The sequence below is a fragment of the Halichoeres trimaculatus genome, unplaced genomic scaffold (genome assembly GCF_033239565.1).
Source record: "Halichoeres trimaculatus isolate MK-OKI-2021-1 unplaced genomic scaffold, fHalTri1.1 fHalTri1_scaffold_2, whole genome shotgun sequence".
NCBI lineage: Eukaryota > Metazoa > Chordata > Actinopteri > Labriformes > Labridae > Halichoeres > Halichoeres trimaculatus.
This window is the reverse complement of record NW_027437180.1, coordinates 27,788,342-27,927,917: the sequence shown is the minus strand read 5'-3', so window position 1 is coordinate 27,927,917 and position 139,576 is coordinate 27,788,342. Positions and strand designations below refer to the sequence as shown.

Below are 139,576 nucleotides of genomic sequence, written 5' to 3'. Positions count from 1 at the left end.
TTTATGACGTTAGTTGATTGTATTTCGTTATGAAATTGGATATGTTTCCCATTTTTTAATTTTGCCTGAACTTATTGCCGAAATCAAATGCAGCTCCGAAGATAAATGGTATCACATGATCAGGCGCTATCTTCATGTTATTGCAGGGGAAATCTGTAAATGTTATGACTCCTGCACCTATACTTGTTCACTTTAAATTCTACAAATTATGAATATGTTTTTAGTGTATATATTGTAGAACGAGAATTCCATTTAAATTGTTTAATTTTGTATCATATCAATTTCTTTCCCCCAATATTTTTTTCTTTGTTCTTCATAATGGCCAGCTATTTATTTATTTTTTTAGTGGTACAGACATTTTCAAGCGGTTGAGAAACCTCCACGTTGATGTCTGTTTTTTATTGTCTTATCAATCCTCGCCACGAGATGGAGCTGTAAATATGTTTCCTTGGTTTAAGTCAAAAGTGCGCTTGTTTTTTTATGTAGGCCTATAATATTACGTCTACCTGCGTACACTTATGTCTTTATTTTTGTGTGTTCCTAAATCCTGAATAAGTATTGTTTTGTTTTGTTGGACAAAATAGGCTTACATTAGACCTATATTTTGATGTGGAAATGCTAATTCAGCATCTCCAATTATTTCTGCCGATATTTTTGATTCATGGTAATGTTATGGATTTTTTTCCCCACATTTTGCACTGTTTGTTCACTAGCTGGTCATTATCCTCTAAGTAGTCTTTTTGGCTAGTTTGATCTCTAAAAGAAATATTTTGGCACTTATTCAGCAATTATTGAATAGGTCTGCTGTCTGTTGTGTTTTTCATACATGATACACAGTGCTGTCCACTACAAATGATCATAGTTTTGACAAAAGTCAAAGCTTTCAAGGTGCCTGATGATTCAGTGTGAGTCACAGGGACATCCACTCATGTGTGGGTGGCTTTTTCCAGCCTAAATTGTTGTATTTCAAAGCAGAATATCATTTGTCCCTCATGCAGAAAACTACAAAGACAATTGCGAAAGATGTGAAGAAAGGCAGAGACATGTTTCTAGTTGCACTTTTTTTTTATTTTGACACAAAATCCACTGTTTCTGTCAAATAAAGTAGCGCAGATATCTGGGTCCAACATATAATACAAATGAGCATCAATGAAAAAAAATTATATGCAATCTAAAAAACCAAAGCTACTTATCAGAGGGAAAAAAGCACCAGTATTGAGCAACCAATGAATGTTCATATGTAAGAGCATAGCTTTGTTTGGATTTTACATCATAATTCCTTTTGCTATACACCAAAGTACAAAAGTGACTTCTGTATACACATAAAAAGGTCTGAATATTCATATTGACAAATATCGTGTTAATAACAACGATCAACTTTGGCCTGATAAGAAGCAACAATGATTTGACGTCACAACAATACATCTGACGGTAACTCTCTACACTTGCTTACAACACAGTAAGAGCTGCAGGTAAAAATACACAAGTATACCCTAAAAGAACACCACAGTTTGTAGCAATATTAATCCAACTATTCCACAAAGAATCACAAACAGATACTTGTATAAACCCTGCTGTCTCGTAGCTGCAGGAGGAAAAGGAGAACACTTTGTTTCCTGGGAGACAAACAGTCTTTAGTAATCCTGAATTGACAGGATTTTGTGTTTCGTTTTATTCCTGGCAAACAAGTTAAGTCGTAGTGAAGTGGGCTCTTTGAGTTAAACTTTTAAATTCTTGGCATTACAAAATCAAGTCAGTAGAAATATAGAATAACGACTATCTTGATAAGCAGAAGTAAACAGTCCTTTTTACAGTCAAAACTCAGCGAGGTAACAGTCTTATATCAGGCATTGGCCTTCAGTAACAATGAGGGTAGCGTTTGGGCATTTTGTCTGTACATACTAGCTGCTGACAAGGCAAATTAAAGATGAACTAAGTCTATATACAATGAACTCAGATCAGTTTGGCTTCTAGGTAAAATTAGAGTTGGGATTTAACTAGTCCCTGTTTGTGCCACATTGCCATAACATGCTAACACAGAAGCGTGTCTTGAAATGGACAATGTTATACTGAAAAGAGAGCAAGTATATGCAGGACAAGAATTAAAATTGTGTGTACAGATTTTCAAACAAATCCTGAAATACCATTTAAAGCAACAAAAACAATGAGTAATTTTCTCAGGAAAAGGGAAAAAAATTATGCTACAACATATGTATTTTATTATACAAGAAAAATCAAGAATTATAATAATGAAATTCCTCTTTTTGCTGCTGTCTTTAGGATTGGAAACACAGTGAAGAACATGTCATCAGCTTTTTTTGGAGATATGCTTACACTTTCCCCCCCCAAAAAAAAAAGATAAGGGGGATTGAGGATAGCCTGGTAACTGTTACCAGAAAACTTAGAGGCTTAGTCTTTAAGTAACAGTATCCGATGAGAGGCACAGACAGGGGCTACATGTTAAAACCAATTAATCTGAGTTTGCACTTAGGAGAAACAAAGCCAAAAGGCTTTTAAATTGCTGCTTTGTACAATCAAAGGCCTCAGCCCATATAAAGAGGTAAATGTCTTTTTTTTTAACAACAACTAATTTCCTATCAACCAGCATCAACCAGAGTAAGGAAAGAGTGTGAATACTATTGCTAAATACTATTTTTGCAAAGATCACATGAACTATTTGCTGTTTATATTTCAGAAACAGACTGCTAAGCACTGCTAGAAAATGTTAAACCATTTAATGTACAAATATACACAATTTACAGAACACACACACAAACACACTCTCATATATAGCAGCATTCAACGATATAAAGGAAATCTACATCTAGGCACCATACGCTTTGACCAGCCCAAATTAGTTTAAACCAACGAGAAGGAAGCAGCTCCCGAGTATTTTTGTTCTGTTCTGGCCAAAGGATGCAGTCTATGCTCCCAACCAATCCCATCTGTCACACACCTGTGAGCTTTAAAAACAGTGTCTCAGATAACCTTCATGATGAAGCAAAACTGCACCACACACAGGCTCACCTTCCTGATAAAAGCTGCACTCAGACACACCAGTTCTCAGGCAAATAAAGTGATTTTGAGCAAACATGAGACCAGCTTTGTGCTCGTAAAACTATAAATGATTTGAAAGCTTTCCCTTTCATGCATCTGACAACAGTCGGTTTAACACAGAGCAAAGGATATAAGAAAGTTGCCTCTGCTGCAACATTTGTCTTGTAATAATATCTACGGCAAGACAAATGTACAGAAAAGAGATTTGAGACCATTTCTTTTTCTGTTTGAAGCTCCAGCACAGTTTGTACACAGGATTAAAGAGTACATTATGTGCTACTCCTAGTGCTTAGACCAGGATCAACTACCTTGATCTAATCAAAGGATGTACAAAGCAACAATCGAGGGTATCAACCTCACAATCCCCCACCTCTGAGGCAGAGGCTACTTCCTAATTACAGACACCAAACAACAAGACATCAGGGGACAAACTGTTTTACACACAATCAGGACACATCTAAAGACAACAGTCTGTTAGCCACAGCAGTAATAAAAGAGGCATTATTCTTAGTGTGACTCTAACCCATCGTTTTGTACAGCTATGATATTTCACAAGCATTACTACACTCAGACAGACATCACAATGGGCACTTAAATTGAAAGTGTCTGCTTAAATCTCAAACATGGCAGACTGTATTCCTTTGCTGCATTTTCGGACACTACTCTGGAGGTTTTCGGTTAAGCAACATGCTATAAAAGTTCTCTGCTAACAATATGAGTATATATATTTGTTTGTTGCAATGCATAACCGTTTACATTCATTATCGACGATGAGATTAAAGAATCTGCCTTGTAAAAACTCAACAGTCCGTCCATGGAGGAATCAGATTTACATTGCCTTACAAACACGGCAATGAACGACCAGGAACATGTTCAAACATGTTAAATCCAAAGTCAAACAGTCATTGAATGAACAATATAATCATGTAACAGTCTGAAACAATAAACCATTGTAAAGCTTTGCCACCAACACTTTTTTTTTTATATCAATAAGCCCCTACTCTTCTTTATGGAGCAACATAAGACACAATGTATAAAACAGACACTGTGGTAATCAGCTAATGCCTTTTCGGATCATTTCCACTGATTAACAGAGTGATACAGCTGGTGAAAGCAAAACCTTACCACACACAAGAAAAAAGTCACAGGTAAGTTTTGAGTCATTAAACTAAATGTTCAACAGTTGTTGACTTTTTCTAAAGGTAGTGATAAATTGAAGTCACATATGTGACTCAGACATTAATGCTAGAGCTGCTCCACTGAAAATGAAAGTTCATGAAGTCAATCTCATTTACTACTCCAAGAATGTATCCTCTTTTCTTTTCAAGCCTAGAAGATGTCAGTAAATTAAGTCTTACTCTTTTATTGATGCCGGTCAAACAGTTGAGGATGGCTGAAGTTACATGAGGAAAATGGTTCTCAACCTTTTTGCTGTTTTGAACAGAATATATAGATTTTTTTCAATAAAATGTCTATATCTTTATTTTTATATTGTAATGAAACACATCGCATCTCTGATTTATCTCTCCCTGACCTCAAGGTTTGGAAACTAACATACCATTTTTCAGGGAATTTCCCTTTAAGAGGGTTGAAAAGTGAATGCATGGCATATCTGGGAGTTCGGAGAACAGCTGATCTAGAAATTGATTTGGTAAGCATAAGGGAAAAACAGAGACAGAGAAAGAGAAAATAGCATCAGAAAATCCCGTGCCTTCCTCTCAAATAAATCAACTCTGCAAGGTCTTTCAGACGTCAGCCTCTCTTTGAGTTTCTCATTTGAAATGGAGCAGAGATTGAGAGAGTACAACACTCATCCTGTCTCTGCTCAAAACCCACAAGACTTTCTTCAGTGATTCAACTTTTCACTTACTAGTCTTGATCTATGAGGATGCCCAGAAGCATTAACATCTTACTTTTTTCCACTTCTACATCTCAGGTGTCGTAGGTTTACGATGTCTCCACAGTGATGAAAGCCTCGCATGTCTTCTTGGTCACATGAGAGGATGAGGAGCTGTCGAGCATGGGTGACTGAACAGCAGCCTTCCTTTGAAGAGAACAGTCAACGCTGTCATGCAGCATGTCTGCTCTCTCCACTTCCTTCACAGCCTCTTTCCCTCCTTTACCAAAACCTTCTTCCTCCACTTCTCTCTTCACGTGGCAGCGACATACCTCAATGCCCGAGTCCCCTGTGAGCCGTCGATGGCGGAAATGATCCTCCTCATCATCATCTTCTTCCTCCTCCTCCTCCTCCTCCTCCAGCTTCTGCACCTCTTTACTGTTAGACTGATTAAAGGGAGCCACATTTGAGGACAGGGCAGCCTGTGAAGGGAGAGACACAATGGAGCTGGGTGTCGGGCCACAAGGGGAGGCCTCCTCTTTAACTTTATGAACAGTGACAGCTCCAAGTGGGTCTGAGAAGACAAGAGGATGGACTTGATCAGGAGGAAGGGAAGATAACAGGATAAGAGGGGAGAGTGGGAGACGAGTGGGGTGTGAAGGGCGAGAGTGTAAAGAAAGAGAAAGAGGGGGAGCTAAAGATGAGACTCCTTCGTTGCCATTGGAGGACCGTCTCTGCACAGGTACAACATCTGGAGTGACTGCAGGGATCACATCAGGTGGAGGTGGCGGGGAAGGAGTTGGTGCAAAATTGGCCCCAATTCTTGGAATGACGCTGTAGTCAACCCCTGCTTCACTGGGTGTAGAGATGTGGCTGCTGTCATACGTCTCATCTGTCACCTGGACAGAGAAGGAGGTGCTGGATGGGGAGGTGAGGGAGCACGACTCACAGGAGCAGCTGGTGTAGTTGTCAGAGCTTTGGGAGGAAGTCAGGGCACTGGGACCAGGGCCGGGGCCCAAGTAGGGGGGACAGGGGTGACGATGGTGGTGATGGTGGAGGTAAGAGGAGCTAGGACCCCCCATGGAGCCTCCCTGCAAGGCAAAGACGGAGCTGTAAGGCGGAGGAGGGGTGGTGGGCTGAGCTGCCACCTCTTCATAGGAGGGCAACTTAAAGGAAGCCAGAAAACCTGAGAGAAAAAAAAAGGTTTGATTGATTAGTTTCGGATAGTTATTTCAGGTGTCATAGGTATCCAACATAACTTCACTGTCTCTTACACTGCTGAGATGTATGTATCATGGTTTAAGTTTCAGAGTTGTGCTGCATCTAGCCGTCACATTAAGTATAAATGGTGAAAACATGAAAAGACATACTGAGGTCCAGCATTGAGGAAGGGTAGTTGCAGGCTCCATTGTAGGCGATCAGATTGATCTCCCTCTGTCTCTGCTGCTGCTGGATCCTCAGCTTGGCCCGACGGTGGCGGTAAGCACAGAAACAGCTGAAGAGGATCAGAACTGTCCACAGCAGCCAGAACCCTGCAGAAAACAGGAAATTAACCCACAATGACCCTTGAGGTTCTTCGATAGGAAAACCATAACAATAAAAAAATTGCAGTGTTGTTTGAACTACAACTCTGTTATGCTCAGACTACAGAGCTGCAAAAACTGCTGACTTTCAAGTTCAACATGTAAAATACCAGACCACAAAAAAACGTAGCATGCTCCCTAAAAAAGTTGTCTGCTACTTTTCAGAATACATTTTAATCTTTAATCATGGCTTTAATTAAATAGACGCTCTGTTTGTGATGCTAAACCAGGTGATATTTTACTACAACCATTTAAACCATAAAAGAATATAGTGAGGTAATATTGTAAAAAATTCATCTGATTAATGTTCCAGTACAGGAGTTTTTGGAAACTGCAATGATAGACTTGCATTAATATGTCTTAGTAACTTATTGACTAAATCACCTTCCAAAATTTGATCTCTGAAGTGAAATACTTTCACAGAATCTTCTCCTGTGCACCAGATTGTTGGCATATTCCAGTAAAACACAGGAAAAACTGGAGTCTAAGGATGTAATTGTCTTATTTTTAGTTAGACACAATGCATCTGACAACAAAGACATGATTTTAATGCTAAAAGGCAATAACAACAGCTGAATTGCTTGCTGTGAGTACAAAAAAAAGTAAGAAACATTTTTTTTGTAAAGATTCTTGAAAAAAGAATAATTTACTTAGTCCATCTGCAAAAACTTTTTACAGTTGAGAAGTAATTCAGGCATCATATTTGTCTTTTAATATCGTGCAATAAGACTTATAAAGTCTAATAAGACTATTATTTTTTACAAGAAATAAAATATTGACTTGCTTCGATATCAGTTTTTGCACTGTAGTAGAGTCGTCAGACTTTAAACCTTTCACATGAGACAATGTAAGACAGTGGACTCACACCAGAGTTCATAATAGTAGGTACAGCAGCCCGTCTCCCCACAGCAGTGTCCAGTCTCGCACAGATAACCAGGATTGTTGTTTACCCCAGGGCAGTATTTGGGACTGACAACAGGCCGACCTGCATGATGCTTCACCACCTAGTGGACAAAACACAGCATTGCATTTATATACTGCAAAGAAATACTGACAAAGGTTAAAAGGGTCTAGTTTCACAGCACAAGTTTGGTCTTGATGTCTAGAGTCGACTTTATCAAAACAGTGTTGACTTAAAAATCCACTTTACTTCTTTACTTTTTTTTCCAGTACTAAAGCATGTATGTATATTCTGGATGTTTTTTTTCTTCTTTTTGTACCTTTTTATTACTTCATTACTGTTCCAGTTCTAAAGAGGCAGACAGAAAACAGGGGGGAGAGAGGACTATGTATCATGAGAAACAGGCTGCTGGGGAACATTTTAGGTTATGATGCATTTAAAGGTCCCATATTATGCAAAAATCACTTTATTAAGTCTTTTAGTGAAATTTGTGGGTCTTTGGCTTCCCTCCTAGCCCACAAAATGTGATATTTAAAGACAAAACCTGTACTTAGTAGTGCTTGTGGATGTAGAATCCTGACCTAAAATGAGCTGTTTGGATTTGGGGGATTTGCCGACGTCAGCGATTCCCTTTTTTGACCAATCAGGAGCAAGTCTGACCTGAGTGGTCCACCAGAGCAGATACACCTGAACCCCCTCCCTGCCCACTCCCCTCCAGGAGAATGCCAAAGTTGAAGAGCCATCACTGCTCTGTTTTTGGCTGTTAACAGCCACATAGTTCGATGCACAAGCTTCCCATCTCGGAAGAAGACAAGACTAAGTGCTAAAGTTCATTTATCAAGGAAATGTGCCAGCTCCACTCAGTAAAACTGTGCATGTGTGTGCTAGTCATGGCCGACCGCTTTTCCAACTTTGGTCAGTACAACAGAGGGCTAGCGAATAGACTGGTCCTGAATCCTGGCGCATCACCAACCATCCGCCAACAAACCTCGGACCCTGGAAATGTGAGTATTTTAAATGCTGTGTGCTGTGAAGCAGATGTAAGAGCTTTTCCTCAGTGTCCCCCCCTGCCTCTGTGTTAGCTTCAGGATGCTAACTTTAACTGCGGTTAGCCTGTTGTTTTAGTCTGTAATGTTATGGTAAATGAGCTTAGCTGTTTTCTAAACATTTTGCACTCGGAGCTTGGTAGTCATGGTTACATGGCGCCGCTCTCAGTGACGCAAAAGAGCGGGGCGGTATCAGCGGTGGCTTATTTACATATGAAGGCCACGCCCACTAAATCAGACTTTTCTTAACAGAGGGGCTATGATAGCCTGGAAACAATGCTGCTGTGCTTGATTTATTGGCTTTTTGGACCAAACATGTTACTACTATTTCATGAAGACATCAATGATCCATATTAAACTGCAGAAAAGGAGCATAATATGGGATCTTTAACTCTGTCATTCCAGCCTAAAACCACATTGACCTAAATGTAAACAGTGACATACAAATGAATACTGAGATACTGTAAGTCTTACATTCACTCTTACAAGTTGTAGTTTTTATCATATAAACTAGATGCATTATCTTTAAGATCTACTGTGTCCACCACTTAGTCACTCACTTGATCTCTCTTCTGTGTAAAAGTGAAAAATAAACATAGAATATGTGGAACACATAATACACATAAAGGTTATTTTGTTCAATGAGTGTGTTTTTGCAAGCAACAGGCTTGATGTAAGCAAACCCTCTAACCTTGTTAACTGTGTGCATGTCAGCGTCCTTCTGAGAAACAGACACCTAAAAGAAGAAACGAAAGGACCTCTGTAAATTCTGCAGCAGCATCTTAATGATTAGCAGAACAGTGCAAAAAAGAACAAAGGAGTGAAGAACTTAACCATGACTTTTCATAATGAAAGTTGTGTACTTAGTGAAAAGATGTCAAATTTCAATGCTTGGGGAGAAGAGTCCAAATAAGCTCATGCAAGGAATAGACGAGTGCAATACTTCACAGGAAGAGCTGTTATGTACATAGTTACCACACAGGAGACCAGGATCTGCTAGCAAGTAATTATGGATTGCCATAGCAACTGCTGTGGTAATGCTTGGAGGCTTTTCTTCATGTGGACAATACTTTCTATTATCGAGTGTCATGAAATGTTGAGTTGTAATTGAAGGTCAAGTTACCTACCGTGGCAGCCTCAGTCCCGTCCAGCCCCTGCAGCGACATGGTCATCTGTTGAAAGATAAAAAGATCCAAAGACTGAGATGGAGCAGGAACGAGAGAAAGCAGAAGAAAAGGAAACAACTTGGTGCTATATGTCCAAACTGACAAGAAGAAGTAGTTCACTAAAATTAGTTCCTCTGTCTATGTCAATCTAGCATGTCCAAAGAGGTTCTGTAAGGTCTCTGAAGACCCTGGATGCCTGACACTCCTGGCTTCTGAAGGAGACGAGAAGGGTAATGGCTATTCAACAAGACAGACTTCTCCCCTGCGGGTCATGATATTAGACAGAGGCACCAATTCCTGAATCCTCTTTCTTCCTGCTCTTCTTATTTCTTTCTTATGTTTGCATGAAAGCCAAAAAGTAGATCTTGAAAACTGTGGTAGTTAAAGAAAGTCAGCTGTTACTGTCAGGCAAGTCCACTCATTTAACCTGTCAGATAATAATCAAATACTCCTTAGGTTAAATTTCAATGATGCACATTAAACACAGAAGTAGACATTTAACAACTGAGAAGCACAACATGCAAATCCTTTCCTCTAAAAGTATACACCAGATTAACCAGTTATATAAAATTAAATGAATAAGTCTCAAAAATCATTCTAAGCAGTCATAAATATGTGACACATAAGTGCCAGCATACAGGAAAATTAGTGAATGGCCATGCAATGAGTTGAGTCTGAATAGTATCAGCTAATTTAACAATTTGTGCATTTACCCAACTCAAGTTCTTTCCTATCTCAGAGCAGATTTAAAAAGTCAGGGTGTCACTCGCACTTCTGTAAATGTCATGCAGGCACACTGTGAGTAAAAAAAATCCTGTGTGTGTCAGCTGCTGGATGTGGGCCCACTGTCAGAAACAATGTGGGTGCTCTGGGGGCTCACAGCTTTGCAGTCATGTAAATGAGACCTCCTTTGTTAACAACTGGCTTCTGATTATGTAGTCAGCATGGGGAACAAGGCTGGCCCCAGACTGTTGTGTGAGGTCTTCATGCAAGTGCAGACATGAACAGGTTCAGGATTACAGTTTCTGTCAATTTACAAGGTAAGAAGTCTGTAAAATTCAAACTAACAGCTCACTCCAAACATACCCTGAGGCTTTAAAAGCAATAGCATTTAATAGTTATTTCCACTTATTGATAAAGTGTTTTTTCCAGTGTAAAATTCAATCATTTCCTTAGTATGATGTGCATATATTTTTAAATAAAACAAATAAAATCAATATACGTAACAGTTTCTTACAAAAAGGGAGGTTAAAAAAGTTTCTTGAAATACAAATAATGTTTTGATACAGGAAATTAATTAAGCATTTTTGTCTCCCTTTCTCTTATATTGTTACTCTTAACAGTCATTTTCCCCTCTTGTTTATCTTTTTTTTCCACAAATAAGAAATAGACACTTAGATATGAGTTTTTGCAGTGTAGAATGACCAAATTTATGTCAAACTTTGAGGAACTATTAATACATTTCTTTGGAAAACTTAATTCAAAGCTCACAAAACCAGCTATAATATGATTTGAATGAGACATTATTTGATATTTGATATTTGTGTGATATTCAAGCTCCATTTTCTGATGCTATCTTGGTTCATTAGAGGCATCTTTGCAGAAATGTTTCTGGTTGCTATATGATTCAGGATTTCATCTTGGATATTCTATATAAAATACATTGAAAATAAAATAAGATAAATAAGATATCAAGTACGGTTTTGGATCAGTGTTAACCAATGAATATTTTGCAATAAAACAAGTAACTGACCTGAAAACCATGCCACATACCGACAGGTCAAGTAAAACCTCAGGTGGTTGTTTGGTTCGGTTATACATCATCATGAAACGCAGAGTTGAGCAGGGATAGAGGGGAGGCTGAGTTCCTGTGGTAAACCCAGCACACAGTACAGAGCGCTCGCACTTGACTGTGAAGAGATCATTCAGACTTCCCCAGAGACCACCAACTTACCACAAATGACTTCCTGCCCTCGGGACTTACAGTTCTCAACAGCAGGGCCACGTACACCTTCTGTAACACTCGGCTAGATGATGTGAAACCCTGTTCATGTGAGCCTAACTGTCTTTATTTGCAACCTGAAAACCACCCAAAATACTCAGTTGATGGAAAATCCCAGAGAAGCTGAAAGTGAAAGGCTGCAGGATGTAAACAACACACAAGATATGCTATAGCTCCACAACAATTCCATACACCAAATCATATGGGTGTTAAAGATTTATTTTCACTACTAGATTGAAGACAAGGAAGTAAAAAAAATGTTCAAAACTGGAGCCCTTCAAAAAGAAAGAGTGGTACACACACACACAAACACAAAATCAGACTACAACAGAGTTGAAATGAGGAAACATAACCTTAAGTACTGAATAGGCAGCGTCCTGAATCTGCAGTATGCTGTTCTTCTGTTGGACAAGCTCAGATTTATTATGCTTTAAATGTCTGGCAGCCAAAGTTCTTGTAATCATGCCAGCATAAATTAGAGTTAAATCCTTGTTGCTGAAACACAAGCTGTCTCTGAGCTTAAAACTAGGATGAACATAAAATCTATGTTCCTTTCACAAGAAACAGTCAACAAGTCACATTTCTACTACTAAACTCAAGGATATCTAAAACCATGTATTTGGGGAATGGTGACTCCTTAGCAGCCCTCTACATTAAAAAAGTGTTATTTTAAAAAAATATAATTGTAAAATTGAAGCAGAATATTGTAACCATTTAAAGGCCCACACCTCTTTAACTTATTGTCCTTTTTTGCATCAACTTCAAAACCACAAACAGGCTATTCACTGACTAAAAGCAAACTGAAACCACACATGACTGACTTAACAGGTCACAAAACATTTGCTGCAGTGCTGCAAAAGTGCCCCCATAACCTCTGCAAATGTGTCAAAAATATATGTCGATTCAGGGTGAAAGAATGAAATGACAGATGAGTGCAGAGCTAGTTGTGGTCTTTGTTTGTCAACAACTACACAGGCCGAGGGAAGCATGTTGCTCCGCAGAATAAGTGAAGCCCAGCTGTTGGAAGCAGCGTTTGTATCAAAGGAAGGATGTGCAGTCAGTGTGTTACCTCCTCAGCCTTCAGCCCGAGGCAGAACGTCAGCGTTTTCTCTGGATCCATGGCGAGAGCTGAACACCAAGCTAAACAGAGAAAAGACGAATGCAGGTGTAGGATGTTATTCTGCTAAGCCCCCATCACCGCTGTCCCACTCCATAGATACGGTGGCCACCTCATCCGCCATTGCCCCGACGGATGGACGGATGGACGGACAGACGCCCCTCCCAGACTCCGCTGCACTCACTGACAGAAAGGGGAACCAGGTTCAGACACCCGATGTGTTTTATGGATGAGAACGCATATTATCACAGTGAAGATGGCTTTTCTGACGCCCTCTCTTTCTGTAATGTCATAGAAAAGATGTTTGACTCTTTGTTTTCGCAGAGGGGGTCGGAGCTGAGCATGATGTCATGCTGCCACAGCCCACTAAGTGTTTGTATGGGAGTGCTGCAGCTTTGATTGGCCGGAGCTCCCAGCAACAGCCGCACATGGGCAGCCTCGACTGGGCTCTGTTCACACACCGTGGCTTCATTAATCACAGTTTAGCGTGTGATGTATTTTTTGGTCATTGTACCGTAGTGTATTTAACATGCTCTAATAAGATACGAACTTAGACAAAAATGCAAATCCTGAAAATATAGATGGCAATTTTTAAAGTAATTCTTATCAGCAGAGTTTTATGCTACCTCATTACACTCTCTGAACTCTGCATCTCAGGATCTATCCTATTGTGGTTGAAGTCCTGCCTCAAAGTTGATCTTTCAGAGTGTCATGGTGAGGAGAAGTGTCTGAAACATCTGAATTACTGACAGGGGTACCACAGGGGTCAGTGCTTGGTCCCCTACTCTTCTTAAATACCCCGAGGACACAACTCCCTCAGCTCGGACATCCGCGTGTGTGGCTGATATTTCCCCTTGGATGAAGAAGTGCTTGATTTTCCATCCTGAAAACATCAGTTTGAGGCATTTTTATTGGAAGCCACAGTATTCTGTGTGACAATAATGCGTATTTCACAATCATTTATATTTCTTTCTGTCTGGAAGACGGAAGTTTACAGATGTTTTAATACAGCTGACCCCTAAAAACTCACAGAGTTGGGAAAGTAAATGGGATGGTCAGAGTCTTATGTTGATTGTTCATCTTCATGACCTCTCATGAAAGGTCACATGTGGTGTTTGATCGCTCTGTTACATCAATATTTAGAATGTTTTTGGACTGTTATGCTTTAACTGAGAAAGACATGTTGGCAAGTGATCAAAGACTGGAGACAAACCACGGGGCACCGGTTTAGCCCAGCAGTTTAGGTTGCACTCACTCCATTACTCCAAGGACTCAAGACATCTTGTCATCACTTGCCCCATCAATCAGATACCTGCCGGTGACACCAAACAGAAGTGCCACCTTCAGGTAAATCTGTCCAAAATTACTCTCATTGTCCTTCTAGAGTGTCCCTCAGCTCAACCACAGACCAGTGTCCCGCTTGAATCCAATCAACTTGTGCCTACAAACTGCCAGGAATCTGTGTGTCATGATTGGTGACCAGCTGACCTTGAAGGTTCATTTGGCTTCAATTACTAGGTCTTGTTGATATGCCCTGTACAACATCAAGAGGATCAGACCCTACCTGACACAATGTGCCATACAGCCTCTGGGACAGGCCCTTGTGATTTCACACATGGACTGGTGCAACTCTCTTCTAGCAGGCCTCCCTGTGTGTACATCTAAACCACTGTAGATGATCCAGAATGCACCAACGTGTCTGGTCTTTAACCAGCCCAAAACAGCACGTCACCTTGCTGTTAATCTTTGTCCTCAGGGGAAAATGAATCAGAAGACCTCAGACCCAGCTCTGAGTGAATATTTAGCACTGATTACTTAATGTTGTCAAAGGCTGAATGACATTTTTGACGTTGATTTTTTTACTGTGGCCACATTATTTTAGATAGAAAAAAATATTGCACTGCTTCTGGCACTTGAGGGCAGCATTTGCGACCAAATAACTTGAAGCACTTTGCCGCACTGACTAAAGTTTTACTTCCAGTCTAAATTCTTGCCTGTGTTGTATGTCTCTTTGGGTGAAAGGTGTCTGCTAAATGAAATTGTAGAATTATAGAATTGCAGAGTTTTAATGTTAGGACTAGTCCAGGGTTGATTGTTTGGGAAACACTGTGCAGTCTCAGTGGGGACGATGCTATCCAGAAAGTAAATATAAGCTGTTATGCAGTCACTAAGGCAATCAGTATCCTCCCTATCAAAATTCCTGAAACCATCCCATATATTTGATCTAAACAGTCTTTTAGGGCCTACTCCGGATTCCTCAGATTATGTCCTCACAGTGCAAGTGAACACAGAGTGTCTGTGGATTAGAGGTTTGTACACAGTTTGGAGATGTACAAGGTTGTGGTTAGATCTTCCCTGGGTAGGAATAGGGGATGAGTGTATGCCTTTTTGGTGTTGGCATACAGTAAGTCCAGTGTTTTACCATAGCATACTGGATTAATGTGGTTAGAGTGGAGAAGAGAGGCATGATTGAAGTCCCCAGAGATGAGAAGGAGGGCATTGAGTGTGCTGTGTCTGCCGCCTGCTTACAGTGGAGTGGATGATGTCACAGGCCACTCCAGCATCTGCAAAGAGGGGAACACATGTTGCCGTTGTTATAACATGCAATAACTCCCTCAGCAGGTAGTGAAGCCTCGTGCCACCAGCTCAAGGTCCTTCTTGATGTGTCAAGGGTTACACTATTTTTCATTTCCAAACACTATCAGCCTTTCTCCTTTCCTCTTTTCTTCCTCTTCCTCTTAAATACATACATACATCAAGTGTTATGATAGAGAAGAGCTTAAGAGCTCAAGTCCAGAAGAGCTGAAAATTTTTTATTTGTTAGCTACAGGTAGACGCACAAATCAAGTTTTTTGTGATATTCGTCTTCAACAGGAGAGGGCAGCAAAGTACAAGTTTTTGCATTTCTTTGAATTTTTTTCTTTCTTTTACCTAATGCTCTGGGCCACATAAAAGACATGCAGCACAGAAATACTGCAGATCAGAGCGCTTGGCAAAAAGAAACGTCATTATGTACAAGCTGAACTCCAGAAACAGCATTTTAATCTAGATTCCTTTATGAGCTCATCCTTCTGTGCATGGGTTCACTGCACTACAAGGAAGTAAAGAAACGTTGGTAGACTCAGTGCCCCACCTATATTTCTCAACAGCTTCCATGTGGTGAGAACCCTAACTCTGAAATTAAAGCTTGAGGCCTTGCTCACTTGTGGTCTTTGTTAATTTAAATGGAAATTTATAATAAATACCTGGTTTTAAAGAAGAACTAATAGGAGGTGTTGGTGTTAGTTGTTATGTCGCATTATGACTTCATACAATGTTGCTGTTGGGTAAAAATTTAATGTCATGTTAAAAATACTAATCAGCATTTTAACTGGTTGTAGCCTAAATTAAAAAGGGGCAAAACAAATGTGACAAAGATAATAATAATAATAAAATTATCAATATTTCATAAAAGTTTATAAATGCCATTCTATTTTGAAATTAATGGATTCCTTTTTTTTGTTTCTTGTTGATATGACAGTTTTTAAAAGGGAGAAGATGTTAGCACAGAGCAAAATCAACTTTAGGCCTGAGTTCTTATTTTGCTACTAGGAAAAACTTGTTTTGTATATTTTATCCAACACAAATGTTGGATAAAATATATTTCCAAACTTCTTAACATTCAAATACAATGTATTCTGATTTGCTGTAATGTTCACCTGATCTTTGGTCACCTTGGTTGCCACAATGTGACAAAACACACTTCCTCTGTAGCAGTGTATAAGCATTCATGTACGCACCCATTCTTGGAAATTCACACAAAGACGAAATACATGATACTAAAGTTTAGAATTCTGTAAAAGTTTCATTGAAAGTAATTCATTCAAAGTCACCGGGCTGTCAGACTATATATAATTAATGTTACAAAAGCAAGTTGGACTGAAGCACTGTGTTTCTGTGATATCACCAGGGGGGGAACTCAGAGTGAAACTTAGACTCTGTTTTGTATTCTTTCAATAGTCGAGGTTGACATGTGATTTATGCCGCAATTTCTCATACTAATTACTTTATGTCGTTACCAGAGGGGGAGGAATTTCTTGGTTCCTCAAATTGCCAGCAGGCTGTCAGTATGTGAGATGTGGCCTTACAGCACGTCTCTGCCTCTGCTAATCTCACTTTAGAGTCATCAACTTTTTTTTATGATGCAGAATGGGAGCAGCAACACATCCACATTGCCATGACACTATAAAGATTAATCTACTTTGACTTGAGGTTGGACAACCAGACTACCACTAGGTTTCTTTCTCCAGAAACACTTTCGGTTTATCATTTTGAAGTGACTGTTAACACCTTAATTAACTTTTGGTTTGTTCCTCAGTGTTGGTCCAAACACATTAGTTTTTTTTAGTAACCACTTTTCATCTCATCTAATAGACTTAATTTTGCTAATTATGCACAAGGGAAATACCGTTAAATCAAATCTTATATTTACACTTAGTATTGATCATGCCTATATCACTTCTACTATACTTAAATAATTTGATGTTATAATTGTGAAATGCTTTGGAATATGCTATATAGCAAACATCATTTTTAATCCATCCTCATCCTCACTTACACAACCACATACTATAAGTGCTTGTATGGAAACATCCACTGTCATATATGGAGTTTACACTTACATCTTCAACAAAACACACAATAGACAATGTGTTACTGCTTGGGGTAAGAAAACGGGTTGTTTAGTGAGAGATGAGAAGCAGCTTAGGCCCCAACTCAAGAGTACATTCTGTTGATCTTGACATAGTTGTCAAAAATAGAGCCTTTCTAAGACATGCAGGAGTGGTTCCTGTGACTTCAAACTGTGGTTTCTGTTTCATTTCGAAACCTGTGGATTTAAATGACTGTTGATAAACTTCGCAATGATGCCACTCTGGAAAGCCAATAAAAAAACCACTACACGAGATGCTTCAGACTTCCTTTTTCTCATGATAAGAAACAGAAACAGTGAGTCCACTGATAAACCACCAAAGCTCCTAGCTTGCTAATGCTTGAAAATGCAAAGTGGTCTGGTACTGCAAAAACAACATGTACCTCCCTGCACTTACCGCATTGTCAAGTCACATCCTGTGCCTTGTGGACATGTGGCATTTAAAAATGCCACAGTAAATGACAGCACAGAGCAGGATGGGTCCCTGAGGAGGAGAGAAAAAGTTCATTCACTTTGCATTGTTATCAGCTATTTTCAAATACAATGAGGGAAATCAACTTTTTCCTGTTACTCATGTGCATTGTAGATTACAGTCACTGTGTGGATGTCATAGTTATGTGCATGTCAAAAACTGTACATCTGAATTCTTGAAATAGTTGACCTCTTTTCTTTTTATGTTGTTTCTTCTTTGGTGCTTATTTACAGTGGATTCAAATACACGCAAACCAACGGTTCTCCTTTCACTAACATGCCCCACCAGGCATCTTCAGACAAAGCACAAACAAGTTCCCTTGACACTTTGATGAGAGAGAAAGTATTGAAAGTTAACTGGATTTGTTTTTCCTTCCTGAACACATCAGTTGAGGCATTTTTATTGGGAGCCACAGTATTCTGTGTGACAATAATGCATATTTTACAATCATTTATATTTCTTTCTGTCTGAAAAACAGAGGTTTATAGATGTTTTAATACAGCTGACCCCTAAAAACTCACAGAGTAAGGAAGGGAAATGGGATGGTCAGAGTCTTATGTTGATTGTTCATCTTCATTACCTCTCATAAAAGGTCACATGTGGTGTTTAATAGCTCTGTTGCATCAATAATTAGTATGTTTTTGGGCTGTTATGCTTTAACTGAGAAGTACGTGTTGGCGAGTGATCAAAGACTGGAGACCAACCACTGGGCACCTGGATAGCCAGGACTCAAAGCTATGTCATTTTTACAGTCATTGATATTTGAGACACTTGCAGTTTTCGTACAGATTTCTCAGTGAATCAACAAAAGAAGTAGTTTGAATGACTTGGCGATAGCATCAGCATAAGCAACATTACATACTTTGAACTAGTCACAGACTCAAATCACCCCTGACACAACACCTTGTGTTTTTTTTTGTGTTTCCCTTCAAGATAAGCAACCAATTTAAACAGTAACTCTTGATAAAAGTAAGAAGTATTTGGATTTGATGTTTGGAAATTGGTCAATTCATAACTAAGTGGCATAAATAACTAATATGTAGTTGCTCTAGATCTTACCATTGGAAAAAAGTTACATGCTTACTGTAGGTGCATGTTAAAGTAAACAGGGAAATTATTCATGCATGTGGGAGTTTTTATTTGGTTGTGTTGAATATAACTAGTATTTAGACATCTTGTCATCACTTGCCCCATCAATCAGATACCTGCCGGTGACACCAAACATCCAACACAAGGCCTTCATTTGCCCCCCTCGAAGATCCTCCAGCAGCTGTCACTGGCTGAGGCAAAGGCAGTCACTGGATCAGCGTCTGTGGCCTCTTTGTTTGAAGTCTGATGACAGAGTGTTATCATCAGCATTGTAAATCGGCTGTCCCTCGGCTAATATACTACAGCTGCCAAACGCAACTACACGGAAACACAAAACTATTTCTCGAATGTTTGTCAAGGGATCACAGGGCTAATCTGGTTGCAAACATTTGACTTTATGTGGTACAGCCCAACACAAACCACATGCAAACACGTGAAAAAAAAACATGGTACAACGCTCTATTAGTCAAAAAACTGACACAGCAGGCCTTGCTGTGGATGAACAAATCTGCTTTTTAGAATTTATTATGCATCCTTATCTCATGTGATTAGACATCATGAGATTCTCCGTGGGAACCTTTTTTTTTTCTTTCTCTTTTTGCTGATGTGTGCCCAATCAGTGCGTGGTTCGTGGTTCTATAGAGAAACAGCAGCTGTATCACTGTGAGTCACTATCTTTTGGGGGAAGAGAGCACACCCTGACGCTGCTAAATTATCAGCTGGAAATAAAATTCTGCTGTTAGGACACAAAATTTAGCAGAAAACTCTCCTAGACGCAAATTAAAAATGTCCCGTTCCAACATTTCCCCATGCGTTGTTTTGTCTTTATCAAATTACGATATCAATGAAAGTTTTGTTTCCACGTGAGAGAAGCATAAAAATATGTCACTCACCAACACTGAGGCTTACTCAGAGAGAGGGAGAGGGTGCGCACGTGACTGACAGGCTGTTTTGCACCCCTGCTCTCCTGCTCCTCTGTTTGACTGTGGACTAATCTGACAGGCCCTGCCTCCTCCCTCCACACAGACACCAGCACACTCACATACACACATAGAAACACACACAAACATGCTGTCTGGAACTACAGGCCAAACAGAGGTTCATGACAAGTCCAGGCAAGTCATCCGAAGTAAACTTAATGAGGGTAGTAGAGACCTTCACACACACGCACACACACACACACACACACACACACACACACACACACACACACACACACACACACACACACACACACACACACACACACAGCGCATGCTATCAAACATGATTATCTTGCTGTTGAGTGAAACAAACAAAACATCATATGAGAAGGCTTGCATCGGGTTACCACACACTGCTGCTTGACATCCATAGCTTCACATCAGAATATTACAGCTGAAGAACACAAACCAAATGAAGAATGTTTTGATACAGAAACTTCCTTTTTGATGTTTTTGTTTACCCACGTTAGAAAGCATTTACACTCTACTGCCTCATTAAAGGTAGAGTCTGTAGGACTTTCCTAAAAACTAAAATATCAACTTTACAGGAATCATCCTGCTCAATCGTCACTTCTGGGCCTCTATACTTGTGTGCCAGTGTCTGTATCTGCCTCAAACCCTCTCCTCAGCCTGTATGTTGATAATTTGGTTGTATCGGGACATTTCTATGCAGAGAGTAAGCATGGTTATGTCAGTCAATCACAGCAAGTGACTTTGTGTGTTGATTAGCGAGTGGAAGAAGCTATCCCAAGTGGCTACGATGGTGGACTAACTCAATTAATAAGGGTAAAACTTTGCTCAACTTTGACTTGCTTTCGCACCCTACAAGAGCAGCACAGGACAAAGAGTGAGGCAAGTTCGCTCTCTGCTAACAAGGTATGTGTCAAATACCCATGATTAGCTTGAGCTAACATGCAAAGTCAGGTGTACAGCTCTCAGGTCTCTCCCATGTAAAAACACATTTCTAAAAATGGTTGCTAGGCTAGTGTGTGCGTTCACAGGGTCACAGTCGGAGGCTGTGGGTGTGCGCTACAGCTGGCACTGAGCCAAGGAGGAGGAGCCCCGTTTGAATTTGAGTTTTCTAAAAAGTAATGAAAATTCCTTCAGACTCTACCTTTTAAGTGCATGTCCATTCTTGGTACTACTCGAATTCCTGACTGGTGCTAGAAAAAACAAACTAGTAGTAATGAGGACTAAACAACTTATATGTTTTAGTTGAAGAAACAAGTGCAGCAACATAAAGAGAGCATTTTTGTTTGTGACTTTGAAACAAAAAAAAAAAAAACAAGTTGAAAAAGTGTCACTGACTGCATTCTGCATTTGTAAATTTATACTGAAATGTTTAGGCAGCAGTGAAATAAACAGCAGTGATTTGCTCTGATGAGCACCAGAAAAACAGAATAATTCAAAGTAAAAGCAGATGAAAAGAACAAATGGGTTCACTCATTGCTCTGTCATCTTCCAAAACTAACGTCAGATGTATTGGGCATAGTTATCTGAGACAAACTTCAACAACTAATGACAACAACTGATTTAAATAAGACTTCAGAATTTAAGAAACTGAATAAAAGTAGAGAAAGAAACTTAAAAGTTTAACTCATCCCCAGTATTTCTGTTGGTATGCTGTTATTAGTTTTAATCCATCCAAAGTTGACCTTGAAGGGCCTTTAGATTGCTGCTGACACAAGTTCTTTTTTTCTCTCAAACAAGAGGAACCCAAAGGACCAACACAGCCTGGAGAGGAACCATAAAGCATTAGAAGGACAATAAGTTCATCAAAGCTGAGTAGCGCGACTGCAAGCCAGTCAGCAGAGGGGCAGAGGAAACTCTGGCATAAGCAGAAAAGCTGTTTCTGTCTGCTGTGTCTGTTTCCCCATCTGCATGTCTTATTTGAGTTCACTGAATCTGGTTCAAAGACGACTAAATGAATCAAGCCGTGGAAACATTCACAAAGATGAAAACATGCACTCTTTGATATGCAGCATGTTGTTGTACTGTTGTTAATATGGTACAGCAAAAAGTGGACTGACTGATAATATGACTTTTAAAACATCTTCTGAGGTCTAAGTGCACTTTTCTGTCACTCATGTGGCCCATGGTTGGGGGAAAAACAGGACTGACTACTGTAGGCCCAAATAGAGAAAGGGCCGTCATTGGTCTGACCTGACAGTAATATTTATGTTTGATATTGTTCCTAAGGCCTAACTTTACAAATTAAGGTTAACATGTATTGCTTCTCTATTTCTGGGGAATAATATGAAATGTACTGTGGCATGTTAGTTGGGTGGTCAGCATAAATGATTTATAGCTACAGCAATCTAGTTCTGACTTCATGTCCCAGCACACCTTTGTGATAACACAGTGGTTTAGCTGCTGCTCAAAGTTCCCTGGAACATGTTCTTGAATAACATTGATATACAAGAAGCAAATAAACAATATCAAGTGAATAGTCTGTGGCAGATAAGTGTAGCGGGGTGGAGATGCATCACAGCTGGATCTGTGGTCAAATCTTAGAGGTATCTTAAATGCTTTTTTTCCTCAGGTTTGTCTAACTTTAGAATTACCATTATATAGCCCACAATATATAGTCATATGGTCCTATATAGTCCTGTTTGCTAGGCGCCGCCCTGTTGGCTATGGCTGCCTTTTGCAGCAGCCCTCTCTTCTTTGTCAGTTTCTTGCAATTTTTTTGTCTCTTTTTCATAACCTTTGCACTTGGAGTGGATCATTACTTGGTATAGCTCATTTGTTGGTCATGGACACCAAACTTTTTGTGGCTTCAGCGATATTTTTACTACTTTTTCTCCTGTGTTTGCCTGGAGATCCTTCGTGTAACCATGGCTGCATTGTTTACATGTGAACTCAGCTGTTAGCAGCCTGTAGCATGTCAATGCTAACTGGTGTAAGGCCTGATGTCTTCCCACAAGGTGAGGAGAAGGAGGAGAAGGAGGAGAAGGAGGTGAAGACGGCGTGCTGGTTCTCAGGTGTGACCTACGGAGTGACGACATCGATTGGGAACGTAACATCTATCTCCAATAAGATGGACGAGCTAGCCGTGCTTACCCAGCAACAGAGAGAATACCAGAGGGCAGAGTAGCATCATGCTATTCACAGACATGGCTAACAGAGCTAACATCAGACACCAACGCCATTGATGGACAAGCTGTCATCATCTATTTTCTTATGGACCTTTTTGCACTTTCTATACACTTTCTTACTTTTGTTTTCTTAAATGCTGCTGTGACTTCAATTTCATTGTACTTGACAAAGTTCTATTCTACAACACTTAAGCTCAAGATGGCAGAACTGTTGGGTGATGATTAGGACTGCCTGACAGAAAAATGGTTCATGGTTCAAATCTCGGCTTAGGCCTTGCCTTGCTGAGCTTGCATATTTTGTCCCCCCCCCCCCCCCCCCCTTCAGCTGGTAACATGTTTTTGAACTGTAATAACTGAGTGAAAAATAAATACACCTAAACACATAGACACAGTGAGACAAGACTGACGTGCAGCAATTTGGGCTAATGTCTCAAATTGAGCTTGGTCAAAGGTTCAAATCCCAGACGGGGGCTCTCTCCAGGAGGCAGAAGTAGTTTGCCTTCTCGTCAATCCCAGTCTCGATCATCTTTCAACTTGCCATTATGTGTGGGAAAGTGTTAGAACTGAACCAGGCTAACACTGCAAAACAGGCAAATGGTTTGATGGTACAAACTGTTTCCAGAAAGTCTTGGCTTTAAAACCTGGGTGAGACCTTTTCCATGTGGAGTACACAGGTTCTGGCTCATTCTCATTATTACTTGGATCAGCCCCATCAAGTGCCATGAGGAACTGGAAAGTAAAGAAGCTCAGTCAAGTACACTCTGCTATTCTGGACAATTGTCAGCTCTACATCTGTCTTCAGATGACAGAATTTGGTTTTAGGATTTTTAAATCCTGTCATCTGCAGTGCCAAACAAGGCAGCAACAGGGAAGGGATGAAACAGAAGGACAAAATGACAATTTTTTAATTTTAATTTTCATAATTGTGTGCTATTTTACATGATGTTTTTATCCTCTCCAAAGCATCATTGGGTGTTTAGAAAAGCACTTTAGAAATGAAAAGTATTAAACTGTAAATAATAGGAAATTAACAAGAACAGTTGGTCAGGTAAAGTGAAGTTGCCTATAGCTTCAAATCAAAACAACCTCAACGATCTCCAGGTATCAAACATGATAAAGCGAGCCAAAACGGCTTGTGAGGAGACACACATTGTACAAATTGCACAACATGAAGATGTCTCCCAGGAAAGACAATAACAGAGCAGGCATAAACTAGGGGGATAGCGCTTATCTGCAAAACTAGCTGAGGAAACCTGTTGAATGTTTCAACCATCAGAGTACGTTTCTCTCCACATGTTCAATGACCCCCCCACTGATATAAAATTACCCATTTCTTTCCAGTGGTTATTGATCCTATCTTTTCACAGCGCTCAGTGTTTTTGCTTTTTGTGACACAACACCATAGGATAAAGGATAGTGAAATGCATTTGCTTATATCACTCATTTAAAAAAGTTTTTTTTCGCCTGAGTGGAAATGAATCAGTTCTCAAGTAATCAGGTTTTATTTTTCCTCTAAATTTCTCAGGTTTGTTGCTGCATATTTCCACCCAGTGTGTCCACCACGGACTCTAGTTTCCCTGCTCCCCCGCGCTTGTCTGATGCTTTCTATTTTCTTTCTTCTCCTCTGCACTCATAGACACAGTGACCCACTTCCAGTTCCTTCCTCTCTCCACAGTTGTGTGTATGTGCGAAAATGTTAAGGCTGAAAGTTTTTGTTTTTGCTGCATTTTTGCACCAGAACTCTCCCCCTCCCTTTCTTTTGCTCTTTTTTTTCTTCCACCCTTACAACACACACCCACCCCTACTCTCCCTCTGCAGGACCCAGGGAAGCGTCCTGTTTGCAAGTGGGAGTGGATAGGGATCTTTGCTATGAGTCATTACCAGGGGACCCCTGGCACTCGGCTGTACCCCTCCTCTGCATGCAAGGAATGCTAGCTAGATGCACTCAGGCTTTAATGAAAGGGAGCACTCATTCTGATGCAGACAGCAGAACTTCATGAGTTTGATAGACAGCAGGGTGTTGACAAGGACAAGCAAATTTGAAAAAGAGACCCTTTTTTCAAGCATAACCAGTCCGACCAGAGGACCAGAAAATTGACAGTCAGCAGGTTTTTTTATGAGTTCTTTTTTCCCCATTATTATTTTTTTCTTTTTTAGGTGTGCACAGCTGCACTTTGGGGCTGTGGAAACATTTACAGGCACACACAGACCTCTCGCTCCCACAAACTATATCATTAGACATGCATACACGTACTGCAACATGTGTTAGACCTAATCCTGCAAAATCCATTTAAACATAAAAACAAACAAAAAAAAGAAGCGAGGACTTGTTTTTTTCCTTCTTTCTTTTGTCATCTTTTCCTCTTGTTGTGTCTTTGGCCCCTCTTGACTCCCGCCTCTCCTCCCTCTTGTTTTTCTCCCTCATTCACTCTACCTTCCCCCATGCCTGAGTCTGGCAGGGCCACGGGTTCAAAGACGTGCAAGCACCAGAATGTAGGTCAGCCATCGGTGCTGAGTTACCGATTAGAAACAGCTGTGCGTTTGTGGGCCATTCTCTCTGTCTGCTGAGGCCAGCAGCCATCACCGACCCATACTGAGCAAGAACTTCACTGTTCTCACTCCCCTCTTGCTCTGAAACTCCTGCAGTTTGCTCCACTTTCCTCCCCTGAAAGTGATGAATAAGGGAATTGCGTGTGGACTCAGGGTTTGGGTCAGCTCTTATGAAACGTGCTCTTGGAATTACAGCAATCCAATCTTGATAAGCTTGTTGCTGCTCTGTAAGGAATGTCTTTGCATAAAGAAAAATAAAAATGCATTGACATACTTTTATCTTTCTTAACATGAATGCTTCTTTGTAGCTGCACATCTGATGCCTATATAAAAAACACCCAAGAGGCCCATTGCCATCCTCTTCTCAAAGCTCTAAAAAAAACAGCCGGGCATATCTGTGGTTTGCTCTATTGTTTTTTGATGAAGACATTGCTCAACGGCAGAATGTGTTTCCCTCCTGCTGCTCTGCACAATGGCTGATATGTGAAATCAATCAGTCAGTAAGTGCCTACACTGAAGTAAAGCAGCGGTGGTCTTGGAGTTGACACTAACACCAGCATGTCTGGATTAGCCCTTTCACCATCGTTCAAATGTATCCACACAAAGCACCTTGGAGTAATTACCTGCTATGGGCAACCAGGGCGCCACCTGTCAGAGACTTTGGTGAGTAAAGATATCTTATTTTTTAAAGGAATGCCATTGATATCAATCCCTACATGACACAAGAATGCACAGGACCCCTCCCTAAAACACAAGTGAAGTTAAACAGGAGGAGAGCGAAGCAGTGGAAGAGTACAGCAAGCAAAGAGCCAGGATGACTCTTCACAGTTGGGACCCTTTCACACCCCTCCCTCCACTGCCAGCTCAACGCCGGATATGAGCCAAACCCTGAACCTTGCAGCTGTGGGCCTGAAATGCCAGACGGTCAAAATAATGCACACAGACAGACCCAGACACCCAAACACACACATCCACATATAGAAGAGTCACAATGCAAGTATGCGTGCAAGCATACAAAGAGTATAAACAAAGGCTCACATGCAGGGTGTCTCAAAAACACATGTCCAAGAGTGTGTGTGAGCCTACTGGAAGGCTGTAATTACAGTAGTGCGTTGTCTCTGACATTTGTCCTTACCGTGCCTTTTAACCACTTGTGAGCTAGCTGATGAAAGGCTTAAGTCAGGCATGCATGTAATGCAGGTATTCCCTCACAAGTGCGTTTAATTATTGCAAGGGCATGTGCATACTTTATATTTTTAACCAAAGCTTTTGGAGATTAACTCGTAATCACTAAACAAAGTGACTTAAAATCATGGTCACATAGTCAGTGAAGGCTGTTTTCTGTTCCTGTAATGGCCAGTTATTACATTTGGGGTTTTATTACATTTTTTAAAATTACATTTTGGGTTTTAGAACTTTGTTACATTATCAGACAGTTTTCCTTTTTTTTTTTTCCCTTTTTTTTGTACATCTTGAGGCATTGTTACACACAAATGCCTCACAACATGAAGGTTTCTGGTGTGATTCCCTGGCTAGGCAGGGGCATTTTTGTGTGGAATGTGCATGCTCATTATATAACAGTTCCATCAAACACCGAATGCAAAGCCTATCAAACGTTTTTGATGACTGGAGAGCATTTGAAGTCATTTGAAAGCTTAAAGTAGGTAAATTAACATTTAGACAGGCTGAACTTACTAAATCACCTACATTTTTGTATTTTTAAAGTGTGGTTTGTGTACAGATGTGTAGTAACACTCTTTTTCTGGTGTTGTAGATGTACTTGCAAACACAAATGCTGGCGCAAATTTTGAGCCCATTAGAGGTGTAGGCAGTTCACTTACCTACGTTAGCAAAAAATCCAACTGTAAAACTCAAAACTCCTCTCAAACCTCAAATTGACATACTTTTCAGTTTTGGTTTGTGTGCAGTGTACGTTGTTGAGCAGCAGACAAATGTTTCTCTGAACTTTGAAAACAGTTTGATTCATATCACTGTGCCTTTCAAGCCCCTCATGCTGTGATCCTCAAAATACAGATTTCGGGTGGAGTATCAGTGCAACTGAATGCAAGGAAGCACACTAAACAAGTCACAAAGGTTACAAGCAATGGCACACCAGGGACTTGTAAATCCAGACATCCTGACGAGGACTCTCAGCAGGGTATCAGTCTAAACCAGGACTGAAGCTACTCTTCTGCTTCTCGTTTCATATAGCGAGGGCTTTCTTTCTCCAATATTCATCCTTTATCAGAGGAGAATCGCGTCCACTGGTGGGTGGTCTGTCACCATCTTCCTCTGCTGCCCACCCACAAGAGCAGATAGGCCTGGTTTGCATATTTATAGAGAGGATGTTTGTTGTTAGAGACCCGCTGTTTGAGAGTATGAATTAGCTCAAGTTCACCAGTTGCCATGGTCACAGATATGGTTGTTTTATTTGAGCCCATTGAAACACATGCACACATCCCTGCCCCCTCTTAGACCAACTTGGGTCTGAGTGGGTTTTTTCTCGTGGTGTTTGTGTCTGGGTTTCAGCCTGCTAATACTTTTCTTAGTGGTTCATCAGTATTGATCCAACATTAAAGTTTAAAAACATGATGAGTTAAAAAACCAAGAACGGCTGACTGGTTTAAGGACTTCTCTTTATGTCTACACTCCTGACATTTAAATGCATCAGCACTGTGCAGTCATGCTTCAGTATCCCTTGACTTTCCTGTTCCTGTGGAGGACATATGCCACTGCAACATGGTATCATCATGGGAGCACAGGAGGACTGAGGCGAAATTGTCCCACTCTTGCACCGATGCCATAAAGGCAGAGGAAGTGAGGAACCTGAACAACCTGGAAAGAGGCCAGTTGACCAACGCCACAGGCAGAAAACACTTCAGGAGTATCTCAAGTGCAACAAAAGAGGTTAGACCACAAGACGGAGACGTAAGATAATCAAATAGTTTCCCACCTTTCAACCTCTTGCTGAGTGAACAGCCGTCTACTCCACATGCAGGAGTGAACAGATACAGAATGCAGGTGGGGGCACAGATGGGACGGTGCACGGTTGGACAGGGAGGTAAAAAAGCATTCGCAGGGTTTTTTATGCATTTGCACAGATGCACAACACGCTGCTGTGACGATGACAAGTAAATTACAAACAGTGCTAAATATGTCCTGTCAGCTTTGTGCAAATTGAAGAAGCAAAACTCACGATGCAGGAAAAATGTCAAGTGGTAGTGTTCCAAATCTTGGCTGGAGACTGGGTGAGAATACTGCTACACATGGTTTCATAAATGCTGCTCATACTTCATCTGTGTAACCTGTACACACCAGAGGTTTAGCTTGCGTTAACATTTACTTTAAATTTTAGAGGGTTTAGCTGATTTAGAGACATTCTTCATCTGTCAACCCATTTTGTCTGTCCTTGAGTGCTCCTAAAAACCACCGAAGTGTGATCTCAGAATATCTCTGTCATGTGCTCATCATATGCTGAGATAAGCATGGCTGCACTACGACTCAAACAGACGTGACACAGAAGTTACAACATTTCCCCATAAATTATGACGATCATGTGCATAATGCTGTTTTAAAGAAAAGTCAGAGGCTGAACACAGACAGGTGTGTAGGTGTGTGCGAGAGGACTGTCTCATGCACACATTTTGATTAAGAAACGCCTACAAACAGAGATTTGAAGCCTGGCAACTTCAAAGCTTTCACGTCAGGGCAGAGAAGAGTGTGAGGCTTGCAGAAGTTTTGTGACGAGACTCAAACTGTCAGCTATACCATGACAGCACCCTGCCTTGAAATCATGATGCAATGAGGTCTGCCAACGAACAGCAGCTCTTTGTGCTTGTCTGCTGAGACACATTTTTATCTTTAAATCCAATATTTGCCAAAGAGGACAAACATAAGTAGCAAATTTCTACAATTTGTCGCTTGTCATGGATGGCTGTGAGGTGTATTAGCAAACATTTGGTCATGTGATGGTGTGTTTGGGTAAGGTTGTAAAGTAGGTGTATAGACTTAACCCCTGTTGTGTACACACCCCACCTCGCCCTTTAGGAACATTTCCAGACAGTTCACTCTGGTATTTTTCTGCTACGTCACCGTCAATGACACACAGGATGTTTGGTAAATGTAGGGAGGATTGTATGATGATGGGGTGTGTTATTTCAGTGAGTAAAGCTATTTGTGTCATTGTCTAGAAGAAGAAAACCCATGGATTAATGCATCAGGCTGAATGGAAATGATGAATTACAAAAGTGAAATAGCACATGCTGGAGCACATTTATAATTGGGCAGCGATAGTCTCCTGAACATGGCATGTTCCTTGAAACCTTCCTCGAGACCAATCAGATCCTGTTGATACTAATAAGATGTGACCTCTCTTCAGTTTCAGCATGAATGCAGGGTTTCTCATCTTAGCTTGTAATAGGCTTTGGCTCTATCTGCTCAGGGCTTTAGCATCTATTTCAACGCAGACGAGACCTGCACAGCTTGATTTGTATTTAAAAGAAGCTCTGAATCCTTTAATGATAATCTGATCCCAGGCCTGTTGTTTGTCCTTTATACAGTAACACCAGAACATACAGAGGCATTAACAGGCCTAATCCTGATCACATTTGGAACCAAGATGGTGGAGAGCAGACTTCAGTGATTGACCTTTGGCCCACAAGATGGAAGGGAGGGTGCTTACACATGGGAGGAAGATGCTCAGTAAACAATCAGAGTCAACAAGATGAAGAACTCCTTGTTTTTTGGAGTTTCTGTCCTTTCATCTCTCATTAGCTTTCTTGAATAGCAGCAGAGCCAGCATCAGTAGATTTGGATCTAAGTGATTGTCTAAATTACAGAGAGGTCACACATACATCACCCGAACTTGCTCCAGACTATTTAATGTTGCTTTTTAAGACCAAGCACCGCCTGAGTCTTAAGGCTGTTATTGCTGAGGACGAGTTTATGAGACACATGCATGCCAGTGTCTCACCGAGAGATACTGTAAGTCTTCTTTTCACTCCTGTTAATGTTGAAACCCTCTATAATCCAAAATGTGCAATAACTTGTTTTTATTACTGTGTAATATCAGCATGTGCAATACCATGTCACTGTGTTATTGTTCTATACATAGTCTTTTTTTTTTTTTACCTTGTTATGTTATTAACCTGTGCACATTTCATACTTGTATATTGATTGTATATCTTCTGAAATTAAATTGCTCTGTACATATTATCTTATAGTAACACTAATTATATTATTCCAGCTTCATTGTTCATATTTTAATTTTGTTGCCTGTTTTCTGCTGTAATTCTCTAATTTTCACCATTGAGGGATGATTAAAGGATTAGGTTGTATTGTCTATAAATGTGTACAAAGAAAGACAGAAGAGTCTCATCTGAGACTCCTTGTAGACACATTTATTTCCCTGGAACATCATTTCCATTCAGGGATTATCGCTCAGTGATGGCCTGTTGAGGCTAAGGAAGCAGAGAACATATGTTGCTGATACTTTCTTCCTGTGTCATGCCTCATAATGGAAACCGACCAATGCAGGAAAATAAAACATCATGTTTTTCATGTCAGCAATGCATTTTTTAATTTATGAGGGCTGCATAGGGCTGTGAACTGAGAAGTGAACATTTTAGATCTCCAATTCTTACAAACAAAGCATTTGTAGAGTTTCAGGAGAGGCCTTGTATTGGTTTGTGTAAATATGTTTAACCATACTAACTTATATTATTACTCAGTTGTAACAAAGGGAAAGGGGAATTCAAATGTTTTTTGAGAGGACAATGAAACACAAAATAACCTAAATGAAGAGGCCTGCAGTTTCAGTTGGGTGCAGAGTATTTAGATGTAAGACCAAGAAAGTAGATCCCCACAAATGGATATAGTATTACTCTCATGAAAAAAAAACAAATACTCATAAATAAAAGTGGAGAGAATCCAGGGGAGCGTTTTTGTTTTGCACTAAGCAATTCTGCATAAACTGCATTGAAAAAAGAAGAATCCAACTCTCGATGCCAAAATCACAAAATCATAATCAAGAGATATTTCCCACTCATACTTAAAATACTTTGACCAAATTATCCAAGCCCATACTGCTGTTGAAAGATTTCATCCATGCCTCACAATGCCTTTGGTTACTGGGATGGGATGTGCAGGACTAAGATGCTTCTCAAGTATGGGGCTTGGGATGGGAAAATAGAAAGAAAGAGCGGAGGCAGAGTAGCCATTTGGCTGACAGGCCCGAGGCAATGAGCGATGCAAGGCCTGAGCCACTATGATCAGAGAGCATGCAGATGATAAGTCTATAAATAGAAGCATGCAGCGGGAGGGACAAAGGCTATTTCCCTTCATAGGATGCAAAAGGGTGGTTGAATATCTGTAGTGCAAGGAACACTTTAGGACATATCTGGTCATCACTGCTGTTTCCATTTTTGACCTGATGACATAAAACGCACCAGGATGCCTTAATCTACTTTCCTGTAATGGAACTTACTATGCACCAATGTCTATTCTGCTCATATTATCCTACATGTTTTCTATGTTTTCATGTCTAAATGTGATTCTGCTGCAAATCAAATTGCCCTTCAAATGACATATTAATAAAATAAATGAATGAATGAATAATAACTGAATGAAAAACCACAATACTTATTTCTGAATACATCATCACATATAAGAATAAATAAAGGATACAATGTAAGCAGTTAAATACAGAATTATTTTATTTAGTTGCGCAAGGATGGTTAAAAAATAATAAAAACATCAACAACAAAAACACTGGTTCATGCTGCAAACATACATGCAGAGATACAGGAGATAAAGGCTGATATCTAGACAGTCAGACTGTATTATATCCAGCATGATGTTTTATAAGTTTTTAAAATTCTGAGTGGAGAGAGGGTCTGCCTTTTTCAGATCTGCCTTTTCAGCATTTTTAACAAATTCCTTTCTTTACACTTTCTTAACCAAAGCCACTGCTGTAACTAAGCTAAATGTCACTGTTAATTTGCAGCATCTGCAGCAGCACAGGAAAGGAAAAAGGTGCTAAAAAAACAACACAACCTCTGAGAGAATAACATGCATGCACTGATGACTGCTTGCTTACATAAAAGACCCCTGTAGGGTCAAGGTCAACTTTCCAACGGGCTTTGCTAGATTGCATTGACCCTCAATGAGGTCAAACAAATGCACACACCAAAACCTGAAAGAGAGATAAAAAAACACACATTATGTGGCTTCATAAACTATGCTTTAATCTGAAATAAGCTACAGACTTTTCAAGTTTGATGCCAGATAAGAAGTGGCATAGCTTGCCCTTTAATTACCCCAAGAAGTGTCAAAAGCTGCAGCGCAAACAGCATTAACTTAGTTGTTGTGAAACAGTGTGTCAGTTATATTCTCAGTATGACTGTGCACTGGCTTCGATGTCTGAAACAAGGATGTAGTGAGGCTAGTTTGGTCTCTTGTTTACTGTGTCCTCACGTCACCGTGCAGACCGTGCATGCAGGCAGGAAAGCAAACAATAGTCTCCTGTGAAAAGCTATCAAACCACCTCAAACACAACTTGTTGAGTATATTAAGAGGGACTGACACATAGAAAAGTAAAAATATCCCCCCTGTTTTGATGTGTAGTTAATTAAAATGGCATGGGAGGAGAGATCATTCATCATCCCTCCCGAGCAGCTTGCCTCTCAAGTGGGTTTTAAAACGGCAAACAAAAGCAAGCTGGCACAGCACAGAATCCATGCGCAGAATCCAATTTGCATTACAGCAGCAATGAATCAATAAATTGCAAAATAAAATGTGGTTTCTGCATGGCTTTAATTAGGAGGACTAAATGAAATCAATTTTGTCCAACATCGAAACCATTAATACAGTATTAATAATGCTACTTACTTTTCAGTAAACATATAAAAATCTAGCTAACTCAAATGCAACAGTTTTGGAATAAAGTTCACTTCTTAATTACTTCACAACACTTTTTGATACTAGAAATCATTGTTTTGTTAAATCTTTTTAATGGTTGTCATTTGTTAGTTCAAGCCTTTTAACAGGTTTAATATTTGTACTGTTCATATTTTTTTTAGCACTATCTATACTTCACTTGTCATCCTGGTATTATCACACACAGCTCTACACACTGTAATTTTGTATCATTTGTTCATCACTCTTGCAAACTTGTTTTCATGCACAAAGGCTGATTTACGTAGCAATTTAAGTTGTCTGAACTCTCGTAATATAATACATGGATCCCATGAGCATCCTATGTGACACTTACTGACAGTGAAGTACAACAAAAGCAATGTTTGTGGCTCTGGTCCTCTGGGGCCTTTTGCTCATTATTCATAAAGTCACTTCCTTCTTTTGAGATTTCTTGAGAAGTCTCCAACAAGCTGAGGCACAAACAAACATCTGGCTGCTAGCAATATCAGTGGTCTGCCATGCACACTGAGCAGCTGTTTCGCTCTGCAGTACTCATGTTGACATACACATAGCTCTTCTGTCACCCTTGCAAAGTGACACTTTGCTAAGATAACCACAATTCAGCAAAAAGCACACAGCTGAGGGTTCTCTGTGAAAAACTGATATTATAGGCTTGATTGTTAGGGTTTTGTCTTTTAAAAACGGAGCATTAAAACCCAGCAGGAGCTGATGTCAACTCAGGTCACATGACAAGGACTTTAGTCAGGCCTGAGTCATGGATCTGATGAAATTATTGTTGATTCAAGAAAAGAGAAAAAGACTTGCAACTGCACTTTGACTTTGGCTTCTACACCACTGACTTGTGACTTCACTTGGACTTTGGCCTTTTCCAGTTTGAGAATGTCTCGCATTCCCCCTCCCTGCACATCATCTGTACTAAAAGAATTTGGCTTATTCTTTCAGTATTTCTCTTCTCCCCCCTAAAGATTGATACACATTTGATATAACAGCAAAAGGGAAAAGCTTTATAGGCATTGCAAACAGAACAGATTATAAAGTTATCCTGGCAGGATGCAACAGCCTTGATCAAACCTAATAAAAGGAGGCAATTAAAAAAACAGGTGCACTGTTAGACTTTTCAGACATTCAGGGGTTAAAGAGTTATAAAATAGATAAATAAATTGTCATTACATGGACATCATTAGAAGATAGCCAATAAACGAAAAATTTAACCACTTGCAGTTTGTCTGTCACGTCAAACCTTGAAAAAGAAAACCTCAAACATTTAGTGGGTGGATAACTCAAGGATATGAAACATAGGATCTACTGTGATGTCTCAGACACCTTGCAAAAGACGCTGCAAGTAATTTTATCGTCAGACCACATAAACCAATTCAGTTTTCTGTAACTCAATACAGGACTTGCAGGATGACTAGGCCAGGAAACAAAAACAAATACTCAGACTACGTGGTTAATTCTGCCATGTCACATTATCTTGTGGGAGTTTCTGTTTCACATATGGAATAGCCTTTAAGGCTAAGTGGTCGTTAGCCGTTGTTTACTTCACGGTCCAAATCCAAAAGCACACTTTTGAGAAGTTATCGAATTCTCAACCCAAACAACACCCCAAGTTCAACTCTGACCCACGCCCAGAATTACCCCCAGCCAATCAGAGTTCGTTTGTATTCATGTCAAACCAATCAGCTGCACGGGGGCGGGCAGTTCAGGCTGTTGCTAGGGCATGTACCTGATGACTTTTGGTCCAATAAGCCAATCAAATCTTACCTTCTCAATCCAAGCCTGCTTATAGGGTGAGATGTATGTAAAAGGCCCGCCTGTGGGCTTTTCTGATTGGGGAAAGCTACCTTCGCTCACTTCCCTGAGTTTTAGTTACGTGCTGTTGATACTGTAGTTTGGAGTCAGCCAGACTCAGAAGTGAATTTAGCGGCACACATACATCGCTCTGAACACTTTTTAAACCTTCATTCCATTGTCTCATGACGTGTACATTCATGTAAAAGAGTACTTCTATTTTTTATAACAGGACAACAGCAAGATGGAACTTAATTCTCTTTTAATTTTGCTGGAGGCTGCAGAGTACTTGGAAAGAAGAGACAGAGGTATTTTCAAGCTACATTGATCAGTTAACGAGATCTGTAGGCTAACGTTTACTTTGTGAGTGGATGGCATTTAGTATTTTCATTACTATTTTATCCTGATTTGATGTTGTGTGTAAACGTGCCCTGTCATAGTGCAGGTATGATGTCACTTTACAGACAATGGGACACAGACCAGGCGATGGGTGCAACTCGACACACAAATTGATATTATTTGAAAAACCGTTTATATGTAGTATGTTTGAATGTAGTAAGTATATAGGCCATGTGTTATGTATGCTCACAGTGGAGTGTGTGTTTGATAAGCTCTTCGGAAATGAGTAAACAAATGTGACATTGAGCCAGTATCGTGATGACAGATAATCGTGAACTGTCAAGTAGAATAATTTGACTATATCATAGACTGTGTTGGACATTATCGATGCATTTGAAGCGACTGCATTGATGACGATAACATAATGTTTCCCTCTTGATGACACGTTAGTCTAAAGCTTTTTCCTGTTTGGGCCATTTCTCTGAAATTATCTTCTTTTAACTCATTGATTTTTTTCTCGCTTTTCTCCTTCTTTAGAGGCAGAACACGGCTATGCGTCTGTTTTACCGTACAGTAGCGACTTCTCCAGGAAGAAAACGAAAGCATCGCCAATCTCCAGAAAAACTCAGAACAATAGGTATATATAAAACCACTGCCTTTTGAAAATGTTTCTCTTAAAATGCACACATACAGTGGGAGAGAGCTGTTTTCATGCACACTGCCATCTTTCTGCTGCCTGGGCTGGGCTCTCATTTTCTCTCTCGCTCTGTTTTGGTCTCTCCAATAAACACTGCCACGCGTACACTGTCAACTCTGCTGCTGCTGCCCCTCTCTGTCTCCGTCTCTCTGTCTCACACACACCTCCAACCCTGATCATGCCGAGAAGTACACGCTCCCTCCACACATGCACACAACCATCCGTTTATGCATCCTGTCTCTCACTGTTGCTGTCACCTGTAGAAACCCTCTCATGTCTCTTATTTTCATGTGGTGTGTGTTTGATGTGATTTTGCATTGAGGTATTTCACTGAGGGGTCCCCTCTGACTAATCCACATGCGCTGTTTTTTCAGTTGCTGGCCCTATTGTCGATTCTTTTTTCATTCTCTTCTCATTAAACTCGAATTAAGGCTTTCCCCTGAGTTTGACCCCGTTTTTATGATGCCAAAGTCTACAGCTTAGACTGACAAGACTGCAATTACGACCATAAAGTCGATCATAAGTGCGTTGCATAATAATCGATTTAAGTTTCAGTTTCGGTTTGGTCTGAAAGTATGGCTAGTTAAATGCCATTTAAGCTGCTCCGTTAAAGGCCACAAGCAGGGTTGTTATTAAACAGTGCATCACTTTTTTAGTTTTAGTAAGCTGCCAGACCTTTTCCTGGATTATTTATTTGTTTATCTTTTCTCAGGTCAAATCTCTGAAAATCCCAAATATAATGTCCCAGTAGCATCTTCAACCCCACATTTTTATTCAAAAGCGTTCAGCATTTTCTAAGACCTCTTTGTTCCTTAACTGGATGGTTCCTCTCTCAGCTTGTTTTTACATTTTCCACACCATGAGATCTCCACTGTGTTACTCTGACAGATGAGCTGGATTGATTATATCAGTGTGGGACTCACCTTCATCAGGAATCCCTCTTTTCTGACACAACATGACCCCAAGTTGGGGCCTTTACGTGCATGCAAGTGCAGTACATTATCTACAGGATTATCTGGTGTGCAAATAATGAACTACCCAAGCTACATGTGATAGACACCAGAAGTGTTTTCTTGTAGAAACTTTGCAGGAGAATTTAAAGTGTTTTCTTCATCCTGGTCTTATTCCCAACAGGACTTGCATGTCAAACTCTGATGGAAAAGAGTAAAAATTTCCTGTTGGCTAATATTAGTTTGGGGAAGCTAGGCAAGCACTATTTCCTCAGTAGTAAGTCTGAGAGTTACGTCAGAACGTGAACAGCATGTCGACTTGTTTCATGCTCTGAATGTTGTAATAACTCTTATTTCCTAAGTGTAGTTTAGTCTATTGAAAAGAAACACATAGAACACGGTCTTGTCCGCATTCTCTTCATACCTGCTCAGAAAGACACACTTATTTACAAGTTTGTGTTTGTGTGTGTGTGTCAGGGTGTGTGTGGGGATGTGGCAGGTGGGTGTGGTGGTTCAAACAGACACTTACACTCAGTGACGAACGCCAGCCCACCACCAGGCTTCTCGCACCACACCTGCTTTTCCCTCCTTTTTTTCGTGACTGCGCTGTGGGCAAAACCCCCAATCCCCTTTATGCTCACCCACAGCTCTCATTCAGTATCCCTCCTTTTTTTTTCAAAGAAGCATCAACAGGATGCTGGGGGAAGGGAACTAAAAACACATTTTGTGTTTGAACTTAAACCGTATTTTTACTCCAACAGAAGCTGGCTGTTAGCTGAAACAATTTTCAATGCTTTGCTTTGTTGGACCAATAAACTGACACTATGATATTCAAAATCATGATCAAATCCACTGCTTAAAACGGATAACATGTTCTGTCACGGTGCAAAGTCAAGGGCGTGTGAAAAAAAATACACACATGAGAGTCTATTTCTGAAACCTTGGAGAAGTTTACTTTAAAACCTGTGGGCTGTTGTTAAACCAAAAAGAGGGAAACCTGGAATTTAACTGGTGAGAGTTTTCCTGCTTCACCTCCCTGGAGTTAAATTTAAAAATAGCACCAATGAGAAGAAAACCCTTCTTTTGTATCCTTGAATTCCTTTTTGGAAAAGCAGTGAAACACACACACACACGATGTGCTTTGAGGATAAGCTCTAGCAGTCAATTATAAGAGTGATACAAGGCAAATGTGGAGGCCTTTGATCATCAGGGCCAAGTTTATGACAGCCCATCACACTCCTTTGCATGCCACACTTTTCTTTTACATAACAGGTAAAGGTGTGTGTGTGTGTGTGTGTGTGTGCTAACCTGCTCTTATTACAGGTCTGTGAGCATTCCCTTCCTCTGCAAGCTGCTGTGTGAGTTCCTGATCGAGCCCTGTGCTTTGTCTGGCAGGTTTTTCCCCTCGTATGATCTGCTCTGAATAGCAACATTTCCTCATATGTCTGCCTTTTGATTGGGGTAAATGGCAGCGGTGTGACACTGTGGGTTCATTTTATGCAGACGCCACCTCACCCAAGTCCCAGTGTAACCCTTGTTGGTGCTGCTACCTCAGCCTCCTCCTCGGCCCAGCTGTGGGAACCACTGCTTCGCCAGCACAAGAGCTCTCAAACTGTGGGGGGAAAAAACAAAACTGAAAAGGCTTGTTGTCAGTCTGGGCCTTTGTCGCTGCTGTTTTTGTTTTTATTGCCGTGGTATCCATGACGGTCTCATGAACAGAGGGCCTGTTTCAGACAGACTACAGTGCCCTCGATGCACAGCCTGATAGGGGCTCTCCTCGTAATAGCCCACACGCTGAGGAATTTCTGCAGCGACTACTAGGCCTCCAGACGTCTGAGTGTGTTTTTAGCCTGTGTGCACGCTACTTTTCGGCCAGCGTGCAACAACAACAACAGCGGCAGCAGTGTGTGCATGCTGTTTGTATGTGTGAGAGTGGGTTGGGGGAAGGAGGGAGGGGCGGTGGGTGGCGTGCAGTGTCACAGCTCTTTCTCAGGGTCACTTTTGCCCTGTGCTGAACACTTTCAGACAGATGTCACACAGACATGAAGAAAGATTTGAAAACTAAACTCTAATTCCATCCATTTTCATGCTAGCAATTCCACTGCGCACTCCTTTAAATGTGCCAAAAATAAAGGCTGTTTTGAGCAACTTTTTTCATTGCAAACTTTATCCACTTCAGGGAGGAAGAAAGAAAAAACAAGACAGAATCAAAGCCCCTGTTTGATGTTTTTTTTTACAAACTAAACTCTTTGTTGTCATCTTTATTTTTGAGCTTTCAGCTTGGGATTGTAAATGGTCACATGATGTGATGTTTTTGTGTTGTGTTTTTTGAGTCTTGCCCCCTTGGCACTTATCTTTTCTCTTTTGTCTGTTTGTCTTTTCAGATCATCGCACAACGAGCTGGAGAAACACAGGTGAGCTGACAACTGATGCTCTCGAACACACACTTTAACAGTGGTTTACACGCGTGTCATAACAAACTTATCGAAGGAATGTGCCTGACGTGCCCTGCCAGATCAGATCAAATCGGGGGGGTCATCTTCAAAGACGCTTATTGAATTAATTTCTCGTGTCTGAAAATGGATAATGAGCTGATTTCAAAGTGCACCCTCATGTTGATTAGATCTGTCTCCATTTCACGCTTTGAGACTCGCTGCCTTGTATGGAGAGGGAATCCTGTCAGTAATGTGATAATCCTGCCCAAACTGACGCTGTGAGCGCAGGCGGGGTAAAATCTGGTCCTTGCTTGTCATTCGTCCAAACTGAGAAGCCCACAGATGGCACAAACACACACAAACAAACTCACATGCATCTCACTTAAGCTCACAAACATAGTGGTTTCTTTTTCTTTTTTGCTAACAACTATCCATAAAGTGATCCAAAGAAAAATCTAACAAAAAAAGGATGTTTTGTTTTTGTGCTATTTTTGCTTCAAGGTCTGTTTCTTAAAAAGTGCTTACCAGTGTGGATTTTAAAAATCAGCTGATGTTGCTGTCAGCATGTGAGCAGAGGCTGGGATGGCTGCGTGTGTGTATGTGTGTGGTTTTTCTTTTTTTTTTTTTTTTTTTTATAAGGCTGCATGTGCATGACACACACACTGTCATCCACAGTGAGGGGCTGGGGTTGCCAGTCACATGTCTGGGAGGGAGTGAGTAATGCCCGTGTGTAGCGCAGGGAGAGACAAGTGGAGACATATCCCTCCTCTGACCTGAGACATGGGTTGATTTCACTGCAGGTGTTCAGACAGTTAAGTTACCTCATGTCCGATGACAGGTGTGGCCGAAGTGACGTCCAGTCAAACTGACAGATTTACCAGGAAAGCTTTTTCATAATCAGCTAACACACTTCCTCTGTCGTCACTCCAACCACGAATTTCCAAAAAAAAGAGTTTTTTCTCGAAACTCGGAGTCATGTCATGACTGTGATGATGAAACATGTGACTTATCTTGCTTTTCCATTCACTTTTAGACTATGATCCAAGAGTTTACGAACACAGAGTTATGTTTGGATACTTTGACAATACTTTTTGTTTACTCACGACTGTTTTTTTAGCTAAATTTCTACCTTCTCTGAAGTAATGACAGCTTCGGCAGTGACGCGGTATTATTGTCATCATTGCAACATCCTGATTCAACCAGTTTGGACTTGTGGCTGGAAATAACACGCTCATTACACCAATGTACAGGTGTTAAGAGTCGAAACTGTGACCTCAGGCTTGAGCACAGGTATCTATAGTTGCTGTGTGTTTGATGTGGTGTCTGCTAGAGTTGTGTTCACACTTTTATTAAGAGTAGAGATAGAACGATATGGATTTTTCAGGGCCAATCTCCATATTTTGTCAAGGAGACCGATAACTGATATTTGAAGCCGATATTAATTTGCAGTCAAAGTGAAAATATTGGTGTCAAAATTTTGAATAATACAGACTCCAACACTTCACTGCATTCAAATGCCTTTAAGCATATGTTTATCAAACAGCTCCCAGGCTCAGCAGCATGTTTTATAAAGTTAAATTAAAACTTAAAAAAATAAATAGCTAAAGTTTTCTACAGTAAATAAAGTTTTCCAAAAATTTCAATGTAACCGCAATAACTGTAATAGCTGCACTGCTGATTGGCTGTTACCCGAGCCATGGTTCTGCTTGTAACCAATCAGGTGGTACTGTGGGTGGGACAGTGCTGGGGATTGAGTAGTGACAGTGGAGCGGCTGCATAAGAGGCCGTCGGATTAAAAAAAAAGCAGATGCATATATGCCTCAAAATGCCAAATATCGGCCCCGATAATCGGCCCAGCTGATAATTGGTCTATCCCTAAGTAAGAGCTGAAATTATTCAGTTGTCAAGGTGAAAGGAATGAACAGAAATATTAAATTAATCAATAAGAATTTAAGACTTTTGCTCATTTTAGGACCTCTACACTGCAAAAACTGAAACCTTATCAAGTTTTTTTGTCTCATTTTCAGTAGAAAATGCCTTTTTAGATTTAGTATGAGCCACATGCACCTGAGCAGTCCAGAAAAATGTATTATTTCAAGTTATTTAAAGACAAAAAATAGGTCTTAATTGCTTGTAACAAGTTAAAAATCTGCCAACAGAACAAGAGAAAAGTTACTTGTATTGAGACATTTTTCAAGTAAATTTTCAAGCAATTTTTTCTTGTTTCATTGGCAGATGTTTTTTAACTTGTTAAAAGCAATTCAGGCCTCATTTTGTTTTTGAATAACTTAAAAAAAAGACATTTCTGGGCTGACAAATTGAATGTGGCTTATTTTAAGTATAATAGAATAATTTTCACTTAAAGAAGACAAAAACATCTGATAAGATTTCAGTTTTTTGCAGTGTAATGTGAGAACTGCATGCAGACTTTGACCCTTCTGTTATAGATGTTTCATATTTTTTGTTTTATTTATTATGTCAGACAAAAAAAGAGAATCAAAGACCTCGCTCTTTTCGTTTAACAGTCCCTTTTAATGGTGATCCTATAATTTATGATCGTAGAAGGGTAAATAAGAGAGTTGCCCCAAGTGTGCACACCTCTTCACATAATGACTCCATCACTGTCACCGTCCTCACATGATCTCTGTCTATTTGCTGCTCACTCATAAGAAAACCAAAAGTCTGCAGCAGCTGTCCTGTTCAACCAGTTTTTTTAGGAGTGTGTGTGACCAGAGTGTCAGCCTTGTCTAATCTTCAGCAGTCTTGGTATCGCTTTGTAAAAAAAAGGCTTGACCTCCCTCACGCCCTGAAACACCGCTGCAGGGAGGTGGTGCTGCTGTCTGAGGCCTGACTCACTGTCTTTGTTTGGTTATGCTAGTGTGTTTGGTGCAGCACAGAGACATCCTTGTACTGCACGTTCACGTGGTAAACAAGGTGACTGATTAATGTCTGATTTCACCGGAAGGCATTGATTTAAGTCATAAATAGTCAAGTAGTGGTTTGTGAAAGTTTGCGGGATGAGGACACCTGATTGTCTGCAAGAAATCCAACATCCCTTTTTTAAATCAGATTTAAAAAATTGGATAAATGAACATCTAAATTTAACCAAGGACAATAAAAAAAAAAAAAAAACATTTTGGGCCTCTTCCTGTGGATCCCCTGTGAAGCTTCCTGCTGCCTAGGTAGCCGCTCACATGGCACCATGCATATATTTGTGTCCCGTTATCAGAGAGAGACGTCTGGGTCTTTGCCAGCAGCGTCCCACTTGCTCGTCTGTCCTGACTCGACCCGCTTATCTGCTACTGCTGCCTGAGCGCAGCCGCCACAGCTCTGTGCAGCCGTGACTCGGCTGCTTCTTTAATTTTTTTTTTCAAACCTTTTATCCTCGTCATTACATCGGCACAGCATCATCAGGCTGACATGTGAAAACCCCAGCGCTGCTGTGTGGTTGGCCTCCTCTGGCATCACCTCCTTTCCACTTCTCACTTTGGCCACTTTTGATATCGCCTCTGACAACTTTGTTTCCTTCTCAAGAAACTACAGAGGTAGTTTCCTCTCTTGCCACCTGTTTACAGGAAATCTGAGTCCTGATGCTATCTGGTATGTTTGTGCTGCTTCCCTCAATTGAAAAAGGATTTGCAGATCTATTTTTAACCTCTGCAGACACAAACACCGCCCGTGTCTGTCAGGTGCTCTCACTTTCGTTTCTCACTATCGTAGTTTTCAGAATGATTTCTGCAAACGTTATTCACTGACCATGTAAATCACATAAGGCTTATAAGTGCAGGGAGTGTGTGAAACGTGCTGTAAATTGACATGCATGTGATGGACACAGGAGCAGGCTGTGCTCACTCTGTCATGCTCTAATCTTCTCTCTAATTAAATTTACTCTCCCAGTGTCTTCTACTCCCAGCTGTGATGAATGACTTACTTGGCTTTGAGGACCTCTTCACCCTGGAGTGAAGCCTCTGTGTGTGTGTGTGTGTGTGTGTGTGTGTGTGTGTGTGATTGTGTGATTGTGTGTGTGTGTGTGTGTGTGTGTGTGTGTGTGTGTGTGTGTGTGTGTGTGTGTGTGTGTGTGTGTGTGTGTGTGTGTGTGTGTGTGTGTGTGTGTAAGCGGGGCTGAGGTGTATGAGTTATGGCCGTGCATGTCAGCTGGGGGGAGAGCCCTGAGTCCATAGCCTCTGATACTTCACCCCCTTACTTTCTACTCCTCATCTCTCTCTTTCATTCTCCAGAGACCACATCTGTTTTTTTTCTGTTATGTTTCTCCCCGCTCTCCTTTCCTGGCCTGTTTTTCTGCCCTCTGAAAGTGTCTGAGTCAGCAGAAACCTGAGGCAGAAAGGCAGAGCTGCCTGCACACAGAGGGCCTTTATCACTCTTTACTGGTCCTCCTGCTAGGACTCATGTCTCCTTGTCCCACTGCTTTTGAGGTTTAATTCTTCTCTACTTAACGAAAGCCAAGGTTTGATGAGCCTGTTAATCCTGTTGATCTGTATTTTAATAAGAGTTATAAACTGCGCAGCTATTGTAAACATGTGCAGCAAAGGTCATATAAAGTCCACATCCTGCTTTCAGATGGCATTTTTTTTTTTTTGAAGAGGTAAATGTCACCGAGATCAAAAAGCGTCTCTCAAGTTTTAGTGTAAGTGTGTTGTTCACATGCCCACATGACTGCACGTGGCTTCAATTCCTTAAATGTCACACTGTCTGTTACATTCCTCATGTGTGTGTGAAGACCTGAGGTCATTAGGCCTGCATGGGCAGCTAATCACCCACAGTAATGAGTGATCTCCTGTGTATAGGCTGATCAGAAAGACACGTGCACACCAGCAAGAAATTTGCAGCAACGTGTGTTTTCAACGTGCTTAGGCTGTGCAATGTATTAAAAAAAGTTATAAGAAGTATTACTTTATAAGGTACTGCAGGCACGATAGACGCTTATCATGTTTAGCAGAAGTTTATGGTTCATTTATATAGCTCTCACAAGTTCTGCCTCAGACACGTACACATGCAAGAAGGAATATTTACGAAGCAAATGTTTTTTCAGATTTAAGTATTAAAATGAAAAAGTTATCAACAGGTTCATTTGAAGGCCCTGTGGAGAGAGATCTGGCTCTTTCTCTGATAGGGATGGGTACCGAATTTGGTACTTTCATAGGTACTGACCAAATTCTGCCAAAAGTACCAGGTACCGATTCACGTAAGATCAAAAAGTACCACGTTTAGGTACCTAAATGCATCTTTGTGACTGTGAAGGAGATGAAGAGTCGGTGATTTCCCATGCTTGACATGAACTTAGCGTTGCAGGGTTATATATTGAAGAATAAATATGTTAAATTGAAAAAAATAAATATATTTAATTTTGAAACAAATTGATATTTTTTACCACAAAAACACAAAAAAGTACCAAAAATTGGTACCGTTGAGTACCGATACCAATTACTAGGTACTGGGCATCGGTACCGTATCGTTTCACATGTTAAAGGTATCCATCCCTATTCTCTGATAAAAAAAGATTTCTTAGATTCATTTATTAGATGGTGGACACTGGAGCTGAACTAGCAAAAAGAAAAAGGACAGAAGAACCGAAGAAAGCCAAACGAGCTAAAGAGCAAGAGCTATGAAATGGATTAAGCTGTTTGTGATATCGTGCAGTGAAACCCACATGCAGCAGTTATTCTGCAGTGGTCTGGTTATATAGCCGACCATAGTAAAAACTGAGTTTACGTAGGCCTGAACCACACGTCTGTGGATTTTTTTTTGATCGGATATCTTTGTCCTCGTTTAAAATAAAAATCTCCGTCCAAACCACAGAAATATCTCTGTCCATACGAAGAGACCAAACTGAAAACGATTGCCTCTGAAGCCTGCAATGCCATGCCTGGCCGATAAGTGACAGGTTAGCAAAATGTGAAAACCATAGAAGAAGAACGTTAGGAGCATGCGCAGTCAAACACAGTGACTTGTTGTTAGGCACTTGACGTCATTGCGTCAACACCAGCTCCGTTTAACACCGCTACACGGATCCACACAACCGGATATTTTTTTATTTCTTCACTTTTTTTAATCCGTTTTTAAAAATCTACGTTTATGTGGGTGAAATCGCCGTGTTCGTGTGGTTGAGAGGCCCAACTGTGCAGAAAAATTTGCGTGTAGGAATATATCCATATACGTGTGGTTCAGGCCTTAGTTTGCCAATGTCACCTTTCAAACTGTTTACTAATGCACCAACTCATCACACATCCTACAAAAAATGTCTAAAACAAAGAAAAGTAGAGCTGAAAGTTGATCAGCTTTTCACTCATTTGCTTCAAAAAAATGCACATCTTGGCAAGAGTCACGCCCTAACAACAGTAGGTGAAAATGCTCATGGGAAACGGAGTCTCTATCCTGGAAAAACACTACCAATTCCAGATAGTCCTCTCAGCACCTCTAAGCAATCTTTATTTTTAAAGGCTTAAAATGTAGGTCACATGATGTGTCTGAGCTGTAGTGCAGCCAGCCACCGCTAACCGGGGCTGTAGCTCTGGGTAGTGGCAACTGCCACAATGCTATGATGCTCTACTATCCAAAAGAAAGTGTTCAAATTTCCCTAAAAAAAAAAAAAAAGTGACATTTTTACCATAAAGGGCTCTTTTCACCCCAGACCTTCTCTGTCCACCTGCAGACTGACTGGTTTTGTCCACGTCGTTCACTGCAGTCAGTGGACACAGCCTGAGGACACATTGGGTTGTAACTTTTCAGAGTCAGTATGTGGACAGAGAATAAAAAAGCAGACACAGCTGGAAGTCAGGATCAGAGGTCACATGTGGAATTTCAGCACCCTGAGGTCACGGAGCCTTGAGAAACTCACTCAGGTCACGTCTGGCTGCTGTTACAGAATAGCTTGCGTGTGTGCTATCTTGGGATGATTGTGTGTAGATCAGGGCTGGCTTTTTGTGCTCTGACACAAAAGCTACTTCAGTTGATGAGTACGATCATGGCAGACCTACATCTCTGTGTTTGTGCTCCCTCTCAGGTGTCTTTGCTGCAGGCTGCACCACATTGCTGTGCTGTGTGCCGAGCAGCTGATGCTTGTAAAAACAGCAGTGTGGGATACACTTAAACAAGGTGCCTGGCTTAAGGTTGTTGTTGGTGGTGGTGGTGGGGTGGGGGGTGGTCAAGGCCGAGCAAAAAAAAAAAAAAATTGATGATTCTGGTTACAAACACTAAAAGCAGGAAAGTTGAGCAAAGCTCTTTCAGCTTCGTCTAGGAGGCCCCTAGGAGGAGGGATAGAAGGACGCCGAGACATTCTCAAACATTGCCGAAAGGGAAGGCGGTGTAGGATGTGGCTGTGCTGTGTGTGTGTGTGTGTGTTGAGCAGGCAGCTTGAAATTCAGGTCAGCAGAGTATGCACACATACGCTGGAATGTAGAGTTAAGTAAGAGTCGGTTAAGGGGGGGTTCAGAGAAGCGAGCAGGCCAAGGAGAAAGTCTGCAGCCTGGAAACTGTGCCAAACATGGAGTCACAAAGTGATAGTTTTGTTGTTTTACATGATCCAGAGTGGTTCGTTTTTTTTCTTTTTGGCTCCTGTAGTGTGTTTCTGAAAGAATTAAGAAAAAACAAAAAGACAAAATTTGCATCGTCTTGGGAAGAAGAAATGTTTTACTTTGGCAAAGATTCTCAAAACGCCTTTCCAGAAATCACCAAATTTTATGGTCGTAAACCTGAATCTGGATTCACCTCTCATACCACCAGATTCCTATCTGCTAATCATTGACAGGGATTCATTATAAAACCTCCCCTCGTCAGGAGAGCGTGTTTATAGAGTTGGCTGAACTTGTCTCTACTAGTCGATCCAACATTTGCAGATGTACTTTTTAATGCACAAAGCTGAAGGCAATTAATGTCCGACTCTGTCATTTAACAGAGTCCTGAGACAATTCAGAGACGCGTGCAGAAACGTGACTTTATCCTGCTCTCTGTTTACTCTCACGCTCTGCTCTTTAACTTCTATCCGACATCTGTTTCTGTGTGAGAGCTGGCTGTGCTAAGAAAGGGATTTTGTAATGATCCGTGCCTGCATAGGGGATTGTTTCAGTACACGAGCAAAAATCAAATAAATCTAATTGCGAGTCATTCCTGAGCAGGCCCAGTGGAAGTCGCAGTGAAACACTACTACAAGGAGAAAACAGCGCTGCCGTTTCCTGTGTTTTAATCAGCAGTAAAGCATGCACAACTCATTCTACCAGTAGTAGAGGAACCGGGAGCCTCCCTCTTGCTGCTGCTGTTGTTCGCAGCTCGCGTGTGAGAGCAGAGTCATGTGAGAGAGCTTCATATTCCTGCCGTCAGGACAGCCTGTTTGGTGGGGGGGGTGTTTGTCTGTCAGCACACACAGAGGACAGGCGTGGCATCCTTAATAACAGAAACAAATCCAGATTATGAAGACTTTTCATATCAGCATGATCAAAGAGACATGTTTTTGTCTGCCTGTGTGTGTGTGTCGCCAACATGTGCAGCATGGCTAACCACTCTGCTAATTTCACATGAGCTCGTCTTGTTTTTCTGCCCTCTTGTTTTTCACAGGCACAGCATCAGATCTCTGTTAAATGTAAACATGTTAAGGGCAGGGCAGCAGGGTGACAGGGAGACTGATGAGGGGCTGCTGAAAGCCTCAGTGTGTGTGTGTGTGTGTGTGTGTGTGTGTGTGTGTGTGTGTGTGTGTGTGTGTGTGTGTGTGTGTGTGTGTGTGTGTGTGTGTGTGTGTGTGTGTGTGTGTGCACCGGCTGGCCCCTGGGAAGGGTCCTTCACCACTTCAGCAAGTCCTCCATCTGCCCCATACTCCCCGGGAACCTGCCAGCCAGATGTGGAGCCACTTCACTGGCAACCCCCAAACTCAGCACCTCAGCACACTGACCCACACTCACGCAACGCAGCCACACTTTCACTTTACATGACCGAGTCTGCTGTAAACAAGAGAGACAGATACTATGAGTTTTAGCTTTGGGAGAATCCTTTTTCTCCCTTCTAAAAGGTGAAAAGGAGAAAAACTTTGGCAAAACTGGAAAAGCACTCAGAGAGCGCAGACCTCCACCAAGCATATTGTGATTCTCACCAACACTTTAGTCCTACTTTAATGTTATACTCCCTTTCAGCAGACTGTCTGCTACAATTTGGTGTTAGTTACAGGTTTGTGCAATAATTTGTTACCTGACAGTGTTGAAAATTATAATGACCCAGTACATATTTCATATTCTGGATCTCAGTATCCAGAATATTGTCAGGATCTGGATTATACTTTTACATCTGTAAGAAATCTTCATGACCTCGTCTTGTATTGTTTTGCAAAGCAATCCAACCATTTATCGTGGAGTTATATACACATATGGTGACAACGGCTCTATCTCACAATGACAAAGAATCCTTAAAAAAGTCCTGGATCCAGACGGTGATCCGGATCACCTCCAAAAATTAATCACTTCTTCCTTATCTCATTTTGAATATATCTGAAAATTTCATCAAGATCCGCTGGTTACTTTTTGAGTTATGTTGTTCACAAATGAACAAACATGACAAACTCTCCCAAAAACATAACTTCCTTGGCGAAGTTAAAAAGCTTCAAAACCAGATATATCGAAACTGTGACTTCTGATATCTTGAAGACGTTATCAAACCACAGTTTTTTCTGTTAATAGGAAACTCAAACTGGTTTTAGACAAATTACAAGTCAGTAGATGGCCCAGCATAAATCAGCAGGTCAAATCTGATTTTGTAGTCATGCTGCTGGATCAGAGCTGTAAACATGAAGAGAGAAGTTTTATAATTACTGATAAAAATGAAGCCAAACCCTTTTTAACGGGATCTAAGTCCTAATGAGCTGGGAGGATCCCTCAAGGCCATGAAAACAGCCGTCTTTGAACATGTCATGTGACAAACACTCCTTCTTGATTCAGTGCAGTGTTTTGAGGTGTAATTATTTCATTATCGTGCCTTCTTAAAGCCAGCAGCCCACACTGTGGCTCGGTCACGCTCATGTCTAGTGGGCTGGAGTCAAAAACACCCATGGCATGCTATCACATTTTCTTTTCTTTAAACCCGATGGGGAACAAACCGAGTCAGCTCTTGCAGCCAGAGGAAACACTGCAGTGGTGTTTCTGACGACCTCTGACCTCAGTTTAGCGGCTTTGGCTCCTTGCCAGACAAGCCACTCAGTCCTGTGCGTACGGGTTGAGGAATGCGCTGGGCTGCAGCGAGCTCATTAAACAGTGCAGTGAGTGAGGGGTGAGGGCCCGTTGTTTGCACTGGCTCGCCTTCTCAGGCCCTGCAGCTCTTTGTGTACCGATAGATCTGCAATCACAGAGCCCGTGGGACCCAGCTGTCACCAGGACCGTGTGTGCAGCCCATTACACGGACACTGTGAAAACTTCTCTTTGCTGCAGCATGCATATATGTCGTGCATACGTGTCCTTTAGGATGCTGCAGATACACAGGCTGGAGACATGTAAGAGCTGTTCTGCTTCACATCTGTGGGAAAGGCCTGAGGTGGACCCAGTAACCTCAGTGAAGAGTCAGCAGTTTAATAGCTTGTTCCAGTTTCAGCAGCGTGAAGCTTTCTGTGCAAAAGTTCCTTTTTTTCTCTCCTCTGCCTTTCTGTCTTGGCTTTGTTTTGGCACCAGTGCGGAGGGACAGGAGGAGGAGGGGAAAGGAAGGCTGCAGATCAGACACAAATCATCCCGTGGTACTCTGCACGTGGGAGCCGTCAGGTGGTCATGTCCCTGCAGACATGTCTTCAGATTCTAATTGCAGATTTTGTATTTGAACCTCCGTTGCAAGGAATTACAGACTGAATGTTTGTGTAGCGTGCAAGTTTCATTTCTAGCAATGTCACCGTGCTGAAATGCCTCTGTGACATGAAATGCACGGTTTGAAATGTTTGCTTTTTTGAGGGTCGGGATCATTTGAACATATCCCAGGAGTTTTTTGTCGAAAGTCTCACACTGTGACACTCCTCATGACCTGCAGACTGTTTTGAACTCCAGACAAATGACAAAATTTAATGTGATTCAGAAACACGTGGGGCCAGCGGTGCAGACTGTCTGCTCAACTTCATGAACACAACACTCATGTGGTGCCACACTTTGCAGGGCTGTTGCAGGCAATCTGATAAACATCGCGTGACAAGGGCTTGGCTTAGAAATAACAAACGTGAGTGAGGGAGGGTCTTAACCCCGCTACAGATCGGCTATAAGCTCTAAAAGTAAAAAAGCGAGTGTGTCTTGTGGCAGGGGAACATGTGCTGCTGGGAGGTGCAGCACTGCCAGATTAATTCAGGTCCTGTTGCACTTGTTTGCTTCGGAGAGATTCCTTCTAGAGCGTCACAACAAAGGAAAGAAAGTCTTGGCCAGGCCTTTTTTTAATTTAAAATAGAAACAGTAAATAGTAAAGAAAAGAGATTCATTTAAACCACTTTAAAAGTGGTTTTATGTTTTTTTGCATTCAGTGTATACAGGGGGAGCATCTCTCATCTCTCATTTCACTTCCTCACAGGCGTTGACGTCTTGTATTTGTTCAGCCAAGGTAGGAGAGATCTGGTGAGGAGACATGGGACTAATGTCACACCCCTACGGTGGCCCTGAAGTGCAAACCTCAGTCCTCAGAAATGACATTGCGACAACAAAAAGTGAGCCCGACAACATAAAAGAGAACAGAGAAGGTTGGCACCGGCCAGTGATTAGAATCGTTGCTGATTGGGCAAATGCACTGTCTTTATTTTTGGCCGGAAGGAAGGCTTCCTGCCCAAAAGTTTTTTCAAACAAAGTCTGTTTATCAGAGACTATTTTGGTACAGCCGAGAAAAAAAATTATATTTTCGTAAAGTCTTCAGGAGGAGTATGACGGCATATTAGGGCCACTAAAGAAATAAAATAAATAAATAAATTCTCAAGAATTAACTCAAAATGTTTGAGTTTCTAAAGTCGCAAATTTACAACTTTGGAAACTCAAAAATTTGCAAGTTCATTAAGTGGAAAATTTACGACTTAATAAACTAGTAAATTTGCGAGTTAAAAAAGTCACAAATTTACGACCTTGTAAAGTCGTAAATTTACTGGTTTATGATAAGTCCCGGATGTTAGTTGATGCACAGGCTCAGTGGATGCCACGCTTGAGAGGTGTAGATAAGCTGAAAAAAGCTAAGTTGAAAAAAGTTTAAAAATTGAAGGTTGTTTTGTGACAGATATGGGAGATGTCAGCTGTTTTCATGTGTCTTTGCACGATCTATTTGTTCATCTGTGATCTACTGAGAAGTCAGAGTGGACTGTAAACTGTAATCGATTGCTCCGGTCTCCGCTACAGAAGTGCAAGATCTGCTGCTTACTTTTTTTCATTCCTTTAATAAAATGCTCCTGAGGAGGAAAGTTCAACGACTCACTCTTTCGTTCGTGTCCTGTTGTTTTCTTGTCCAGTTTATTAAGTTGTAAATTTTACACTTAATAAAATGTTTTTGAGTTTCTAAAGTCGTAAATTTGCGACTTAAGAAACTCGAAAATTTTGAGTTATTTTCTCAAAAATGTATTTATTTTTTATTTCTTTAGTGGCCGTAATACGCCGTCATAGGAGGAGAACACACATAAATATGACAATGTGTAAGGGCCTTTTAAAACAAAAGGAGATGAAGAATAACAATATGATATTAAAGTCACACAATTGTGTGAGGAAAAAAACGTTTTTTTTCTGATTACAGTTAATTAGCATGTATGCTATGTGACTTTCATCATTTTGTTTTGAACATATCCCCACCATTCTTTTGATAGCCGTGGATAGCATGCATAGGTACAGATCATCTATGGTGTAATTTGACGGTTAACTTTTTGTTGTTGAATTCTTTCTCTCTTTTTTGTGTGTTTCGCACTTCAGGGCTACCATACACAGCTCCAAAACACATTTAACTCATGGTGAAACGTTAAAGATCCCTCAGGCTGGTGTGGTGCACAGCAGAATAGATTCTTAGATGGTTGTTGCACTTGTATTAACATTTCAGAAATTTCTTCTCTCCTCTTCAGGACATGACAACCTATCTATTCCTTTAACAACAAATATCTTGACACAAGTTTGAGTATTTTTATGTATTTAGTGATATGTTTACACAATCACATTGTATTTTGGCCCATATCGTTTTTCCTGAGGCAGAACTTGAGGGAAGTACTGCCATGGTACCCCTCTGGGTCACCGCGCATGTTGAGTGGCAGCTTGTCGGGGAGAAATAAAGAGCTGGTATGCCTGCTCGGCTCGAGTGTCACACAGTGCAGACATTCATGTTATTTTCATGTGGTAAAAAGCGATGGTGAAGGTGCTCTTTTCTCCTCCCTGCATGCCAGGTAAAATATGTGGTGAGCACACAGGTGGGGCTTGACATGAGCAAGTCTGTAAAAAGTTCTCTTGTGGGGGAAAGAGGAGGGAGGGGGTTGTCAGGGAGAGTATTCGGGGAACGCCTTGTTTTTGTTTTTCATTACAAGAGGAAGGGGGGTTCAAGATGGTTGCCCATTGGCTCAAATTACCCTCTGGATGGTGCGTGTGGAGCGCTGCCTAGTGCAGCTGAGCACACTGCACTCAAAGAAGCCCTTTTTTCAACCCAAGAGAAAGTCATCCACTAGCTTGGACCCCGATCCCTTTCCAAAAAAAGAAGAAAAAAAAACACACTCCTCTCCCCCTCTGCTGCAGACCCCCAGCTCCTTCCTGCCTGCTTCCCCTGGCTGCTCTCCAACTGCTTCATGTGGCTCGACTGGAGCAGGTTGGAGGTGGCCTCCGCCCCTGTCCTCAGAAGACACTTGTTTTCCAGTGGGACGAGGGTGTGTTGGTGTTGGCAAGGTGGAGCAGAGGGGTGTAGGGGTGTCCATGGATGGAGGGTGGGGGTGGAATTGCCCCCTGGGAGAGGAGGAAATAAAAGGGAGAGCACTTTCACACGCCCTTTTTTCTGGGAGTGCCTGTATGCACCTGTAGAGAGGTAGAGGTGGTTCCAGGGCACTTTTGCTCCTTCTACACAAATGTTTTTAAAAACGTACTACATATTTTACATTTTGTAAGCACAATCAAAACTGTTCAGCTACGACTGTCATGAAGAAGTTTGGAAGTTTGGTCTGTGAGACTGTTTGGGTGCCCTGAGGGCCGTCTCTGGCTGACATCTCAATGAAACAGACCGGGCTGCTGAGGGGTCTGACTATGAGAAAAACACAGGCGACGCCCTTCCTGAGAGAAACAGGGGCAGACTGTGTGTGAGTAAAGAGTGTGTACTTGCTGTCCCCCCCTGTGAGTCGACCCTGGAAAGCTTCATTTCTCTGATTAGGTTTATTGTGGTCGCAGCGATGGCCAACGGAGACCTCACATTGTTGGAGTTTGTTTACCGTTCAGACAGAGTTAGCCAAAGGAATGGGAGAAAAAGGGGGGAAGGCGAGCCGGGAACAAAGAAACGGTTCATGGACAAGCTTGACTAATGGACGATTGAGAGGCCTTTATGAACAAATGTGAATGGACCAAGGACAGACAGGGGTGGTAATCTGCTGATGAAAAATGTTGTGAATAATAGCAGCCCTTTGACAAAATGTACAATATCCATTCAAAGTCAGAGATTTACTTTGGCTTCAGTATCTTTGAATTAAACAGCAGAATTGTGCATCCAGTGAGACGCTGTTTACTCGTGGATTCGGGGTTGTTGGCCTGCAGGGCTTTGGCAGGGATGACGGGTTTTCCAGGGACACAGTGTTCAACCTTAAGTTCAAACTTCTCCAGGCTGTCATTTGGGTCAATAATGATTTGTGCACTTAATGACTTTGCGTCTACTGACTGTCTCAACCAAGCTTTACGATTGGTCTCATGGGTGGCAGAGATGGACAAAGATAAAGCCCCAGCAGTGAGTGCAGAGATATAATAAATCAGTCGAAACGGAACACATTTATTAGTAATAGGGAGTCAAGTTTCTGCATGTTTTTGTAGATTCATACCAGTTGAGTTAAGGTCCTTACACAAATCATTGCTCTATAATACAAAGCACTCATTTTCCTGTATTTTTGTAGAGTATTTTGTTGGGAGAAAAAATTAGAAATCAATATTTCAGGATGTTTTGTTTGACAATATCAAAATTGGAATTCTTTGTCAAATTCCTTTTTTTTTTTTTTCAAATTCAAGTTCTTCATTTCAGTCTTTGTTTATAAACTGGATTGGAAAGTTAACACTTTTCTCCAGCAGAAGGTGAAATGTTTCTCTCTAACTCACGTGATGTGCATTTTAGGGGAAAATATGGCTGTGGATATAGTCTGTAGACATTATCATCATCATCATTTATCTTTTTCACATGATCTGATGAAATCAGAAAAATCCGGAAAATCTGAAAAATTGCAATTTAAATCGAATCGACACCCCAAAAATTGCAATAGAATCGAATCACGAGAATAGCATAATTGTCCCAGCCCTAGTATTCCGTGGCTATATTTTATTATAAGGAACATAAGCATAGCACAAAAAGAAAGGGAATATGTGTTTGGTGCTTTATTTACAAAGGAACAGGCATTTGAGGGATGAGCAGCAGAGCTGAGTATGTCCATAAAAAATTAGCCAAATCGTCTTTGCTAATGCCAAACAGCTTATTCTGCTGTTGCTTCTGACTCTTGTTTTGGTGCTGCCAATCAGCTGCCTGATTTGCACCTAATTAATAGTACCTGTGACTTATTACCAAGAAGCTTTGTTACAACAAAGATAACCCATCAAACACAAATTGTTACAACAATGTATGGGCTTTGTTTTGATTTGTTTCATGGCACATAAAATGTCTCTATCTTTTGTTTGCTAATGAGGGAGTTTGGACTGCACAAGGATGAGGATGCATGTCCTCACAGCTACAGGCATCAGCATGTGACATCAGTGAGACTCTTATGGTTAAAGTTACAACAGAAACCTGTGAAACATCAGCCCTGATCACGTGGTTCTCAGCCGCTTTTCTCACCACTTTAGCATGTTACCCTGTATAGGAAAGGAACATGACAGTCACAGTGTTTAGTTTCTGCCCTTCAGGGATGTATGTGTGTATGTGTGTGTGTGTGTGTGCACATAAGCTCCTGTCAGTCTGTTTGTGAAAGAGCTTCTTGCTTTCCCACTGCTGGATGTCTGCTGACACGCTTTCTTTGTTTGTGTGTTTTCAGACGTGCCAAACTACGGCTGTACCTGGAGCAGCTGAAGAAGCTGGTGCCTTTAGGTCCGGACAGCACGAGACACACCACACTAAGCCTGCTGAAGAGGGCCAAGATGCACATCAAGGTACAGATTAGGCAACACAGAAATATACTATAATATCTGCTGTGGTCTGATTTATATTTTTTGTAACATTAGCAATTTCATTGCATCACTGTGGACTCTGGTGTTATAAATTGTCATTGACATATTTTAATCGTATTCAGACAAATGCTGAAAAAAATAATAAATACTGTTAGTTTGAGCTCCCAAACATGAAAAAAGATCCCCCCAAAAGGTCAAAGTTCCCTATTCTTGAACTTCATGAGTCAAACAACAACTTCTTCTCCACCTCCAGCTTTCCTCTTAGTTGTTTTGGCTTTCTTCATTGCCGTCTGTAAGTGTTATATTGTTTTCTAATCTTTCAATCAGAGCGTTTCAGGGCCTGCCTGAAAAAAAAATGCTCCAGCAACTCAAAGAAAAAAAAAGGAGCCAACAAATGAGTCAACAAAGTGGAATACACAGCATTTAGAAGCTGATCCTTAGATATGTGAAATGAGATAATCGGTTTGTTTAACTTCTTCGTTAAGGGTCATTTACTGTTTCAGTTTGCACAGACATTAAGACTTAAAAAACAGCATGAACCAGCAGGATCCCTGAAGGAGAGACTCTGACAGATTCACACGTCAGTGTTGGTGGAATTCTGTGCCACGTCTGAGGACAAACGGTCGTGTAGAAGTGGAATTCAGGCCGTTTTGTGCTGATTTTCCCATTTACACACAGCAGCAGCAGCAGTGTGGTTTGTGAAAAGTCCAGACGTATGCGAGTTTTAACCCTTCATTTCCTGTTTATCATGCTTGAGCACATGCAGCTTATTCTCGACAGTGTGCTTTTCTTGTATCTTGAGGAAACACGTGGGCAAAGGCTTTGATTCACCACCGAAAACATGCAAATCTAAAACAGTGCAACAAATATTTTTAAATTCTAACATTTAGATGTTTTTTGATTTGACAGACACATGACCCATTCCTTACTGAATATTGCATGTTGTTGTTGTGGCAACCTTTTTCTGTCAGTTTTAACATTCATTTTTTAAATCCTTCAAAAATCATTTTGGGTGAAATGAGTTAATAAGTTGTACATGTAGCTTTTTTTTGTTTTCAGACTTATTTGTGTTGTGTTCTTCTATCTCATTTTTATTTTTTTCTATGGTTTATATAAAACCTGTTAAACAAAAATGTGTCATTTAATGGAGTAAGAATGTCAAAAAAGTATGAAAAGTGGTTCAGTTGTGTGACTTTTCTTATAGGTCTCTGTCATGTCCTGTCTTGTAAATGTGTCTGTGCAGAAGCTGGAGGAGCAGGACAGGAAGGCTTTAAATGTGAAGGAGCAGCTGCAGAGAGAGCACCGCTACCTCAAACGCCGCCTGGAGCAGCTATCTGTGTCTGGATCGGTTGAACGAATTCGTACAGACAGCATGGGCTCCACCATCTCCACCGACTCTGAGCAAGGTGTGCTAACAGTAGGGAGTTGAAAAGTGCTGCTTGATTTTCCCTCCTTTCAGCCTCACACTGCAAAAAAATGAAATCTTATCAAGTGTTTTTGTCTTTTTTTAAGTAAAAATTGTCTTATTACACTCAATATGAGCCACTTTCAACTTATCAATCCAGAAAAATGTCTTGTTTCAAGTTATCAGAGTACAAAAATGAGGTTTGAATTGCTTGTAACCAGCAAAAAAATCTGCCAATGGAACAAGAAAAAATTGCTAGGAAATTTCCTTAAGACTAGAGTCTTAATACAAGTAACTTTTCTCTTGTTCCATTGGCAGACTTTTTTTACTGGTTACGAGGAGTTCAGACCTCATTTTTGTCCTTTAAATGTTAAACAAGACATTTTTCTGGATTGGTCATGTGAATTTGGCTCATATTGAGTCTAAAAAGGAATGTTCTACTGAAAATAAGACAAAAACACTTGATAAGATTTCAGTTTTTGCAGTGCATACATCCTCATAACTTCCAACATAAAGCTGGACTGTCACATGAGGAACGTAGTTTGCTTTGTTGTGGTTTGTGCTTTGTTTAACTATGACAATAATGTAAATGAAATGTGGATCTCCTCCACATTTAATGCAAAACGATCTCCATCAAGACATCAAGCAGAAAGAGGGGACGACACAAACATCCTGAAGCTTTATCTGTTTGCAAACAAATGCTCATCACATCACAACGTGATGCTATTTCTGCTAATACAAACCTTTTTGGAGCTGTTTGCATTCACTCACTGATAAACTCTGAGCCGCACTGTGTGACAGGTGAAAAGCTGTTCGATGATTAGCAGCCATCCTGTTTGCAGGGTCAAAGGTTAACACCTCATTTTGTAGATAAGGAAATCTTGCTTTCCACTCCAGCTACTGAAGCAGAGGCACTTTATGTTACTTGATCTAAAGGTTATGGCAAAAATAATGTTGGATACAAAAGTTGATTTGGTGCAGGGCATGACTGCACAGTTTTACTTCTACATACATCTGAATGCACATATTTAGAAACCCAAACAATTACACTGTATTTAAGATGAGAGTCAGAGAGTGGGCAAGCACTTAGAAAAAACACTGTTTCACCAATCTTTACGATCGCTTCCAAGTGAGACTCTTTCCACCCTTGGACTGTTATCCACAGAGCAAACAACTTATCACGCCTCACTCCTGCTGTATAACAACAGGCTATTTACCTCCTGTAAGCATGCTGCCATTTAGGACGCCTTTGAGGTGTCGTATGATTGAATTCTTCCCTGCACAACCCAAGCTTAAAGGTGCAATCTGTTGCACAGCCGTGTCACAGACCCCCTTGCGATGCCAGGTTAGGACAGTTACTAATCCAGGACGAGGTAAACACACATGCAGTTGTTTGTCAATGGACGGGGATTAGCCGTGTGAGCACAAAGATCCAACAGTTTGCCCTGAGTTAATAGCAGCCTGAATCCTGGGTTAATCCACCCACGAAGCAGCAGGCTCCCTAATAAATATTCCCCACAGTCAGGGGGGATAAAGAGTTTCCCTCTCTTCTTCTTCTTCTGTTTATAAATAGGACTGATAGTAACCCCTGTGTTCTTTCTTTTTCTATGCAGAGGTGGACATTGAAGGCATGGAGTTCACCCCCGTCGAGGCAGACAGTGTGGACAGCATCAGCGACGGTGAAGAGGAGGAGGAGGACCACTACAGCCTCCAGAGCAGCTCCAGCGACACCAGCTACACAGCCACACATTCCCACAGACTGCAGCCGCACCACTGTTAGACACCGCGCGGCCATCCATCTACCAACCAGCGTCCTTTCCTGTGCTTACCCGTTCACCGCCCCCTGACCATTTCTAAAATGCCAAGGCCGCCTACTACCTACATCAGACCAGCCCACATGGTGGTACATCCTCAACCTCTTCCTTCTCCTTCCTTTGTCCTGGGTTTCCAGGAAGCAAACAGAGCTGAATTGCCACTCAAGCCTTCCTGACACCCACACCCCGACCACTGACCCTACCTCACCCTACTGTGTCCTGCCTGAACCTGCCTCTCCACACATGCCCTGCCCCTCCACTGCCCTCCTTACAACCCAGACCGAGAGTTGCCACAGGCTCAGAGGGAGCAGAGCAGAATTTGTGGTTTTTTAAGGGGACTTCTGTGGTGTAGTGGACAGCTTTGACTTGTTTGACAGGATTTGACAATGTGTGCTGATGAGTGTGTGTGTCTGAGACCGTGCCAGAGAGCGTTAGAGAAGACAAAGTCTAAGTATGAGCTTTACCCAGATCAGATCGACTTGAATTGGTACGTTGGATGTTTTCTTTAAGACTTGGATGAAAAGTTTTAAAACATTAAATTAACAACATTAAATTTGATATTTTGGGAGCTATTGAGGCACCAGAAAGCTCGTTCTAACTGTACAGAAGTAGTCTAGCAGTTTCACCTTGTCCTCGTGCTAAGCTAAGCTATTGACTGCTGTCTGTAGTTTTGTATCATACAAACAGTCGTGATGGTATCCTCTCATTTCCTAAAGCGGTATGTTTCTGTGTGCCTGAAGCTACTCCTTCACAAAGTCCAGTTTTGGGCCAAAGCGTGTGTGTAAAAGTCACAGAGCTGTATCAGAGAGTGGAGCATGTATATAGATGTACAGTTACTGTCCAAACCCTCCTGCCCCCCCTGGTTGGGTCACCTAACCACTACTCCACACTACTGACCACTACACTATAAAGATTCATGGTGTGGATGGACTACTATGACGAATAAAGACGTAAGGAGTTGCCTCAGAATTTAAACTCTATTCCTAAAAGATTGATGAGAATCTTGTGTTTCCTCCTCAGTAGCGAATTGATGTAGCAATAAATCCGAGAGGCGGGTGTCAAAAACATTCTGGTGAACCTTGAGGACGACTGGGTGCTTACAAAGGGTGGACTAAGAGATCCTCCACTCTGCTCTCAGTGTCATTCACCCAGAATTTAGACTTCTCTACGGCTCTGTGACTTTTAAAGTAGCGTTGAATGATGCATCTTTGTGTGGTTGTGCTCCGGTTAACAAGTCAAAGCTGCCCGTGTGAGGAAAAATATTTAAAGATTAAAAAAAAAAACAGCCAGCTCTAATGAATTGCACTCTGTAGAGGTGTTCATGTTCGCTAACTTAGCTTCGAATCACATTCAGTTTAACGTTAGGTTTCTCTCACAAGGCTGATAACTTTTAGCTTTGGGGTCTTGGGTTTACTTTGAGTTTCTGGGCTTCAGTTTAAGACCAGTGAAATAAAAAGAAAATGTTTTCACTTTTCTGTAACTTATGCACAATAGTCACTATTGACGGAGGAGGCGCTTCTGACGCTCTCTGACCTTTAAGAGTTCATCGGGCCTCAGTTTGCAGCAGTCTTTAGAGCTTGGCATCCAAATATTTAACAAAACTAGGGCCAGTCCAACACGGCAGGTCTGACAAAAAAAAAAAAAAAAAACAACGAGTATGAAAACGTACAAAAAAGCTAAAAGTCACTTCAAGTGAAACTAGCTGGTGTAGTCTATATTTCTTGTATTAAATTTTGTATTATATTTTCCTAAATGTTCTCTTGTAATGAAAAGACAAAAAAGAGCAAGTATCTATCTATATATATGTATAAACATATAAATATATATAAATATAAGAGACAGACAGACATGAGGCCAGGCTTGTTGAAGGGAGAGTGGGGGCAGGGGAACTGATACACTGGCCCCTCTCCCATGGGTGACTCTCCTGCTGTCATTCTGTGCCTTGGTGAGCCTTTAACCTCCCTCCTCACCCCCACTCTCACCTCCTCTCCCTCACCCTCACCTCCTCTCCCTGCCCCCTACTCAGGTCACACTCCTCTCCTCCTGCTAATCTCATCCCCCCCTAGCTTGTCCTCCGGCAGGGCTGAAACCATGCCAAAACACTTCCATGAGCAAAGGGGGACCTGAAGAGACGACCTCACACAAGATCAGGATTGAAAAAAAAAAGAAAATTAAGCCCCTTTTGGTCTCTACTGAAAAGCCGCTGTTGCTGTAGACCCTCACCCAGGCGCTCCCTGCAGTCTTGACGCCCACCGTCTGCCAGTGCCGCCTCTTTCACGGAAAATTGTAAAGAGAAAAAAAACACACACTGGTAAACTCCCATGGCAGCTTCCAGTCGCCCTGAGCGGTCACCAACAGGGCTGAAAACCGTCTGGGCTTGAAGCGTGTTAATCTTATTTTGTTGTCATTTTACTTTTCTTGTGTGTTGACTTTGTTTGTTAAATGGGAGTCACTGGGAGAGGGGAGATAAAGAAATAATCCAATCGATGGCAGCTTAAGGTGTTATCCTCCGTACTCCCGGTGGTCCGTCCCTTAAAAAAATAGTGTTACCCATAAATCAGGGGACCTTTTGAGACACAGCAATATTACCATCTTGTGCTTTCTGAGGGAGGGGAGGGGCGGGCAGGGTTTTTAAGACAAGCAAGTGGTTTAAGTTTTTTCTTTGCTTTTGACTCTGTGGTGCATTTTTATGGTGACCAACTCTATATTTTGTTTTGATGAATATGACCTCCTATCTGCACTCTCTCCAAACACTGCAGGAGGACAAAACAAACTAACAAAAATTTCCTTTTTTTTTTTTTTTTTAAGCTGTTTTCTTCTTTTTTGTCATTGAGAGTTTACATTCATGTCAAACCGATTTGTACATGACTGTTTGTAGCAAAAATGTCCTTTCTCAGTTTGTTGGTCACATGAACAACTTTGTTAAACCACAGTGATGGCATAAAGTTCTTCTTTTGCACAGAACCTCCCAGTAAAGAAGTGACAGTAAGTGAGATTAGCCGAGGGCCAGATATGAGATTATAATTTTTCAGTGGCATCATTGAAAAATGTACATAGCACACACGGACTCAGAATGATTGAGGAATTGGATATGGAAACATTCAGTTGGTGCAGGACGGACAGATGGTGTTTATGGAAGTTCTTTTAATGATGTGCCTTGGAAAAAGTTATTTTCTTAAAAAAAGAAGCAGAGATTGTACCAATTAATCCAGACTCTTCAATCAGCCTCAGTTGCTTTTATTTGTAAAATCCCTGCAAAAAGGAGCTTAAGATGTTACCACCTCCTCCTTCTTTGCTAAAAAAGGGTAAACATTTATGTCAGGAAGCTGAAAAAAAAAAAATTCATTGAGCCGAGATCAAAGCATAATTTAAGTCATAAGAGAGACGGGGGCTCAGATTAAGAAGAGTTTGACTTTAGAGTGAGTACTGTGATATTCGCTTTCATGTTGCCGTTGCACAGAGATTTACTTCAGTGTGTTAGGTTTTTTTAAGAGCACAAAAGCATGGTGTGGCGTTTGGAAACGTCAGCAGGCAGAGATGCTGATAGAGAAGGCGAGAGTGAAGCTGCGACTGAGGACGAAGGGTCAAGGCTGAGCACAAGATGAAAGTAGAAGACACCATCCTCTGCCTTCTGAGTAACGGTGCTTTTTAAAATCAACACAAGGACTTCCATGAATTATTAATCCTGCCAAATAAAGTCACTTTTTACCTTTCCATGCCGAATGATTAGGTTGTTTATGTAATTCCAGACAAATAGCTTTAATGTTTTGTAGGTTTCCCGCTTTCCCCACCCACCTGCCTTGTTCTTTTTCTTTTTTCTCCTTATATTACATCTTTGTGTGTTGACACTCTTGAGTCAAAGACGGGTGTCACATCGTTTTCCTTCTAACCTCAAGGATGCAGAGGAGGGTGAGCTGGCCAGGATTAAGTGTTTGAGAGGACAGTAGGGGCACATTGTTTGGGCTGATATACTGTGTAGGGAGAGTTCTGTGCCAGAGACCTGTGAATATGTTCCTTTTTAGTGGATGTGTAATATGCATTCAGAAGATGTTATATAAGTTCCTTTTATGTTTTTTGTTTTTGTGCGTGTGAGTGTGTGTACACGAGTACCTGGTGCTGGCTACATTTGAGCAAACACTTGAAGGTATTGTGTATTCTCTCATTGTAATATAATTAAAATGTTTTATACATAAATCTGCTTTTGTCATTGACTTCTTATGATACACTGTATGGATTTAAACAGCACAGACCTTCAACAGCCCAAAGCAGGAATATGTTACACATTTTCAGATGTTGCAGGGCTTCCTGTTTGGTTTGTGCAGCTGTGAAACTGAGCGGTCGTCTGGAAAAGGTCAGAGTTCAGCTTCTGTCACAGTTACAGCCGAAAAAACAGTTAAAGCAGAAACGCATAAAAACGGTGCAAATTTGAGGTTTTATTGAAGCTGATTTTAAAAACACACAGAAAAAAAACACAAAAAAATACTTTCAACAAGTTGCAAAACAAATTCAACCATACAAAGTCTTATATATTCTGCTTGTTTAAAATATTTCAACATGCTACTACAACCTGATTAAAACAGATCTCCATAAACTATGTCATAAAAATGCTTAACAGTGAATAATTTTTCAAAATACATCCTGATTCAAGTCTCAGTAAAATAATTCAGACACTTCTCTCTACAAAGGGAATGCAATCACTGAAATGTTCACAATATTGTCACAATTTCAAATCAGCAGGCAGGTTGAAATAATGTGATATAATCTATAATCTGACTGCAGCACCTCAGCTACATCATCACAGTCTGAGCTCTACAGAGAGGTTTCCTGTATTGGACTTCTTTTGGTTAAAAGTCACTTTGGTTTGTTAAGTTACTATCATGCGAGCACAGGTCATGCTAGCAGTCGTCAGTAGCATCATTATATTTTCTACATTTGTGCGCATTACACAACCCCAATTCAAAAAGAAGTTAGGAGGCAAAAAAGTCAAAATGAATTACATTTGATGGTTTGCAAATCATTTAAACCCATACTTAATCAAAAACAGTTCAAACACAACATATATTTTATTGTTTTGCATGTTCTCTCTGACATATACACCCAGCAGTCACTTTATCAGCTACACCTTTCTTGTAAAGCACATTAACAGAATCAGACCTGCCTTAATTCTTGGTGGCATTATTCAACAATTTGCTGGAAACAATCCTCAGAGATTTTGTTTCATATTGACATGAGAGCTTCACACAGTCGCTGCAGATTTATCAGCTGAACATCTGTGATGAAAATCTCCGTTCCACCACATCGTAAACCACATCTGGATTGAGATGTTGTGACTGAGCTTTGTAACATGGAGCGTTATCCCGCATCTATCAGGGGGACGGGTACACTGCGCTCATAAAAGGATGGACAGGGTCATCTTCATGGCAACGATGTCCAGGGGGGCTGGCGAGTTTTGATGCTCAATGTGCGCAACACAACGCCAGCAGCAACCTGAGCTGTTCATAAAAGACAGGATGGATCCATGGCAACATTTTTACAATCTTCTATTGTCCAGTTTTGGCGAGTCGGTGTGAATTGTAGCCTCAGTTTCCTGTTGGCTGACCAGAGGGTCACCCAGTGTGGTCTCTGTAGCTGTAGTCTGTCTGCTTCAAGGTTTATTGTGTTGTGTGGTCAGAGATGGTCTTCTGTAGACCTTGCTTGAGAAGTTATTTTTCTCTCTTCATGCTACAACTTCAACCTTCAATGATTGATTTGAAGGAAACTTTGTTCACAATGGTTCTGATTCCATCCAGTGATTTCTGCTCTGGAGTAAAGTCTGTTTTTAACTTAAGACATCCAAGTTCTTCACAATTTTACACTGAAGAATAATTTTCTAAAATTGTTGAACTATTTGCCCATGCAGCCTGTCACACAGTGGTGAACTCTCTTCCCAACTTAAATTCTGAGACTCAGCTTTTCTAGGGACGCCTTCTTCAAACCTTTTTTACTGACCTGTTACTTGTTAGCCACATTAGTTGGTAGATGTTCCTTTAGGTGTTCACTTTTGTAGCAGCAGCATTCTATATATCATCCTTCTCATATTTTCAAGCAAATATTCTTTTAAACGATTTTTAAACCATCAAAATCAGTTTTCAATCACCATTCACACAGGGCCCTATCTCTTTTGGATTTGGGGTTGTTGAACAGGTTCTGTGTTGAAACAGGCAATACATATAACTACAGTCACCTAACTGTAAAATGTCAAACAAGAAAGACGGAGATTTAGAGGAAATAAACATAATGCAACCAGGCTCACTGTCTTTTCATCTTTTTGACTGTGAATAAATATCTATGTGCATATTAAACCATCTGGTAACCACCAATATTGTGTAACTGCGTAACTGCAACTAAAAAAATCCAGCTTCAAAGTCATTGTGATGAGACCCTGACTGAGCAAATCAAATCTCAGTGTCTGCTCAGTTTTCTCAAAAAATAAAGAGGGCTTTTACCTTTTAATGACAAAACTGTTGGAGACACCAAAAACACCAGTTCTTGCATAAAGTTTCTTCATTTCAAAATAAACCTTAACAGTCACATGTCAATGATTTGTCCTGATGTGACCGCATTATTACTGAATATCACAGTTATAGATTAAAGTCTAAACGCTGAGCTTTTTAAGATGGATTTTCATTTTATACATACCTTACTTAATGAAAATAGAGATATGAGTTAAATTTATATGGCAAAACACAAACGTATGCACTCATACATGACAAAGCTCCAGCCTTTAAGGGTGCTGCAGGTTGAAATCTGGAAGCTTCCATAAAGGCAAAAGATACTTCTTAATGAACTGAGGACCTGAGTCAAATGAAAACTAAGACAGAGATCTAAGAACACAGCAGAAAAGAGACTCATCTGATGAAAACAGGCAGCTTAAAAGAGAATAGTCATCGGTGTGATCCCAGACCACCTCAGTCATGTCCAGGTGATTGAGATGGTTGAAATGATTGTAGAGGCATTGTGTTGAGTTCGAGTCACCTGCACAGTTCTTTATGTTCATGCACAGTCCTGTCAGACGTACTGCTGGGGTTTCTGTGGGGCCGCAGCAGCTGAGGCCAGGCTCTTTGCCGCCTCCTTCGCCTTCTCTGAGGCATCCTTCACTGAGTCTCTGAGTGGCCGCTGGGGCGCCTCTCCTGTGAGCACACAGGGGGACACAGAGACACAGAAAGACAGAAATAAATGAAAAGATGAATGAAGAAATTTTTCCTTAAGTTCTGTTTGGACTTCATATTTCTATGGCTTCATTCGGACATTTGAAGAACTGAGCCTCTTCACCTGTCACCCAATTGGAAGCACACTGTAGCATGAGGACAGGGCTGAGTCTGAACATGCAAACATCTGAACAAGGTCACTTCTGCAGGCTTCATACTGACCCCCATGCCTTTATGGTAAATCGATGTAATATTTTTTAAACTTTCTGTTGTTTTTTAGGACTTTGACAGGCTCGACGTAAGCTTGTTCTTTGGTTTAGCTGAAGATTTAAAACTGTCAGAGGGAAATAGACAGTTTGAATGTAACTGGAACTACGCAGGTGTGACAACATGTACCACAACGCATGAAGTAAAGTGTCTGCACTACAAGCAGAGGCAGGGATTGCCAATGTAACCTACAACAGACTGTTCATCTCAGGAGTCACTAACTATACCAGATGTTGATAATGGAACAGAACAAACAACTGTTTCTGAAGCTGTGCCCCCGAACACAAGAGGCATTAAATTGCTGATAAAATGAAAACCTGCAAAAAAAGTCCAAATCTAAGAGAGCTTTTCTTGAGATTGTATTCTCATTGCAGCAAGTATTTAACTCTGAGCATTCAAGAAGAGAATGCTGGCAGCGTTAAAGAAAAGAAAAGAAGGTTTGTAATCAGTGTGATCTCACCCCTAAAAAGAGAAGATTTTTTTTTTTTTGAGAAAGTCTTCAACACTTGTTTGAACCGCTTCTTACTGGATATAATGCAGCATGCTGCAGGGTCTATTTATGTCTGACCTCACTGTGAACCTGCACAGTTAGAGCGCCGCACATGAGAACAACAACATGGATCACAATGCAACAGAGAGGTTTCCCTGAGTGACAAGGAAAGAGAGCAGAGGGGAGCGCTTCCTTCATATTGTAGCGCTTTCAGACAGAGGAGCAGATACTGACACGTAGTAGTCCTTGAGACAGTGGCTGAAGGATGTCTGAGGGACAAAACTCTCTATGTTTGGAGACTGACATTAATGTTGAAGACTTAAGACCAGGAGTCATAAATGTGCTAACTGTGCAATAAGATCTTGCACTTTTTGGGAGAGATGTCAAATTTGTTTTAACGTCTTTTCCTTCGTGTACATGTAATCATTTTTGGAAAGATGTAATTTAAGAGCCAGAATTTTCTGTTGTCAAGAAAAATAAAAATTTTATCACAACATGTCAAAGAAAATCAAAGAATAACCTTCTTAAACTCTGATGTACTACAATGCGCTCACAAACTTTCTCAATATAGGTTGTTGTAGTTTCTCTCCTCATGATTTTGTTACTATCTTGAGCATTCATCCACTTGGCTGATATAAGAGTCAGAGAAGCTATGATTCTGTCAAATTCTGGATGCACTAAATGAAGTATAAAAATATCTGAGACAAGTGCTCAACCTTCACTAAAATCCATGGTGAACATATTTCATCGTTTTGCATCAGCCTTCACTTGAGGTCTTGCTAGGAGTTGATGATAGTGGTAATTAACTGACAATTTGCACACAGTGAGAGATCAGAGGAAGGCGGCTGAGCTAAATGTTGCAAATACTGTATTTGATGAGTGCTGCATCTGACAAAAATCTTACTTAGGAAGGCAGAAAGTTAAAAAGAAAAGAAGAAGTAAAAATTCACTTCAGAATCTGAAGAACCCCAACCTGTGCTTTGTAAGCAATCAGTATCACCAAAATTCATCCCACACGTGATGCTGCAGATTCCTTCTATCCAGTCAGAAAAAAAATGAACAAATTCTCAACATTCTGTGCAAAAATAATAGATACACAAGAAACATAGGGTCATCTAAACTAAAATCTACACTACCTACTTCTAGACCAATGACCGAGTCTCCTTGTCTTCTCGATGCGGTGTCCGTCTGCTCTCACAACAACACATAGGGGAGACTACCTTACTACCTCTGCCATCTATTGTGTGAAGCTCCTCTACGGGATCACATGAGAAAGCCTGAGCATGGCCCAGGATGGCAGATGGATCCTTTTAGCTAACTTACTTACCACAACACTCAGCCTGATGCCAATCCCTGCAGTGGCATGAACACAGATGCAGCAGGACAGAATCACAACAACGGGAAAACATCTTTTTAGGCACCGGTGAGCTGCATCAGCATTTCACAGGGTTTGTGGCAAAACACAAACTTGAAGAGGTTTCTTTGTCTGATAACGAGGCTTGAGCTCAACTTAGAGGGAAATAAAGAGTCTTTTTGAACTTTGAGGTTTTGAGATGCAATTGAGGGTCTTCTCTGAGAAAAATTCAGATTGCCTCTTTCCTAAAACTGAATATCAATAAGGCATCTACGACTTTTTTCAAACAGCTGTAGTGCCTCTAACTACTTTTGACATTGCATGGACCAAACAATCCATCCATAAATTTGAGAAAATAATACAAAAGTTACCTCTTTATCTTTTTAAGGATTATTCTGTTAGGCTGTACATGCGGCAAGGCTACGTGTGGGAAACTAGCTCATGGCTGCTGCTTCGAGGACAACAGCCTTTGTACACAAGCGTCCAATAACACCCAATGTAACCATCACCTCAATGAAGAGCTAGATTAATGATGATAACAAACTTTGGTCTTCTTAGGTGAGCCCATTTTCAGCAAACATTAAGAGGTTTTTTTTGGCACAAAGAGAAGGCTTAACTTTGAAAAAAGTACTAATCCCAGAGTAAATACTGCTTTTATCTGTTTGGGAACACTTGAGTCAACTTTGCACATACAAATAGTAAAGAAAAAAGTAAAACCTGAATAGTCCCTTTTCTTTTTAGATGCATGAAGGTATACCATGAGGTGGTTTTACGGATTGTTTAAATGGAATGATAAAAATAATAAACAAAGTGATGCTACAGCTAAGTCTTGTCTGACGAAAGTGTTTCTTCTCATGAGTTTTGTCTAACAACAAAAGGTTGTTTCCCTTTTCTCCTTCTCTTTCCTCACTGGTGACATGTACATACCCTGTAAGTTGGAGAGTGCATACTCCAGACCCTTCATGGCCTTCACCTGGTTGCTCTTGAAACGAGCCAATCCAAACTCCTTGAATAAAAAAAAAAACAGACAAAACAGGAAATGGCTTTAAACAAGAAAACTGCTAAACTGAGCTTACTGAACGTCATTCTCTTTTTTTTTCAAGGGGCACTAAAGCAATCTTGGCATCTTCCAACACATCTAATAATAACAGTTCTAGGTTGACGTGTTTTTGGCACAGATTCACTCCCCTCCTCAAATCCTTAACTTCTTTATTTTGGCATTCACACACAGACTCCCACGCCATTGCTGTTTTTCTATGACCTACAAATCTAGCAGAGGCCTTAAAAAAAGAAAAATGTTGTGTATGTTCTTAACCAAGATAAGAGAATGCAATTACTCGAACTGTAGCAGTAATTAACTTTTCTACAAAAAAAGGTAAAGAAGGAAAAAAAAGCACTAAGCGTAGATCAAAATGTCTAACTAAAAAGGGTTGAAATACCTGAATAGGTCTAGAGAATCCATACACGTTTGAGGATATCCATGCTTCCCGTTTCAGCAGGGTGGTGGCTGGCTGCTCCACAGAGTCTTGGAAAACACAACGCTCTTCGACCGACTGACATGAAAGAAAGCAAAGTGACAGCGGGGTTAAGAGAAAGGTCAAGGCTGTGGAGAGGCTGAATTTAATTTGAAATGCAGATCAAAGACAGAGAGTACAACAAATGGATCTTTAATGTAGCCTCTCTGAGTGTGTATAAGGCTGTTAAAAAACAAGAAAAGACACTTCAGTGGACAGTTGAAGTTTGGACCAAAGCAAAATGTCCCTGTCAGCTTCTGTAGCGGACTCGGGTTTTCATGAACATTTTAAGAAAGTTTATGTTGACTTTGACGCCTCCTTGTGGGCAAAGGTGTGCACTTCTGTCCTGTGAATGCTAAAGAATTTTTTTCACCAATTGATAAGTGATGCCATCATTTATCAGAAAAATGTGTTTATCATGAAAATTTTGCTTAAAAAAAAAAGGTTGTTTCTTCAGCATGTTGTTACCCTGACTTACCAGACACCTGTCTTGTGGGGATATCAGAGATTACAGATCACAATAGAGAATTTGACTGTCTTGTCATTCATGGTTTCTTTTGCTTTTCCAGGTAATCAAAAGACATTGATCTTAATTTTAGATTTTTCACAACCAGTGGAAGCTCACAGGACCTTTAAGTTAAAATACACTCATATCCATGGGTACAGCACAGTTTAGCTTTTGCTTTGCAAAATTTTGGATTTTTGCAATACGTTGAGGATTAGGTTCATGATTATTTACAAACAAAATCTTGGGTCCAAATCTTTGATAAATATGAATCAAATGAAATGAAAGAGCATTTAAAAACGACAATGGCCCAATGGGTAAAACACTGCTAGGACTGCTTCTTTAATGTTACTCTGTATTTCTACATCTGTGAATATGACCGGCTCATTAGCTTCAGTTATTTTCACAACATAAATAAAAAGAAAACAAAGGTAGTAAGACTCTTCCTTTTGTTTTCATGTTGTATGCAGGGAACCTGGAGTATGAAAGTAGCAAACAGCGTTACATAATGCACAAGTCAAGACAAGTAAAACCAAGAAAAAACTCCTCCTCCTGTTGTGCCAGCTCGAAGAAGTGCATCATGACAGACCAAAGAGTCAGCTCAATCCACGAACAAGGCTCCCTCTTTTATGGCTGATTTTTATCAAACAACTTCAACAAATCATTTAAAGACAAATTTCAATTTATAACCCTCCCCTTTAATTTTCAGGCTTGTGTTCAAAACTTTACCTTTACATTTTAGCATTTTGTTCTTGCCGTTTTTTATTTTTTCTCTGCTTTAAGTTTTTAACTGTATGCTAACAGCGTTAGCAGCTAACTTGTGTGTATGCACAAGAAGTAATGGCACAGAGCTCAGCCTTTTTCTCTCTGCTAACAAAACATGCAGTACTTGGGGAGGACAAAACCTGAAACTTTCACAAGAACTGTTTCTGATGTGAAGACCACATGGGGGCAGTAAATACTAATTTAGATCCCATCACTAACATAAAATACTGACCCCTACAGATTAATTGAAAAAGTTCTATCTTAACAGTTCTGTAACTACCCTCTCTCTGTTCATCATTTTATTTATCAAGTGATTATTATTTATTTATTTGGGCGGCATTGCAGATTTTTTTTCAAGCTCCAAAACTGTCCTCGATGTTCACCAGCTCTTCAACAACAGCATGTGAGCTCTGTTTTACACAAAGCAGGTTATGTATTGTGAGGTTGTTGTTGAAGACATTTCGTGTCTGTGATTGAAAAGATTTTATGAAGATGTTATGAGTCAGCAAAACCAGTAACAAAACGGGCTGGACAATTATATGATCTGGGATTCTAAATAAAGCAACATTAAGAAACTAAGACTGAACCACACTAACAAAAACACACGATTACTACATCTCTTCAAGAAACTAGACACGGTTTACCATGAGAGTAGTGTGGTTGAGGTTCCAGGTGTAGGTGGTCAGGCTCCTGTTTACAGGATCAACAATGGAGTCCTCAATGATGTACACAGAGCGAGACATGCCGGAGGGGAAGATATGCTCAGCCCAGCGAGGCAGTCGATTGGTCTTCATTAGGAGGCGTCTGGAGAGAAGCCGGTGGTCCGCAGTCACCTCCCGGTACACAACATCCTCTGAGAGAACATGAGTGCTGAAGATACACAAGATATATCAAGAGCTATTATATAACGTATTGTAAGTTTTTAGATTCACAGTTATTCATGTTTTTGATGTATTAACTTTGTTGCTAGATTTAACAGCCAATCATTTAGAGCAAATATCAACAACAGCTGCTCAGTCTGCCCCTTTTTTAATTTGGTCTTGAGGTACATGAAACTGTCCTCATCACTTGAACAACTGAAGTTAAACTTTGGGACTCTTCTTGGAAAAAAAAGGCCAAATATTCTGGTGCAATGCTTTTCACAGGACCATTAGTAGGATGTGCCTTCAGTTTGGCTGGAATATAATTGTGGGACTGATTAAAGAAAAGAAAAGGTGTGAAAATATGTATGTGACTCATTTTTTACGATGGATTTGAAAATATGCAACCAGAAATGATCCTTTCATTTTCAGGTTTCATATCACTTTGTGAATAGTTTCGGTACTGCTTTCAACACTACAGCACTTTCACACATTATTTTTGAAATGCATTTGGTGACCTGTGGCTGTTTATTTGTATAAAATACCACAGTTGTATGTAGTTTGTGCGATGTTGAGAAAGAAGTTCCTCACAGCACTACGATTTCAAATTATAAAACACAAACGAAAAGCACAACTTCATAGAAGCTAAACTTAGTATTCTTCAGTAATGTGTATCACAAATTCTTTATAATGATTCAGGGGTCTTCATGGTTGTGGGTTCTCAAATGAGATCCATGCATGCACAGGTTGCCTCAGGGCAATCCCAAAGAATGGTTTTGATCGAAAGAGACAAAACCCGACCATTTCCTCTTAGTTATGTCTTTTTCTTATCACTCACATCTGCAAAATACAAAGTAGGTGTGTAAGCAGGATCTTTACAATTTGTTGTACTTAACACTACACTAAACACATAGTTTCAACACTCATGAAGAGCACTTTTGGGCATTTGAAAATTAGTGAAAAATAATAACACAATACCTGAATGGGTTGGGGTACCTCTGCCAAAAAGCAGAGACAACATGGTCCCATGTACTCCTGATGTCTATGCTATTACAGAAATATTTGACCATTCTTCTCTCACTTGTGTACAGGATGGCATGAATCCCCAACCCTGAGGCACTTTGCTGTGATGACACAAGTCAGTAAAAAACTTGGGTACTGACTCCATCCAAAGTCTGGCACAGTCCTGGACATGTAAAAAGAAGGCTTTTAAAAATATTTCAACTATGGATGAAATATAAAGTGGGAAAAATATAGGTTATATATTTTTAACACAACAAGTAAAAGTTCACATTTTGAGATTAAAATTGATACCATGATACTTTAAAAACTCTAAATTACCAGACAAACACACTGGCTTTTATACATTATTAAAATTAATCTATTCAGTTGTGTGTTTTTTCATTATACACATCAATATGAAACTAGATTCTATCTCCATCAAACACCCCTGCTTCAATTTCATGAGAAGATAATTCGAGCTTTCGAAGGGGACATTAATAATAAGATGCCGAATCCAAAGCATGTAAGAATTGTGCAATGAAAAGCAGCATTATCGTATACACGATCAATATATATTAATACATGATATCAGATAATTCTGAACCCTATGTATTGTGTATACAAGTGTCTTAGACTTATGGACAGTGCGTTGTAATGTCAGCTACATCAGAGCTTAACGTCAACAGTGAACCAGTTTCCTAGAAAGCTAGTTCAACTATTGGCTAGATTCTTCAAACATAAAGATTTTACTGCTGAACAGTTAGTGACTGACAGTGAAAGGCAGTATGAGTGGTACAGTACGTTAAAATGTCATGTCGTAAACGAGTAGTTACCTAGCTAACAACATCAATATGTCAAGTCAAGTTGTCTGAGTTCGGCTAACCTTAAGGCTATCCGAAGAGTAAGCTAATTAGCAACAAGGATCTAACAAATGTCTTACCTGAAGTCTCTGGTAATGAAAAAGACTATACAAAAATCTTCTCACAAAAGACTTGTCGAGCCTTTCACCTACAAATGAATTAATGGAGCCTAATTGCTGTCATACTGATACATGTGACCCGCTGCAGGATAAAGATCTAGGAGGGTGTTGATAAAGCGTCTTCTTCTTCGTGGAATCATGACACATTCAAACACGAACGTCTACGGGGCCACCTACTGTACAGGAGTATACAATACGATACCTTTTTTTTTTTTTTTAACCATTAACAATATGCCACAAGAATCGTAAATTTTCACAAACCTTCAGTCTATATATTTTCTAAAGTCCGAACCATACCTTTGTGTAAGGTCATATCTGGAAATTTTCTTGTAACAGGTTTATGTCACAGTTTTGTCAATAAGAAAAAACAGCCTTAAAACAGAATGTTTATTGAGTTATATGGCCTGCTTGGTGATAATTTCCAGCTGAAGGCAGTTTTAAATACAAGCTTATTCTATCTGTAAAATAGAGAGATATGGTGTTCTACTGGAATGTATTGCAACATTTTGCTATCCAGAACATACAAGAAGTCAGGTGACCTAAATAAGGGACTTCTGCTTGGTGATGCACTGACAGATCAAATCCAAACTTGGGCCTTTATCTGTAAAATATAGTTTTCCAGATTTTCTCCTGTTGGAGTGTGGTTCATGATTTTAAACTATCAGTAAAGACTAATAATTGAATAAAACCTTACAAAGTACAACTGGCATGTGGCTCTTTTGTAGGGTAGTTAGGTATTTCCCCTCGGGGATAAATAAAGTATTTTCTATTCTATTCTATTCTATTCTATTCTATTCTATTCTATTCTATTCTATTCTATTCTATTCTATTGTCTATAAATTAAATTATGCTGGATTTGATCCTGCACAAGTGAGATAGTATTTCTCCACGCTGAATTCCAAGCTGCACTTTTGTATGACTGTGATAAAAAAATGGTGAAATTTAAAAGAGCAAAAAGGCCAGAACAGCCAGGCAGCTTTTTGGTGTGGTGGATAGAACGGCTTCTTTTCAATTGAAGGATTTTGGTTTGAATTCCAGGGACGTTTTATTTGAGACAGGATGAAATACTTGACTTTTACTTTGAACTGAGCTATGCCTTTGAACCACTATGTCCAAGGGAAGGAAAATTCCTAAAAAAGAGTGCTCTACCAGCAGCCCTGTGGTGTGGTGGTGGACAGGACTGGTGCCTCCCATTTACAAGTTTCTGGGCTTAAATCTCCCACGTGGAGTTTTCATGGAAGTCCAATGCAGGGGAAATCAAGATTGAGGCAAGCACAGTAGAAGAAAAAGATAGAATAAAAGTGTGTAAAGTGTGTTCATAACGTCATTCGTCAATGTACAACATGTTTTGGGAATCGATAATTTGGCTTTTATTTGTCAATTTGGGACAATTTCTTTAATATTTATTCATTGCTTTTAAACAATCAACAATAGAGCTACTGATGAGTCAAGGGCAAAAAGAACTGCATCAAGAACTTGAACAAAAAAAATCAATTATGACACCAAAAACAGTAACCAGCCAAAACCTTGGTGTAGAATAATAATAGATATATTTGTGAAAAATTTAGCTCTGTCATTTGGAGAATTGTATTGTGCTTCACATTGAGCAAAGCAGCCCAGTCATCACTGTCCTGAACTGCTGTCATTGCCACTTTCCTGTTTACTGTAGATTTTACTGTAAATTTAGGGAATCTTCATGCTCTCCAAGTTTCTTGCAAAGACTCTGGGTAGACCAGGAGTCTTCTTCTTTAGAGCTGATTGATACATAACCGGCAACAATACGACACTGTTTATAAAGACTGATTTCTATGAGAAGGTCCCCCACCATCCTAAATATTTTCAATAACAATTTAATGAGAAAACTTGTAGAATCTGGGCCATACTTCAGTCTTGTATTAGAAGGCTAAGAAAATTTTTTTCACATAGCCTACATCTAAATGAAAATAAAGAACAACTTAATGTGTCCATTGACTGCCATTTGTGAAAAAATAAAGAGACTTTCACTGAAATCAATGCTGTGTTAAAATTTGGTCTTCCAGTCCGCGCGGGGTCGCAGTACACTTTGTTAAACACTTCCTCCTGTGTTGTGTTTCCGCCTTTTGGCCTGACTGCAAAGGGAAGTGTCCTCCATAGTGTCATTGTGGGCCTCTGCTGAGGTTGAACACAGAAATAAGAAATGTCTGGGTACACACCGGACGAGAAGCTCCGCTTTGATCAGCTCGTAAAGCTCCGGAGGCAATGGTTGAAGGACCAAGAGCTCAGTCCCAGGGAGCCTGTGCTTCCACCCAAAAAAGTCGGACCCATCGAGAGGTTCTGGACGAGTTTTCTGGAGCCCAAGAGCCTGTGGAGAATTAGCGTGAGTGCCAATACAGAGCTAAGGACTAACTACCAGTAGCTTTGGCAAAACAAAACCTGTATTGAGATTTATACAGTTCATACATGTTAAACACCAGTGAAAAAACAACTAGCGTTTCTGTTCACATTTTAAAGCCTATGTTCCCAGAGCTGCGGCAAAGCGAAGCTAAAAATTTGTTAGCATCAAACTTGATGTGGTGGCTGACCTATACCTGTTAATTTCAGTATACTTGAAGTTTATTTACTGTATATCACAAAGTGAGGGTTAGGTGCACCAAACCCTAGGTTTAAAAGCTTTCTAAAATAATTTCTTAGTTGGACAAAAAATTAAAAACGTGTGCTTTTTGGATCAATCATTTTATTTGGTAGCAGCACTGAAACTGATGGTCAATTTTGTTGTGTTATGTGGTGTTTATATCATACAGTCTGGGGTTTACCTTGCATTGCTTTCAGGGATCCTAGGTAGATATTAATACCATCATTATCAGTTAAATGTTTGTTTTTCATACTCATATGATTTATAACTTTTTGTTTTATTTTATTTTTCATGTAAATTGAACTTTGGTCTTAATAAAACCATCAATTGTTCACATTTCAAGTTATTTCTGCAATTATGAAGTACTGCATCGCTAAGTTGTATTTTACTGCTTTTTTTCTAGTCTTATGGCATTGGTGCTATCACTTCATCATAGCCCACAGGGGTGCAAATTTGTTCCCTTTCACTGAGAGGTTGTCATTTTTCATTTTTCTCTCTTCTCATTTGTTTTATAGTGTAAATTAATTATGAGTTTTGCGAAGTTTAGACTACATTTATGGAACAACTATTTTCAGCAGCCTCAGTTTCATGACAACCAAATTAGGAAGAAGGGAAGGAAATTCACATTCTATGTTGGACATAATTGCACCACCTAATATGATTGTGTCCCTGAAAAACTTATGGTAGTATGTGAACATCAAACGGTAAAATGTGTAGCTTTTTCCTGTCTATGACTTGTTGAAAAATGCATCATCTGTGTAGCCATTAGATTTTAATAATCTCTGTGGTGAATGCTGCATTTCTCATTTATGAACATTTAGCTTCCTCTAATTGTGTTTCTCTTTTACAGACCTACAAAGTATACAGAGGGGGAGTCTTTGCATTACAACGTGTGTTGATACCTGCTTGGTTTGTTCACTACTATGTGAAGTACCATTTGAATGTAAGTGAATAGAAATTTAAACCATTAAAAAATGATGTACTGAAAATAATATCTAAATGGTCAGGTTTGATATAGTTATTTGCTTCAGGGTTAATACTTTGGCATGGGACGGATACTCTGTGTCAGATGCACCAAAAAACTATGTCATTTTCCCTTACAGGCAAGGCCATATGGTGTTGTGGGGAAGAAACGGCAGATATTTCCAGTAAGTATGACTCTTTTGTCAAAGTTGTCTATTTTTTGCTATGATAGAACATGACAGTCTCTAGGACAGGGGGCCTACACCTATAAAGTTTTTAAAAGGTTTAATCCAACTTAAATGAATATATAAAGTTATCATAATATTCAGGTGATAATTCATAAATCTGAATATGTAAAACAAATTTCTGTAAAGCTGTTCTGCTAAATACTATACACTTGTATCTGTAAAAGCACCACAACAGTTTGATTTCATGCAAAAAGCAGCCGCTGTCCTGAAATGCTCTGGTGGTCTTCTTCAAGAGCTGCTTGCTGAGATATGATTAATTGTAATTTTTTGTCCTGCATTGTGTTTAGGGTGACACCATTCTGGAGACGGGTGAAGTTATTCCAGACCTCCCTGAGTTTCATGATCATCACTGAAAAATAAATATTTCACTATCTCAGAGTTTCTGTTGTAAAAACTATGTACATGCCAATAAAACCAATAAATATATAACGTAATGTCTGATGTTATTGCTCTTTCAAAAGTTATTTGACTTGTGTAATGCATTTCTTGGAATGTGGTAATAGGATTGGTTGTGATGAATATTTATATTATCTTTATTCAACCTTAAAAGTGATATGGGTTCTGCACCAAATTATACAGGCCAGCATAAAAAACAGACTTTAACAATGCATTTTATTCTATAAGAAGTGGTAAAATGGGTTTCAAATTCTCAAGCCATCAGTTAGATTACATCTTTGAAAAAGAAGAGTATTACCAGTATAACCACGTCAAACAATCTGGGTAGCATGGGACACAACAAACAGGAGCTGACTACTTGCCCTCAGTGTACGTGCTGCAAGCATTGCTTACAGGGCATTAAACAGTTATTAAAGATACTATAAGGAGGATCTGTTTTAATTGCACTCCCCTGCCACCTTCTGGCCCAGATTGTCCGCACAATGTTGTAAATTACTTTTAGTGAGGCGTGTGTTTATTATTATCGCAACAAATTTTCTTGGTTCAAAACAACTTTTTACAGGATACAACACGCAGAGGTAAGGTATTTATCAGTACAGTTATGTAGTGCTACGGTTTGAAACGTGACATTGAGCGAATATAGCAGCCAGCGAATTTGTCAGCAACATAGGCAGCCCGGTGCTCCGACATATCTATAAGCTAACGTGACAAGTTAACACTTTGAACAGACCACTGCAGAACAACTGCTGCATATGGGTTGGATTGGACATTATCACAAACAGATAACGCATATAACTGAATTCTACTGAATTTTGCAATATAACATATAACCGATTACCTTTCTTTTGCTCCTGTGTCCATCATCACTTCAATAGTAATTGTTTTTAGCAGAGAAAAACACAGATCTCTCTTCTCACTACTAAACTTTGTCAGCCGGCATGCTGTTGTCATAGAGACCTAGACCTGGACGTGGTGTAAATCAATCCGGTCCTGTTGGACCCGATGGGGAGGCTTAAAAGTAGAATTTTAAAATAACCGGCAACCAGCAAAATTGGCGCTGATATGCTAATTTTAAAGTGTGGATTACATTCAGGCATATATCTAGAAGGGAGACTTTTTAGGATCACTTAGAAGCTCCTCAGCCCCTTTAAATAGTAACTCAATTTATATTAAAAATGTAGTTTTTTTTTGCCATGTATAATATGGGTTGTTCAGCCAGAACTTTTTTTTACTTTTATTGGAAATATCTTGGATTTATTACTATTATAGTTTTAATGAATATAAAGGTGTATGAGGGGAATCTTGAACTGTAAAAGTTGCGTAATATTCCATTCCTTCATGCTTTCATCCTTGAATTAAAAACATTTTACTTAAGTTTTTTTGCTTTCTTGGGTGGAAAAATTCCAAACTAGAAATTGGTAGTACTACTGAATGTAAAAAAAAGGATAGTGTAATGTATTTTTAAAGGAATACTATTTCAATATTAATATATAGTTGGAAAGCTTATGTCTAACTAAATGAAAACTATTCAGGCACGTTTTCTAAAATGAAGTTTTATTCTTTTATTCTAGGATACTTGTGAGTCAGAACTATAGCTTGACTCAAAACACTTACACTGGGGATAATATCACATACATCTATGGCAGACCTTTTTCACTTACTTTTATGTGAATGTCACAGGACTGACAGAAAACTTGTTCCACGAACGATTATTTAATTGTAAGTGTGCAGTGTTATGTGATGTATTTTCCTGTATTAAGTCTTCATTTAGTCATCAAAAATCTGTTATATCCTATGGTCAATATTGTAAGTGTAAAATAATTCTGAATGTTTGGTAAATCTTTTCTCAGCATCTAATTGAGCGGTTATCCTAATAAAAAGACTCTTATTTTGAAGGGCGGAAGTTGTGCGTCAATTCACTCAAAAAAACACGGAATACTATGGAGTCTTACAAGGCCATTTCAGCTGCTCTTCTAAACAGTTACCCCTTTATTACATTTTCGTGCTGGTGTACGATTTTCAACTAGATGGAGTAAGGCGGTCTGTTTCTAATCCCAGGAAAGTCTGAGGGAGTAAGAGGTATTTATAAATAACTTTTCTCAAACGTCCCAGCTAGCTGTCGAGATCCTCACTCGTTAGCTTAGCTACATGAATGTTTGGTAACTCAACTGCTAACGTCTTGGCTGACTGAGCTACTTAGCTGAACGTGGTTTTCCAAGTTGTCATGTATGTAGACTTGTTAGAGTTCCCAGTGTTGATTCGCGGTAAATTATGGGTGGTTCTGTGTGTCAGTTTGTGCAATTCCGCCTTCACTAGATGTTTATCGGCTGTTACACAGACAAACAGGGCGCAAAGCACAGCTCAAACCTAACCTTCTCAGCTACTGAAAGAAAACATTTCTGTCAAGAGCTGGAAAGAACGTTGTCATCTAATTATTAGGTATTAAATTATTGTTTTCCGTCGTGATAAATGTTTCAGATCTGGTGAATAAAGAGACAGACATCCCCAGGGTCAGCGTAAAAATGACCGAGAAACGACGTTACTCAATGATACCAAATATGTCATGGACTGTCTTGTCATGACGTCAGACTTTTTGTTGCTACTATAAGACACTGTCATTTCTTGTTGACATACCGCTTGTTCAGAAGTAAGTCGTGTGATTTTCTTGAAAAAATAAATAAATAAAAATAAAAAAAATAAAAACTACAAGGTTGTTGGATAGGTCGTAAAAGTAGAAGTGGCTGTTTCTTCTGTAAGAACCTTGGGTGCTTTTGTGAAACGTTGGTACGTTTTGCTGTATGTGAAAGTATTGGAAGAGGAAATTTATGTTAGATTTTATTACTATTACTATTATGTCAAGAATCATAAATACCACATAGAATTAGCCCTCAACATAGAAATTGTGTTACAGAATGTTGACAGAGAGAAGCCTGCTGTTATTATTTCTACAGAGATGACATTGGTGGTAGTGATTTGGTGATGAAACGGAATGATCTACAGTCACGACAATCTAAAATGTGGTATTAGATACATAAGTTACAATGCACATTTTTGAGAAGCCTAGTACACAAACGAATAAAACAAATAATCTGAAGCACATGACTTCCTTACTTGTGAAGAGTAGAATTCAAAGCAGGTCTATTTTCTTTTTTATTTACAAGGCTACCATACTATGCTCTGCTTATCCAATAACAGTGGTATTTCAATTTTTATTTTTTTCTTGTCATTTTAGATCATGTCAGCAATCAAAGTTGCCTTGCAGCAGAGCCAGAAGAGCGGCAGGAGGAAAGCCACTGACACAATGTCTGCAGAGGCATCACCTGATTCCAAGTGTCCCATCTGTTTGGATGTATTCAACAACATTTCTTACCTCGACCTTTGCCTGCACAAGTTCTGTTTCCGCTGTATTCATGAGTGGTCCAAGAACAAAGCTGAGTGTCCGCTGTGCAAACAGCCCTTTCATTCAATCTATCACAGCATAAAATCAGAGCAAGACTTTAAGAAGTATGACCTGAAACCAGTGGATAATGGCTCTTTTGGAACTTTTGGAGGAGTAAGGTTTAGATACCGCACAACTTTGACAGAGGTCCGTCGATCAATGCCTCCTCCAGATAATGGGGTTATGTTCGAGGCTCCAACAATTCGTCCTCAGCAGTCACAGGACCGTTATGTTCGGCGCATGATAATGACTTTGGCAGCAAAGAGAAGAGCTGCAAGTGAAGGCAGGGCAGTGAACAATGTCAGAGAGCAAGAAATGATCAACTTCAGGAGAGAACTCTACCGCCAAGGGGTGAGGGTTCGGGGTGTTCGTGATGGTGGCCGCTCTAGAGACACCACTGCTGAATTTTTCAGAAGGAATCCTGCCTGTCTGCACAGACTTGTTCCCTGGCTAAAAAGAGAACTTATCGTGCTTTACGGAGCCCATGGTTCTTTGGTCAACATAGTGCAACATATCATCATGTCCCGGATTACACGTTATGACATGGAGGATGGAGCTATTCAGGAAGAGCTCAGGCCATTCCTCCAGGGGCGGACAGACCACTTTCTGCACGAGTTTATCAGTTTTGCCAAATCTCCCTTTAATATGGAGGCCTATGATCAACACGCTGTCTATGACTGCCCAGCACCGTCTTCAGATGAAGACAGCAGCGCTAACTCATCTGTCATTGCCATCTCAGAGGACGAGGAACACTCTGTGGGACTGGATCCCCAAGCAGACTCCACATCTACTTTGAGCCAGTCTGCATGGGATGATGAGACACCGGGGCCTTCCTATTCTACAACAGCAGAGCAGAACAGGACAGAGTGTGTGTCAGTTATAGACTCAGACTCGGACAGCAGTGAGGAGGAGACACAGGAGTTCAGAGCTTCTTTGGAGCAAATGAGTCCCCTCACACACACAGATACAACACAGGGTAAATTAAACGCTGAGGATGGTTTGACTTCTGACAGTGATGACTGTATCATTGTTGGGTTTGTCAAGGCAACAGCAGATAGGACTCCAGAGCTGGTGAAGCTCTCCTCTGATTCTGACGAGTCTGCTGATGAAGATACTAAAAAAGTGCCTCTTTTGCCACAACACATCCGCTTCCCCAGTCTGAGTCCTGTGGCTTCACAGAGCAGTGGTGCTGGACTCTCAGAAAATACAGAAACAGCTTATCAGACTGGTTCAAAAGAAAGATGTGGCTCCTCAACATCGAGTCGACACAAGACATCAAGTAAATCATACAGAAAAGACAGAGAGAGGCGGCGGTCGAAGGACAGAGACCATAGGAGGAGGAGGAGGAGGTCTAGAAGTGGAGGGCACAGGCACTCAAGCCGGAGTCCTGCCAATACCCACCCAAGTGTCAGCACTGTATCCAGAGACCGGGGTTATTCTTACTCTACTAGCAGAGACTATTACTATAAGAGTGAGAATTACTATAAAAGGAGGGACGCCGAGCACAGCTATCAGACATACAGACAGTACAGCCAAGAGAGAAAGGATAAAGGGATGCATTACACAGAGAGGCACTGTTATTATTACAGTTCTAGCAAGCGCTCAGAACAGCACACCCATTCCCGCTCCAGGAGCTGCAGCAAAGAATCCAGAAGACGGGACAGGAGGCATTCTCGATCCAGGTCTTATTCCAGCAGCCGTTCTCCTTTACCCAAAAAGAGGTCTCACCACGACAAGCCTGGTGGCAAGAGGAAATACAAAACAAGACATTTGGAGGAATCATCCAATGCCATCTCCAACTTAAACTCAGACGGTGAAAATTCCACTCTCACAAAGAAAGAGAGCAAAGAGAAGCATCATAAGAAATCCAAAGAGAGGTTGGGAAAATCTAGCAGGAGTCTGAGTGTGGAGCTCGTCAATGAGGAGAACTCTCATGAGAGAAGCAAGCGGCACCACAAGAAAAAGAAGAAACACAAGAAGAAGAGCAAAAGGCACAGGAGTAATGAACGCAAAGAAAAGCACTCCCCTGCTGTTATTACTATTGATAGTGACAGTGATTCTTTTGCCAACTGTGGTGCCACCCAGGCCCCTGACTCTCATACATAGCTCTATGAATTTTCAGATTCTTGTAATTAGGGGTGAAAAGTAAAGGCTCCACTCGGCTGCTAATGGCTGTGAGTAGTATTCAAACCACAACAATATTATGTTTGAGGTCACTAGACCTAGGCCTCGGGGTATGACGAATACACATGTCCCTCTATAAATGCCATTGCAGCAGCAACAGCACAGTTTCTTCTATGACAGACAAAATACAATTGGATTGAACTGAATTGTAGAGTTGAATTTATTAGTAAAAGAGACCATTTAGGCCCTTAATGACTGGTTTCCTGACTGTTGACTTCTCCCACAACACTCATGTCTGTGCCAAGTGCTACTATCATCAAATCCAAATCCTTTTTTAAGGGAACTTTGATTTTATAAATTCTCTTTCTTTAAGAGATGTATTTTATTTTTCAGGTGTTCTCAGGGATTTATAACTGATATTTTTTTTAATGTAGTCATAAGTCAAACATAATGGTAAGACCAAATCTGCCCGCTACTCATTGAGTAGCACTTGTCCAGAGGTGGTGTAAGGATGTCAGAATGGGCTCTTTTGTATTGAGTTTAACCTAAAATAAATGATTTTGATCAAAACTGTGTCCTATGTTTTTAATTGTGTTGTTTTTATTTGTAACTAGGGATGGATACCGATATATGTACGTTTAAAGGTACCGACCAAATTCCATCTGTCGTACCGAGTATCGATTCACAGAAAATCAAATAGTACCATGTTTTAGGTACCTAAACGCATCCTTATGACTGTGAAAGAGTGGAAGAGTAGGTGATTTTCCATGCTGGACATGAACACAGCAATGTAAGTTCAATATTGAGAAATAGATATTTTAAATTGAAAAATTTTAAGATTTTATCATTAAACAAATTAATATTTAGTTCTACATAAACACACTCAAAAGTACCTAAAACTGGTACCGTTGAGTACCGATACCAATTGCCAGGTACTGGGCATTGTAGCATTTCAAATGTGAAAAGTGCCCATCCCTGTTTGTAACAAAGATACTAATGTAGTTATTGTCATAGGTTATCTGAATTGTTTTCATATGCACTAAGAGGTTAATAAGTATGTTCGTTTGCTGGAAGTGCTAGATGGTGCAGTGGTTTTACCCATTCCCTCATAGCAACAAGGTCTGAATCATGGCTGGGCAGGAGCCTTTCAGTTAAGAGTTTACATGTCCTTCTTGTGCATGTATGGGTTCTTTCTGGGCGCTCTGGCTTCTCACAACCCAGAAACATACTTGTCTCTTTGATTATGGACTATAAATGTCTATATGTTTAAGAGTGTCTGTGAATGCATGTCTGTCTACATGTCAGCCCTGTGATGTACTGGCGGCCTGTCCAGGTGTGCCCTGCCTCTCACCAATTGTCACAGAGGATATGCTCAAACTCTCCTGGTTTGTGAACAGTTAAGTTTCTTGGTATTTAACATTCATCCCCTTTCTCCAGCTTAAGACAAAACCCTGTGGCTTCCCAAACAGGAATCTGTAATATCTATGAACACATATTCTCTTGATTTCTTTAAAATAAAAATGGAGAAAATTTTATTTAAATAGGTGCATTAAAATTATTTTAGCCTAATGATGGTTGTGGGATAGTGTTCAACAAATGTATTTTCTTACTTCTCTTGTTTAATCCTAACTGAAAATGCCAGCAGTTTTCACAAAGCTGAAGGCCCATTCCATCCATGCTTAAAATAATTTAATCCAAGCGTCTTACCTTATTTACCCCATAGACCGTTTAAATTGATCAATAATAGGTAAGTACTGGTTGAAAAATAATGGAGGAATGTCTGCCACTTATAAAGTCAGTCTTCTTCATATTGTTAATTGGAGTTCATTCAAATGTGGGATCAGCTGATTAAGTTATCACTCTTTAATGCTCTTTTTTTATCCCACGTGTATTCTATCTATTATTTCTGGTATTTTAATAACATATCTAGTTCAAACGTGAGTACTTTGTGAAGTCATACACACGGTGAATTCCGTGCTTTTATTTTGAAGGCAGGTAAACAGGAAGTGGGCGTTTCTTTTAACCCATATTGCTTACGGATGTGAACGTTGTAGCTATATAACGTGCATCTCAAAAACTTGGTCAAATTTTGTATTTTACAGACAATAACGCTGTCGGCATGGCTTCTTCGGTGCCCATTAAGGTAAGTCTTTCATTATGCCACGCTCTGATAGTTTTAGAGATGACACATTATGCGATCGAGCACAATAAAAGCGGACAATCGATGAGAAATTTTAGCTAGTTTGTGTAATTTCCTGACAAGTTAAGCTGCGACAAACCTAAAAGTGCGGGAAAAGCATTTGAATTCATTCAAGCAGAATCTGTCAGTACCCTGCAATCTTTTGCACATGGCTCACTTATGCTAGCTGTAATGATGCTCTGCTGTCAGATTGAACCCTCATAGTTCATTCTGCACGTGGCCAGGTGGAGTGCATCCCAACAGCTGTAAAGCTTCTTCTACGATGTGACAGCTGTGAGATATTGGATGAAGAAGGAACCACATTCTCATTTTTTCTCTGAAATGTGATGATTATGGCTTGCCGTTAATGAAACCCAAAATCCAGTATCTCATAAATTAAGAATATTGTGAAAAGGGTCAATTGTTCAAACCAATGGTGTAGCACTCTAATCAGCTAATTTTGTATATTGACCAATTTTGCTACAGCTGTTGCCTAATGGTCCAAAGTCATTTTTGCAGATTAAATTATTTTTGCACAGGATCTAAGTTTCTTGAAATCCAGTGTAACGATTCAGGCAATCAATGGTGGCAATCAAAGGTGCACTGATCACAGTTTTCTGGCCTATCACCTGTCTTAAAAAGCTTTACCTGCCCATACCAATTTGGGCCGATACTGATTTTTATTTTTTTTTTATAACTGACAGCATAAATTTTTTTTTTAATGTTCCAATCTTATTTTACTGAAAATCATTGAACAATACCTGTGAAGCAATAAAATCTTTATGTTTTAACTTAAATAACCAACAATGTGTCCTGAGTTTTAAGTCTCAGAGCAAAAAGCAACAATGGCTGGCTGTCAGACCTTCCCAGAGGTATTTAAGATCAGTTTTATATGTAAGGATGAGCCGGTCACCGATCCCCCAAAATTAAGGAAATTGGCATCGATCGATTGTTGCATGTCTGGTGTAAACTTGGTTTGTGTTGCTTGACTTACGCTATCCCGGAAAAATGTCTGTGGATAGGATGTAAGGATATAGATTTAAGTAAGAAAAGAGATATATTTCTTTAGTTTTTTATGTATCTGAAAGATTGGTTGTAACTTATACAGCTGTCAAATGAATGAGTTTGTACCTAAAGTATAAGTAAACAAATTCACTTGCCTTCCAGCATTACTGTTAACTGTAACCTATCATAAACAGGAAAGTAAATATGAACTGATGTTAATGTACATCTATTTACCTGAGTAAATATACTTACCTGTTAACTGACCGTTATCAAACAAACAGTTAGTATGTTACAGCACAAACAGCTTTAGGGGGAATAACAGCATCAGGTTTAATGATTAGGTAATGAATGAGCAACTGTTGTCTTGTGTGCACATGGAGTTTTAGACACCACATTTATTAAAAGTACCTTTTCCAATAGTAAACACATTGATACATTTCTGTACCTTTTTTTCCTCAGATTGGAATCATTGGCGGTTCAGGCCTTGATGATCCTGATATCTTGGAGGGAAGAACTGAGCGTTATGTGGAGACACCATATGGAAAGGTGAGTTTTATTTTCTCAATCTTTGAACAAGAGCTTTTCTTATTTTTTTTTTAAACCACAGAATGATAGCTTTAACTAAGTTCATACATACTGTGATAACACATGATATTTTGAAGTCTAAATATACTCCTGTGCTCATCTTGAACAGCCATCAGATGCTCTTATACTGGGGAAGATAAAAAATGTGGAATGTGTACTCCTTGCAAGGTAAGATAACTTGTTTTAGTCAAACAGTTAGCACCATCTAGTGGAAAAATCTAGAAAATTACATATGTAGTGCACACTTTCAGCAGGTCCTCATACTTTTACTCCTGCTAATTATGAGTTTCATGTTCTCCACATACAGACATGGGCGGCAGCACACCATAATGCCATCCAATGTGAACTACCAGGCCAACATCTGGGCTTTGAGAGAGGAAGGCTGCACACATCTGCTGGTTACCACAGCTTGTGGCTCACTGCGGGAGGAGATTCAGCCTGGAGACATTGTCATTATAGATCAGTTTATAGACAGGTGAGTGGGATGTGAACGTCGAGATTTTGAATAGCAAATTTAAATGTATAATTTTTTTGTTTGTTTTTTAAGTAGGTTTGCAAAAATTATATTTGGCAAGCCAAGAGTGAATTTGTAGATTAACAACAAAATGAGCTGTTCATGCGATAAGAAAGTATCACCATATCAAGAGGAAATTGTGTTCCAAAATGATAACAAGAATTTTTTCAGCTGATAAATGCACACAATTTTTTCTCTTTTTTATAAATATATGAGTTTGACGTGCAGCAAAAATATAAATTTAGTGTCTGTACAAGCAATTTACAAAACCAGACTCCAAAGTCAGTCCCACTACCACTAGTTTGCTCTCCTCCATATCTACTAGTACAGTGGTAGTGTTTTAGAAAAGTCAGTGAGACTGTATTAATCAAAATGTTTCACCCTGTTCTATCCACTAATTCAACCTCATGAACAGCAGAAAACGGCGCATTGCTGTGTAGAGCTGACTGCATCCAAATACACAACTAGGCTTTTCATCACCAAAAGAAATAAACTCGTGTGACCAACAGACCTGTTCATCAGGCTTATTCTACAAGCACAACCCATAAAGTAAATCATTCACATCATAATCTACAGTATGTTGCCATACTACTTATTTTAATAGAAAAACTTTTTTAACACCCTGGTTTAGACGTTTAAATAAAAAAAAAAAGTTTTTTGTTTTCCTATGAAAAAAGCCTGCACATAAACATTTTTAAACATTTAACATAAACTTGTGCTTATGGTCACAATATACTGCTTTTGAATAGTTTGACCCTTCCTTTCCCAAAAAGACATCACACATGGTGTGTTATATATCAATATAAGCATCTTCTCACACTTCTCACTGATGGGACTCGTATTACCGCTAAGCTGGCTGCTCTGTGAAAGAATGAGAGGACTTGACATTTGGTGTTGAACCTTGCCACTGTTGTTTAGAGTCAGGTCTCCTTCCTGTTTGTCTTGTATTTCTCTTTCTCTGTTGTCAGTTGTCAGAATTTAGACTTTGAGTTCTAATACTGAAAATTACGAGACTGCTTATATTGTTGAGATTTGATCTGGCAGAGACTCCTGGTCTTATTTGCATCTTTAGAAAATATTCATGTAATATTCAACAATGTAGTTCTTTTTTTATTTGCTGACTTGGCTTGTTGCAAATCTCTAAAGAAGATCTTATATTTCTAGGTCAACGTCATCAGAAACATACACTCATCCTTCCTTGAGAACACTCAAGTATGTGAACCTGAGAATCTCTTAGTCAGCTGTTCTCAGAGGTGTCTGGCCTCAAGGTGTAAACATATTATATTTCACAGGAAGCATGACCCTGTGGGAGAGCTGTTTACTTTCGGTTAGCTTATAGAACAAACTCCATCAAATAGGTTGTTTTTTTAAGTCTAGCTTGCGGTTAGTTATTTAGTTGGAGATGTGCCATAGACTGCCTTTACAGAGTCCCTTTAGTGTATTCTTTTGCCCATTTGTATATGCCTGCATCACGCCGCCTGGAGCTTTTTCTGCCCGTGTTAGAGGATCCGATGAATAGTTAAACTACAAGTAACAAGCACAAACAAGATCTATTTATCAGAAATGAGGAAGTCGATTGTTCAGACTTGTTCAGACTTGTCCTGCAGCATGTGACAGCATGTTTTCAAAGGCCTCACTCTGTTGATGCCATTTTTGTTTTGTCACCTCTGCTGCTCCTAACCAAACACTTGGTTACTATGCTGCTGTGGGCTTTGCCAAGTTTAAATAGTCAATGCAGGGCAGTGACAAAGTATAAGCACTGATTTCGCCAAGTTTTATTAGTTAAACTGCCAATGCAAAGAATAGCAAATAAATTATTACTGTTTGTAGAAATGTGGTTGATAGAAATGTCACAGACTGCACTTCTTTTGTCCATTTCATTTCTAGTGTTGTGGTTGATAGAAATGTCACAGACTGCACTTCTTTTGTCCATTTCATTTCTAGTTGTGTGTACTTGGTGATTAATACCACACCCCATGATTAAAAAAACACCTTTATGTGTACTGTGATGATCATGCAAAGTGCCAACCTGCCCATCAGGATCTACACTAAGTCTCTCACTCTCATGCATACTCCAGTTGCTTTGCCTTCTGGAGCAGTTTCGGGTTCAGTGTCTTGCCTGAGGGCAGATATTGACACTTTCATCTAGGATGTCTTGGGCGTTATTAGTCAAAGTAGAATTTGTCTGATGTAGTCTAATTATCTAATTATAAGTGTTATTACTGTAAAAATGAGTGTGTTGCTGTAGAGCAGGTTTAAGTGTGCTACAAAGTTTGTGGTCATAATGTACCCTAGAAAGAACTACTTCTGCAGCCCTGAAACTGAAAATTAAAGCAGATTTTTTTTTACTGTCACCCCAACTCAAAGCCCCTGGTGTGCTAGCTATGGGGTGTGTTCTGTCCTCTCACCATGTTAGCTTTGCATCTTTAACAAACCTACTGTGGTATGTTAAACAACAGCTTACATTATTTCTTTTGCACATTACATCAGTGTATTGTTGTGTTATAGCATCAGCAGCATTGGCCTTTTTTACATTATCAGAACTAAAAAAATCACTCAGAGCGCAGACCTCCGCCAAGCATATTGTGATAGTCACACAACACTTCGGTCCTACTTTAATGTTATACTCCCTTTCAGCAGACTGTCAGCTACAGTTAGGTGTTAGTTGCAGGTTTGTACATTTACTTGTTACCTGACGGTGTTGAAAATTATGATGACCCAGTAAATATTTCATATTCCAGATCTTAGTATCCAGAATATTGCCAGGATCTGGATTGTACTTTCACATCCGCCAGAAATTATCACGGTCTTGTCTTGTATTGTTTTGCAAAGCAATCCAACTATTTATCATGGAGTTATATACACATATGGTGAAAACGGTCCTATCTCACAATGATAAAGAATCCTTAAAAAAATCCTGGATCCAGACAGTGATCTGGATCACCTCCAAAATGTAATCACTTCTTACTTATCCCATTGTGAACATTTCCTGGAAGTTTTTTAAGATCTGCTCGTTACTTTTTAAGTTATGTTATTCACCGACAAACAGACGGACAAACTCTCCCAAATACATAACCTCCTTTGTGGAGGTAATAATTAATTCTATCCAACAATACCTCTGGCATGACCTGACTGATATATGATCAGCCCAGGACTCTAACTCACTTCCTATAGCAGCATACTATACTCTATTTTTTGTGTCACACACCGCTGGCATTTATTGTCAGCAGGGTGCGGCTGCAGCTGGCTCATTCCATTACAGCATTAACTTAATTCTTCTTCTGCCAGGATCAGAGAAAGGGTTGGGCAGCATCCTCAAAGACTGTTTTTGTTTCTGGCAGACTCATTCATATTTGAAATAGCTTAAATACTTATATGAGGTGTTCATGTTAAAAGTGATTCCTAAAATTGTTTTATTGTCTCTGTCATTAGAGTGAAGGTTAAAAGTGTGTGAAGATTTTGTCAGTGTTTATTTGCAATAAGCAAACATTTGTTCTCTGTATATTTGGCTAGTTTAGCAACACTTTAGAAGTTAACATGCCATGCTGTGACAGTGGTAGGCACAAATTTCTCTCTCTTTTATCACAGAACTACCAAGAGGGCTCAGACTTTGTTTGACGGGCAGCCCACCAGCCCTCCAGGAGTGTGCCACATCCCCATGGCGGAGCCTTTCTGCAACAGAACCAGAGAGGTCAGTCCTCAAATTTCTGCACATACATTCAAGTACATGAACCCTGCTTTTTGTGCTCTCTGAGCTTTTGTCCGTTGCTTTGTTGAGGAAACTTATACCAACTTATACAAATTAAAATGTAAAGGTGAAAGTTGAATTGTGGGTACTTAGAAATACCAAGAAGCCATTGAAATGCTCCTTTGCCCACTCCCCAGAGGCAGAGGTGGTGTTGTAATGCATAAGTCTGATCCCCCAATTGTATGACTACAACACAACTCACTTGTTATAAAAACACCTGTGTCACTACTTTGTTCCTTCTGTGCCACAGTAGAAACACGACAGTGTAAGATGGCAGCCTCCATAGAAGAGGACCACGCTTTTTCTGTAGATATAAAAAGCCAATTCTGAGCCAATAAAAATGAAAGTGGGAGGACAAGTGCTCAGCTTTAAGGTCTAAAAATATGAGACAATGCTGAAATGCTAAGATCTGCTGTTTCTCAAGTGTCTGCTTTGAGGCTGGCTTCAGGAGTACTGGAAGTCAGGTACACACCAAGCCAAAAAAGCCCTTTTTACATCAGAAATAAACCCATTTACTGGCTGGTACAAAAAACGCCACCAGTCTGAATCGCAAATTTCACTATTGGCCCACACCGTGGGGGGGGGGGGGGGGGGGGGTGTTTAACTTGGCAGTTTAGAGGATATCAAGATCCCGAGTTCACCCAATCAGAGGCACAGCTCAGCCTACGTGACTGATGGGCGCTCTATAGCTGTTAGTGTGAAGACTCAAAGCCCGCATCACTGTCCAACATGGCGGCCGATTTGCTTTAGCCGATTTGCTTCAGAAATCTGTTTCAGAAACAGACCATAGACTGTAAAAAAAATTGATTTTATCTTGCTGGGCTCGAAGTGAGGTCTACACAAAAACTGCTCCCCCTGGTGGCTGGCTGCAATATAGGTAAAAAAATCTTTCTCCCTAGCCATTCTAGATGAGCTGTGGTCAAACTTTAAAAAATGAATACACCTCGTAGAAATGTTTCTCACATCCAATTGTTGTGGTGATTTGTAAATATTATTGGGTTTCCTTTTATTAAAGTCCTTTTTTTCTCTATATATTGTATTCATTTTCTCTACATGTTATATTATAGAAGTTATTTAAACAAAATGGATTTTTACGTTTTTGATTAGACAGGAAAAAATGTCACATCTGTGGTCTGTTTTTGGTGATTCCTCATTAAGCTTAGATCTCAAATTGATGATGTAGCCATGGAGTAAACTTACACACACTTGATGTTTGATGAATCCGCTTTCAAAATGAATGAACGCTGTCAGCACGCCTCCCCTCTTCATTAGCTGGTCTTGCTGTCTCCCTCAGGTTTTGGTGGAGGTGGCTCGTAGCCTGGGGATTAAGTGTCATGTTCGAGGGACCATGCTGTCCATCGAGGGGCCGCGCTTCTCCTCCCGGGCGGAGAGCCTCATGTTCCGCCAGTGGGGTGCTGACGTCATCAACATGACAACCGTGCCAGAGGTGGTCCTCGCCAAGGAGGCCGGCTTGTGCTATGCCAGCATCGCCATGGCAACAGACTACGACTGTTGGAAGGAACATGAGGAGGCGGTGAGTGGCGGGCTGGAGCTCATCACAGCCGTTTCTCTTGCTTTGATGTCTCCCGGTCCTTGTTTGTGCCGCTTGTGAGTCACTATGGGCACAGGCTGAAGCATGGTCAGGGCACTTTAAGGACATCAGTTGTTTGTCTTCCTGTTTGGTTGTTTGTTCAACAAGCAATAACAGGTTTGGCTAAATTGACTATTTGCTTTTAGGTGTCTTAGAATCCTTTAGTAACTATCAGTTAGAGTTTGTTTTTCTTTTTACATTTACTTCATCGCTAGAAATCATTTGTGTTTGTGCTCTTAACTGGATTTCAGCAGGCTGAAAACATGACTTAAACGTACCCATAAATGATCTACCTTCTGTGCGAGCCTAGCTTTTCTTCTTGTTTTCTGCTGTATTTCACAACTGTAATACCATAACCCGTATTAACATGTCAGGGATTTTTCAGTTCTTTATTTTAAATTCCTCCCGGGATTTCTCCCTCCTTATTTACCACATTCTTTCTAACAAGAAAGCAGATTATTCCAAACAACATTCACCACTTAATCCCATTAAAGGTGGGGGCCAAGGTTTGCTTAGGGGAAAATTTTTCTGTCTTGCAAAATTTTGCTGCACCAATTGTTTGCACAAAAACCTTTTTCACATACTTGCCATGATGACTGCCTGAAAAGCCATAGATGCGAACAACATTTTTTTTGCACACTCACAATAGGTTACGATTGTGGCCTAACAGTCACCGACCTGAAAATGATGACATCTTATCATGTCATCATTTTTTATTTTAAATTAGATAAAGTCGCAATTGCTAAATGTGAGCTACCCTCTGAGTTAGGGTCTGTTTTTGACATCAGTAGGAAGCTAACAAGTCAGTTGAGGCTCATGTGGGCATTTGGGAAAAAGAGAAGCAAAACTTCTGCTATTTTTAATGATTGTTTACCATACTCTCTTCTGAATCAAATCAAGACTTTTGCTTGTGATGCTGAAGAACAGAAAGATTTTAGATTTACAAACTGTGTAAAAAAATAAAAAATTGTCCAATTGTCAAACATGTTTTATGCCTACCTTTATTCGTAACAATACTTAACAGTGCTGTAAAAGCCTAGTGCATGACAAAACCATGACTACTAAATCACATGACCCTCCTACGTTCATGCTGGGTTAAATGTGACACAGCAGCACCGATAATTTGGTGAATGAAGCATTGACGTTGTTTTTCAGACTTGTCAGACTACTCCTTTTTCAAGAAAATGTAGTCAGTCACTTAAGCTTTGATTGTTAATTGCATTCCGTCCTTATATGACTCTAAAAGAATTATTAATATATTTTTTTCACTTCCTACTCTGCCACTTTTTGCACTGTACACTTTCTTGTACACTTTCTTGTACTCCTGCTGTGACTCTGAATTTCCCCTCGGGGATAGATAAAGTGCATTCTATTGTATTCTACTCTATGCAAAGTGGAGATATTTAGAGCTGTGTCCATAACAGAGCTTGTTTTTTATAAAACCGCAGTGATCAGTCTCTTCCTTTAGCAGGAAACTTAATCTCACGGTGCATTATGTCCTTCTTTATTTGAGCCAGATAGTGTTTTATCACTTTCATATTGATGGCTTGTAAAGAAGTCACAAATTGTTTTGGTCAAGAGAAAATAACAGCCACATATTCAGCCATTGCGGAGAAATGAGTCAAGACTGATAGTTTCTTAATAATAAAAAAGTTCAGGCTATTTGGTTAAGATTAGCTCAGCCCTGAAACTTTTAAGAGGAGCCCAGATGTTGTTTATTTTACATCCACAATTTAGTTCTCTCAACAGAAGTTTTCACCATCTGTGCTCCGTAAGCAGACTTGAGTGTCTGTGGCTTCTTATGGCTTCCGAGTGACCTCAGACAGACACTGTTGATAAAGCAGAAGATGAACTGTGCGGGCGAGTTTTGGCATATTTGTCACGGATCCAGTGCAGCTCACAACTCCACTTCCGAGTTCCTGCAGCTGACCTCTTCCCCCTCCTGTTGCAGAGCACTCGCCACATCCTTCCGCCTCCCACCCAGTCTAATACTACCTCCTGCCCCCCCTCCCTCAGTCAATTTGCCTGCCAGCCTCCGGTGGAAGCCCTGCCAGAGGAGGTTGAGTCACTCTGAGTCATCGGCTTCACTGTCTTCATCCTGGCAAACACCAGAAAACATTAACATGAACTGAGCCATACAGAGTGGGACATGAAAACAAAAACAGTCCAGGGAGAGGTTAATGTAGGTAACCGGAGTTACGAATAATAAAAAAAAGGAACTGGAGTAGTGTTTGCAAGTTTTTGCCCATCTGGTCTATAACCATTTTACACACTTTCTGGCAGATTTACCAGATTAACTTGAATCAAAGTCATTGGATTGAGATTGGATTAATTGAACTGTTTGTTGTATCTTTACTCTTTGAGCTCTGTCGTTGATCCTAAATAATATAGTGGTTACTTGTATCCTCGACATGATCGGTTGAACACTTATGACTCTGTGCACTGTTGACACCACAGAATGACTCATGTGAGTTCAAAACATAGCTGGCTGAAATTTACTGATCTTCACATCTGAAGTTACTGAAACTTTCCCTTTAACCATTATATCGCCCATCAGCAATGTGCAGTCCTTGACATTAGACTGGGTATATACGGTAGGATTGAAAATTAAAAACTGTAGTGGACAGGAATGAAAGTATGAGTATTGATGATAAAGTTACCTTTGAAAACTCCCACACAACAAAGTTGCTCCAAGAGGAATTATAAAAGTGTAACAATCACCTGTTTGATGTGTACAGGCCATAAACTCCAGATTTCTCTACCTATAAGATTGAGACCAAGTTCTCCTTCATGCACTCTGAACTAAACTGACACGCCTTCAAACTCAACCAGTGCTGCAGCAAAACTTAAAAAACAATTGTTTTCTTGATGAACGTATGTTTTTAATTTCAACGGCGAATCCCAGTTAATCCCACTTTTAGTGACTTGTGCAATTTTGAAGCAAAGGTGTGCAATGTCCAATTTGTTTTGATATGGGGTGTAGTCATGTCAAGATAACTTTAATTATCTATGATTTATTCTTTCGCATAATCTACATTTAAATTGGAAAAAATGTTGACCAGAAACTTTTGATTACATTTATGCAGGTATAGAAACTATCCACATTTTAAGTGATTTTAAGACATTATCAAAGATATACAGATTGATAATCCAAGCCATAAAACCACCAGTTTTAGATTTACAGTATGCACACTGTCTGTAGAAGCAATAACAATATCAGAATGTTCATATTTTGCAACCACAAAGTGATTGTTACACCACTTGGAGGAGGTGAATGTTATCAGCAGCGGCTGTTTTTGTCTTCCCCTTTCCCAGGTCTGTGTTGACAATGTACTAAAGACGATGAAGGAGAACGCCAACAAAGCCAGCAGTATCCTGCTCACTGCCATACCTCAGATTAGTCAGATGGACTGGGCTCAGACAATGAAGACCTTGAAAGTAAGTTGTCAGCATTATGATTCACCTCAGTGTTCCTCCGTCAACTGAGTAGTTATGAAAGATGGTTTGTTTACCCTTAAAGCACCCAGTCTCTTAGATTAACGTGTCTCTTTCCGTCCAACTGTTGTGTCTGAAAGCATTGTTCAAAAGAATAATCTAACATTGTGTGGCGTGTGGTCTCTGTCCACTATCTGTTTATGGGGGTAATTGATACTGTGTGGGCCTGCTGCCACTCGTGAGCAGTTGCATTCATCTGAGGGCTATATCTTATCACTCATTGTCTGTGAAGTTTTTATAGGTGTAGAAAAATTAACTTGACGGGTTTAGGTTTGGTTGGAGATCCCTTCACACTTAACAGAAAAAAAAGTTTGTCTCCATCCTTCTCAGTGAATTTACTTTGTGAAGCCATACTACAGTATAAATAAAAATTAAAGAACCTGTTTTTTATTAAATGCATAACATGACAAAGAAAGTGGTTATTCACTTAGTACATTAATTGCATTTGCATGATATTTTTAAAAAATCTGCTCAAAGTTTAAGGGTGCAGAAAAGTAACTGGTTAAACTTTTCATCTTTTTGATAAATTAATAAGAGGTTTTCACTTTTAAAAAGGTTGAATTTATATTCCATAATATTTAATGACAGCCACATCGGGTTTAACAATCATGACAATGATGATAATTCTAAAAATAAACATTTTTTTAATACAGTGAGAACAGCAGGTTTTTTTTTTTTTTCAAAAATATGAACTCCCCATTTGGAAACTCAAACTCAAACAAAAATGCAGTAGACAGCCCCATCGTGACCTTAGTAGTAATTATTCATCTGTAATGCATCAATTGAATACCATCTGTTTTCTTTTGTCTGTTTCAGTCAACAGCACAATCTTCAGTTATGTTACCAAAACACTAGGTGTGCCGCACACAAGGACGTAGAAATGGACAAGGATCTAACACCCTTTTGGCACGGACACGGACGGCAGACTCACTTCTGCCTCTTCAGTGAACAACAAGAAAGTGCCTCGCATGAGTAATGCACGTACTGTCTTCAGCTGGAGTTTCACTGTACTATTTTCTTCTAACCAAAGCACACTCCACTCTCAGTCCTCACACTAAGTCATGGTCCACATTTTTTTTTCTCTCACACTGTTAAGAGATTTTTTTCCAGCAGAAGTCCTCTGTAACTCTCCTTGAGTCTTAATGGTTCACAAAATTAACAGAGATTAGGTCTTCTGAGATTAAACTACATGCTATTTTTGGGGAGACACATTTCTGGTTCCAGTGTTTCAAATCTGTGGCCTTGGTATCTTTATAACTGTTTAAGCAGTGTATAGTAAATTTCTTTAAGTGCAGCACAGGGATACTGAATGCCTTGGTCACATTTAGTGTTAAACTTTGTATCTACCATATTTATCAGTCCTTCCAAGTTAATGTCAGTAATATGCCTGTTTGACCTCCTCTGAACAGTTCACTTAGGAAAGTCATACTAACCAACAATTTTTTAACTTCAAGCAACTATCCTTTTAACCAATGATGATTTAATATCCTAACAAATTTATTAGGATTTTTTTAATAAAGCTATGGGTGAAGTATATTGTAGCAGTAATGGACCATTTATCACCACGTTTGCCTCAGCTGAACCCAGTCACATTGCTCGGTATCTGAAAATATTTGGTCAATTGTTTTTTTTCTACCTTGTTGCCTGTCTAAACATGAATGCATGATGCAGCATACATATCCAAATAAAAGTATGGAAGTCTTAAGTCATGTTTTTGAGTTTTTGGTTAAAAGCATTAAGATCAAATTGTGTTTTTTCTTACAAGATTAAGAGGTAACATTTAACATAATGGTGAATAAAAACATTCAGAGAGATGACAGGTGGCACACACGCATCACCATGTTCAAAAGACTGGAATGCTTTAAGAAAAGAATTTAAAGGAAATTAAAAGTGAAAATAAAAGACAGGTGCATTTGATGTTCCCTGATTTCAGTCCGGAGTGTGTGTTCAAAAGAATGATAGTCATGTATATTGGCTGATGTCACTTAGGAAACGTATTGAGACATATTTTGCATGAATCCAAACCTTTGAGTGAAATGGGAGTTTATGACTTGTCAAGTTTTAAGGACTTAAAAAAGCATTCCTTTTTTAAAAGACTGCTCAACTCAACTTATTCCCTAGAAGATAATGTATATCTTTAAGATATACATGCGAAGTATTCTATAGAAACCCTTTTAATGTGAACAATCTTTACTCTTCTGCCAGATGAACTTCTTTGCAGTCAAAACCCCCTGCTTAGTGAGTTGTTTTTCTCTCTCCTTAAAAATAAAAGATCTTTCTTGTTGCATAAACAGTAATAAAAATGCATACTTGCATGATTTATTAATGTATTTCCTGGAAATTGCCCCTCAACTTTCACCAGAAATATTGTGTTGAATTCCATCAACTTCAATCTTATTGGCATGTTTAATATGTAAACTCTTTGTACAACCAGAGGGGCAGAATTGTCCTGTATGTTGCTTCCCATTCAGTGTTGGTTTACACATTTTTCCCTAACCTTTATCTCTCTGATAGGTTTGATAAAAGGCTTCAGGTAAAGCATACTCAAACTATTATAATCCCAACTACATTTAAATGCACAGTCACACAGTTTTTAAACATTTATTTTGGTACCAATAAGTAATTCATCTTTCAGCCTAAAAAGAACAGCCATAAAAAACGGCACCTGAAAAACGAATAAATTACATTTTATCTCTGAGATTAGATCTGAGAATACTTCTTACAAACAGGAAATGGGACTTAAAGCCCCTACAGAATAAAAGACGAAGAAGGAAAAGTGCATCCTATTCAAGTGTGCAAAACATTTTAAGGCTATCAAAGATGGATTTTACAAAATGATTATACGGAAATCACATTATTAAAAAAACACATTTCCAATTTCGTAAGTGCAGTATTATGCAAAAATACTGTACTATAAACACAGGGATACCATGTGAGCTTATCGGGGAGTTTTCATAAAACAGTGGGAGGACAAACTGATCGCGTTATTTGTCCAAACGGTGAGCTTGCGCCAAAATAAGGACCCGAATTCGTTGATAATAAAATAAAGACATACAAATAAAAGAAAAGAATAAATAAAAAAACATTTAAAAGCTGAACAGTCCGTGTGATTGAAACAGCAGGCCCCGTAAAGGCCCCGTTTCTCTGGGCCCTGAGTCCACAGTCAGAACGAGCAGCAGAGGATTTATCAGGCTCATCAAAGCGTCACTGAGTATTTTCAAGAGAATCCAGAAAATCCACCACATCTTTATGTCCGTGTTTTATAGCCAAATCTACAGGTCGGCAGTTAGCTTTGTCAACTGCTTGTGGGTTTGCACTGAATTGCACCAGCAGCTGTACGGTGTCCAGGAAGCCCGTCCTGGCCGCATCGTGCAGCGGGGTGTGCCCGGTGCTGCTGTCCGCCACGTTGGGATTGGCTCCGTGTGTCAGGAGGAGCCCAGCCACCGGCGTGCTGCCCATCATCATCACCTTCACAACAACATGATCGTGAGTCACAATCTGATATTACCTGATTACGACCATTAAAACACATCTATGAATTACAAACGGTTTCTATGCAATTTGAAGTGCACGCATTAAAAACCACGGAGCCATACCTGCACAAATGAGCAAAAATATGATTTCATCCTCACTTTTTTTAGTATAGCCGTTTTAACTTAGAAAAAGCATGACAATTACATTTAATGTGTAGGCTGTTGTAGCTCTGAAAATGAAGCAATGGATAATTAACATCATGTCAAGATACCATATCAGGTAGTTCATGCGTAATTTCGCATAGGCCTGCAATAAGGGCTTCACTTAGACTTTAACTGAGTGAATCAAAAAAAGTATGACATTAACTCTGAATTCACATACCTTACAAGGCCAAATTAAATGTCAGTGATTAGATACAGTCCTTTAAAGACTAATGGCAGATTCAGTTTAGTTTTTTTCTCTATCATGTTAAGTACAAATTAGGTCGTATTACAGTGACTGACAAAACGAAAGATATTTTTCCCTCAGTAATAGCTGGATCAGTGCTAGTATCAAGGGCCTCGTGTATATACAATATAAAAAAAGACGTTATCAAACATAATCGCTATAGATAGTTTAAGATTGAGCCCGAGAAAAGGTTCAGAAGAAGCTGATTGATTTTTAACCAGCAATATTCGTCATACTATCCTGAGTAATGGAAATGAAGCATGACCAACTTGCAGGTATTTGTCACATTTCACTATAACCTGTTCATGACGCGAAGCCGTCTCAATTTCACGAAAAAAATTAAATGCAACTTTTATGATAGCCTTTATTCTTCTTTGACTACTGTTCTAACTTTGAATGAAACAAATCGAAAGTAGGCTACATAATCCAAGAAAATAACTCCAATGTCTCCTTTCAGACGCAACATAAAGGTATAGTTTCGTTTTAGTGAGATTTGTGATTTTGAATAAGAATAATATAACACCTAAAGCTCCTAAGGGAAAGCCTTATCGTGTTTAAAATAGATTGGGTTTATTCAAAAACACACACTAACACACTGCGCGTCGCTGTGAGGCGCGTTTATTTTTCTGTGACCTCCGTGAATAAAACATAATGTCTGCTCTTATTGACAATCCCCTGTGACACTTGATGCTGTTGATGATTTAAACTGAGCCCATGAATCAGGTTTGAGCGTGAGCTTGGCCCCCTAACTGTGGCCTGCGACTGGTCACTGACCTGTAGAGCGGTGCGTCCAAAACGGTTGTGCCCGTTAACTTGTGCTCCTTTCCGCAGAAGCTCCTCAACAACCTCCGTGTTTCCTGTGGCTGCTGCAGTTGTCAGCTCATCCTCGGCAGTCATTGCCATGTCCCGCAGTCTGCAGCGATAACAACAGACGTGACAGATTGCTCTGACAGGTGATGAGGCTGATGCCTATTTTGACGAACAATAACAGTTGAAAAACAAGCTGCGAGGCGCGTGCCGAAAATTCCGAACCCAGCGTGGATGCGTGGTTGTCAATCCTTCCCCGTCCACGGCTCATCAGTTTGTCCGGCCGGCCGGTTGTCTGGGTCGGGGGTGCAGTCGATTCATCGCCCAGTCCAACGATCGTATGGCTGGTGTGTGTCCGGGCTTGCCTTAGTTCAATGGGTGACGTCACTGTTCCCACTGCAGTGGTACGATTATGCGCATGCGCACCTCCACCCATTCTCTAACGTGCTTCACAGTTCAATATTTTTGTTTTCTTGTGTCCTTGTTCCCGCAATGAGATAGTGACTCACTTATTAGGAAAAAAGTAAAAAAGGTAGGTGTTTCTCGACATTTTTCTCAGTACAAACGCTGCTTTTCTATATAAATGTAATGGCAGTGCACCGTCCTTTGAGACGAAGTTTTCAAAACAATCCAAGTGTTTCTCTCTTCCGTGGCTGTCAGTACGACATGATTTTAATGACAACTATGTGAACCGTCGTTAAACATTGAAGATTAACGGTTGGATTTTTGAACTCAACATTTTTTTTTCATTTATTTGAGACGGACAGCAGAAAAACCGTATTTAAATTATGCAAATTGTTAGGCTGCATACAAATAAGAATACAACTGAGATTAGATAAATACTTAGGAAAACACTGCTTTATAGCCTGATGTTAAAAATCCCACTTTAACTTTAAGAAAACTGATTGAAATTTTTTAACTGGATCTCAACCGGTTATCTAGAAATGTATTCTGACTCTTTTGAAACCTGTTAAAATTGAGACAAAGGTTTCCAAATGAATAAAACTCTAACAGGCTGCTGACTCGTCAGCATACTTCAGCTGTGGTATGTTAACAAATTTGTGGAAAAATTGGCTAACCTGAATGGAGGTCTTTCACAAAATGACTAGTATTTGAGTTTGTCTGTCTTCACGATGGAAAAAAACAACAGCCAGTGTGTTTGTGTGTATCAATGAGTTCTTTCTTTAAGTCCTAAATACATACTAAAAGAAATATAGTGTGCCTTTTTATAAAATGCAGCTCAAGACACGTCATAGTGAAAATGTACTGTCATGCTCTATTGTTAAACCTGCTCAGCCACTATACTGTTGATTAGGAATCTCCATCTGAATAGAATTTACAAGAAACAAACATGGTCATAATGGGAGAGAGACAACCTGCCATTCTGCTAGTAATGTGACCATATAACTTGAGTTAATGGAACATGTGTTGTTGTAGGTGAGGATGTATAGACTGACTGTTAGCTCTTGATAGAAAAGTAGTTGCTTGTATTGCAAAATTAAACACATCAGGTTTGTCACCAGGATGATTTAAGATGATACTCAGCTTCGAGTGAGATATTTAGGTCACTAAATGCGAAATGTGTCTGCATTTTATTTCAGACGAAGTGACTTTTAGGTGTCTGCTGTTGAGTGTTGGATTATTTTTTTTGTAACCCTGGTAAAAAAAACAACAACTATGTATACAACAAGATGACTTCTAGAACCTATTGAGTTTTCTCTCTTTTCTCTCTTCTTATATGTGAATATAAAATCTCTTCAAAACCTGAACTCATAAACAAGTCTCATGATTTATGTTGGATAGTGATTAATCTCAGATGTTTTTGTCAGCATATTTGTGTACAGTGGTTCCTGTTTCCATTCTTTGAATGAATGATTTTGAGAGATACTTTCAAAATGACTTGTCCGTGTCTAACCACACAAACATTTTCAGGTTAGTTCTAGTTTTCATAACTCAAAGCTGTAATTTAAAAATGAAGCCTAATCAGGTAAAAGGAGTTTGATTCTGAATGTGGATCCTGCACCCACTGAACGGCATGAACTTTGAACATTTAGGTGTTAAAGTAGCAAACTAACCCTTAAACTTAGATTTAAAGCGTAAACCCCTTTTCATTGGGTATTTATGCATTGGTGGAAACATAAAGCTTTGTTGTTGGTTCACCTTAACCAGGCTAAGGTGAACTGATGACAAAGCAAATTTAAGCTAACCTCAGAAAAAGATGAGAAAAAATGCTTGTGTTTCATCTGCTTTACCAGGGGAAATGGGTTATATTGTGGCTGTTACATTTTGCTGCCTTGAAATTAAATTCTCACCAACTGTTTTAAAATTATGAGGACAGAGGCAAAATGTAAATAAAAAACAATTCCACATGCTAATTTCTGTAAACTTTATCAGAACCATCACAGCTTGTGAATGAAGGATTCAGAAAATGCTTGGATTATGATTTCATATGGTCCCCTCTCCTAATGACAACTAAAGGCAGTATTAGTTCACTTAGTATCCTTCAGCACACATTGTTTCAGTGTTTGAATGCATTTATATTAATACTGGTATTGTCAGACATGTTAAAAAAAGAAGTGGAAAAAAGTTGAAATACTTTAAAAAATGACTGTCAGGGCTCTAAAATGACACAAAGAATTAATAATTAATAAATACCATGTGACTTCCCGTCAGCAGCTAGTTAACAAATTGTCAGAATTGATGCACTTCTAGGAGAGTTGCTTCATAAACTTTATCGAAGTCTGTGGTAATGTGATGTGGTGGTGTATGTCATGAGCGTTAATTTTCACTTTATCTGTGTTATTGTGAGCAGTGCTGTGTGGAATGCTTGTGTCTCTCACAGCCTGTGGCCATGGAGTGTGAGTGGGTGGAGGTGTGTTGGTCTGGAAGTCCCCTGGGTTTGTGCACATGTGTGTGTCTGTGTGTGTTTTTAATGTGTGTCAGGGTTCTGTGTGAGAAAAGGGCACTGTGAATGATGTTACGGCTCATGTCTTTTATGTTCTGTTTAAAGTATAGAAGAGTAAACACATCACAGTACTGCACAGTAAAAAAACAGGGACTTTGGAGGGGGCAATTTAAGCCTGCTTTCAACAACAAACCAAGGCTATCATCAAACATGTCAGAGTTGGCGGTTTTTCTTTGAAGGGCTTAACATCATTACATCAGTGCATTTGGAACGTTTTTCTGGTCAACAAAAATGCTTTCTGAGGAAAGTCCTCCTCTGTGTTGCTAAATTTAGCAGTTTAGTTTGGAGAAAAGTGGTCAATAGTCATGTGGGCATTATCGTAATCTGTCTTACATGTTTCTTTCTCACAGAACCTCCTCTGAGGGACAGTTTGCAGCCTAGTTACAATACGAGACTTCTGCTGAAGAATGAATGGAACTTTACCTTGATCTACAAGGCATATTTTTTATTTCCTATTTCTTTGTATTTACACTTGATACTGAACTACTTCGACAAAGTGGTGCAAAACAAATCACAGCACGCGGGGGAACACCTGATTCTTGGTGAGTGAAATCACCTCCTGCTGAGTGTTCATTTGAAATCCCCCGTTTATTACTTCTTTTAAATGGTTTCATTGTCCACGTCTTCGATTGCTCAAACCCTCTGTGCTTATGATCCAACACTTGGCACATCTCATCTGATCTTTTTTCCTTTTTACTGTTTTATTTTCTCATTTCTAAGAAGTTTGTTGGTGTGTTTATTAAACATTTATGTTTTTAAAGCAATTTTTAAAAACCAAGCCATATAGTGTAAAACAAGTTGACTTTAGCTTCTTCTCAGCAGATCCTCCCAAAAAAGTGTAAAATTATCACAACCTCATAAAACGACACGCCAGGTTTATAGATAGCCTCTCATTCCTTTTAAAGATTCAACACAATCTGTGGTATTTCACCGTGCTCTGATGAGTAGAGACTCCACCCCTCATACTTTGGCCTTTCACATTGTCCTGTTCTTTGCATCAGCCAGATGCTATGTGTCATAGCCTTTTCTCACACTTCACTGATAATTAAATGATCAATATTAACATCAATTTCTATGTTTAGGCTACATTGCACAACGTTTCAGTCAAGTTTTCTGTTATGGTTTGACTCATGTGTCCTTAAATGACCCATACTTTGAACCAGCACTAGCTGCAGACAGCACCGTACATCAAAGGCACATCACAAACCATGACTGAGGTTAAACACACACAACTTAGTATGCTGTATTGCTGATAAAGCTTTTTTTATGTCTGGAGTTTTACTTTGAAGTTGTCTTGTCTGGACACTTTCAATAAGCAGAGGTTCAACTCCCAGACGGGAGGGGAGGAGTTTGTGTTACAGCAGAGTTTACCTTTTAATACCCACATAATCATCCATTCATTCGACTTTAATATGTAGTTAGTCTGACATTCCTTCTTCTTTGCTCATGCCGCTTGTTTCTCAAAGTATGTAGGAGCTTTATGCACTTTACTAAGGAGGAGAAACACCTTTAATTAGCCATTTTTATGTTTGTCTTACAAAGCTGGCACAGATTTTTTTAATCCCTTGTAGCTTTAGCAAAGTAAAAGCCATATCTTAGAGGATGTGGGCTCAACAGTCCAAATACTCCTGTATTATCTCTGAACTAATCTACATGTGTTTGTTTATTGTTTTGTATTTATGACTTTGGACTTTCTGCAGGATTCTGCAAATGTGAGGGATGCAATTTTGTGTATAAGAAAAGTATTTACACGCAGAAGCAATTCCTCCTTTTTAACATTCACACCATGACTTGTATTGGATTCAAAGAGTCTCTTGACAAATCAGTATGAGACTGAGCTTAATCTCTGAAAATTTCTGCCTTAAAAAATGGTTGTCTACCCCCGTTGCTGTTATTTGTGATGCATTAAGTTTGAATTCAGGTTTTTCAATTGCAAATAGGAGATTCATTTAAGTCAATTTTGAAAAAAAGGTTCACAAACCTAATGGTGAATTAGCCTATGTTCTGAGCATAAATGGTAGTGACACATCTAATATCCTCTGGAGGTTTGTGCTGTTGTTGGGATATTTTGATACACATTTGCCTGCCTCAAGTGGAACATTCATTCAGGGCATCAAATGTCAAGCACTATGGAAAGTAGGGCTGAGCGATATGGCATTTTATCCATATCTTGATTTTTTAGGCCATGTCACGATATATTGTGATATTTTGACTCAGCCTTGGGATGTAGCCCAGCACCGTGCTGTGATTTTGGGGCTTGTGCAGCACCACATATTCCTGCAGGAATCACGCCTTGTCCTGGGCCAATTAGAAATTTTGCTGGAAGATATATTGTCCCACAATTACTGACGATCTACGATATTATTGATAGTATTATTTTGAGACAAAATTAACCACCAGTATAAAAATTAAAACACAGTTAAGCCTTTCAAATGCAATAAAATATTAATAAAGTGTAGCATTTCTGTTGTGATACAGCAAACTACACTTCCTGTGTTCATGTAAATTTTAACAATCGGGATTTATGATTGGGAGCCAGGACACTTAATTTTGAAATGACAGGATACTCCGAATGTTATCATCTCTGATTTCCTGTTTGTTATGATCTGCTCAGCAGAGATTGACGCATTTCTGCAGTGACCTCCAGCAAAAATAGACCCACAGTGTAACAGCCACACACAGCTGTTGGTGCTTGCTGGACATGTGCCTGAGATTGTGTTATTAGTTGATTGAGTAGATGACATGTAAGTGGGCCTAAGGTGATCAAGCTTGGAGAACGCCACCGACACATAGTTCTTTGCCCCCCAAATCACATCGGAAAGGTTAACTGGCTTTTTTGTACCAATAGATTCAGGCTCTTAGTGACTGAAGTGGTTTCAGCTTTCTGTAGACATCTTCAATTTGACATGCTCTTACTAATTTGAAGTAAGACAATGGCACGGCACAGGATGTTTCAATGCCAGGGTTAGATGTGTTGTCCCTTCTCAGGAAAAGGAAGCCTGTCATTATCGTGCTCATAAAAACTTTAAAGGTAGCTTTGCTCTTCATGCTCTATTTTAACAAAAGAGATATTGTTTTATCTCCCTAAAACTTCCCTCAACCCCCCATGAAAAAAAAATGCACAGACATGTTTGCTCCAAAAAAAAAAATACAGTTGTGGATACATTTCATAATTTTTAGGCCATGTCTTTTCACTTGAAATTCTGAATCAACCACCACCTCTGCACTCTTTTATCAATTAAACTCCTTGCAATCTCTGGTTGCATCTACTGACTTACACAGTGATGCAAATACAAGTGGCTGTTGTTAACACACTGGCTTCATTACATTGGTACATTTCTGGCCCATAATCCTGATGCTTACAAAGTTTGACGTAGCAGAAAAATACAACTTTCACCTTATTCTTTAAACAAAAAAAAGACTTTTTCATCACATTTATCTTCAGTGAATCAACATGTATATATTCCTTGTAAATGACCTCACTTCAACAACAATCTGATTAAATAAAAAGTCAGAGGCGTGAAACCTAGACAAAGTTTTGACGACCACGTTTTTGTAGGCACAGGAAACCCTGTGAATTAACTGTGTGAATGGTGAACTGTGGGAAATTACTGTGCAGCTCAATCTGTGCTTTACCCTTCATCTATTGCATCACTCACTGTTCCTGTTGATCGTAGCTGAAAAATGTCACGGTCTAGGCTGGTTGGTCCACTGGTTTAGTTCTTCATTTTTCGCTCTGCTTTTGTCCATTCTTTTAACACACACACACACACATAAAAACTGGGTGTGCTATTTGAGAGTGTGTAGGGAACAAATATTTTCTTGTGAGAGCAAAGCGTGGTCGGAAGTAGGAAGGTTAGACTAGTCAGGCTTTTCTTTTCCTTCCTTTATCTTCTTATGTGCGCTAATAAGCACAACCTACACCCACACATGTATGACTGTATCCAGTCACTGGGCCACTCTCTGTGTGAAGCAGTAGAAAGGGGAAGGAAACCATCTACTGTAAAAGGAATAAAATGAATGAATGTATGAATTATTGTGCAACGACAAAAAGCATTTGTCAGGTCAATTCTGCTGATGAAGCCTGTAATTATTTAGCTTGTGGAGGAAAGCCAGCTGTCAGAGATAGAATAGAATCAATAAAAATAATAATAATAACAATAACAATAACAATAACAATAACAATAGAATTAATACTTTTCAAGCCTTTTGAAAATCACTGATATCATGTTTGCCCACATGTTTTTTGCTTGCCTTTGTACTCAGCAATTTTGCACAATGATGATACTTAAGATGAGTTTCCTGCTTAGTACCATATTGTTATTCACGTATTCTGGACAATCTATACTGTATATATCAATAGGGTATGCTGTTACCCAGTAACAGCTAGCTGATGCTCTACAGCCACGCTGGCTGGTAGACAATTTGTGATCTTGTATTAAAATTTTACTGGTTGTAAGAAAAAAAAAATCAGCTCTTTAGTGGAAGATGTTTACAAGCTCACTCATGGCCTTAGTCTCACTGATTTCTCTTTTCTTAAAGCCACAACAAATACTCCATTGAAAGGAGGCACATCCCAACAAATCCAATTTTTTCTTCTTCCGGAGAGATCAGGAGACACAATCTATAAATAATTACTCTTGGTTAAATTGCAATCCCTTGTGGCAATTTTTTTTCACTCTTGTGAAAAGGTTAAATCAAGTCACATTTCTAAATATAGTTCATATTCATATACTTCCTGTGGAAAATAATACTTTGTGTAAGTAGGTAAATCATATTTGAATAGCACCTTTCACGGAGAAAGCTCACAAAGTGCTTTACAGAATTAAGACAGCGGTCATTATTACATTCAAACCAGCACCGAGTTAAAAAAAAAAAAAAACACACTGGCAGCAAAAAAAATTAGCAAATAAGTTTTAAGGTCCTTTTAAAATTGATGACAGATGTTGTGGTTCTCAGGGTCCGGTGGGAGAGCGTTCCTCTGACCCAAAGACATGGTCTCCACAAGTCAACAGGTTGTGACCTGCAGACCTAAGTGTCCCGCCAGGAGTATACACCTGAAGCTGCTCAGACAATTACTCAGGTGCCTGACCCTGTATGGCTCTAAAAGTTAAAACAAGCACTTTAAACTGGATCCTGTAGCTGTCTTAATTGGGAGCCTAGCAGCAGCATTTCAAGGAGCTGATCAATAAAAGTTTTGCTGAGACACTGAAACAGAGAGGCGTGATGACACAAAGACATGAATAATCATTTCTTATTCGGTATGTAATACAACAGAACTCAGTTTGAGATATTCTTAGGGTGGAAAAAGCAAGTACTGGTCAAGGTAAAGATGTGTCAAGCAAAGTGCATGGCCTTGTCAAAATAACCCCAAGATTTCTCAGGCTAGAGCAAACATTTGAATTCAGTCTTTGCATCATTAAGCTGAAGGAAGTCATTACTCAACCAGTCATTGCAAACAGACAGTCATGCATTATGTTCAGATTGTCGGTACCATCAGGATTAAAGGAATAATACAACTGACTGTCATCAGCATACTAATAATAAGAGATGCCATCAAACCCATTGATAATGTTGTCAAGAGGTATCATATAAAATGAAAAGTATAATTTGACCTAACTAGTGTTAGGTCAAATTATACCTAACCCCTGAGGCACACCCCATGATAAAGGGACCGTCTCAGAGGTGTAAGTGCCAGCAGCAACAGAGAAATTTCTGTCAGGTAGGAAGGAGGTAGGAAGCAAACCAGTTAAGAGCACTGCTGGGAATACCTATGTGGTCACGAAGCCTTTCCAGCATGATCTGATGATCAGCTGTATGGAAAGCTAAGGTGGAGCAGATTTGCCAGTGTTGCTGTTGGAGGCCATTATGATGTTGTTAGACACCAGATGAAGTGCTGTCTCTGTGGAATGGAAAGTAATGGAAAGCAGCTCCGAGTACCTGTTATGAGCAGAAGCAAATTTATTAACAGGGAGATCATTTAACATACGTGAGCATATAACATGCTTACTGACAGTGCAGTTAGTGTTAAGGGACACCTTAAAGAGGTTACAGTAGTGATCAGTCTCAGGCAGCTCTTCTGAGACAGTGATGTCCAGGTTTAGTCCATATGTAAAAACCAAGTCTAGGGTGTTGTTGGTGTTGTTGTTGTAAACTTGTATGTATTGACTGATGTGCTGAAAATGCAACCCTTAATTTCGACTGGTCAACCACACTTTTTCTTGGCACAATAAATCATACTTGCACACGCATACATGTGTCAGCAATATTTTCTTGCTCTCTTCTACTGAAGCAAAGCAGAGCATGGTCAGAGGGATGGAAGTTCGTGTAGGCAGGCTTTTCTTCCTCTTCCATTATCTTTTCATGTGCGCTAATACACTCACAAGAACAGCCACCCACATATGTTTGACTGTCTCCAGCTACTGGGCCACTTTCTGAGAAATACAGAGAGGGGAATTAACCTACTGTATAAAACTGAAACACAGTTTTGTAATCACTGAATGGTTTTTGTTCTATCTGGAGATACTGAAATGTACTCTTCTGTCACTCTACACGCTTTGCCTTTCCAGGGTGTGGACAGGATGAAAACACCAACAGCCTGGTGAATAAATGCTGCATTTGAGTACTTCCATGCTGGGATAATGATTAACCAGAGGGTAGGAGGTGACATCATTCCACCTCATTATCAGAGTGATAAGTGCACACACCCTTAGATACGCACACATAAACTGAACTACTGACTACAGGAGATAAGCTGTTTATGAACAAGTGGAAGTACCTTCATACTTTTCATCATTCATTTAGATGCAAAAAACAAACTGTATTTTCAAAAGGGGAAACTGAACCTCTCTTGTAACTTGTTAAATGTTACTGACCGATCAGTCTTTTTAAACAGCCAACAGCTCACCTTTTATTTTATTTTCCTTGACTTACCTGTGGTGTCAGTATGTTTTAGTTACATTTGTGGTTTATGGTTTTTCTTGTGATCAGTCATCCACATTGAAAACCTTGAGCTTAATTATAAAACAAAATAAAATAAAGTAAAATAAGATGAAATAAGCCTTTTCTTCCCCAGTCTTGTGTTTGACCTAACTTGTTTTTGATTACTTAAAAAGTCCAAAATGTAAATAAGTGGAAATTTAAAATAAAATGTTGTGAAAACACTTTACATTGATGCTTTGAAAAAGAAAGAAAAATTCCATTTTCACTTAGAAAACATGTGACATCATTGTTTCCCTTTTTATAAAAAATAGAAGGAAAAAAAATAATAATCACATATCCAATAGATGATGTGGAACAAATTCTCACCACCTCCAAGGATCCGTTTTATTGTCCTTTGATGATTCTCGTTTGGTGCATGTCAGAAGAAAATATATTTACAGCCTTTAAGTATCGTAAATTGGCTAGCTGTTAGCTCTTCTAAGCTCTCTCTGCTGGCGTCTTGAACACGTTGTACTTAACAACAAGCAAATTTTGTGTTGGGAAGAAAGAAAAAAGACAGCTTCTGGATACATTTGGTCGCATTTGTGATTTAATACCAAACACAAGATTGAGTGTGTTGTACCTGATGAGGATGTAGAGCGTTTGTGGATACATGATGGGAGGAAAAAAATGGACAATTTGAAAAATCGATTGAAAACAATGCAGAAGTCTTGTCTGCCCAGGCAAATGATAAACAAATAATGATGATTTGATGACATGAATGTGTAATATCTCCCTTAATCTGATGTTCAGAAAACTCAAAGTCATTGTAAAATTGTTCCCAATCCTTTACACATGTGCAAACTCAGCAGAACTCTCCTAGTGTTAATCATGCTGGGCTTGAGTCACTGATCATTGAATTGAAAATAGCCGCTACTAAGTGTTACACAACTCCCTCCAAAATGTGAGTAATGCTTTCATAAGATCTATATTAAGGCTTGGGTCATACAGCAAGTATTCAACATAAGTTATGCTGCTAATCTGACAAAGTTTCTTCCCATTTAAGTTTTTAAAACCAAGAGTAACATCCGCTTTTCAGATTGTTCAGAAAAAAATTATTAATAAAACTAAAGTCAACTTTCTTGTCAGAGTGGGCTCTGTGTTGAGCTGAAATTGAGTTTTGGCTTTTGGGATGCTTTGGATTCTCTGGTCTGCTGAGCTAACATGAGCTTTGTCTGTATCACCAGCATTAGCAGCACTGCACTTTCTGGCAGGCAGCTAGCTCAATTTTAGCGTGTTGTAAACTCTATGAGATTAGAACCCCCACACATTATTGGCAGTGGACAAAGTTTTCCTCTCTTTCCTTTCACATACAGTTCACTGTTTTTTTCTTGTCCATTACATTGGGGATAGAAAAACGCTGGTATTTCCATGACAGAAAGCCCTTGCCATAACAAGCATCAAGAGTAGTGTGTAATCACAGCGGCAACCTCCAGTCTAAAAATATGGAACAATTTCTTTTTTCATATATAAACTTTATATATAAATTATCTTCACAGTGATGAAACCTACAATATGAATGGTTTGGCTGACTTGTCTGACAGGTGGGCACTCGGTAGCCGTTGGTAGAGATGCTAGAGACCCGCCTCTTTACCTCGTCTTGATATTGTTTGTTTGATTTCAGCATTTCCAACATGGCATCTGTCAAAGAATAACTTCAAAACTCTGTAGCAGAAACAAGTGGGTGACATCACAGAAACTCTGTCCGTATGTTTTACAGTCTAAAGTGTAATCAATGCTCAAAATGCTACTAATCTGATTTGTGTAGCCCGAGTCAGTTTATTAATATTAAGTAGTTTTCAGCTATCTAAAATAATGTAATGATTCTCTCTTGAATTTGAAATCAACCTAATGACAAGACTATTTGCCACAAATAGTGATGTCTTTACATTTTTTTTAGCGCTCACTAACTCACACCAACAATGTCAGTAAGAGATGCTATGAGGTGGATCTGTTTTAGCTGCACTCCCTCGCCATCTTCTGGCCTGGAGTCTCCGAACACTGTCGTGAATTACTCTTAGTGAGGCGTGGGTTTGTTTGGGAATTAAATGGAGATCAAATTGAAACAATTTTTCTTTGTTCAAGACAACTTGTTAGTGGATACAACGTGCCAAGGTAAGGGACTTATCGGTACAGTTATGTAGCGCTATGGTTTGCAACATGACATCAAGCACGTTGTTGCAGCTGGCTATATGTTAGCGACATCTGCAGCACGGTGCTCCAACATATCTGTAGGCTAACATGACAACAAGATAACACTGTCAGTTTATAATAAGTTAAATAGCTGTTTATATTTAGTGCAGCTGGCAGTCCGGTGCTCTGTCAGTGATGTGTAATGTTAGGAAATTCTGGTCAGCTATGTCCTGCCAGCCATCTAGGATTAGGATTGATTTTAAACTTTTAAGGCTTGGCTCCTTCTTATTTACCAGAGATTTCAACTGTCTGTGTACATGGAAAAGCGCTGAGATTGTCATACCAGCTTTAATAGGAAGTGCCCAGGTCAAGAAGCAAACACTGGGGTGACCGAACTTTTTCAGTAGCAGCACCCAGGCTCTGGAACAAGCTCCCTGCCGACATGCATCCCATCTCTGACCTGTGCCATTTTAAATCCAAACTGAAAACATATTTACTTACGATGGCTTTTAATACCCATTAGCGTAGTGACAATTTTATTCTTTTCTATTTTGTTTTATTCTATTGCTTTTGTTGTAATAGTTATTGTTTTTACGTATTGTTTTTTTTAAAAATTGTTTTTATATACCATCTATACTATCTATTGTAAAGCACTTTAGTTCACTAATGGGTGGTTGTAAAGGGCTGTATAAATAAAGCACCATTCCATTTACATTTACATCTACCAAACTGAGCTAACATAACCCACTTTTCATTTTTGTCATAGAGACCTAGACATGCTGTAAATCAGTCTGGTCCTGGACTATAACCTGTAATCTCATTTTTAAGTGTGGATCACGATCAAGCATATGTCTAGAAGGAAGCTTTTTTCAAGATCCCTTTCAAACTCCTCACAGCCCCTTTAAAATGGTTTAAAGGTGTGTAGGTTTGGTAGTGCATTGAAACTTCACCCCAGATGTTCTCCTGCAAAGCAAGCCATGTCTGCTTTCAGCGACGTGTGGGTGGCCTAAAAACTTTGACATATTGGCTCTAATAAAATAAATAATGACAATGGAAACAGTAAGCTGGGTCAGAATGCTGTCGACTGACGACCAGCTATCAGACACACTGTATATAACAGCAGATGCATTTTGCCATTTACAGAACAGAGACTGAAGAAATCTGCTCTGATTGAAGTTGAGATGAAGCAGATGAGTTAACTTTGTTGACACTGCTGTCAGCTGCTTATAATGATCAGAAAAAGGACTCTGCTCCTAGCTCAGATAAAATCATCTGCTTCACAGAAATCCAGTTTTGCTCAGACGCTCTGCCTACTGACTTCCTGTGTGTTTGCAGCTGAGTGAGTGGGCGATGGGGCGTTTGCTGAATGGATTTCGGCTGATTACTCATTGCATTTTCAGAGCTGTGTGATCCTTACAGACATGAAAGATTGATTAAATTTAAATGGCGAGGCAGCTGCTTTTAGGGCCTACAAACGCCATAAACACCATCAGTGCACCCAAACGTTACCTTAACCTTGTGGGCACTCTTATATTATATTTAAAAGACTTAGACCCTTGCAAATGAAACAGTTTCGTTCACAAGAGGAGGTAAAATTTAAACATCAAATTTAAGCATCAAGATGTTTTTGATCCACTTTGAAAACCCATTTGTGTTAAATTTCTAATTATTTTTGTCTACCTTGTTACCCTCATGCATTTTTCTCTTATTTCTAGGTCTTTAGATTGGAATCTGATACAGGCTGTAGTAGTTGGTGGCCTTGTTTTGTCACTGCAGATTCTTAGACACTACAACACAAACAGAAAGAGAAAGGTACCAGCCTGAAAACAACACCACATGATATGGTTATATCGCACATCAGTTGCATTTAAATGTACTTTGAACCTTAAGATTGATCCTATTATGGTGACATGTCATATATTCATGGACAGGACTTTGTTTTTTTGATAAGAGCCTGTGTTTATGAGTATAAAATGCCTCTGTCATTACATTTTAAGTTGTAATCATCTTTATGGTTATTATTTTACTGCCAGCAATCCACGCTTACCTTTTATAAACGGCTCTGTGGTACCACAATTTTCAATCCATGCCCAAAGGTCATGCTTTTAGTCTTGTGCCTGTGTCTGGTGGATAGAGTGTGCGTCATCTTCTCTTTAAATCGGAGACGATCAAACCACAACCAAAGAATGTTGTGGGCCTGAGCTGAAGGGAATAAGAATGATTAGTATTTAGCTCAGAGTCAACAAGTCACATACCGGTGCATACCTTTGTCTGTAACCTTCAGAATCAAGACTTAATCATCACATTCCCAATTTTTGAAATGCATTTTAAATTGGCTGCACCAGTTGCTGACCCCTTTTCACTCCTTATTGTTTGATAGAGACATCAAACGACTGTTCAGACATTTATCTAGACGAGATCATTTCTGTGCTGGAAAAATAACCCTGACAGTCAAGTGTGAGTCTGAAAAACCATGATGCAAGACTTAGCCAGGCCAAACACCAATCTTGGCCTTGATTTTTTTTCTTTCTTTTTACAAAAAAGGTCTGTTGAGGCTTTCTGCTCTTTGCATCTTGTAACACAATTTGATTGGACACACACACACACACAGAAAAGTCCCTCAATACTTCCATTCTGATCATAGATTGAGGTGTGGCCTCTCTCATTGTAAACATTTACTTCCTCATTTTTTGAAGTTGTGAGCAGCTGTTTGCCAGTGTCATTCTGCATTGACTTAGTGCATCATGGGAAAATGGATGAAGTTTTCCTACAAGCAGATCACTGATGTTTTGATGGACTAGCCTGTTTTTACACAACCTGTGTTATCTGTGGTTAGAATTAATTAAAGTCTTTCAATAATTTGCAAACCATTGAAATCGTTTTTTATCAACATATCACTCTAACTTTTTGTTGGTTTGGGCTTGAAGTTAAACATTCTTGAAAAAGATTATGCAAATGTATTATCACAAAAGAACAGAAATTAAAGGAGTTAATTCATCTTTTCATAAATACATTTTAAGTGACAGCACAATTATTTCCATGTCATATGTATGAAGCTTGAAAATCTCATAACATATGATATCCCACATCTTTGTTGAAAAATATATTAAACTTACTTTGGTGGATCAGTTCAGTTGCTGCTGCTTTCTGTTGATGTGATTTAATGTTGTCACCACAAGGGGGCAGAGTGGCCTCTATATTAAATTTGGGACGCCTGGCTTCGTGTGAGAAAATGTCTGTGCTATTTTTCACCTGTACAAGATTTTTTATATTTGCTGTTCTGTTATGGCTAAAGGTGTTATTCAGGTATTAATCCAAATCCTCAAATAAAAGTGGGAGTTATTTTTATGGCAATTGAAACTGACAAATAGCACTTGTGGCTTTTCCTGCCTTCTGCAAAGTAGTTGCCAATGCGTTTTACTTTGTTTACAATCATTGTATAGTATTCCACCCTGAGCTAGTAAGAAAGTCTAACACTGACGCCTCTCAGCTCTGCTTCCATTCATGCAGTCTGAGTGCCCGTCAAAATGATTACTTGCCAGTCTGCAAGAAAAAAATGAAATGTGAGATTTTTTTAGGAGCAAATGTTAGATGTAGAAGTCAGCAGAGAGGAGATAAAGGCTGTGGCCGTGTGGTTTGAGCTGCTCTCAGACAGATAATATGTGTAGTCCTCCACCGCCTCCCCACCACCTCCCCCTCTCACCCCCCACACACATCAACACCATCCCTCCGGGCAATATGAGACGTCTGGGAGAGCAGAGGGGTGAAACTGGAGAGATGGCGCAGTCACTGGCCCATGTAATAGAACGATAGAGGTGTGTGCTGATGTGGACATGCGCGTGCGCACACACACACACACACACACACACACACACACACACACACACACACACACACACACACACACACACACACACACACACACACACACACACACACTAATTTGAATAAGATTGCACACTCATATATCTTAAAGTTACATGTAAATAAGCTAGGTGTCCTTTATTTGTGTGTTAACAGTAGAGTGAAAGGCAGGCCAGAATTATTTTAGCAATAATTTTCTTCCATCTTTGGTTCTTTATTTCTTTTGCATGTTATTTTAGAATAAAAGTAAGAATGTGTTATTACAGGTTCACCTTTTTTGTGCTCTTTCGTTGTACTATCATTGTATAATTAAAGAATTCCTAAAAACATCTCACATTTTGTCAGATCCAGTTAAAACGACACCTTCAAACTGTTTTTCTTCTTCCAGCAGCACTGTAGAGACCCCAGAGCTTCCAAGTTTGGTCATTTAAAAACTGAATATTTCTCATAATCAGCTTCGTCACTTAATTTTTTTTTTTTAAATATTGATTTCAAAGAGGAAAAACATAATCTTTATAAATTAAGTTGAGTACATTATTGTAAATGGGAATGCAATATTACACTAAGTAGTGACCGTTTATCATATCATATCTTTCCTATGCCAACACTGTATTGTTTTTTTGTGTGTGTGTTGTTGTTGTTTGAACTGCTGATTAATTAATTAATTTTATTTTGTGCCCTATTTGACACAATACTTTAACTTCTAAGAAAGGAATCTATAAAACACATACCTGTATGCTACTAACTTTTGTTTAACATCCTCAGAAATATCATCCTTACTTTTGCATAAAAACTCCTGAAAGTATATAAATATATATAACATGGGTCTTTTAAATGTAGGCTGAGAACATCGCCCTGCACCAAGGATGGTAATCTCTCTGTTTACTTCTGGCCCAGCAGCTTTAATTGCTTCCTGTCATGTGATCTTTCTGTCTCCAAGAGGTCTGGACCAAACACCTGTTGTCAGGAAGCAGTGAGGGGAGGCCTTCATCTGTCCTTAGGGTAAACACGAGTGTTATCGCAGAAGGACGCACATAAAGTACAATCACAAGGTGAACCCACCTGTTACTGTTAAGTTTGTGTCTCTGACTTTCTGGCCTTCAAACAAGAAAGCATCACTTCAGTTCAGCCCATCCAAACAAATGATCTTGCTGGTGAAAAGTCTTCAAAGTTTCAAATGAGCTGGCCTTAAAAAAAAAATCTATAAGTATAACAAAAATATGGCTGAAATCATTGATCCTTGCTAACCCTTCCACTCCTCATAAGGCTTCTTTAGTCCCACTCTGTACCACTAGATGGCACTGTGCTGACAGAGATCCATCTCCTCTCAGAGCACACTGACCTTATTCCCTATCTATCTAATTACACATTAGACCTGTAATATGCCATTCCACATCCATGGGTCTCAGATGAATGCTTCCCCCTCCCTTTCTCTTCTCATCTCTCTCCTCCTTTCCTTCCTTTTTTTCCTCCCCCCATCTTCACACTGTTCCGGCCAGCTTCCCTCAATTACTGTCACGGGCAGGCCACAACATCGGGGGAGGCTGCGCATGTGGATTGGAGGGTGGGGTGGAAGCTGAGGAAGGAGGAGGAGATGTGCATACGGATGTGATGAGAGGAGGAGACAGACGCTGACATACCAGCGCACCGTATATGTTTACAGGTGTGTTTGCGTCGTGTGTGTGTGGGCATGCCTGGCTGTTTCCATGCCTGTGCATTTGTGTGATTGTGCGGTATGCCCATGGGGCCTTCAGCTGCCACACACTGTGGCTGTTGTAGCAACAGCTCTGTGACAACAACAGTTTGACATTTGTGAAGGATAAATATATTCCACTTAGAATGAAGCGATTACCCTCTGCTTGTTGTGAAGAAAATATAAAAGCTGAGAAATGTAATGACTCCAGCTGAGATGTGCTGAACGTGTAACATACTCCTACAGCTGGATTTAAAATCAGGGGGATGGCTTATTAGTGAAGCCTCAAAATCTACTGCATGGTGCAAAGTCTTGGAACCTCTCTTTTGTGTCTTAGTGGACAATGATTTTATAAAGATTTTTTGTTTGATAACAATGCTAAACATTTGAAGGAGTCAAAGAAAAGGTGTGGATACCTTTATATAATCCATTGTAAATCTTTGTGATTTTATCTGCTATTTAGAAATAAAATCTTAGGAAAGAGACTGTAATATAAACTTATGTCTCATGAGACATGAGTGTTTTTCATCTTCACAGTTATATTTAAGATTATCTATTACAGTATTTGACACACAGCATGTGGAACCAAAGAAGCAATCTGACAGGTAGCTTGACATCGTACTTAACTATGCAGTTAACTTACTTATAAATTGCAAATATCTCTCAGGTGGACACAGCTAACAAAAGAGCAGATTCTTATGTTAAATTGAAGCAGATAGCTCAATTATGTTGTGTATAAGTTTTTCCTTATTTCTGCTGATCCAGTAGAAAATGTTGCAGGAGTCTGTGTTTGTCAACACTTCTATCGATCATGACTATTTTTAAGATCTAAAAGAGAATTTTCAGACTTAGTTCTGCTGGACCTGAGTGCTGCCTTTGACACAGTTGACCATGTGATCTTATAACAGAGGTAAGAAAACTGGGTAAGAATCTCTGGTACTGCTTCAAACTGGTTTAAGTCTTATCTAGAGGACAGGACATACTTTGTGGAAGTTAGTAACTGTGTCTCAAACTAAATGGCTATGACCTGTGGGGTCCCCCAGGGGTCAATCCTGGGACTCCTATCGTTCAATTTGTACACGCTTCTATTAATGTGTCCTACCACAACTATGTGGATGACACTCAGATCTACATATCAGTGATGGCAAGGACAGAACATGGGTCTCTAGAGTCATTTTGTCGCTGCGTCAAACAGATCAGTGTGTGGCTGCAAAAAAAATTTCTTCGGTGAAACTCAGACAATCTCATTGTTAATAATCAGGTAAGTAATCCAGAGGTAATATTGGACTCAGACCTGAACTTTAACGGTCACATTAAAAACATTGCCAAAATCAAAGGAATGGTGTCTAAACCTGACTTGGAAAGACTAATCCATGAGTCTGTCTCGAGCAGGTTACACTCCTGTAACGGCCTGCTTACTGGGCTCTGTGAGACAGCTGCAGTACACCCAAAATGCTGCTGCTTGAGTCCTGACCAGAACCAGGAAATATGACCATGTAAGTCCAGCGCTCAGGTCTCTGCACTGGCTACCTGTTGCTGAGTGAATAAACTTTAAAACAGCTCTGCTTATGTTCAAGTCTTCACATGGTTTAGGGCCAAAGTACATCTCTGACATGTTTGAGCCATGTGGACCAACTCGGGCTCTGGGAAACTCAGGAAGGGGGCCTAATGGTGCCCAGAGTCAGGACTAAACACGGTGAGGCTGCGTTCCAGTTTTGTACTCTACCCTGAAATCTGGAATAGTCTGCCAGAAGATGTGAGACAGGCCTCAACTCTGACAATGTTCAAATCCTGGCTGAAAACAGTTCTGTTTAGCTTTGAATATGTTAAATGAAAGTGTTTTTCTGCTCTCCCCACTTTTAATTAGGGATGGGTACCTTTCACACTTGAAAGGATATGATACCAATGCCTGGTACCTGGTAATCAGTATCGGCACTCAGAGGTACCTATTTCGTATGTTTATGTGGAAATGAATATGATTTTTTTAAATAATAAAATCTCAAAGTTTTTTAATTTAACATATTCCTTCTTCAATATATAACCTTGCAGAGCTGTGTTTATACACAGCATGAAAACTCGCCCACTCTTCCACTCCTTCACAGCCACAAGGATGTGTTAAGGTACCTAAACAGGGTACCTTTTGATTTAAAGTGAATCGATACTCGATACTTTTCTACCAGGAACTCACATTGAGAAATTGTATTTGATTTTTTTTTTCTTTTAGCTTCTAGTTTGACCCTTATTACATCTTTTGTAAAGGAGGAACAAACCACTAAACGATACTGCAGCCAGTCACCAGGGGGAGCTCTAAAAATATTGGCTTCAGTCAGAAAAGCTTTTGTTCTGTCCATAGTACAATCTAAAATTTGTACATACATAAAAAACTAAAGTAAATTCATACTTATATCTATTTTAGACATACACATTCGTACCCAGTATTTTGTTGTTGTGAGGCCTAATGGCTGTAATGATTTGTAGATTGGCATTTCTGTGTCATAAAAGAAAATCTGTTTGATATACCAACATCCTTGACTATGTAGCCAAAACTTTGACTTTAATGTTAATTTAAATAGAAATATTAATAATAACAATAATTTTATATATATATATATATATATATATATATATATATATATATATATATATATATATATATATATATATATATATATATATATAAAATGGCATTGACCACTTTTTTTTTCCACCAACTACATGCAATTCCTGCCTTTCCCTTAAACCCCAAAGAATAACAGAAAGTTGAAACTGAAAAAAGACAGGAAGCAAAAAAAAGAAGAAAATACATAAAAATTACTTATTTTCATTGATAAAACAGTGCCATCTAATAAATATGATACTTTAACTCAAAAAAATCAAAATGGAAAAATTTATAAAAATAAAATTCCCATAACATTCAATTTCTGTTTTTGACTAACATACATTACTAAAATACATTTTCAATACCAATGCTTCTGTTTTGTGTTCGGTGTGTGTGTGTGTGTGTGTGTGTGTGTGCTTGCTTGTGTTGGGGGGGGGGGTAAATTGGTAAATGTCTCTTTAAGGTCTGCAGGTCAGGCTGCAATAATTCTCTCCATCCTCAGATATCTTCATTATGAACTCCTGCAGGATTGCTTCATTAAGGAGCCTGTTCACGCCTCCTTCCCCGGCAAATACTTCATACATAAAATCCCTAATTTCCTGTCTGGGTGAGTGTAAGTAATTGGATCATTTGACACAGAAGAAAGATAAGTATCGTTGGGCTGGAGGTGTCTTTACAGACTCTGGGAAGCTGTGGGAGGAGAATCATGGAGTGACCTGCTTATGAAGTAAACGATTTTAATTAATTCTTTGATTTCAGATGGAACACAAAAGATGTTGTGTGTTATTTTTGTTTACATTACAAACTGGGTATACTGAGTAGTGGATAGAAAATTTGGAACTACAGAGACCATCATTCTCGTTCACATCCTCAACCACAGCACTGACCAGCACAGCAGCTGCAAATGTGCTCAGTCAGTCATTCAGTCACTGTGCATGGTATTAGCTCAGGCTCTCATCTTTAAAGAAGTGATGTGTCATGTGGTGTCACCTCTCCTTTCCATAGTTATTGAGAAACATGTCACCAAACTAGTTGTAAACTAGTATAACTGTTGCTTTTTGCTTTTGATGTGTTGCTTAAAAGGACTGAGGTCTGTCTGTCTGAAGTGGATTGCAGTGACACTTTTGGCCAGAATCGCACACACACTGTTGTGACGATGCGACTCTTAAGAAGTTGTGTTTGCATTGGAAAATGAATTGAGATCGGATAATCTTTTTAACACTTCTTTTCTTTGTTCAAGACAATGTTTAATGGATACAACGTGGCAAGATATTTATCAACAGTTACGCAAAGCTACTGTTTAAAACGTAACAACAAGCAGACTGTAAGTTTGCACCATAGTTTAGTAGCTGGCTATAATTAGTGCTACTCACAGAGTGGTGCTCTGGGACGTATCTGTAATGAACCCTTGTTACGTCCTGCCAGTGCTCATCTACCAAGCAGAGCAACTGTAACCTCACTTTTCATTTTACTAATAGATTCTCAAGTTTGAACAGACCACTGCAGAATAACTGCTGACTGTGGGTTGGAATAAACATTATCACAAACAGTTTAGCCCGTGTTTTAGCCTTTTGCCTGTGTGCAATCTCTCTTCTGCTCTTCTGTTCTTTTTCTTTTTCCAGTTATGTTCCTGTGTCCACCATTACTACAAAATAAACCCAAGAAATCATTTTCAGCAGAAAAACACAGATTTCTCTTCTCACGACTAAACTTCATAAGCCGGTGTGATGTTGTCGCAGAGACTTTGACATGCTGTAAATCAATCTGGTCCTGTCCGACTCAATCGTGAAGCTGAGAAAAAGCATTTAGAAATAACATATTTTGGTGCTGATAATCTCATTTTAAGTTGTGGATTATAATCAGGAATGTCACTTTATATTTCCACCACATAAGTCACACAGCAGTTGTATGAAGATTAACCGTACCGTACGGTGTTACATCATAAAAAACAACAAAAACTTTGTTTGTAGTCATATGTTGCAGCAGTGTCGCTGTGTATTTACAAACAGGCTTTGGAAAATTTTGCTGTACCTTCTGAAAGTTTCTTTTTCTGCACTGGTAGTGTAACAGTCAGCTAAAGGGAGATCACACAGTGAGATGCAAATCAGAAACAGTCTGCAGCCACTGAGCTGCTTTATCAGAGCTGCTGGGGGTTAAATGTCTAGCAAAATGAAGGCACTGTAGCTGCAGGTACTTTTCATTTCCTTTGCCCGGTACTTAACCGGTGGCACAATGGTTACAAGCTTATTGTGCAACTAGTGTGTTATTACTTTGGCCATTTTTCTGCATGCACACTATAACCGCATATATCCACATCCTCAGTACTTATGATGCATCTGCACTTAAAAGGAAAATCTATATGGATCAACATTATAGGTGCAAAAGCGTATTTGAATCAGCAATGATGTGAATATTATATTTTTTTTTTATTAATGCATTTATGTCTTCATATTTAATATTATGTGAGGCAGCTTCTTCGCCGAAGGAGCTCCAGTTTTGGTGCTTCAGGTTTTTAAGGAATCATTACTGTTCCCTCAACGCTAACGTCCTTTATACCTCAGCCCCTCTAAACCACTGCAGCAGAAAAGGGTTGCAAAGGGCTTTTTAGGGCTACAAGGGAGGGGGTGAAAGGGTGAAGAGTGGGGTGAATGTGCGGTGCATTGTGACTGCACATTAATTGAATGGGCTCAGGTCCTGAATTCCTAATTAGGGACAATGGCTGTGACATGGGCAGCGGCAAGCAGAGAGCTCTTCTCAGAGGTAAGTGGGGAGTTGAAGGACAGGCACAGGAAAGCACCTCTCTCTTCTCATACAGTGTCCTCCAAAAGCCTTAAGAGACTATTGTGCAAGTGTCGGAGCACACACGCACACACGCACACACACACACACACACACACACACACACGAATGAAACAGAGGTGGGGTTGGGGGGTGTAGGAGCGAGATGGTGCTCCAGCAGCCTGCTCTCGTCTCTTCCTTCTTCCAGCTCATTGACTGATGTCACAGAGAGAGGCTGAGAGGGGGAGCTGCACCATCGGGGAAAAGAAAAAAAACAGAGTGACGTTGGAGTGCAACCCACGTCAAGGGAAGAAAATAAACACCTAGCTAAGCCCATCAGGCTGCTATGGTGGGTTTAAGTGTGTTCAGTTGCACATACACAACAGGAAATTGATTCCAAGCTCTTCCACATTTACGTCAAATAGACATTATCATGCCATATGGTAGCTTAACAAGTTTACAGGCCAATGGTTTCTTGAATTTGGGTGAAAAAATAAGCATACATTGCAGGTAAGTTTCACAGAAAGATTTAAAATAGCCATTATCAAATTGCTTCATATTTATTTGTTGTAGCAATCCCTAAAACCTTCTGCAAACTGCTCAATAGCACAAGTGTTTAACAAGATTTGCTAATGAGGTCGTCTTGTAAGGACCTGTTAACTGGTTCATGGTATGTAAGAGGGGTGGGCCTCAAGCACCAAGTCCTGCCCATACCTTTAAGCCCCCAGAGAGCTGGCCATTATCTGCAGAAACAAGAGTTTTCTAATGGGGATGTGACACTAGTCATCAGTAGCATGCCCACGCACACTTAAATCCTAAAGTCTAATTTGTTTGGCCAGCGTGACTGCACCGTATTGCACTTGGGGACGGTTCACTTCTTGGCCTTGGCACATTTTGGAGAGGTATGCTTTGGCGCAGTATACTTCATGAAGAAGCACGTGACGACGTGATGCATAATCCATGATGTATAATTGCTGCGACCACTCCCCTTTTGGAAATGGCAGGGGTGTGAGAGGGCTGTGTTGGACCAAAACAACTTTAAGGTTCCATATTATGCAACTTTTCAACAAGTTCAAACAGGTCTCAGAGGTCCCAGGACAGTCATTTTTTTTGCTTTAAAATTCAGTTATTTCCTGGACTTGAGCCACTCTGTAAATCCCCTCTCCCAAGCGCTCCTGAGAACAAGCTGTTTCTGTAGGCGTAGCTCTAGATGATAACGAGCTGCCCCGTCCACGACTCCTTCACACCTTCTTTGGACGAGGGTGCGGCTTTCACTCCGGTTTACACAGAGTTCGTAGATATGGCTCATAGAAGCGCCGTGGTTCAGTCATACCAGTTTGATCCAGAGTCTGACCCAGAAGGAGAGGCGCCTGAAGAAATCCAAACTCTACGGCTGCAGCAGGACATTTCTGAGTGGTTATTAACAAATATTATGTGTCATATGTAGCCTCAACTGCTGCTGTTACCCTCAGGTAAATGGTAAATAAAGCTAACATTAGCAGCTTGATGCTAACCAGAGTTATATGACCATACCGAGCAGAAAGAACTGCGTGCGGCCTGGATTGTTAGTTTTTCGACACAAAACCATGAGGGACATTTATCAAGCAATCTAATACTGCAGCAGTAACACACACATTAGTGGTGACCGTGGTCTTAGTGTCCATAATAACAGCTGAGAGTGCGTTCGCTACCCTGTAGCACAACATTAGCTCCGCCGGGGGCTACCGCGGCAAATAGCCACATCCGTCCAAACAAAAGATAAAATTATGTATATAGAGCTAGCTTCACGTGAAATAAGTGTCCGTATATCTTCTCTTTAATGTCCCCTGATTTTATTTACTCATGTGTGCTAACGTAGTGTAAGGAAACTAAGTTACAAACCGTACCTTACGTTAGCTGCCATGCTAAAACCACATTCATCAGGCTATTGTGCTAGGTAGAGCATATATTAAAGTAACAATAGTAAAACTTACAGCTCCCACGTATGTAGCTGGGTCATGGACAGTTGGCGAATCCTGCTTTGTACTGGCATTCTTTGAGAAAGCTCTCCGAAGTGAAATAGTGAGCACACACATACAACATTTCAGGAGTTGTTGTGGGTGCAGCTCCATCAAAAATAAAATTAATCCACTGCGTCTTCAAAACCTCAGATGATGGAGTTAAAAAAAAACTTCTGTGCTCTTTTGTGCAGCCAACATCAGAGTAACTGCCGTGCTTTGCTCGTCCCTTCGCCATCTTTGTTTTACCGAAGCAGCCGAGCAGCCAAGGTGAAAAATGCGCTGCACAGAAGGGGCAGTACAAGGGGCGGGCCTGGAGGAGTCATGACGTCATGCAGGGCAGATCTCAACCCCACGTGTTTGAGCACACATGTCCTGAGAGCACTTTGCCTGGAGCAAGCAAGAGAAGAAGACATTAAAATTTTCTCATTTCGGGGGTGTTTGTAGACAGGCTGGGGATGCATATTACTGTTATAAAATCAGTCTAAAGTGAATTTTGCATAAGCCAAAAAGTCACTGAAGTCATAGCCATGTTCTCTGAGACCACGCTTCTTGAAAACAGACGCTTCATGAGCTTTAATGCCTGCCCCCGAGTGCCAAAACTCATCCAAGTCAAGTGTGTGTGTCTCAACGAGTGCTGATTATGGTCTCTATTTGCGCTCAAATTCCTATTTTACTGATGCCATATGAAAGACGTAGTAAGTTGGTGAAACTGATAAAAGTCACTTGGTGTAACCAATGTTACTCGTAAAAAATCTAAATTACGCAAAACATGCCTATGATTATTATTTTATCAGTCTACTACACTGTAAAAATTAAACTTAAAATAATTTTAAACTAACTGACCCAAGAATAGAGAGAAAACGTTGATGCTTACTGCATCAAAACCCACGGACGAATATACTTTGAGATTATATTTATTATACAGTTTATGGGCAACATACAGCAGAGTAGCTCTTCAGCGCCATCTGCTGCAGTGGAGGTGCAGAAGACAACTTGTACTTCCAACTCACCCAAAATGTGAATTTTAATTTCAACAAAAATATTCATATTATGAGTTGAAAAATTGATATTTTATGACAGGTCAACAATTTGCGATATATTGCAGTATCAATATTTTTTCACACCTCAAGTGGAAAAATAAGCATGCTCAATACAAGACTTGGCAGAGTTCCTCACAGAGGATGTGTGTGAATACAAGGAAATCTCATGAGTCTTCCTCAGGGAATTAAAGTTTGGGTGGATGCAGAGAGCACCTTGATTCAGTTATTACCTGAATCTGGCTTTTATAACAATAAGCAGTTTCTCTGTGTGTAAGAAGAGACGTGAGGTTGGACGTGAAGTAAGGAGTGCTTAGGCAACAACACTGCGTGTTGTAATGAAAGAATGAGACACACGACAGGATTAACAAACCGCTGGGGGAAAATCAAACATTAGCCGGAACCAATTCATGACTCCCAGCAGCTGCTTTATGTGTGTTTTTCCTCATGATCAATACTTTCTCCAATACAGTCTGCTGTTCTCCAGGTGTGCTGTAATAAGAAGATGTAGAACAGCATTAGGAAGGCAAGGATGGAGGTGTGTGTGTGTGTGTGTGTGTGTGAGCATGTTTTGTGTCCTAGGGAGAGGCACAGCTGGATTTTTCAGGGCCATGGGTGTCAGCCAACCAGCTATCCAGCCAGTCAGCCAGCTCAGCCCTCCCTCTGCACTGCCCTCCCTCCTACAAGCCTCATTATGAGAGGGAGAAAGCTCACGGATACCCTCTCCTCCCCCAACTCCCACTGCTTCATGGTCGTGGAGAGAGAGAGCGAGGAAGAGGTAAAAAAAAAAAAAAAAAAAAAAAAAAAGAGTCAGGTGCTAAATGTGAACGTGGATTAGTTTCTATGCCAACGGCGGGAGGACGCACTCACGCAGCCAGCCAGCCAGCCAGCCAGCCGGCGTCCCTGCAAGACACTTGTTTTTGTCCCTCTTGTTTTCTCTCCTCGCCTGCCCTCCTCCTCCTCCCTCCCCTCCCCTCTCCTCTCCTCCGTGCTCTCTCTATCAGTAGGGGAGATAAGGCTGGGCCCTGCGCCTGGTATTAAACCTTATCTCTCCAGCTGGGGCTAAGGCCTGCTGGATTTGGCTACACAGGCGCTCCGGTTCAACTCAAACATGCCTTGATTTAATGGCCACCCATTAGCATCACATGTCAGCAGGAGGCTTGATGTGGGTTTGATGGGTCTGTGGAGTTTTTCAGTTTCCATCCTGCATATTCTTGAGCTGATTACAAGTCTTAAACAGAATTTAAGCTCATGAAATGTTTAATTGATTTAGGCTTTGGGACTTTTTCTGTTCAACCAGCATTTCCAGTGGAGCTACACCAGCATTTCCTTTGTGTGATATTTCCCCCTGATGCTGCTGTCCCTCTCTCTGTAAGGGTTGAGAGAGAGCCTTGGTGTGAGAGTGGGAGGAGGAGGAGGAGGAGGAGGGGAGGATGGGGAACGATAGACAGGAAAGAGGAAAAAGGAGAGAGACAGGGGCAAGAAAGCAGAGGGAGATGGGAGGAGAGAAAGATACCCACACACACACACACATTCAGTCATGCAGGCACGGAGGCGAGCACGAAGGGGTTAAGGTGAAAACAATAACAAGGGGAGCGGGGGAGCGTGCGTCTGTGTGCGGCTCCCTGGAAGTGTCAGGCTCTCTGTTCATTGACAGTGTCGTGCACCCGCCGCCCCGAGAGCGCCGGCAGCCTCACAAAGACAGACAGCTCGAATTAATCCCACGGGGGGAGTGCGTGACAGTTTGGCAGAGCGGAGAATTGAAAGGGAGGAGGATGCCGAGAATGGGGAAGGCGCGAGCATTTGTCAAATCATAATTAAATGATGAATCACTATTCCGTTATTAACGATATGCCCACCCCAACCTCCCCCCTGTTACAGGAGAAAAGATGGAAATGGAGAATTGAGCGACCACCGGCATTGTGGCCCCTGAAAAATAGAGCATTTATTGGCTGCTGTTGCATTATTTTACAGGGTTGTGGTTGTGCATAGGGTACTAGATTCTGTTAAATGGTTTGAAATGTTTTTATACACTAAATCAGGGCAAAATGCAAAAATGTCACAAAAATATCTCATTTAAACGCATCAACCGTTGACTTAAATCAATAATTAATGACAATACCTGTGCTTTAAAGCTCCTGTTTGAACAGGATCTCTGATTCTTCTTGTGTTTTGGAAATGTCATCATCTTGCTGCAACACACTTACCTACCGATGAAAATAAAGGAACCTAAACCTGAACCTGAATTACACTGCACATTTAGTGATTTACAACTTATTAAAGGCTGGCCACACTCTTGATGATTTGGACGATCGGATGATTTGTGGCAACTGATTTTTCATCCAAATAACTTCTGTGTCTGGTGTCAATATACATTTCCTACTGCTCTTGTCCGTATCAAATCCTCCTCAGTCTGGAATCATGAATAAAACGTATTTTCAATATTTACAGGTTCAGGTCAGACCATCTCTGCAATAACTAAAAAGATGGGCAGACTGGGTGCCATCACCCTGATGCTCTGTTCTTTTAAAGCTCACAAAAATAGCAGCAAATGTAACTTGAAAATACCCAGGGCCCAATGGAACACTTAAAACATTAGCTAATGGCATCATTTACTCTTACTCTTTGCCTTCTTTTTTTTTTTTTTTTTGTTACTTCAACATGTGCCAGGATGGTGGGCTGATGACGTTGATCGCCACCCACGGTTCATACTGTTTCATCTCCTGAAGTCACGTTTGACCACACAAGCTTCTTTTGAGAGATCTCATGTCCGTGGAATCTTTTCCACAAACATTAGGTGTGTGGTCTATTGGTCTTGAGGAATTGTTTGGTGTGTGATTCAAGGATTGTCATGATAAAAATAGGTCTAAACTGCTTTTATGCGTGTGGTCTCCCATAATTTTGAAAAATTGGTTAGGACCTAAAAGTCACTTAGTATGTGGCCTGCCAAAGGCTACTGTTAGACACTTTCTGCTAGTGTTAATTTTAGTGCATCCTGGAGCTCCATCTCACTTTTCGCCAGACTGATTTTATCCTGTTAACATGCAAACTTAAATTCTATAGAGGGATTATTTGTTCATCAACAACCGCGGATGCACACGCAACTTGGGTGTAGAAGCACTGCGGAGGATAATAGTTTGTCAACCGATGTGGAGGAGTTAACCACCAAAAAACACATTTTTTAACTTAATGTCATCACATCAGCAGTGAGTGGACAGAAGAGATCAGCAAGTGGACAGATATTAGGTGGACAGACGTTTTTAGCTGAGAAACCTAGCGTGTACTCAGAGAGGAAACACAACTGTCACTCGATGCTCATGACTGCATTATCCATGGACACTCATCAGACTGTGACAAACCAGGATGTTAACATCGTTTCATTATATTCCCTAATTTTACTTTGGTCATAAAATCTGTTTCTGTTAATCATAATTTAAAGGTTCACTTATCATTTACTGTCCATATTGAGTCCATGTTTGGTCAGAACCTCAGCTCCAAACAAACTTTTTCATTAAATAAGCAAAGTCAAATCTGTATTTTGAGTATCAGCAGTTATTATTGCTTGTTTGCAGTCAAACCTGGTTAACTGTGGTTGGATGAAGAATACACATTTGATTACACAGATGCAGATGTCGCTGGTGTATCAGTGTAAAGTGTGACCCTGTTAACTGGTGACTCTCATCCGTTAATCACGGCTGCCGTGGCTGAAAGTCACCAGTTAGCATGGTCGCTATTAACGCTGAAACACCGGTTGCGCTGTTACGGTTGAAGCCTGACAGAAGTTGCGTCTATTGTGTTGTATTGTTTTTGACACACAGAAAAAAACGTGCATTTTGATGCTTCTAACAGGTTGAATTTAGTGTTTAAAAATGCCAACTTGTCTGAATGAATGGAGCTAAATGCTGCTTCTGCGGTCAAGATGCGTGCGCATCTTTATGATGACGTAGACTGATAATCCCTCTATATGTACCAAAAAGCCATGTTTGTAGATTAAGTTTAGTATAGGAACATAAGGAGCTTTCTCACTTGATAACAAGTTATTTGGATAATATTGTATAAACCTAATGTTGCCTTCTTTCCACTGCTAACTCTTGTCAACTCTGCTGCTAACTGTTGTTTACCAATGGGTGTTTGTGTGTTTTGAAGGCCTAGCTCTGCAAGGAGGCAAGAGTGGAAGGTGTTGGATCAATTCAAAATAAAGCTCACTCAAGCTGTGTTCTCCAAATATCCTACAGTTACAACCAATCACACCTGCTGGAATTTCATGCTAATCCAGGTTAAACTGGGTCATCGGTGATTAGACGGTGTGGAGGGAGGAACAACCATGTGATTACAGCCTTCTTAATTTAATGTCCTCTGGCATCAATAGAGGAGATGAGGCATCGATGGAGCAAGAAAGAAATGCATTCTCATGTCTATAACCTGGTGGTAAGGACAGATGAAGCATTCCTCAACAACAAACAAAGCAAGAAAAACAAAAAACAAACATGTTTATATATTTATTGATTATTCAAATAACGGGTCAGTGCAAGCAAAACAATCAAAGCAAAACATTCTTCATTACATACCCCAGATGTAAATTACAATAAAAAATACACTATGACATGTTTCTGTATCTTCTTCTCAAATCATCTATGTTTGCTGTTTTCCCTTTTCATTTGTTTTCCTTAATTAAACATGTTTAACACCCCCTTATGAGGATGACCCCAATTGTCTGTAAAAATCACACTGTTTCATTTATTCAATTACCTATTTGAATGTGGAAATTGTAAATTCATGGTTCATCATCAAAAACATCCACGCCAGCTTAAATAAGCATTCAAGAGATTCATTTGTTTCACTGGTGGGAATCTTGTTTTTATTCTGCTTGGTCATCAGTGGAGATAAACAAGTGACAGATTCAAAGTTGCCAACATGTATGTAGTTAGTCGTTATATATCTGTCAAATATGAGCACTTTTAGGACATGCAGTGGAAACATCCAGCAGATATATACTCATGTACAGCAAACATGTCAGTGAGACACAAGTCTGGTTGATGACAAGAACATAACATCATATGAAGTTCATAGAGATCTTACTAACAAGAGCTAACAAATGATCTGTGGTGAAATATAACTGGATGACTGGCATTTAGACAGGCGTAGGTATTCTTAAGTATACACAATGCTCCAACAGACATGGACACTCATCGGTCACAAAGGCGTTAGTTCTTCATACATAGAGAAAGCTTTGTGCTGAAGTACGTCTGCCATTAGTTTGTGCGCATTTACCCAGGTTATAAACTGTGAAGGGACATTAAGTGTGTTGACCTTGTAATTTCCCTGTGCTATTCTGACTTGTGTAGGTTAGAAGAGACAAAGACCAAGAGTTTTAATTAAGCATATGCATGAATTAATGCCTTATATGCTGGATAAAAAAAAAAATGGGAAGGCTAAACCAAAGTTTTTGTCCCAAATCCTAAAATAAACCACACCTGAGTCCAGCTGGAAAACAAAAACAATGATGTGTGTGTTAGTGTAAGGCACTAATACTCAAATATAAAGGGCACTGGTTAAAGAAAAAGGATGCTCTTAGTATAAACAACCTATAACGGCTAAAATACACCTGATGCTTCTGCAGTGCGTCTGCGTGGCTGGTCTGTCGTGTTACAGGTAATAAGCAGCCATCATATTTTTGATGTACCAGGAGCTGTGATGCATATATTCAATAGCTGGGTAAATCGAGCAGGACCAAGGGGCAACAACCGGTGAGTAAAAATGAAGCCTATGCTTAAAGTTGCTGTTCATCGACAATCTCCTTGAGGCTGGCTGCAGTAAGACTGGAAGTCACGTACACACCCAGACATAAAAACAGACTTTTACAGCGTTAAAAAGCATATTTACAGTCTGGTTCAAAAAACTGCATGGGTCTAAAATACTGATTTTGTTATCAGTGCACTGTACAGTTGGTGAATGGTTTAAAGTTTTTAGGATCGTTTGATCGTCCAATCAGAGATACGGCTCAGGTCAGGTGACTGTCAGACGCCCTGGACCTGTTGGAAAAGAAAGTCACAGCCCGTGTCATATCAAATGCGCCTGCATCTGCAGATTGGCTTTATTTCACGGTTTCAGGAAGAGATGGTTGACGTTGTGGAGGCTATGTCCATGTTTTATACAGTCTATAAGTGGGACAGGAAGTCATGACCGGAAACAACCTCAAAACACCCAGTGACTTTCAAAATAAAACATACTGTGTCAAAATCAGTTCGTATTTAGCCTGACTACAATGATAATGGGGCATAATGAGTGGTGCCAGACCAGGAGTCAACAGGTTTGAGGTTTTTCAGCCCAACATGAATGAAGAGAGTCTTATCAATGGAGAGGGGAGCGCGGGAACTCCTCGGTCTTGTGACTCCAGCTGTCTGTCAGTCATAAACACGCAGCCGGTGTAAGTTGACAAACGCAAACAAGACGCAGCGCAACAGAGTCGTGCTGCAGATGTATCTGGTGTATTTCTGGCCTAACCTCTGTATTGTGGGATGTTAACTTTAAAACATGAAGTGGAAAGCTGTCACTAAGTGAGGAAAGACATGAACACAGATCAACTGTCCGCCTTTTATAAAGAGACCAATTTTTTGATTGAACTTGTTGAATATCAAATCAACATTTAGAAATTACATCATTTCCATTTTTATCTTATCATATTCTCCAACCTTCAATAATTTCCCATCCCATTTTTTTCACAATAAGTTTACTTTATATTTAAATTCAAATACATTCTTATATCAGTGGTACCAAATACCAGGAATGCGAAGAGAGTTCTGGTCTGTACATCTGACGTCCATCAATGTTACTGTTGATTGGAATCAAAAAAACCGCAGACACCACTCCTCAGGATGGGTCCCTATTTCCACGGCCCTGTGTGATCATCCTTTGATAACTTTAAAAAGAGGAACATCTGTTTCACATGAGCTCTAACTCTTTATATTTATATTCCAAATAATAGATGAATCCCTCCACCACTGGATAAGACACCGGATAGAGAAATCCTCAAAGCTTGCGGTAAACAGCCTCAGTCTTTGTCCTAGTTTGTGAGGTCGCTAATGGATAGCTGTTTAGGCAGTCTGGAGTTTTGTTTTGTTTTTTTCACACACAAAAACAGACACAAACCAGGCTCTGTATTTGGAAAGACACACTGGCCCTCATTTGTGAAATGTGCGTACGACTCTGAAAAATGGGTGTTTGGACATTTCCCTGCAAAGATCAGCATTTCACAATTTGGACGTGGGTTGATGGTACGCTCAAACTTGCCAGGGTTCAGATGGGAAATGGGATGAAACCATGATTGTGGATTGTCCCGTTTTAAGAATATAACTATGACATTTCTGACTGAACACCACATTTTAAAGACATCAAAACTGATTCTAAAAGAACTGACTTTATGTACTTTCAAAGAAAACATTGGCCTTTATACAATTGCATTGTAAATATTTTACACATTTAGTCATATTACTTAAAATATCTGTTATTTTTAGTTGACCTTATTTAATTATCATGTCAAAACATGCTGTTTTTTTCACCAGGTTGTTAAGTGAGGGCTACAAGGTTGTAAACTTTAAACTTTGACAAAAAAAAGAGAAAATTTCCCTTACGCGTCATCATCAGGATGAATGTTCACAACATTGTTGACTAAATGTACCCCATAAACTCAGGATATGGACCAGTGTTAGTGAGTTTCATCCAGATTATGATTAAGTCCTTCAGATGTCTGATCACTCACCAAGCTTGTTTGCAGCAGTTGTACACACCTGATACCACAAGCCTCCATGCAAACGATTTCCAATATCTCCCCACAGTTGGTCAATACCAGAGAAGGAGGAGGAATCGTGCTGCTACGTGCTGCCGAATCTAAAGATTAGCATGCTGATTATTGCCTGCCCTTGTGCCGTGTCTGTCATAGAAATGTCAACTGGATTGTTTAGCTCTTAGTACACTTTAAAAAACAGGTAATATTCTTTGATGATTCTATTGTTGCGTCTCCTTCTATGGGGATTGCAGTTTAAAGCCTGTGGACTGGTGATGGATGACCACCATGCCCTCCTTCTCCCTGCTCTCTGCCTTGTGATGCCAGTGGACCTCCAGATAAGATAAACACAGCAGTGAAAAACACAACAAAGGGCTTGCAGGACATAGAGGAGCAGCGCTCTTACGGACTGCTGGCTTAGCTTTAACCAACCCTTGTGAGCGTATTTACATCAGAGAGTATATTGATAATGAATGTAGCCATCATGACATCACTCACTGGTTTGTTTACTGCTGTTTGGAGCTTTGTGATTGGAATTTGAGCTGGAGTCTTTTTAACCAGTTGTGACAATATTCCAGCACGGTGCTAGTTGTATGCAGGAAATGAGCCAAGTGTTGGCAAAAACCAAGTCCTCAAAGCGGTTTTACTCTTCGCTAAGTCATTCATTCAAAAGATATAACCTCCTTTTGGTATGAACATAAAGTCCCTCACCTTTTTGGAGCACACAGATTGTGTGATTGATGCAACATCTCTACAGCACAATCCACACAAAAAGCAGATATAAAACAACTCATCTCTTTACTTCAAGCACCTCAAAGAATGGTTTTGGCACTTTGTCCCTGAGAAGCCCTTCCACAAGTTATTAACACTTGAACATGAGAGCATACCTGCCAAGAGGAGTGTGGTATGAAACAGTTTCCCCTCTATGCTGTGAAAACTGTACGTTTCCTGCCGTGGACAGAACAGGAGTGGAGATCCTAGAAGCTTTAAGAGGAAGTCAGAGCAATTAAAGAGCCATTAGCAGCACCTCTCTGAAACAGTCATTAATCAAGAAGCAGCCCTGCCGCTCACTATGGCGAGCACAATGTACACCAAGGCGAATGAGCGACGGTGATTAAACGAGAGATACCTCTATTTGTGAAGTGTCTCTCTGGGCTAAATTCATGTGAAGCCTTATAAAGACAGGTTCTATTTACACAAAGAGAAACCCAAAGAGCTACTCGTGCTGGCTCACCTTTTGAAGAAATGGACTCAAATCTTTCCCCCAAAAGCATTTATAGGAGTCTTGAAGACAAAAGGCTGAACATAAAAACAGATGGTTTTCTTTTTTCTCTTTTAGTAATTCAGTAATTTAAGGCTTAGGGAGTTAGACCTTAGTCTGGATATAAAACTAAACATCAGGCCCTAATAAAGATAAGGTAACTGAAGGTCCTTACAATTTTTCCTCTGTCATTGGGCCACATTAAATAAGCTCTTTAAAGTCTGTGCTGATGTCACTGTCTCATGAGAACATGCCCATACTTTTTTTAGTGGAAATCTTTAAGTTTTTTTTTTTTTTAAGTTATCTTCAAAGGTTTTATGTATCCTATTGTAAGTAAAGCGTGTCCTCTTTAGATGGCTGTAGATATGGCTCAACAAGTTACTTTTCACAAAATAATGAAAAATCTTCATGGATACAAGGATGAGGGACCCTACTAGATCCACTGATTGGTTAAACAATTATCAAGTCAGGGAAGAAAGTTGTAGGTTACGTACCTTCAGTCGACTCAAGGAGGCCAGTTATCCTTACATTATTGCGGCAGCTACATGACTCAAGGTCGATGGTTTTAGCCATAGACTGTAAAAAAAATGGACGTCATATTGCTTGGCTCGAAGTGAGGTCGCCACAAAAACTGCTCCCCCTGGTGACTGGCTGCAGTACAGGTCATAAAATCCATCTCTCCAGCCATTCCAGATGTGCTGTGGTCAAACTTTAAAAAATCAATACACCTTATAGAAATGTTTCAAATGTCTGATTGTTGTGGTGATTTTAAGATACCATTTGGCTGCTTTGAATTCAAGTCCTCTTTTTTTCTGAGAAGTTTCATTTCATTAGTTATCCAAGGTCAAAAATTAGGACTTACGTCACGTTTAAGGATGATTGACAGCTGCCATTCTCGTTCATTTTTTTCCTGGGATTGTAAAATATATCAGGAGGTAAAGTCGAGAAGTGAAAAGAAAAAAAATTATATTTTTGTCACCCAACTCCACTCAGATTCATCCTCACAGTCTATACTGCGCAGACTCTGGCTGCACAACTGCTTCAATGGCTGCGCCTGTGGCAGGGGTATTTTGGCTTCAAAACCGTACAGTGATAAATAGCAGAGCCACGCTGTCCACTCTAGATACAGTCTATGGTTTTAGCCTTTAGCTTGTTATAGCTATCTTCCATAGCTGTGCATTTAGCTTCCAGTACCTCCAGTTTAACACTGAGTTCGTTAGGGTCAGCCCCGAGTGAAGACACCCAATGTCCGTGATCTGTGACTGTTGTCTGCAGAAAGTCCAGTTTCGCCTACAGCTGTGTTTTGGTCCATGTGAACTCAGTAGAGAGGGCAGTTTTATGCCCCTCAAGTAGCTTTGTGAGGACGTCAATGTTATCCTTGGTGGTGACTGGAGCCAGTGCATCGCATTTATTTTTGGTCACTTTCATCGGGGATCTTTTTGTCAAGGAACAGTGAAGAATCAATCAATTGTCTGTTTCCACTATACTAGATAAGCAAATGAGGCTTAAAAGGCAGTAAAATGTAGTGTTGAGTGGAAGCGCAAGAAAACATGTCTACTCCATACATGACCCTGAAGTCCTCCCCCAACAATTATCAAGTCAAACTGAAGAAAAGTCTAAGCATTAATCTGCCGTTTCATCTTTAAGATGCAGTTTCTATTTGATATTACCACTTCCCATTTAATAGTTTCTGTCCAGGTGTGCCCTATAAATTGTCCTGACCCTTCAAACAACGGTATCAGTAAATATGCACCCGTAAGCAGCCAAGATAAAGAGGATGTGGTTAGGGTCACTTGCTTCTAAGGAATAAATCTGCTCTGTGGAAATATTTTGAGACAAGGTGGATCAACTAACTTAACACTTGATATGTTAAGAGTGGATACACAGTAAACACCACAAACCTGGCTTGTGGGAAAAAAGACTTTAAACCCCATGAGAAGGTTTGTATTGTCAAAGATGTTGCTGCTTGTGAACATTAAAAAAAAAAGAAAAACAACTTTTTTTTTCTTTAACAAGTGTTTGATCATGACTCTGAACTGACAACGAGGACACTAGGCCCTAAAGTGTTGTTGAAAATGATAAATTACTAATAACTTTAGAATGGGAATGTTCAAAACCACCGGAGTGAAATATGCTCACCAAAGCTGTACGACTAATTCAAAAGTGAGGCAACCAGACAAAACAAGATTAAGTCCCTATTCTTATAGATGAATGGTTATCATGTATGTTAAATGATTAAAAAAGATATTTTCATTAAATGTGGAAAAGTATCAAACTACAGTCAAAGACAGATCAGTTGTAGGCCCCAGGATTGAATCATATCAAAGTTTAGCAGCAGACTTTTTGATGCCATATCTTTGTTCAGTGAGAAGATTATCATGATGAAACAGTTGATTTACTCTCCCGACAGTTACATGGAGTAATCTAATAGATGTTAAGTATGTAAATAGTCAGTGCAGAAGAAATGTGTATAATTTCACCCAAAAATACAAGCTGGTGCGCAACCTTTAATCCATGTTTCAGTGTCTGTATTTCTGTAGCTTCCCTGAATTGCAGTGATCCATTTACTTTCCTTCTCTCTTCCCGTTTTTGATCTTAAAGACAGCTCTGACTTCTTGTTGAATCTGTTCAGTCAAAGCACAGCAGCTCTTTTCTGACGCTGCCACTCTGTG

At 39.9% G+C, this 139,576-nt stretch overlaps 7 protein-coding genes across 9 annotated transcripts; 4 read left to right on the top strand and 3 right to left on the bottom strand.

Moving 5' to 3' along the window:
• Positions 1–1,087: 1,087 nt before the first annotated feature.
• LOC141807453 (uncharacterized) lies at positions 1,088–13,039 on the bottom strand. Of its 2 annotated transcripts, XM_074693490.1 has the most exons (6): positions 12,662–13,039; positions 9,552–9,596; positions 9,116–9,160; positions 7,343–7,481; positions 6,265–6,426; positions 1,088–6,080 (listed from the first exon to the last, which is right to left on the bottom strand). In XM_074693490.1, exons 1-6 carry the CDS (start codon positions 12,710–12,712, stop codon positions 5,005–5,007), a joined length of 1,518 nt encoding a protein of 505 aa, XP_074549591.1. In that variant the 5' UTR covers positions 12,713–13,039; the 3' UTR covers positions 1,088–5,004. The 2 variants fall into 2 exon arrangements, with proteins under 2 accessions (XP_074549591.1, XP_074549599.1); XM_074693498.1 differs by lacking the exons at positions 9,116–9,160; positions 9,552–9,596; positions 12,662–13,039 and having other exon boundaries at positions 7,345–7,481.
• Positions 13,040–35,410: 22,371 nt separating this feature from the next.
• On the top strand, positions 35,411–63,388 carry mxd4 (MAX dimerization protein 4). Its single transcript, XM_074665056.1, has 6 exons — positions 35,411–35,625; positions 36,194–36,293; positions 39,688–39,717; positions 55,910–56,024; positions 57,286–57,448; positions 59,061–63,388. Exons 1-6 carry the CDS (start codon positions 35,562–35,564, stop codon positions 59,225–59,227), a joined length of 639 nt encoding a protein of 212 aa, XP_074521157.1. The 5' UTR covers positions 35,411–35,561; the 3' UTR covers positions 59,228–63,388.
• A 2,794-nt stretch (positions 63,389–66,182) lies between these two features.
• prelid1b (PRELI domain containing 1b) lies at positions 66,183–74,315 on the bottom strand. Its single transcript, XM_074664394.1, has 6 exons — positions 74,146–74,315; positions 73,182–73,389; positions 71,988–72,213; positions 69,999–70,112; positions 69,487–69,565; positions 66,183–66,430 (listed from the first exon to the last, which is right to left on the bottom strand). Exons 2-6 carry the CDS (start codon positions 73,271–73,273, stop codon positions 66,309–66,311), a joined length of 633 nt encoding a protein of 210 aa, XP_074520495.1. The 5' UTR covers positions 73,274–73,389; positions 74,146–74,315; the 3' UTR covers positions 66,183–66,308.
• A 1,960-nt stretch (positions 74,316–76,275) lies between these two features.
• Positions 76,276–78,453, top strand: ndufb6 (NADH:ubiquinone oxidoreductase subunit B). The gene is made up of 4 exons (XM_074694964.1): positions 76,276–76,540; positions 77,646–77,738; positions 77,899–77,943; positions 78,294–78,453. The coding sequence occupies exons 1-4, from the start codon at positions 76,361–76,363 to the stop codon at positions 78,357–78,359; spliced, it is 384 nt and encodes a 127-aa protein (XP_074551065.1). The 5' UTR covers positions 76,276–76,360; the 3' UTR covers positions 78,360–78,453.
• A 1,864-nt stretch (positions 78,454–80,317) lies between these two features.
• Positions 80,318–84,384, top strand: toporsa (topoisomerase I binding, arginine/serine-rich a). The gene is made up of 2 exons (XM_074665475.1): positions 80,318–80,481; positions 81,635–84,384. The coding sequence occupies exon 2, from the start codon at positions 81,638–81,640 to the stop codon at positions 83,945–83,947; it is 2,310 nt and encodes a 769-aa protein (XP_074521576.1). The 5' UTR covers positions 80,318–80,481; positions 81,635–81,637; the 3' UTR covers positions 83,948–84,384.
• Positions 84,385–85,984: 1,600 nt separating this feature from the next.
• On the top strand, positions 85,985–98,787 carry mtap (methylthioadenosine phosphorylase). Its single transcript, XM_074698241.1, has 8 exons — positions 85,985–86,108; positions 87,609–87,695; positions 87,844–87,902; positions 88,042–88,209; positions 91,837–91,939; positions 93,291–93,530; positions 96,903–97,025; positions 97,899–98,787. Exons 1-8 carry the CDS (start codon positions 86,085–86,087, stop codon positions 97,935–97,937), a joined length of 843 nt encoding a protein of 280 aa, XP_074554342.1. The 5' UTR covers positions 85,985–86,084; the 3' UTR covers positions 97,938–98,787.
• Positions 98,788–98,875: 88 nt separating this feature from the next.
• cdkn2a/b (cyclin-dependent kinase inhibitor 2A/B (p15, inhibits CDK4)) lies at positions 98,876–102,191 on the bottom strand. Of its 2 annotated transcripts, XM_074698262.1 has the most exons (3): positions 102,036–102,191; positions 101,778–101,916; positions 98,876–100,550 (listed from the first exon to the last, which is right to left on the bottom strand). In XM_074698262.1, exons 2-3 carry the CDS (start codon positions 101,904–101,906, stop codon positions 100,287–100,289), a joined length of 393 nt encoding a protein of 130 aa, XP_074554363.1. In that variant the 5' UTR covers positions 101,907–101,916; positions 102,036–102,191; the 3' UTR covers positions 98,876–100,286. The 2 variants fall into 2 exon arrangements, with proteins under 2 accessions (XP_074554363.1, XP_074554355.1); XM_074698254.1 differs by having other exon boundaries at positions 101,778–102,191.
• Between the last annotated feature and the right edge of the window lie 37,385 nt (positions 102,192–139,576).

Coding starts and splice junctions, on each gene's coding strand:
- LOC141807453 (XM_074693490.1), bottom strand. CDS start 12,712: ATGGATCCAGAGAAAACGCTGACGTTCTGCCTCGGGCTGAAGGCTGAG. Junction 9,597..12,661: donor TCGGGCTGAAGGCTGAGGAG/GTAACACACTGA, acceptor ATCTTTCAACAG/ATGACCATGTCGCTGCAGGG. Junction 9,161..9,551: donor ACGGGACTGAGGCTGCCACG/GTAGGTAACTTG, acceptor TTCTTCTTTTAG/GTGTCTGTTTCTCAGAAGGA.
- mxd4 (XM_074665056.1), top strand. CDS start 35,562: ATGGAACTTAATTCTCTTTTAATTTTGCTGGAGGCTGCAGAGTACTTG. Junction 35,626..36,193: donor CTTGGAAAGAAGAGACAGAG/GTATTTTCAAGC, acceptor CTCCTTCTTTAG/AGGCAGAACACGGCTATGCG. Junction 39,718..55,909: donor AACGAGCTGGAGAAACACAG/GTGAGCTGACAA, acceptor GTGTGTTTTCAG/ACGTGCCAAACTACGGCTGT.
- prelid1b (XM_074664394.1), bottom strand. CDS start 73,273: ATGGTCAAATATTTCTGTAATAGCATAGACATCAGGAGTACATGGGAC. Junction 70,113..71,987: donor TCAACCACACTACTCTCATG/GTAAACCGTGTC, acceptor CTTTCATGTCAG/TCGGTCGAAGAGCGTTGTGT. Junction 66,431..69,486: donor TGCACTCTCCAACTTACAGG/GTATGTACATGT, acceptor GTGTGCTCACAG/GAGAGGCGCCCCAGCGGCCA.
- ndufb6 (XM_074694964.1), top strand. CDS start 76,361: ATGTCTGGGTACACACCGGACGAGAAGCTCCGCTTTGATCAGCTCGTA. Junction 76,541..77,645: donor AGAGCCTGTGGAGAATTAGC/GTGAGTGCCAAT, acceptor TCTCTTTTACAG/ACCTACAAAGTATACAGAGG. Junction 77,739..77,898: donor ATGTGAAGTACCATTTGAAT/GTAAGTGAATAG, acceptor TTTCCCTTACAG/GCAAGGCCATATGGTGTTGT.
- toporsa (XM_074665475.1), top strand. CDS start 81,638: ATGTCAGCAATCAAAGTTGCCTTGCAGCAGAGCCAGAAGAGCGGCAGG.
- mtap (XM_074698241.1), top strand. CDS start 86,085: ATGGCTTCTTCGGTGCCCATTAAG. Junction 87,696..87,843: donor TGGAGACACCATATGGAAAG/GTGAGTTTTATT, acceptor CATCTTGAACAG/CCATCAGATGCTCTTATACT. Junction 93,531..96,902: donor GGAAGGAACATGAGGAGGCG/GTGAGTGGCGGG, acceptor CCCCTTTCCCAG/GTCTGTGTTGACAATGTACT.
- cdkn2a/b (XM_074698254.1), bottom strand. CDS start 101,906: ATGGCAATGACTGCCGAGGATGAGCTGACAACTGCAGCAGCCACAGGA. Junction 100,551..101,777: donor TTGGACGCACCGCTCTACAG/GTCAGTGACCAG, acceptor GTTGTTGTGAAG/GTGATGATGATGGGCAGCAC.